At 47.6% G+C, this 143,543-nt stretch overlaps 5 protein-coding genes and 4 non-coding genes across 16 annotated transcripts; 2 read left to right on the forward strand and 7 right to left on the reverse strand.

The window, feature by feature from the left end:
• Nucleotides 1–11,550: 11,550 nt before the first annotated feature.
• On the reverse strand, nucleotides 11,551–19,892 carry SURF2 (surfeit 2). Its single transcript, XM_073558406.1, has 6 exons — nucleotides 19,673–19,892; nucleotides 19,435–19,589; nucleotides 19,266–19,369; nucleotides 16,117–16,290; nucleotides 14,340–14,458; nucleotides 11,551–12,371 (listed from the first exon to the last, which is right to left on the reverse strand). Exons 1-6 carry the CDS (start codon nucleotides 19,745–19,747, stop codon nucleotides 12,300–12,302), a joined length of 699 nt encoding a protein of 232 aa, XP_073414507.1. The 5' UTR covers nucleotides 19,748–19,892; the 3' UTR covers nucleotides 11,551–12,299.
• On the forward strand, nucleotides 19,850–38,201 carry SURF1 (SURF1 cytochrome c oxidase assembly factor). The gene is made up of 9 exons (XM_073558393.1): nucleotides 19,850–19,983; nucleotides 30,620–30,692; nucleotides 33,729–33,847; nucleotides 34,691–34,773; nucleotides 35,099–35,287; nucleotides 36,143–36,215; nucleotides 36,664–36,826; nucleotides 37,189–37,270; nucleotides 37,742–38,201. Exons 1-9 carry the CDS (start codon nucleotides 19,945–19,947, stop codon nucleotides 37,803–37,805), a joined length of 885 nt encoding a protein of 294 aa, XP_073414494.1. The 5' UTR covers nucleotides 19,850–19,944; the 3' UTR covers nucleotides 37,806–38,201.
• Nucleotides 38,202–51,649: 13,448 nt separating this feature from the next.
• RPL7A (ribosomal protein L7a) lies at nucleotides 51,650–60,623 on the reverse strand. 2 transcript variants are annotated; one of them, XM_073558422.1, is made up of 8 exons: nucleotides 60,476–60,623; nucleotides 58,945–59,071; nucleotides 58,719–58,868; nucleotides 58,129–58,269; nucleotides 57,879–57,958; nucleotides 57,387–57,517; nucleotides 57,167–57,236; nucleotides 51,650–51,811 (listed from the first exon to the last, which is right to left on the reverse strand). In XM_073558422.1, the coding sequence occupies exons 1-8, from the start codon at nucleotides 60,476–60,478 to the stop codon at nucleotides 51,707–51,709; spliced, it is 807 nt and encodes a 268-aa protein (XP_073414523.1). In that variant the 5' UTR covers nucleotides 60,479–60,623; the 3' UTR covers nucleotides 51,650–51,706. The 2 variants fall into 2 exon arrangements, with proteins under 2 accessions (XP_073414523.1, XP_073414517.1); XM_073558416.1 differs by lacking the exon at nucleotides 60,476–60,623 and adding an exon at nucleotides 60,215–60,250.
• Nucleotides 57,586–57,658, reverse strand: LOC141070231 (small nucleolar RNA SNORD36). Its single transcript, XR_012226647.1, has one exon. It is a non-coding gene; the product is annotated as a small nucleolar RNA SNORD36 (small nucleolar RNA).
• LOC141070341 (small nucleolar RNA SNORD36) lies at nucleotides 58,019–58,093 on the reverse strand. The gene has a single exon (XR_012226656.1). It is a non-coding gene; the product is annotated as a small nucleolar RNA SNORD36 (small nucleolar RNA).
• On the reverse strand, nucleotides 58,343–58,412 carry LOC141070253 (small nucleolar RNA SNORD24). Its single transcript, XR_012226649.1, has one exon. It is a non-coding gene; the product is annotated as a small nucleolar RNA SNORD24 (small nucleolar RNA).
• LOC141070242 (small nucleolar RNA SNORD24) lies at nucleotides 60,179–60,248 on the reverse strand. The gene has a single exon (XR_012226648.1). It is a non-coding gene; the product is annotated as a small nucleolar RNA SNORD24 (small nucleolar RNA).
• A 26-nt stretch (nucleotides 60,624–60,649) lies between the features above and the next one.
• Nucleotides 60,650–72,953, forward strand: MED22 (mediator complex subunit 22). Of its 4 annotated transcripts, none has more exons than XM_073558451.1 (4): nucleotides 60,650–60,918; nucleotides 61,621–61,701; nucleotides 63,673–63,881; nucleotides 72,336–72,953. In XM_073558451.1, exons 1-4 carry the CDS (start codon nucleotides 60,796–60,798, stop codon nucleotides 72,373–72,375), a joined length of 453 nt encoding a protein of 150 aa, XP_073414552.1. In that variant the 5' UTR covers nucleotides 60,650–60,795; the 3' UTR covers nucleotides 72,376–72,953. The 4 variants fall into 4 exon arrangements, with proteins under 4 accessions (XP_073414552.1, XP_073414543.1, XP_073414534.1 ...); XM_073558442.1 differs by lacking the exon at nucleotides 72,336–72,953 and adding an exon at nucleotides 64,547–65,093; XM_073558433.1 differs by lacking the exon at nucleotides 72,336–72,953 and adding an exon at nucleotides 64,541–65,093 and having other exon boundaries at nucleotides 60,651–60,918.
• Nucleotides 72,954–97,755: 24,802 nt separating this feature from the next.
• On the reverse strand, nucleotides 97,756–101,874 carry SURF6 (surfeit 6). 4 transcript variants are annotated; one of them, XM_073558471.1, is made up of 5 exons: nucleotides 101,722–101,874; nucleotides 100,512–100,608; nucleotides 99,889–99,996; nucleotides 99,598–99,677; nucleotides 97,756–98,560 (listed from the first exon to the last, which is right to left on the reverse strand). In XM_073558471.1, the coding sequence occupies exons 2-5, from the start codon at nucleotides 100,600–100,602 to the stop codon at nucleotides 97,880–97,882; spliced, it is 960 nt and encodes a 319-aa protein (XP_073414572.1). In that variant the 5' UTR covers nucleotides 100,603–100,608; nucleotides 101,722–101,874; the 3' UTR covers nucleotides 97,756–97,879. The 4 variants fall into 4 exon arrangements, with proteins under 4 accessions (XP_073414572.1, XP_073414589.1, XP_073414581.1 ...); XM_073558488.1 differs by having other exon boundaries at nucleotides 101,645–101,867; XM_073558480.1 differs by having other exon boundaries at nucleotides 101,703–101,866.
• Nucleotides 101,875–143,543: the final 41,669 nt, after the last annotated feature.

A 143,543-nucleotide genomic window follows, 5' to 3' on the forward strand; every position in this document is an offset into this window, starting at 1 on the left:
GCAGCTCCCAGCTTTTTAGGTCAGTCCAATGTGCCACAAACATTCAAACCCGAACCTCCTTCATGCTTCAATACAGAGCCAGATCCTATACCCCAGCAAAGCCATACAGCTCCAGTCACATCTATGGCAGAAGCTATTCTCAGTAAATCGGTTATTATACTAAATGCTTATGCCACACATACTATCCTACGTTTCTAAGTCAAGACGCTACAGACCATATGAACAGCGCTACTCAGCCAGCAATTGTCTTCCCAAAGTCAGAGAAAACTGAGATGTCTGACTTTGCAAGGTACATGGTTCGCCGTGAACTTACGAAGACTGGTCTCACAAGGTTCAATGATCAACCAGAGGACTAAAGAGGTTGGAAATGTGGCTTTTAAGCCGCGATTAGTGACCTTGGCATCACTGCTGCTGAAGAGCTGGATCTGCTAATCAGATGGCTCGGACCTCAATCCACAGAACGGGTCAAGAGGCTCAGATCTGTCCACATCAGTAATCCAGCAGCTGATCTCATAGCTGCATGGGAAAGACTAGAACATAGCTTTGGCAGTCCCGAAGCTATAGAGAATGCATTGTTCAAGCGACTACAGGATTTGCCCAAAATATCCGGCAAGGACAGTTCAAAATTCCTAGAGCTCAGCGACCTGCTCTTGGAGCTTCAGTTAGCCAAGGCAGACACGCACCTACCTGGCCTCAGCTACCTGGACACCGCTCGTCGGGTAAAACCCATAGTTGCCAAGTTACCCTACAACATACAAGAAAGGTAGACCATACGAGGGACAAACCACAAAAGACAATACCAAGTCTCTTTTCCTCCATTTTCCTATTTCTGTGACTTCATCAAGGAGATTGCGGAGTGTAAAACCGACCCCAGCTTCTGCTATGAAGAACCCAGCGGCTCTGCATCATCCCCTAAGTACGGGAGTTTGTGCTCTCACGACAGCAACCGCAGTGATCCGGTGTCTGCAAATAAGACACAAGTTCTGCCTACACCGACATCAGCGCCAGACAAAGGCAATGAAGGTGAGAAGGTGGAAAATCCAAACCACCAGTGTCCAATTTACAAACTGCCACATCCCCTGAAGAAGTGCATCGGCTTCAGGAAGAATCCCCTTCAAGAACGAAAAGAGCTCTTGAAGTTTGGAGTATGCTTCAGGTGATGTGCCTCTACCAAACATCTTGCGAAGGACTGTGTCATTGCCATCAAGTGTCTAGAGTGCGACAGCGAAGACCACGTACAAGCGCTCCATCCATCACAGCATGACTCTGCGTATACACCTTCTCCCACCACAAGCCATGGCGGGGAGTGTTCAGACCAAGCGACAAGCCATGTTGTGGTATCTTCCTCATGCACCGAAGTCTGCGGAGGTCTTCAAGACAAGTCCTGCGTGAAGATTTGCCTGGCAAGGGTGTATCCCAAGGGTCATCCAGAGAAGGCAGTCAAGGTGTACATTAGTCTGGATGACCAGAGCAACAAATAACTGGCCAGGTCAGAACTCTTAGACTTAAAAGGAACCGCCTATCCCTACACCTTGGGCACCTGCAGCGGCATTATAAAAATCTCTGGAAGAAGGGCCGGTGGCCTCATAACTTCTCTTGAGAAGGACGCCATGGAGATAACACTACCCACACTTGTTGAGTGTAATCAAATACACTCTTATTTACAGTCTTATTTAAAGACTCTATAGAAACAGGGTCTGTTCCTTTTGATTGGCGGCAAGCAAATGTGGCACCAGTATTCAAAAAGGGGTGTAAAAGTGAACCTGGAAACTATAGGCCGGTAAGCTTAACATCTGCTGTGGGTAAACATTTTTAAGGGTTTCTAAGGGATACCATTATGGAATATCTCAATGTTAATAAATGTTTAACTCCATATCAACATGGATTTATGAAGGATCGCTCCTGTCAAACTAACCTGATCAGCTTCTATGAGGATGTAAGCTCTCAAATGGACCAAGGAGAATCATTGGATGTCATTTATCTCGACTTCTCTAAAGCATTTGACACTGTCCCACATAAAAGATTGGTAAGATGAGAAAGCTCGGGCTAGGGGAAAATGTGTGTAGATGGGTAGGTAGCTGGCTTTGTGATAGAAAACAAAGAGTAGTTATTAATGGTGCATACTCAGATTGGGCCAGGGTTACTAGTGGGGTACCACAGGGTTCTGTATTGGGGCCCCTACTATTTAATATATTTATTAATGATCTAGTGGATGGCTTACACAGTAAAATATCAGTATTTGCAGATGATACAAAACTATGTAAGGTAGTTAACACAAAGGAGGACAGTTTGCAACTACAGACAGATTTGAGTAAACTGGAGAATTGGGCTGAAAAATGGCAAATGAGGTTTAACACAGATAAGTGTAAGGTTATGCACATGGGAAGGAGAAACCGATGCTATAACTACTTACTAAATGGGAAACTGCTGGGGAAATCAGACATGGAAAAAGACGTAGGCATCTAAGTCAATAAGAAGCTAAATTGGAGTGCCCAGTGTCAGGCAGCTGCCACCAAAGCACATAGGGTCATGGGATGCATTAGAAGAGGTCTGGGGACACGAGATGAAAACATAATTCTCCCTCTGTACAAATCACTCGTCAGACCACACTTGGAGTATTGTGTGCAATAGGGTGACCGCAAAAAATCGATGTCGGAATTTTGTCCGTCTGGACCCCACAAAACGATTCCCCTTTCCAGATATTGAGATAGCCAAAATTTGAGCTCGATCAAACGACGTTAACCCGTGCCGCTTGTCGCTCAAAGTTTGAAAAAATCCAAATTGAGGTATTTTAAGATTTAGGTATTTTGCATAGTCTGTTAGACTATAAAGAATGTGACAACAACATTGCAGAAATAGCCCTGACCAAATTTTCGAACCATTTGTGGTATTTGAATGAAGAGTTGGTGGGATTATCGTTTTTTGATCCCACCATTACAGACAATGAAAAGTTGTTAATGGCTAATAAATTGCTCAGTAGCACAGATGAACCATCAGAGCACGCTAGGGTTGTAAATCCAAAAGTTAGGAAAGAAAAATTAAGAGGTAGGAAGTAACCGACTTTAACGACCTTCTGACAAAAGATGAAGAACAAAAGCAATATGTCCTGCAAGTTGTAAGCAAATGCCGAGCATTATATTCTGACGTTTCAAAAACTACTTTAACAAAAGCTCTAGAATAGATTAGATAACTATGTAAAATTATCAACTCATGTAGGTTAGCGTGCTCTGATGGTTCATCTGTGCTACTGAGCAATTTATTAGCCATTAACAACTTTTCATTGTCTTGGATTTTTTCAAAATTTGAGCGACGAGCGGCACGGGTTAACGTCGTTTGATCGAGCTCAAATTTTGGCTCTCTCAATATCTGGAAAGGGGAATCGTTTCGTGGGGTCCAGACGAACAAGATTCTGACATTTTACCCCCCCCATATGCGATCCGGTCACCCTAGTGTGCAATTTTGGACGCCGATGCTCAAGAAAGACATTACTGAACTTGAAAGGGTTCAAAGGCGGGCTACTAAAATGATAAATGGAATTGGTTCACTACGATACCCAGAAAGGTTATCAAAATTAGGTCTATTTACTCTAGAAAAGAGAAGACTTAGGGGAGACTTAATATATATGTACAAGTATATCAGAGGGCAATACAGAGATCTCTCCAATGAACTGTTTGTACCAAGGACTGTGACAAAAACAAGGGGGCATTCTCTTCGTTTGGAGGAAAGACAATTTCTGCACCAGCATAGAAGAGGGTTCTTCACGGTAAGAGCAGTGAGGCTCTGGAATTCTCTTCCTGAGGAAGTGGTGATGGCCAACTCACTGAATGAATTTAAGAAAGGAATGGATGCTTTTCTTGTAACAGTATAGAAGGTTACGAATAACAGAATATTATAGGTAGATGGTTGACCCAGCTTAGGGGAAGGAATTTTTTTCCCTATGGAGAAAATTGGCTTCTACTCTGGGTTTTTTTGCCTTCCCCAGGATCAACAATGCAGAACAGCTGCACTAAAAATAGGCTGAACTAGATGGACATAAGGTCTTCCTTCAGCCTTCAAAACTATGTTACCATTCAACAGGGAAGAAATCCCAAAGCCAGAAGTCGCTCTTCAGCATCCTCATCTCAGAATGATAAACAAAGAGATGTCACCCCTAGACGACAAGGCAGACATCCTAATTCTCCTCGGCAGTCATTATACGACTGCACAAGATGCGTCAACAAATCCACTGACTACTCAATGAACCGCACGCCCAGAGCCTTGAGCTAGGCTGGGTTATCACTGGCAACGTCTGTAGCGACCAGACAAAGGATCCAAGCAACATCTCCTCTTACAAAACCATTGTCACGTCAGATGAACACGACTTGTCCCACCAGTCATACCCACGTCACTACTGGGTGAAAGAGAAGTCAAATGACACTAACTGGCAACATCAACCATCTGACAATTCAAGTTTGGTTTATCCTTAAGACTACAACCTCTAAACAACAGCACTCGATCCTTCAACCAAAGAGAACTCACCACCTACAGAGGAAGACAAGGTGATCATCAGGGTCACGAGCATTAAACCCACCAAAGACTTCTGTAACAACTGGGTAGCTCCTTCACCTTCTCTTCCAGCAAAGACTGAGTTGCCAAGGCATCCGCAGCAAGTAACTGCTAATTTCCCAACCTTTGATGCTTATCTCCATCACAAGCCTGGTCAAGCCGAAGCCATGCTTCAGTGCTAAGAGTGAGAGCCCCTTTCTCAACAGCCTACTCCTTACCGATGGTGCTTGCGTTCTCCCCACGCAATGCAGCCTCAGCACACTGCTGGATATCGAACAAAACACATTCACTTCCCAAGCATCACCCTGTGATGAACTTGCTATTGAACGAGGAGCCTCGCCTGTTAAAAACAGCATCCACGGTCCTCTGGGGTTAAAAACAACCGTCGCAGTTCAAGGCAGAGTACCACTGAGACAGCTTCCTACTCAGGGCATCAACAGGAACACTGTGTTACCATCTCAGAGACAACAAAGGTGGGAGATGGGGAAGGAGTCCCTAAAGGCCTTACAGCAACTCCAAGCCCTGCACCGTAGTTCTTCTTTAAAGACTGTTTCAACTGTTATCAAGAGACAAATCTATGTTCCTACAACGCATCTATGAAGACTACAGCTGCAGGAACCTCTCCGAGTACTTCAGGAGTCACATGAACTTAACTTTGTCGCTGGACTCTGCCACGGTGGGGAGCGTGCCTCCGCATGCTGCTACCGTGCTAGCACACAGGACTATTAGTGTCCAACTGAACTTTGAACTTCCCCTTGTGGATTACAACTTCTGCTGTTGGGTTGGTGGAATAGTTGCATGTTGCAGCTTCCCCAATCCGAAGATGGATTTTTCTATTGGACTTAATTTTTTATTTTTACTTTCAAGGTCTACATTTTATTGCAGGTATGGACTTGATTTCTGCATTATGTTGCATTGTTTTGTCTTCTCTCCTTTCCTTGCAGGTTTTATGACGTCGAGGGACAGAGTTGACTCCTTCGTCGCATGACGACTTATGAAATCTGATGATCAGAGGGGGAGTGTTGTGTCCCACGAATGGGAACAACCTGTAATGTATAATCCCTGTGTTGAGTTTTTTCCTCCAATCAGCAAAATTCCCTGTTGTTGCTAGGTAGAATTTGACTGTGTGAAGATTGTCCCTATGTCCCTCCCGTAGTTGGGCTCTGTATTAGGTTGCTCTTCCCTTCTTCAGTTCAGTCTACAGCAGCCATTACTCTAGACGCCTTTGTACTGCCCTTTTTACCTACTGTTCATTGTAACTAATGCAGGATTTTGGAAGAAAACAGCATTGTTTCTCCTGGTCTTTCTACAGTTGCATTGCCGGTGGAGTTAAACTATCTGCGGACGCCTGGTGGTGTGAGTACGAGTTATACAATTATCTAAGAAGCTGATGATTAGAACGCTTGGGATTTGCATCCATCAGGAAGAGGCAGAATACATCATGTGTATCCATGATCGTCCAGGAAGCCAAGAGAGTGCCAGTGCTACAGCCACTGGCTTTTTATATACAGTCAGGCGCGCTCCTGCGTGCACAGGCATCCCTGCTCGTTCTCAGCAGTAAGGTTCTTTGATATGCAGGACATTTGCAATGATATAATTCTTTCAGGGCAAATGTCCAGCAAGCAGCTTTTGTCCAATGAATCTCTCAGAACCCTTGTTTTGAGGAGATGCTACCTGCCTAATCTGGTATGGTTAATAAACATGTAAGATGCTATCAGATGGACAACTGTCCATCTTCTTTGATATATTCAGACTGGACATTTTGGTTCAGTGAACAATAGATATGAGCACCTTCATTTGTGTGGAGGGAAAAACATTCTGTAGGAGGGATATATATATATATATATTATATGTGTATGTAGGTATGTGTATATATCTCAAATATACAATAAATTAATTTACTGGGGCACTTCTATTTTACATTCCCCGTGTTGTTGAGAACTTGACAATGAAATTTGAGGGAAATGTTGTACTGGGATTTATTTGCCTACTCAACCCCATTTATAACTTGTCACAGTTCAGGATGGAATGAAGTATAATTCTGCACTTAGGTATTATTATTATTATTTATTGTTATAGCGCCATTTATTCCATGGCGCTTTACATGTAAGGAGGGGTATACATAATAAAAACAAGTACAATAATCTTAAACAATACAAGTTATAACTGGTACAGGAGGAGAGAGGACCCTGCCCGCGAGGGCTCACAATCTAGGTACCTAGACATCATCAACACGGCCATCAGCTCTTTCCTGCCGTTCACTGTAACCCAATGTTTCCATCCACAGAATACATTGTCTTCTTCTTTTTGGATCTTAAAGTCTTTTTATTATCAAAGTATTTTTGCTATGTCTTTTCTCTGTGGTCATGTCGTTGCCAATCTTCATTGCCTATCCCAATGTCATCTTACTGGTCAGACTCTGGAATGGCTTCACCCTTACAGTCCATAGGTCAGCCAGCGTCATGCTGTGCACACCCTTCACCCTGCTAGACTTCACATTACTCTATTTTGAGTATATCTGCCTTGATGAGACTGATGGGTGTCACAGTCTGTAGATTTAGGGTACGGATGGTTAGCACTTGACTCAAAGGGGTTGACTCACTGCAGGGACACGGATGTGTCCGCATCTTCCACTGCACCACCAATGACTTTTTTATTATGCTCTATGACATATTGCTTTGCAGTGACACCACTTATCCGGTATTCCATGATGCTTGATTAATAGGGCAACTATATGATAAAGGCCATCAATTGGCCAAAATGTCTCTAAATTGTCACTTCACCTACCAGCATCAATAAATATTCACCTGAAGCAATATTTTTCTATTGTACGTGTGCAGTGATTTTTTCTGAACTTGAACAGTCTGTAGATGGGCCTCATGGCATTTTTGTAGCGGAGGCACAACTTTCATCAGGCACAACTTTCATCAGACATGACGAACTGGCGGTATCCGGTGACGTAACTCAGCGCACTGCCGCCACGTGCGGCTTCTGAAGGGGTTTTGTGCGGACCTACACCAAGGCCGGGGTCACATGAGCGTAGAATCTCTTATGTCAGAGAATTGGATCCATTATGTTAGTGACACGCCGATCCAAGTTTGTGCCGAGTGTCCACTTAGTAGGCGATGGAGGACATACAGTATATGCACAGCTTAAAGCAATAGCGACACTAGCGGGTGAGTATCGAGCATAAGCCGGAAGAAAAAAAACAATACAGAAAAGGGGCACACCGAGGAATACAAAGACGATAGAATTTTACTGAAAAACAAGAACATCCCATAGACCTGTATAAATATGGTCATCACTGCGTTGGCGCTGCTTCACCTTTAGTCCAATCCTGCCTTGGTACTGCCTAAATAACTCCGCTCTCTTTCACCAGGTCTTCATAACGGAGTATCCTCTGCTTCTTGAAGTGGTTGTCCACTACTAGGCCAACTCCTTCTTGATCTAAAGGTTTGGCCCGATTAAAACAAATGACTATACTCACCTCCTGTCCCAGTGGTGTCAGCACTTGTGATCCCAGGGCCTCGCGGTGGTGTGACATGTGGTGCCTGGTGCCCAATCAGCGCTGGCGTCACCATCCCCACTCTTATGAATTGTACATTAAGAGGAAGTCCGGGCAGCCGCTGATCTGACTTCCGCTTTCTGCTCAATTTGACAGAAGGCGGAGACAGTGACATCTGCCCTGGGTCACACACACGCCACCCAGCTTTCCCGAGCACTTGATAGGTACTCTTCTTGCACTCTGACATACACAGGGTAATACAACCAAGCTATTCTCACTCCTTCAGGGTTTGCGGATACATTTATAGCAGCAAGGAACAAACATACGGTATGTTAGATTTAATCTACAAAAAGTACAGTGCATAAGGAAGTTTCAAGAAATAAAAAACACAAATAAAGGAAAAAACAGTACACAATAAACAGGATGAAATACACATAATTCTAACAAGTTGGATCCGTGAGCACTTCTAGCAAAGGAGAACCCTACAGGACAGATCTGCAATACTCGATGCTTCTCCTGGGGTCTGGCAATCATATTTCATAGATTGGATGTTATAGAGGGGTCTACTAGACCCCTCACTCCTCCCTTTGCTGAGGTACGTAGAGGACAGCTGATTGGGTGCGACTTTAGTGCTGATCGAGCACTGAAATGCTCAAGTACTCAGTACTCAAATCAAGGCCGTCACACTCTCACGTGCATGACTCAAGTAGCGAGCATAATTGAAGTGAATGGCAAACTCAAGAACTTTTCTGGAGTGCGCGTACTCTCTCTCATAATGCACTTACAGGGACTCGAGCAGTACGCGATACTCGGCACCCCAATGCTTCATCGAGTATAGATCACTAGATGCAATTAAAATTCAGTTCTGTTCCCAATTTTTACATTATTCCACAGGATCCTTTTAGAGAAGCAATAGGGTCACCTTACTTACTAAACATTCTTCCAGCTTTCTATACATACACACGAGGGGTGAACACTGTCAGTTTAGGGCCCCTGTACAAGAAATATTTGTTCCCCCTCCTTTTATCGCAACCAGTGCTGTGGAATCAGAGTCGGTATAAAACGGACTAACTCCTAAAATATGTAATAAATTGGGTACAGTAGTTTAGTGATGCTAATTCATCTGCAGTCATTTTATATCTAACAAGAGAGGACTCTTTCCAATAAAGAGGGCGATGTGACTAACATAAGTAACGAAAATTTGCTATATATGGGACGGTACTATACATACCAAAACCTAATGCAAAGTACGGTGATAATGGGACAGCGCTGTACATAAGGACACTTCATAATAATGGACCACCCATGCATAACTAGAGAGGATGGTACATAATGTCCTACACACAGGGACCATTCCTGGGATAAGTTCTCACCAACCTGTGCTTATTGGTATACTGTGCCTCATCCTTGTCCCCTTCCAGGTAAAATGTGCCTCATCCTGGTATAATGCTCCACATCTCAGACCCTTTCCTGGGATAATGTACCATTCTCTTCTAAAAATTAAAAAAAAAAAAAAAAAAAAAAAAATAGTACTCACCTTCCTCCACAGTCCCATGCCACACGATGCCCTCTTTTACTACAGCTGCTTGCCTCCAATTGGCCAGCTGCATGTGCTGCGTGTACTGTAGTGCAGGGAGCCAGCGGGTCTCTGCGCCACAATACATTTCAGCTGAATGCGCATTTTCAGACGTACATCCAGCTGAAATAGTCCTTGGTGAGGGCGCACCCCCCTCCACCTCTGGGCCTCAATGCAGCTGCACCCGTGAATATAATATATTCATAATTCAGAAAGATATTGCGTTCCTGTTTTCCAGCTACCAAAACTTTCCGGATGATAGATATATCAATAGATTGTGTCAAATTAGAATTATACAAAAAAAAAACAAGATAAAATATTGCTTCATCTTACAGACGAAATGGCTACACTAGATGAAAGAACTGATTTCCCTGCATTTAACATTTATGTGCCATTGGAGGCATACAGGACACCTGCTGGGACAAATGGTGATCCCACATTGATAGCTACATGTTAATTACTCAGTGTCCACACTCCATGTCTGCTCTCCATCAGATAACCTGCTTTACTTACCTGTTCACAATACATAAGGGTGAGTGCAGACAGTGATCCAATGCCATCAGCCTTTGGTCTGTCTAATTAGAACCCCCTTTACGACAAGGACAATAAGAAATACATGTGTGCAGGGTGGGCCCATATTAGAGAGAAATCTGACTTAAGGCCCTGTCACACACTGCGATCTCGCTAGTGAGATCGCTGATTTTGTGACACGCCAGCGAGATCACTGTGTGTGACGGGGATCAGCGACCGGCCCCCCTGCCGGTTATCGCTGATCATGCTCGATCGGCCTGGGCCATTTTTCCATCGCTGGTCTCCCACTGGCCAGCACGCATCGTTGCGTGTGGCAGTGAGAGACCAGCTATCAGCGACGCTGGTTTCCAAGGTAAACTTCGGGTATTCAGGAGTCGCGCAGCTCTTAGATACCCGATGTTTACATTAGAAACCAGCGTCGCTGGTCCTGATCGCTGGAGGGGCTGTCTTGTGACAGCTCACCAGCGATCAGCCTAACGATGTCCCAGCGATCCCATCATGTCAGATCGTTGGTGGGATCGCTGGGACATCGTTATGTGTAACGGGGCCGTTACTCCCAAAAGGTGCTTTTACCCAAAATCCAGCCTATAACCATGAGGCTTCTATGCACATGCAATCTTAAACATTTTGTGCAAAGACCATTTTAGGGTGGAGAAATCAACATACTGATCTCCTACTGATGGCAGTCAGCACGGTCTTGAGCTTTGTAGGCTTATAGGAAAAAGACTGAATGAGAAGGAGACAAAAATACAGCATCCTCAATCATCCTTACAAAAACATCTTTTCACATGTAAGACAGAAACGCACAATGTAGTATAGATATTCCAGGTCACTGGAAATCCACAAAAACTCCCAGTTTGTGTGAAAGAGGTTAACAATATTATGAAAATGGAAAACATGATTTCACATGATGACAATTGCCTCTAAGCTTTTCATCGCCAACGGACATGTTGGATATTATTCAGTGAGGGGAATGACCTGGCAATCTGGTTGTGAATTCTTTTTCACCAACGTTTGAGGCGCTGTCTTTTCTACTTTTTGGTATGGACTTTTTTTTCCAGGATGAACTCCCTGGATGTGACTTGTGTCTTACTTAGTGTCCTGTAGGACTCTGGCTATATGAGGTGCGGTTTAACTTATAATTTTTGATTGACTGGAAATCTGGTTGTCCGCAAATAATACTTAAAAGACAACATCGTGGTAGATGTGTTCTCTGAAGTGCTGATTTCAATAAGTAGTGTGTTGTTTTTTTTTTCCTTTTGTCCCCCCACCTCCTTTTTCTTCCCATCCTTTCTGCTTTACATGCCTCTAGCACCCACATCATTTGTTACATTGCAGAGCATATATTAATGCCTCATCAAGCTGGTTATACTTATATTCTAATGTTCAACAATAATATTAATATGTCAACTTTATTGTCATTATTGAACACAATTGGAATGTACCGTTTTCATATCAATGTTAACACAAAAAATATTTAATGTAAAAAATGCAGTACAGTGTGTCCATATTTATACCTTTCATGCTACTTTAGAACTTAATAGACCACAATGGATACAAGTATACAAAAAAAAACAAAAAAAAAAACCTTTAGTCTTCTATTTTCTTGTGTTACACTAAGGATTTTTCTGCCTCCTTGCACTGAATGTAATTCCTTGCTCGAGGTCTCTGGAACTCATGGCACAACAATATCCAGCAAATAGCATTTGTGAGCCATAAAATGAGCCATTCTGTCACTCATTAGTAGAGGTAGACGACATGGCATGTGGTCAGATTTTATACACTGGGGTTGGGGTATCGGATCCTATACAGTGAACCGGATGTTATCCGCATGTGGGGGGTGTCAGTATGGCCGGACCTTATGCACTGGACTGGTAACGTGGTTGGACATTATATACCGAGGGGAGAGCGGAGCAGTGGGACCCAACTTCATACGCCAGGGGGCAGAGAGGCTGGACGATAAAGCTGTATCTATAGTTGTACAGACTGCGGAGCCCTATGGAGCACAGTTTGTTTTGTTGTGGTCCCAGTGACACTGTGTGCAGATGAAGACACAATGAGTGGCTCTAAGAAGCTGCCATCAACAATCAAAACCTTTATTACACTATCTGACACACATTATAAGTAGCAAATTGACGGGGCCTAGAGCTTCCTACTCATCTTTGGTTTCTTGTGATGAGACTTGAATTTCTTCTGGGAAGATCCATTTTGTTTCTGCAAAGAGAGCATACAGTGAAAACAGGTACATGAAGACTATGAGTGAGGCCATCCTGGGAGCAGGGCACAGCTCTTACGGCGAGGACTACTCGTGGACTGAGGGGGCAGGGCACAGCGCTTACGGCGAGGACTACTCGTGGACTGAGGGGGCAGGGCACAGCGCTTACGGCGAGGACTACTCGTGGACTGAGGGGGCAGGGCACAGCGCTTACGGCGAGGACTACTCGTGGACTGAGGGGGCGGGGCACAGCGCTTACGGCGAGGACTACTCGTGGACTGAGGGGGCGGGGCACAGCGCTTACGGCGAGGACTACTCGTGGACTGAGGGGGCGGGGCACAGCGCTTACGGCGAGGACTACTCGTGGACTGAGGGGGCGGGGCACAGCGCTTACGGCGAGGACTACTCGTGGACTGAGGGGGCGGGGCACAGCGCTTACGGCGAGGACTACTCGTGGACTGAGGGGGCGGGGCACAGCGCTTACGGCGAGGACTACTCGTGGACTGAGGGGGCAGGGCACAGCGCTTACGGCGAGGACTACTCGTGGACTGAGGGGGCAGGGCACAGCGCTTACGGCGAGGACTACTCGTGGACTGAGGAGGCAGGGCACAGCTCCTACGGCGAGGACTACTCGTGGACTGAGGGGGCAGGGCACAGTGCTTACGGTGAGGACTACTCGTGGACCGAGGGGGCAGGGCACAGCGCTTACAGTGAGGGGCAGGTACGCAGACAATGGCTGACTCACTGTGGTAGAAACATCCGGTGCGTTTTATTCAGTGATCCATACCAGCAGGCTTACTAGTAATGCAATAGGAAAAACCAGCTCACCCTCTACCAGCTTCAGTAGATTTGAGAGTCCAACATCAGCGCTGCTGCAAGCGCTAAATACAATATGAAGGGAGAAATCATCCAGCTCCCGGCATATCACAGGTAAAACAGGATTCTTTACTCCATTTGGTTAAAAGCAGGTAAGTATCCAGATGGTATTAACATACAGTTCACGTTGGAAGACAAGGGGACATGGGGAGAAACGTATAATCACCAGACGCGATTCGAACAGAGCGTGTTCTTAATCCTGTTTTACCTGTGACATGCCGGGGAGCTGGATCATTTCTCCCTTCGTATTACTAGTAATGTACAATGCAGGAGCAGTGGGCACACCCTATGGAAGACCTGGGTTATACGGCTCATGTCCCTCGCCGGCTGTATAGCGCCACAATATGGCGGTACACAGGAATGAACTACGGCACAGGCGTGAAGATGTCAAAGTGTTTTTTCTGACACAATGGAAATTCTGTCATGTTCACTGCTTTTTCTGAGATCTCTGCTATCCGTCAATCAATGAACCTTTCGCTTTTTGCAAGTCCACAGGTTGTGAACCTGTAAATGACCTAAGTGCCGAATCGCCACCAGTGGCAGATTGTGTCCGATTCCACCCGATGAATTACAAGAAAGTCTGCCGCGATATTCCACAGAAATGCTAGGACCTCCTGCTGCACACGGTAACGTCGCCCCTCTGCAAGTCTCTAAGTCTAATGGGAATCTTGCAGAAAACGCAGGGGGTCACACCACGGGGAGGTCACTCATTGCACATGCTGCAAACAATCCTGTGACCCACACTGTCCATTCCTGGTCTCCTGCAATGACGAGGACCTGGTATATTGCAGCAAACCCTGCTAAGTCACTCTCCTCTGCTGATAAGCCACATGAACCTGATGATCATAATAAACAGGTCGAAATCTAGAAGTGGAGGCCCAATCACAACCTCAATCATGATTAAATCTTACACATACCTGCACCCTCTAGGTTGTGCGCAGTATTATAGGTGGACAGAGCTGCAATGCCACAACCAACCACAAGGAGCCAATCCTGAGATCAGCCGTGTCAGGTCCAGTATAATGCCTCCTCTAGAGGACAGTGCTGTACCCAGCAGAGCGCCCCCATCCAGTACTCATATATACACTCACCTGTGGCCTTTTCCTATTGTTGCTACACAAAGTTTTGTCTACATCCATCTCCTCATCACTGGCGGACTGCAACCTGCCGTTCTCCTCCTCCGCTGGGATTTTCTTTGAAAACATATGAGCTGTAGGGACCAAAAAGTGTCAGAGCTGCGGGGAAAGGAAAGGGAGGCCGTCCGGAGGAGGTCGGCAGAGCTGCGGGGAAAGGAAAGGGAGGCCGTCCGGAGGAGGTCGGCAGAGCTGCGGGGAAAGGAAAGGGAGGCCGTCCGGAGGAGGTCGGCAGAGCTGCGGGGAAAGGAAAGGGAGGCCGTCCGGAGGAGGTCGGCAGAGCTGCGGGGAAAGGAAAGGGAGGCCGTCCGGAGGAGGTCGGCAGAGCTGCGGGGAAAGGAAAGGGAGGCCGTCCGGAGGAGGTCGGCAGTGCTGCGGGGAAAGGAAAGGGAGGCCGTCCGGAGGAGGTCGGCAGAGCTGCGGGGAAAGGAAAGGGAGGCCGTCCGGAGGAGGTCGGCAGAGCTGCGGGGAAAGGAAAGGGAGGCCGTCCGGAGGAGGTCGGCAGAGCTGCGGGGAAAGGAAAGGGAGGCCGTCCGGAGGAGGTCGGCAGAGATGCGGGGAAAGGAAAGGGAGGCCGTCCGGAGGAGGTCGGCAGAGCTGCGGGGAAAGGAAAGGGAGGCCGTCCGGAGGAGGTCGGCAGAGCTGCGGGGAAAGGAAAGGGAGGCCGTCCGGAGGAGGTCGCAGAGCTGCGGGGAAAGGAAAGGGAGGCCGTCTGGAGGTCGGCAGAGCTGCATGGAAACCAAAAGGAGCCCTGAGGAGGTCGGCAGAGCATTGTGATTATGTGGTGCCACCTGCACTTTACTGAAGTCTCATTACTTGCAGGATGAGAGTCCTTCTTTCCCTACATTCATGTAATCTCTCACAGCAACAAAAGATAAAGATTTAAAAAAAAAAAAAAAAAAACCTGACCAGCACTTCCTAATAAAATACAGCAAGCGTGAATACAAGCTGCAGTGACTGCATAATATACAAACAGAAGAATGCAGCAGCCTCTGTGAGCCAAGATGAATGCAGACATTGGACATTTGAAATGTAAAACTGGATTTCTTCCACATAGAATATAACATCATTGTTTTTTAGGTTGAGGGTAGACATGTCCTTCAGGAGTCAATGACTTCACAGCTCAGCTCTTCACACTGCAGTGGTGACAGCAGGAATGCAGCGGTGAGAACACATCAGGAAGGCCAACACTGTACTACTAATGCCAGTCTAGCGCCCTGTTCTTACCGCTGGAAGCAGTTAGACTGCCGCCCTGCTGTCACCACCAATAGTGGGCGAGAAATAACTGACCAGCACCTCCGAACAGGATGAAGCAAGTAATAATATCAGGGTCCCATCACAGAGTGGTCGCCTTGTTGTGGCTGGTGGGCTCAGATGAACTGGAGAATTAATGTGCAAAGTAACTGCATTTACATGCTATATGGCAGAAATGGAGGACATATTCCAGATATTCGATGTTTGCTGACACCTTGGCGCACACAGAGGCTGTGGTGACTATAGTGCTGCCCCAGGGGTGGAAACTAGGAAGAACTGACATTGCTGACAGCGCCCGTGATATTGAAGCTTGTAGAGACATGGCAAACATAGCTATCAAGATAAAAGCAAACATGGCCACAGCCTGCATGTCCTAGTTTCTCCCCAGCGGCACCAGTCAGCGCTGTCATTGTGGGAGCCATCAGCTACAGTACACCCCCACCCCATAATGTCTGTGCCAGTGCTGCGGTCACTATCCTACCTGGGTACAGGTCACTCATACTGTCCCCGGAGTCGCTTTGTTCGGACTGGTCGTCTTTAGGGGCCCACACGTCACCTTCATCATGTGCTCGTTCATCCTCTAGGGGGCGCTGCTTCTTTTTTCTTTTTAAACAAGCAGGAACAAACTCCACCCCGCGTTTCTGACAATCCTCATCTGGTGGAGAAGAGAAGGGTCACACACTGCAACACAAACCAAAGTACGATACCGCCAACCCATGGTGCGCCCACATGGTGCTGCCAATCATTACTAACTCGTGTCTGTGTAACACCAAGCTTTCTCCACTAATGTCCCAATCCATCGAGGGAGCTCTAAATCACCCCTATAAACCTCTCACCCTGACCTGAGGGGGTAACCAGTGAGCAGCCTTGTCCGGGTGAGGGGGTGCAATTACACCTGTGCCGGGCCGGGTGAGGGGGTGCAGCTACTTACACCTGTGCAGGGCCCAGGGAGGGGGTGCAGCTACTTACACCTGTGCAGGGCCTGGATGAGGGGGTGCAGCTACTTACACCTGTGCAGGGCCTGGATGAGGGGGTGCAGCTACTTACACCTGTGCAGGGCCTGGATGAGGGGGTGCAGCTACTTACACCTGTGCAGGGCCTGGATGAGGGGGTGCAGCTACTTACACCTGTGCAGGGCCTGGATGAGGGGGTGCAGCTACTTACACCTGTGCAGGGCCTGGATGAGGGGGTGCAGCTACTTACACCTGTGCAGGGACGGGGGAGGGGGTGTAGCTACTTACATCTGTGCGGCTGGGTGACGGGGTGCAACTACATACACCTGTGCAGGGCCGGGGGAGGGGGCGCAGCTACTTACACCTGTACAGTGCCGGGTGAGGGGGTGCAGCTACTTACACCTGTACAGTGCCGGGTGAGGGGGTGCAGCTACTTACACCTGTACAGTGCCGGGTGAGGGGGTGCAGCTACTTACACCTGTACAGTGCCGGGTGAGGGGGTGCAGCTACTTACACCTGTACAGTGCCGGGTGAGGGGGTGCAGCTACTTACACCTGTACGGGGCCGGGTGAGGGGGTGCAGCTACTTATACCTGTGCCGGGCCGGGTGAGGGGGGGGGTGTGCAGATACTTACACCTGTGCAGGGCCCAGGGAGGGGGTGCAGCTACTTACACCTGTGCAGGGCCTGGATGAGGGGGTGCAGCTACTTACACCTGTGCAGGGGGGGTGCAGCTACTTACACCTGTGCAGGGCCTGGATGAGGGGGTGCAGCTACTTACACCTGTGCAGGGCCCGGGGAGGGGGTGCAGCTACTTACACCTGTGCAAGGCCCGGATGAGGGGGTGCAGCTACTTACACCTGTGCAGGGCCCGGATGAGGGGGTGCAGCTACTTACACCTGTGCAGGGCCCGGATGAGGGGGTGCAGCTACTTACACCTGTGCAGGGCCCGGATGAGGGGGTGCAGCTATTTACACCTGTGCAGGGCCCAGATGAGGGGGTGCAGCTACTTACACCTGTGCAGGGCCCAGATGAGGGGGTGCAGCTACTTACACCTGTGCAGGGCCCGGATGAGGGGGTGCAGCTACTTACACCTGTGCAGGGCCCGGATGAGGGGGTGCAGCTACTTACACCTGTGCAGGGCCCGGATGAGGGGGTGCAGCTACTTACACCTGTGCAGGGCCCGGATGAGGGGGTGCAGCTACTTACACCTGTGCAGGGCCCGGATGAGGGGGTGCAGCTACTTACACCTGTGCAGGGCCCGGATGAGGGGGTGCAGCTACTTACACCTGTGCAGGGCCCGGATGAGGGGGTGCAGCTACTTACACCTGTGCAGGGCCCGGATGAGGGGGTGCAGCTACTTACACCTGTGCAGGGCCCGGATGAGGGGGTGCAGCTACTTACACCTGTGCAGGGCCCGGATGAGGGGGTGCAGCTACTTACACCTGTGCAGGGCCCGGATGAGGGGGTGCAGCTACTTACACCTGTGCAGGGCCCGGATGAGGGGGTGCAGCTACTTACACCTGTGCAGGGCCCGGATGAGGGGGTGCAGCTACTTACACCTGTGCAGGGCCCGGATGAGGGGGTGCAGCTACTTACACCTGTGCAGGGCCCGGATGAGGGGGTGCAGCTACTTACACCTGTGCAGGGCCCGGATGAGGGGGTGCAGCTACTTACACCTGTGCAGGGCCCGGATGAGGGGGTGCAGCTACTTACACCTGTGCAGGGCCCGGATGAGGGGGTGCAGCTACTTACACCTGTGCAGGGCCCGGATGAGGGGGTGCAGCTACTTACACCTGTGCAGGGCCCGGATGAGGGGGTGCAGCTACTTACACCTGTGCAGGGCCCGGATGAGGGGGTGCAGCTACTTACACCTGTGCAGGGCCCGGATGAGGGGGTGCAGCTACTTACACCTGTGCAGGGCCCGGATGAGGGGGTGCAGCTACTTACACCTGTGCAGGGCCCGGATGAGGGGGTGCAGCTACTTACACCTGTGCAGGGCCCGGATGAGGGGGTGCAGCTACTTACACCTGTGCAGGGCCCGGATGAGGGGGTGCAGCTACTTACACCTGTGCAGGGCCCGGATGAGGGGGTGCAGCTACTTACACCTGTGCAGGGCCCGGATGAGGGGGTGCAGCTACTTACACCTGTGCAGGGCCCGGATGAGGGGGTGCAGCTACTTACACCTGTGCAGGGCCCGGATGAGGGGGTGCAGCTACTTACACCTGTGCAGGGCCGGGTGAGGGGGTGCAGATACTTACACCTGTGCAGGGCCTGGACGAGGGGGTGCAGATACTTACACCTGTGCAGGGCCCGGACGAGGGGGTGCAGCTACTTACACCTGTGCAGGGCCCGGACGAGGGGGTGCAGATACTTACACCTGTGCAGGGCCCGGACGAGGGGGTGCAGCTACTTACACCTGTGCGGCTGGGTGATGGGGTGCAGCTACTTACACCTGTGCGGCTGGGTGAGGGGGTGCAGCTACTTACACCTGTGCAGGGCCGGGTGAGGGGGTGCAGCTACTTACACCTGTGCAGGGCCGGGTGAGGGGGTGCAGCTACTTACACCTGTGCAGGGCCCGGATGAGGGGGTGCAGATACTTACACCTGTGCAGGGCCGGGTGAGGGGGTGCAGCTACTTACACCTGTGCGGCTGGGTGAGGGGGTGCAGAATACTTACACCTGTGCAGGGCCCGGACGAAGCGCTTCCCCTGTACATGTCGCTCTACGTGCTCCGGGACCTTGTTGATGTGACGAAGGGTTAATTTACAGAACAGCTGATGTCTGCGGGAAGAGGCACGGTTAGCAGGGAGTCACCGGAGCCGGCCGCCCCTCCGCCCGCTACTGACCCGTTCTTGGTGCTGGGCACAATATGAGGCTCAAAGCTGCTGTAGTCAAACATGCGGGGCCGGCTCAGCAGCCGCCGGTACTTCTTCCCCTCAGTAAAGCTCCGCAGCTCGGGGAGACGGCACGGCAGCTCGTGGCCCGTCACCGAGAACCGCACCTACAAGCGTGAGGGACAGGAGTCACAGCAAGGAACAGGGGGGAAATCGCCGGCCGCGGGGCCCTATGGGTGGGTACTGGCACCTTGTTCCCGGGGATGAGCTCCAGGGCCGGGTGTCTCTCTAGGAACTCCCGCACATCCTCCGGCAGATCCTCCATGCTGTCACCACGTGAAGCCTCTGCTTCCTGCAGCCAATCACAGAGCAGACCTCATGAGGCCGCCATTATTCCCTCCGCGCTCTGCAATATGACTCTCCGCGGCCTCCGTCCTCACGCTGACTGGTTTCTATGGTTTCCACAGCTCATTTGTCTCGGAAGTTCTGCAGCCTCACGTGATACAGGAAGCCGGAGCCGCCATGTCTGCAGTCCGGGTGTTATTGAGAACAAGACGGCAGGTGAGGACCGGGACACGTGACACTGGAGGGACCGGGCAGAGCTGCTCAGTTATGTGGAATGTCCCTCCCTCCGGCCTGTGTCCACCTTCTCTATCGCTGGTTTGTTCATTACCCACAATGCTCTTAGTTGTGAGCAGCCCCCAGACTCCTATGATTGCTGCTGTAGTGGCGGCCATTACTGCCTCCTGTCTGACTGCTCTAACTGGCAGGAACCCTTTCCTATTCTGCTGCCTGAACCTGTGAGTTACTGCTCTCAGCTCCCTCAGGATCTGTGGGTGAAAGCCGTCCGGCCTAAAGGCTTATCAGTATTTAAAGGAAATGTCGCCCCATTTTTCGCCTATCAGCTGCCGGCACCGCCATCAGGGGCTTATCTACAGCATTCTGTAATGCTGTAGATAAGCCCCCAATGTAACCTGAAAGATATGAAAAAGGAGTTATATTTTATTCACCCGGGGGTCCGGGTCCGGATTTGGTCCGATGGGTTTAGCAGTGGCTCATGGGTTAATAATGGGTTAATGTCACCTTGCTATTGAAAGGTGACATTAAGCTGGATTAATAATGAAGAGGTGTCAATAAGACACCTCTCCATTATTAATCCTATAGTTGTAAAGGGTTAAAATAATACACACAATAATTAAAAATTCTTTTAATGAAATAAATACACAAAGTTTTTGACCAAATTTATTATTCTGCTAATCCAACAAAAGCCCTTGTTCTGTCAAAATAATAAAATAAAAAACCAACAAGGGCTTTTGTTGGATTAGCAGAATAATAAATTAGGTCAAAAACTTTGTGTATTTATTTCATTAAAAGAATTTTTAATTAATGTGTGTGCGTATTATTTTAACCCTTTAGCAGATTTGGCTTTCAGTACCATCTTTATGCTGATGACACACAACTATACACATCATCCCCTGACCTTACCCCCACTATACTACAGAAAGCCAGTGACTGTCCGCAGTCTCCGACATCATGTCCGCCCTCTATCTGAAACTCAACCTCTCCAAAACTGATCTTCTGCTCCCGCTGTCTACTAACCTCCCTAAATCTGACATTTCCCTTTCCGTGGGTGGCACCATAATAACACCCCGGCAGCAGGCGTGCTGTCTGGGTGTTACATTTGACACCAATCTCTCCTTCACATCCCATATCCAATCTCTTGCCCGCTCCTGCCTCTTACACCTAAAGAACATCTCTAGAATCCGCCCTTTTCTCACCATGGAAACAACAAAAACTCTCACTGTAGCATTGATCCACTCCCGCCTGGATTACTGCAACGCTCTATTAATTGACCTCCCCGTTACTCGACTTTCCCCCCTCCAGTACATTCTTAATGCAGCAGCCAGGGTCATCTATCTGGCTAATTGGTACTCGGACGCGTCCGCTCTTCGCCAGTCCTTACATTGGCTGCCCATTCATTATAGGATCCAATTCAAAGTACTTGTTCTCACCCACAAAGCTCTTCACAGTGCAGCACCCCCTTACATCTCCTCCCTCATTTCTGTCTATCGGCCTAGCTGATTACTGCGCTCTGCAAACGACTTTCGACTAACCTCTGCACTAATCCGTACCTCCCACTCCCGACTCCAAGACTTCTCCCGCACTGTGCCAATCCTCTGGAATGCTCTACCCCAAGAAATTAGGACTATCCACAATGTGCAAAGTTTTAGGCGCTCCCTCAAAATACATTTGTTCAGAGCGGCCTATCACGTTCCCTAATCACAGTCATTCTTTGTGTAAGTGTGTGTGTGTGTGTGTAGCCCATTCACTATCTCCATCTATCCCTCACTCCCTCAAGATGGCTGGACCTTCATTGTAAATACATCACTGTAAATACAAACCTGTACCTTGTATCTCCCCCACCTCATTGTAGATTGTAAGCTCTCACGAGCAGGGTCGTCTTATTTCATCTTATTTTGCTTTAATTACTGTATTGATAACGTTGTTACTTATGACTTGTGTTTTGAAATTGTTAAACTGTAAAGCGCTGCGGAATATGTTGGCGCTATATAAATAAAGATTTATTATTATTAATATATATTTCTTTTGTGTTTTAACCTGTCAGGTGCATGCTCAGTTAAAAAAAAACGGATCTATCGCTGGATTCCGTCATTTGACGGATGACGATGGATCCTGCGCCCATAGGCTTTCATTCTAGCAAACGACGGACAGCAACGGATCCGTCACTGTCCGATTTTTCGACGAGCACAAAAAACGTTGCTTTATGCGTTGTGTCCGTCCGCCGGAAAATAATTTTTCGACGGATTCGGTGAACGACGGACGAAACATGAGACAATCCATCGCTAATAAGTCTATGAGGAAAAAAATGGATCCAGTGGCATCAGTCGCCGGACCCGTTTTTTTTTTTCAAAAAACGACTGATTGTGACTGATGGTAAAAAACTGATGTGTGAAAGTGGCCTAAGATGAGGGGTATCTGACAGCTGCCTTGACTAATCGCAGCATGTTGGCAAATTGGGATGATGGACTGTATACAGACTCTGGTGATAGGTGCCGCAGGCCTTATGGGGGCGCTCTGCTGTCCTCTGTACCACAGCTTGTACACAGCAGTGCCCGTCCCTACATGACGCAGAGATCACCCTGAAGACCGGCTCTTACACAGTGTACAATGTCATCGTCACTAGGTATATTAATGTTTTCATGTTTATATAGCGAGGTCTTAACATTACATTTACATACAGTTTCTATTAGAATTTACTAGAAGTATTTTTACCCTTCTGTAAAAAAAAAATATAGTGTGACCTCTGCACACTTGAAAACTGTCCTCCAAATACTAAAAATGCTGAAAGAAAGATGCCCATAGCCTGATACCCCCCACATAATCCCCAGTATATAGCCCGCCCCCTCCATACATCTCTGCCCATATCCTGATACCCCCCACATAATCCCCAGTATATAGCCCGCCCCCTCCATACATCTCTGCCCATAGCATGATACCCCCCACATAATCCCCAGTATATAGCCCGCCCCCTCCATACATCTTTGCCCATAGCATGATACCCCCCCACATAATCCCCAGTATATAGCCCGCCCCCTCCATACATCTCTGCCCATAGCATGATACCCCCCACATAATCCCCAGTATATAGCCCGCCCCCTCCATACATCTCTGCCCATAGCATGATACCCCCCACATAATCCCCAGTATATAGCCCGCCCCCTCCATACATCTCTCCCCATAGCATGATACCCCCCACATAATCCCCAGTATATAGCCCGCCCCCTCCATACATCTCTGCCCATAGCATGATACCCCCCCACATAATCCCCAGTATATAGCCCGCCCCCTCCATACATCTCTGCCCATAGCATGATACCCCCCACATAATCCCCAGTATATAGCCCGCCCCCTCCATACATCTCTGCCCATAGCATGATACCCCCCACATAATCCCCAGTATATAGCCCGCCCCCTCCATACATCTCTGCCCATAGCATGATACCCCCCCACATAATCCCCAGTATATAGCCCGCCCCCTCCATACATCTCTGCCCATAGCATGATACCCCCCCACATAATCCCCAGTATATAGCCCGCCCCCTCCATACATCTCTGCCCATAGCATGATACCCCCCACATAATCCCCAGTATATAGCCCGCCCCCTCCATACATCTCTGCCCATAGCATGATACCCCCCCACATAATCCCCAGTATATAGCCCGCCCCCTCCATACATCTCTGCCCATAGCATGATACCCCCCCACATAATCCCCAGTATATAGCCCGCCCCCTCCATACATCTCTGCCCATAGCATGATACCCCCCCACATAATCCCCAGTATATAGCCCGCCCCCTCCATACATCTCTGCCCATAGCATGATACCCCCCACATAATCCCCAGTATATAGCCCGCCCCCTCCATACATCTCTCCCCATAGCATGATACCCCCACATAATCCCCAGTATATAGCCCGCCCCCTCCATACATCTCTGCCCATAGCATGATACCCCCCCACATAATCCCTAGTATATAGCCCGCCCCCTCCATACATCTCTGCCCATAGCATGATACCCCCCCCACATAATCCCCAGTATATAGCCCGCCCCCTCCATACATCTCTGCCCATAGCATGATATCCCCCCACATAATCCCCAGTATATAGCCCGCCCCCTCCATACATCTCTGCCCATAGCATGATACCCCCCCACATAATCCCCAGTATATAGCCCCCCCTCCATACATCTCTGCCCATAGCATGATAACCCCCCCACATAATCCCCAGGATATAGCCCGCCCTCTCCATACATCTCTGCCCATAACTTGATACCCCCCACATAATCCCCAGTATATAGCCCGCCCCCTCCATACATCTCTGCCCATAGCATGATACCCCCCACATAATCCCCAGTATATAGCCCGCCCCCTCTATACATCTCTGCCCATAGCATGATACCCCCCACATAATCCCCAGTATATAGCCCGCCCCCTCCATACATCTCTGCCCATAGCATGATACCCCCCACATAATCCCCAGTATGTAGCCCGCCCCCTCCATACATCTCTGCCCATAGCATGATACCCCCCCACATAATCCCCAGTATATAGCCCGCCCCCTCCATACATCTCTGCCCATAGCATGATACCCCCCCACATAATCCCCAGTATATAGCCCGCCCCCTCCATACATCTCTGCCCATAGCATGATACCCCCCCACATAATCCCCAGTATATAGCCCCCCCTCCATACATCTCTGCCCATAGCATGATACCCCCCCCCCCACATAATCCCCAGGATATAGCCCGCCCTCTCCATACATCTCTGCCCATAACTTGATACCCCCCCACATAATCCCCAGTATATAGCCCGTCCTCTCCATACATCTCTGCCCATAGCCTGATACCCCCCACATAATCCCCAGTATATAGCCCGCCCTCTCCATACATCTCTGCCCATAGCATGATAATCCCCAGTATATAGCCGCCCTCTCCATACATCTCTGCCCATAGCATGATACCCCCCCACATAATCCCCAGTATATAGCCCGCCCCTCCATACATCTCTGCCCATAGCATGATACCCCCCACATAATCCCCAGTATATAGCCCGTCCTCTCCCTACATCTCTGCCCATAGCCTGATACCCCCCACATAATCCCCAGTATATAGCCCACCCCTCCATACATCTCTGCCCATAGCATGATACCCCCCCACATAATCCCCAGTATATAGCCCGCCCCCTCCATACATCTCTGCCCATAGCATGATACCCCCCCACATAATCCCTAGTATATAGCCCGCCCCCTCCATACATCTCTGCCCATAGCCTGATACCCCCCACATAATCCCCAGTATATAGCCCGCCCCCTCCATACATCTCTGCCCATAGCATGATACCCCCCCACATAATCCCTAGTATATAGCCCGCCCCCTCCATACATCTCTGCCCATAGCCTGATACCCCCCACATAATCCCCAGTATATAGCCCGCCCCCTCCATACATCTCTGCCCATAGCATGATACCCCCCACATAATCCACAGTATATAGCTCGTCCCTCCATGCATCTCTGCCCATAGCCTGATACCCCCCACATAATCCCCAGTTTATAGCCCGCCCCCTCCATACATCTCTGCCCATAGCATGATACCCCCCACATAATCCCCAGTATATAGCCCGCCCCCTCCATACATCTCTGCCCATAGCATGATACCCCCCACATAATCCACAGTATATAGCTCGTCCCTCCATGCATCTCTGCCCATAGCCTGATACCCCCCACATAATCCCCAGTATATAGCCCGCCCCCTCCATACATCTCTGCCCATAGCATGATACCCCCCACATAATCCCCAGTATATAGCCCGCCCCCTCCATACATCTCTGCCCATAGCATGATACCCCCCACATAATCCACAGTATATAGCTCGTCCCTCCATGCATCTCTGCCCATAGCCTGATACCCCCCACATAATCCCCAGTATATAGCCCGCCCCCTCCATACATCTCTGCCCATAGCCTGATACCCCCCACATAATCCCCAGTATATAGTTCGTCATCTCCATACATCTCTGCTCATAGCATGATACCCCCCCACATAATCCCCAGTATATAGCTCGTCCCTCCATGCATCTCTGCCCATAGCCTGATACCCCCCACATAATCCCCAGTATATAGCCCGCCCCCTCCATACATCTCTGCCCATAGCATGATACCCCCCACATAATCCACAGTATATAGCTCGTCCCTCCATGCATCTCTGCCCATAGCCTGATACCCCCCACATAATCCCCAGTATATAGCCCGCCCTCTCCATACATCTCTGCCCATAGCATGATACCCCCCCACATAATCCCCAGTATATAGCCCGCCCCCTCCATACATCTCTGCCCATAGCCTGATACCCCCCACATAATCCACAGTATATAGCTCGTCCCTCCATGCATCTCTGCCCATAGCCTGATACCCCCCACATAATCCCCAGTATATAGCCCGCCCCCTCCATACATCTCTGCCCATAGCATGATACCCCCCACATAATCCCCAGTATATAGCCCGCCCCCTCCATACATCTCTGCCCATAGCATGATACCCCCCACATAATCCACAGTATATAGCTCGTCCCTCCATGCATCTCTGCCCATAGCCTGATACCCCCCACATAATCCCCAGTATATAGCCCGCCCCCTCCATACATCTCTGCCCATAGCCTGATACCCCCCACATAATCCCCAGTATATAGCTCGTCGTCTCCATACATCTCTGCCCATAGCATGATACCCCCCACATATTCCCCAGTATATAGCCTGCCCCCTCCATACATCTCTGCCCCTACATGATACCCCCCACATATTCCCCAGTATATAGCCTGCCCCCTCCATACATCTCTGCCCATAGCCTGATACCCCCCACATAATCCCCAGTATATAGCCCGTCCTCTCAATATATCTCTGCCCATATCCTGATCTCTCCGCATAAATTGCCTAGAAGATAAGGCTGCCTCTGACTCCATTATACAAGTCTTCTCTCCAGTGTCCCTTTGATGCCATGTGCGCCGCTGTAAATCCCGCGCCTTTGCATTCTTCCTGCCGTCGCTCTTCTGCGCTGTGGGGAATTCACCTACACTGTGCGCTGGAAATCACAAGGAGTGGAAGTTAGGGCAGAGACACACTGCCGTATTTCTCGTCCGAGAATCACATTGTAAAACTCGCACTGGCTGTCGGCTCTCCTGACCTGAGCTTGAGAGCTGCATAGTAATCCATCACGCTGTCATGCTCAGGTCAGGAGAGGTGCCGGCCAGTCCATGCAGTGCGATGCGATTATCGCACGAAAAATACGTCAGTTTGACTCCAGCCTTAGGGCTCATACTCACTTGTGAGAGACTTGCACGATTCTCGTGTGAGACTCTCGCATGAAAACCCGGCACTGCCGCTGGCACTGAGACCGGAGCGTGCGGCTGCATAGAAATACATGTAGTCGCACGCTCTGGTCTGAGTGCCGGCGGCAGTGCTGGGTTTTCATGTGAGAGACTCACACGAGAATTGTGCGAGTCTCTCACAAGTGAGTATGAGCCCTAACAGTGACTCTCCGACAGCCGTGTACATCAAAATTGAAGACCGTGCTCACAAAAGGGCAGACCGGTGCAGAGGAGCAACGGCAGGCAGAATGCGCAGGCGCGAGATTTCCAGCCGCGCACATGGTGTCAAAGGGACAATGAAGAGAAAGAGAGGAGAAAACTTGTATAATGAAGACCATAAGCAGACTTATCTTCCAGTCAGCCTACGTCCCATAGCCTGGAAAATCAAAGGTATAAGGCTGGTTTCACATTAGCGTTTTTTTGCGCAGCGCATCGTGCGCGTCCATGCGTCATGCGTACCTATGTTTAACATGGCGTCCGCATGGGCTTGCGTTTGCACACGTTCGTATGCGTTTTTGTGCGCATGCGCTTTTTCAAGGTATGCGCGCCAGACCGCAACCTGTTGCATTTTTGGGTCAGCCGAAAGGCATCAAAAAAATCATGCGCACAATTGCGCACGGAATGCGACAAAATAACGCATTACAGTCTATGGGAACGCAGGCGTGCGCATGGACATGCGTTCGTCTGCGTTTTCGTGCTCATGCGTTTTTGGCATAAACGTGTGTAGAAACTGGTTTTAACCCCTAGAGAACGAATGCGCATAAACGCAAACGCATGCAAAAACGCATGATGCGTTTTTGCATGTGTTTCTACTTGTACATGATGCGCAACGCACAAAGACGCAAGTGTGAAACTAGCCTAAAAGATGATTTTTAATGAACATGACCACATGCAGTAGACATACAGGTATGACTAATGTCCACCGTGTACAACCTGTATGCCCATATTAATAACTCAAAAAAGGGACCGATTCCCTTTAGTATTCATGACTTAGCCCATGGCTAGGTCGCCAGTTTGAGATCTCTTGTGGTCTGACACCTGGCACCACCACCCATCATCTGTTCTCAGCAGAGGCCAGATGTTAGCAGTTGCTGAGCCATCATCCGTGCAGTGACGGCGGACTAGAGTACTGCGCATCTATTGGATCCATTTATACAGTTGTGGCCACAAGTATTGACAACTCTGCAATTCTGTCAGATAATACTCAGTTTCTTCCTGAAAATGATTGCAAACACAAATTCTTTGGTATTATTATCTTCATTTAATTTGTCTTAAATGAAAAAACACAAAAAGAATTGTCCTAAAGCCAAATTGGATATAATTCCACACCAAACATAAAAAAGAGGGTGGGCAAAAGTATTGGCACTGTTCGAAAAATCATGTGATGCTTCTCTAATTTGTGTAATTAACAGCAGCTGTAACTTACCTGTGGCACCTAACAGGTGTTGGCAATAACTAAATCACACTTGCAGCCAGTTGACATGGATTAAAGTTGACTCAACCTCTGTCCTGTGTCCTTGTGTGTACCACATTGAGCATGGAGAAAAGAAAGAAAACCAAAGAACTGTCTGAGGACTTGAGAAACTAAATTGTGAGGAAGCATGAGCAATCTCAAGGCTACAAGTCCATCTCCAAAGACCTGAATGTTCCTGTGTCTACCGTGCGCAGTGTCATCAAGAAGTTTAAAGCCCATGGCGCTGTGGCTAACCTCCCTAGATGTGGACGAAAAAGAAAAATTGACAAGAGATTTCAACGCCAGATTGTGCGGATGTTGGATAAAGAACCTTGACTAACATCCAAACAAGTTCAAGCTGCCCTGCAGTCCGGGGGTACAACAGTGTCAACATGTACTATCTGTCGGCGTCTGACTGAAAAGGGACTGTATGGTAGGAGACCCAGGAAGACCCCACTTCTTACCCCGAGACATAAAAAAGCCAGGCTGGAGTTTGCCAAAACTTACCTGAAAAAGTCTAAAACGTTTTGGAAGAATGTTCTCTGGTCAGATGAGACAAAAGTAGAGCTTTTTGGGCAAAGGCATCAACATAGAGTTTACAGGAGAAAAAAAGAGGCATTCAAAGAAAAGAACACGGTCCCTACAGTCAAACATGGCGGAGGTTCCCTGATGTTTTGGGGTTGCTTTTCTGCCTCTGGCACTGGACTGCTTGACTGTGTGCATGGCATTATGAAGTCTGAAGACTACCAACAAATTTTGCAGCATAATGTAGGGCCCAGTGTGAGAAAGCTGGGTCTCCCTCAGAGGTCATGGGTCTTCCAGCAGGACAATGACCCAAAACACACTTCAAAAAGCACTAGAAAATGGTTTGAGAGAAAGCACTGGAGACTTCTAAGGTGCCCAGCAATGAGTCCAGACCTGAATTCCGTAGAACACCTGTGGAGAGATCTAAAAATGGCAGTTTGGAGAAGGCACCCTTCAAATATCAGGGACCTGGAGCAGTTTGCCAAAGAAGAATGGTCTAAAATTCCAGCAGAGCATTGTAAGAAACTCATTGATGGTTACCGGAAGCGGTTGGTCGCAGTTATTTTGACTAAAGGTTGTGCAACCAAGTATTAGGCTGAGGGTGCCAATACTTTTGTCTGGCCCATTTTTGGAGTTTTGTGTGAAATGATCAATGTTTTGCTTTTTGCCTCATTCTCTTTTGTGTTTTTTCATTTAACACAAATTAAATGAAGATAATACCAAAGAATTTGTGTTTGCAATCATTTTCAGGAAGAAACTGAGTATTATCTGACAGAATTGCAGGGGTGTCAATACTTTTGGCCACAACTGTAGGTCATCAATAGGGATGAGCGAATAGCTCTGGGTAAGAGCTTATCCGAATAGCTATAGCGCTTCACAAATAGCTGTTGCGGGAACCTGGATACCTGGAGCGCTCCCAATGTTCAGCTGCATGTGTCGCGGCTGTGTGACAGTCACATCATGTGCATGGAGAGCCCAACAAAAAGGCTCTCCGTGCATGTATTGTGACTGTCACGCAGCTGCAGCGTCAAACAGCTGAACATTGGGAGCGCTCCAGGTATCCAGGTTCCCGCAACAGCTATTTGTGAAGCGCTATAGCTATTCGGATAAGCTCTTACCCAGAGCTATTCGCTCATCCCTAGTTGTCAGTATAAAATAGTGGAGCAACCCTTTAATTGTTCTGTGGTTTGGTGAGATGTTGGGGTGGATACTGCTAGGACCTCAGTGGTGATGGCTGTGGTGTGCGGCATGGAATGACTGTCTCTTCTGCTTTCTTTGCAGTATCCCTTCATCCAGTTTCGGTTGACACAGTCTTGTCTGTGGTCCAGATCGCAGCCATGGAGCCGTCAGATGTGTAAGGGTCACTGCCGTCTATGTGGGCTATATATGTAAATATAGACGCCTTAGGCTATGTGCGCAGGTTCAATATTTGCTTTCAGAGATTTCTGCAAGGTTTTTGCATCTCTTGGCAGCAAAAATGATGCGGAAAATTCTGCAACGTTTCTGCATGTCTTTATTTCCCCATGCATTCAATGGGTCACAAACACAGGCAAAAACGCACAAAGAATTGGCATGCTACGGACTTAAATGCACAGCAAATCCTGAAAGGAAAATTACTGATCATGTGCACAGCACTTCAGGATTCTCGACTCTGCTGGCATAAGGATTCTCTTGCGTTTTTGGGCCAATTCTGCAAGTAAAAAAATGCATAAAAAACGCACCGTGCGCACCCAGCCTTAGGGCTTGTTCACACATTGCGTTTTTGTCGCGAAAAAAGAGCAGCGTTCTACCGTCCCAAAATGTGAAATAAGATTTCTGACTTCTCGTGCACACGCTGCTTATTTTTTCCTTGCAGGTTTACAGCAGTTTGAAATTTCAGTGTTGTTGCAGTGTTTATCACCCATAGAAAGCAGTGGGAAAATGCAAAAAGCACAGCAAACAGGCTTTCCGTTGTTTTTGCATTTTTTTGCTACATTTTTAGTGACTAATTCTATTAAACATGTACTGTAGATAAATCACACGTGTAATCCATAACATAAAACGCAGGAAAACTTGCATTTTTACTGCCGAGAGAGAGGGCTTTGGGCTGCTGAAAAAAAAAAAAAAAAACGCTGCCCGTGAACAAAGCCTGTAGATGTTTTCAATAGACCAGACCCGTTTTTAGTCGTGTGACTTTTTGATCACTTTTAATTTGATACGTTTTAATTTTCTTTTGGTGTTCACTATGCTGGATAAATAAGGATACATGTTTGTAGTATAGGTCAATAAAATTGCAATGTTGCCCAATTTATACACTTATTTGTTTTTCATAAAGAAGTTGTTCCCTTTCAGAAAACTTTGGGCTATAAGCTGTAAAAGTCCAGGCTAAGTATTCCTCACTCTCCACAAGTCCAGCGCCAGCTCTCTGCCGCTGCCTTGGTCTCTATTGTTTGCAGCTCTGATGTCACATCGGCAGCGCTGCAGCCAATCCATGAGCTCAACGGCTCTTCATGAGTAGGGAGCACGAGCCGCTGTACTCGCTGATTGGCTGCAGCGCTGTCGACATGAAATAGAATTCAGCAATTTGCAATTGGAAAATAATTACATTTCTCTCCTTTTAATTATTTAAACAGAATGCCTAGCTGACACTTTCCTTCCAAGAATTTTGCAGGGGAATTTGTAAGGAAACCTCCTGTGTCCCCCCAGAGCTGTGCTGCCCTCCTGCTCACTGTGTGGCTGCTCTAGGAGCATGTTAGAGGGGATCTGTCCCCCAAACTGTTTATATGCACATGTAGCTCTTGCAAAGACAAGTGTACCAGTACCTTTAGCTAGCTAGTCTGTTCTTCCCTTACTGAGAATTAGCCCTTTGAATCAATGTGCAAGCAAGGCTGAAGTCCTTTCAGCACGTCCCAAGCATCTGCTCTCCCCGGCTATATTCCCATCCAGCGCCATCTTCTGCTGATTGACAGCTTGAAATCATGCAGTATAGAGGCTGCCAGTCAAGAAAAAGGCAGCGCTGGGCAGGGAATAGAGCTGGGGAGAGCAGAAGCTTGGGACCTGCCTCCACATGCTGACAGCACTTTACATTTGCACATACAATTTGGGAGGCAAAATGCTGCTGACAGATTCCCACTGAGACTATGATTATTAGTGGCTGCATTGGAGCGAATGTCTGAAGCCCCTGGGCCATTGACTGTAATGATGCCGTGAACGCCTATTTGAGGTGTGCACTAAGATGCAGTCGACAACATTTTGATTCCCTCAAATAAACATTTACTGCTGAAAATATTGTCCCGACAGATCCCTCTTCGAGTCCGTCTGCATCAGTACAGTCCTTGCCCCCGAATGGCTATATGAACATACAAAACCTAGCATAAGAACAAGGAGTAGATACCCTGCAGTACGTATAGAATGAAAGGGGTTATCCACTACTACGTAGGACAAAGCCTTCTTGATCTAAATGCTTGGCCCTGATAAAAATTAAAAAGCCTATACTCACCTCCTGTGCCATTCCAGTGGTGTCAGCACTCGCGGTCCCGGGGCTTTCATGCGGTTCTTGTGACATGTGACCCCAGCGCCCAATCAGTTCTGTCGTCACTGTTCACACCTTTGTATGAATTGAACATGAAAAAGCAGTCCGGGCTGCAGCTGATCATGGCTTCCTCTTCATGCTCAATTCGGCAGGAAGTGGAGACAGTGACACCAGCACTGATTGGGCGCCGAGCTCACGTGTCACAGCAACCACGCGAGTGCCAACACTGCTGGTACGGTGTCGACAGGGGAGGTCAGTATAAGCTTTGTTATTTTATTGGGCCAAGAGTGGGGTATGCAAAGGAGTTGTGCAAGTAGTGGTCAATGATATTGGGGACTTGGTCTACACAGATTTAATTAAAAAAAAAAAAAAAAAGTAAAGGCCATCACACCACAACTAGGTTACAATCAGGTTTGTTCCTATCTTATGTCGCCACACTATGTGCCAGCAGGCCTCAAATAGATGGCGCAGAGCAGGACCCAGACCTGACTGTTTTATACCTGCCCAGCTATGTAGACAAGATCCACCGCCCATAGGGCCACAATTGTACGAAGCACTAAAGTATAGCGTATTATTGGAATGTCATTTTTCAGGGCTATATGAACATAGCCTAACTACCCATGCGCTAATCCAGATCCTCAGTAATGGTTGTAAATTAATCCTGTGTTCTTTGCAGAGTTTGAGAGTTTTTCTCTTGTCGATATCACTTCTTGTGTACTTATCCTTTATTTCTAGACTTTTTTATCATTTCTGAACTTATAACTATTAGATATAGTGTGGCACAATCATTGACGTTGTCTCAATAGCTAACAATCTACCAGGCACTGGGAGGTGTGATCTACACCATGTTTGCACTAATATCCTATGTGTCTACAACAGGTCCCAGTGGTGGCTCACAGAGAACATTCTCGTCTTCCACGGAGTCTAGTAAAGATCCACTGGTGAAATGGATGCTCTTATTCATCCCTGTCGCCTCCTTTGGGCTTGGGACTTGGCAGGTAACACTATATATAAGGGGGAGAGAGTTCTTATAGACAGCAATCTTGTTATATCCGGTGGTGTGATGTAAACACTGTGCAGTGATCGTTCTAACAAGACCGTACCATTGCAGCGTAAGTGATGTATACACTGTTCAGTGATTGGTTTTATGAGGCTGTACCTGCTGCTGTTCAGATGATGTATACATTGTTGCGTTGATCAGTATTATAAGTCTGTACTTGCTGCCTCTCAGATGTCATATACACTGTGCAGTGATCAGTATAATGAGGCTATGCCTGCTGCCTCTTGGGTGTTGCATACACTGTGCAGTGGTCAGTAGTGGGAGGCTGTGCCTGCTGCCTCTTGGGTGTTGCATACACTGTGCAGTGGTCGGTAATGGGAGGATGTGCCTGCTGCCTCTCGGTGATGTTTACATTGTCTGGTGATCGGTATGATAAGGCTTTACCTTCTGACGCTATGATGTATGCACTTTGCTGTGATCAGTATTAGGAGGCTGTACCTGCTGTGTCCGTAGCGCACAGTCTTCAGCCGCTCTGCAGTTGTGGTCATCCTATTGTAGACCTGGCTCGCTTATATGTGCGTCCACCTCGGAGCCGGAAAGAGCTTGTGCATCCAGTAATTAACCCCTTAGTCACTTGGATCCTCATTTGCTGAGGACAGTGGGAAACTATTTTGGCTTCTACCTGGTGGATGTAGGAGCTGCGTGGTTGGCTTTTGATGACTCCATTGCTGGGCTGGTGGCTGTGACAGAGGAGCTGGTTCTCCATGTTGACTGTATCTCTCGCAGGGTTGGAGTAGACGTTCTCTGCGTCACTGCTGTTCTTTGTCTTTTTTTTTTATAGATCCAGCGACGGAGATGGAAACTAAACCTCATCCAGCAGCTGGAGGCACAGGTTACTTCCAGCCCCATATCGCTCCCCACAGAGTGAGTTTCCATTAGCAGCCACTTTGTAATGGGGAATCCATGGAGTTTACCAGATTTGGCGAGAAAGTGTAAGATTGTGGCACTTTTTGGTACAAGGTGCATTTAGATTTGGATCTCTTTATTGTGGATCGAAAGCGCTGCTTGCTCCTCACATAATGTGCGGGGTGTGGCGTAAAGTGTGTCCGTGGGTGTTATCATTTCGTCAGAAATTCTGGTTTGAAGGTAACCTAGATGCAATGTAAAGTTGGAGAGAGTTGTGGCCAATGTGGCATCTGTCCATAAACCTTACATGTTCATGCTCTACTCGATTCCCTGTTGTGTCCAGTCTCACAGAACTGCAGACATTGGAATTCCATCCCGTTAAGGTCACAGGCCATTTTGACCATTCAAAGGAGATTTACTTGAGACCCCGCACCCTGGTGAAGCCAAGTAAACAGTCTCAGGAGTCCAGTGGGATGGCACCTCCGGAGAACGGGGCTCACGTCATCACCCCATTCCTCTGTACAGACTCTGGGTATGTAATCTTACCATATGATCTATTCTTTACAGCAGGGTTCCCCAACTCCAGTCCTCAAGGCCCACCAACAGATCATATTTTCAGGATTTCCTTAGTATTGCTCAGGTGATAATTGCTTCACCTGTGCAATACAAAGGAAATCCTGAAAACATGACCTGTTGGTGGGCCTTGAGGACTGGAGTTGGGGAACCCTGCTTTACAGGGACGAAACCTGTGGGGTTCACTTATTTATCTTGCTGTTGGTGCATCTTTTCTGATGTTTGGCATGTCTAACCAGTAACCACTGGGAAAGTCTCCAATATCCAGTCACGTTCATAGAACAAAATGCACTAGGTGGTGTTGTGTCTTCATGGAGAGGGTGGCATCGCAGGTGGAGCTCCATCATTGTGAAAGTGATGGTGCCATATGTACAAAGAAGTTGTTGTGGAAGGGTTGGTTCAGTAGGTGCAGCATTGTTGTCATGTAAGGGGTGGTGCAGCATCGTAGTCATGTAAGGGGTGGTGCAGTAGGTGCAGCATCGTAGTCATGTAAGGGATGGTGCAGTAGGTACAGCGTTGCTATAGTGAAATAGGAGGCACCATAAGTACAATGGTATTGTGGAAGCGGTGGCACCATAAGAGCAGCGTTGTTATCATGGAAAAGGTGGTGCCATAGGTACAGTGACATCATCGTGGAAGTGGTGGTACTGTAGATGCAGCGTTGATATCATAGAAGTGGTGCCAAGGGTACAATGATGTCATCGTGGAATGGAATGGTATCATAATGGTGTATGGATCGAGTGGGCTGTTTTCTTGCTGATGCTTTTTATTTTTGCTTCTCCACCTCTAACATGCTGTAATAATTTCCCCACAGAATCACCATCTTGGTAAATAGGGGATTTGTACCTAACAAGAAGCTGAATCCACAGACGAGAATGGAGGGTCAGGTGAGCAGAGCACCAGATAGCTAGGCAGCACTACTGGGAAGGTCTGCTGTGTCTGTGTGAGTAATGAGATGGCGCGGTCACTGTGCCTAGTATGATATATTGTGTGCCGCATACAAGTATTGAACCACACAGTCACTCACAGTGTGCAGGAGACCATAGGGTCTGCCATCATATTGTATGTCTGTGATCTGTAAGTGCAGGGCTTCCCCTTCTGTCCCGGAGATGACGTTGCTCCTGCATCTCACTATAAGGGTCTACTCACACTAGGAAACCTCCTGATTTAGAGCCCAGGACCACCCTCCTGCAGCTAAACATCAGCATTGACTCCAGGACCTCTCATAGACTATGACCACTTACTGACAATCAGGAGGTGAATAGGCTTCTGGCTGCAATTGTTCCCCATCCTCCTGCAGATGTGTGAGGAGTTCATCAGCTTTTTTCTGTGTAGATTGATGGGCAGCAGGACCTGGTGGGGATTGTGAGACTCACAGAAACTCGACAACAGTTTGCTCCAGAAAATGATGTGCAGAACAACATGTGGTATTATCGGGACCTGGCAGCCATGGCAGAGCAGACCGGGGCACTGCCGATATACATCGAGGCTGATTGTGGTAAGACCTGAAGAGATGGGCAGTAACCTCAGTCTTTTACGCTGGCGTTTCCCCCCCCAAGGTTCTGCTGCTGTCGTAGGATTCAATGCCCTGTCATACTGCATCCGATGAGCAGCTTCTTTATAGAACGGAGACCGCGGTTCGGGCCACGCTCCTGAATCTTATTGTGAATGCATGCCATCCCTTTATAGTACAGAATGCAATAAATCAAGAGCACAGTACTCTGCTCTCAGCTTTCGGAAAAGGGCGAGTCTAGGAGCTGAGTTCGCTTGTCCCCATCTTTCTTTGCTTCATCTCCCAGTTGTGTGTAGTCTGGTGGATGTGCAAATGGATATTAATAGACCTTCTCTATTAAATCTCAGACAGCACTGTTCATGGAGGTCCTATCGGTGGACAGACCCGCCTGACACTAAGAAATGACCACCTGCAGTACAGTGTGACCTGGTAGGTGGATATCGTCACATTTTCCTATGCATGGGCTCCATATTTAACTTGTCGCCTTTGGACACTTGGTGGATGTGACTTTCATGGTGGGTGCCGTTTGTGTCTCCAGGCACGTCATTTTGCATTAGGTTTAACACCTGGGACCACTAGGAAAGTCTCCCAAGGTACGCGCTAAAAGAAACACCTAATAGTGTGGTGTATACCACCAAACTCAATTCTACAGAGGAAACCTATAGACGTGTGTATGAAGCCGTGGAGGTACACAACTACATGCCCCTGTGTGCTCACCCCGCACATACCAGGACGTAACCCACAATTCGCCTAATATTACCCTGTGCGTTATACCAGTGGCTGTACAGACCCACACCCTGCAGCCTCGCTGTATGATCACCGCATGCCATAATTCTTACTGATTGTTTCCACCCTCATCCTGCTACACTGAGGTCATATGTTGCTTTCTCTAATTTTCAGGTTTTCACTCTCTGCCTTCACCTCTCTTCTGTGGTTCCAAAAATTCATCCGGAAAGCTCATTAGTAATGTCCCTAGGGATCACAGTTGGTGGACAGATCTGCTGTAACGAGGTGGAGGGGGTGATATGACGACGTAACTCATGAACTGCTGTCTGAAAACCACTGAATGATGAGCCTTCAGGAGTACGATCTGGAGCCCCGTAAGGACGGAGAGACAGCAGTGCCCGTGCGTGTGATGGCGGAGTCAGGACAGACACACTGATCTGGGCATGTTAGTCATTTTCGGCCCACCGCCATCAAATCCAAGCTGCATGTTTAACCCCACCAGCCCAGTGAATAATCAGACACTCGGTTATTCTATTTTTAATCTGACATTTATTTCAATTGTCTCTTTTTTTTGTTTATGGGGTCGGTGCAGGAAGCCTCCAGTTAATAAATGTTTTTTCTGGTTGCAGTGAGAGCTGGGGTGTTGTGTGTGTGTGACTGGAGCTGAGCATTACGCTGCTAATCTCGGAATTAAAAAGTGCAGGCCGGCTCTATGATGTCCCCCTCGCAGGATGGGGGGTATTGCTGCTCCTTCTCTAGCACACAGACAGGGGCTGCTGTATAAAGGACAGTATGCAGCAAACCTGGGCTGCACCCGTGACCTGGGTCTCGCACTGCAGAGTGCTAGTTTCCACAGATTTAATAGATGTAACCTGACACTGCAGTTTTTTACAGTTTTCTCGCAGTCTGGTGGGATTTCAGCTGATTTTCCAAGTGGCTAGTGAATTTAAGAGGTGGGGGTGGGAAGAAGTGGCTCATAAGTGGAGGAAGAGAAAGATTTTTCTGATAAAGTTACAAAGATATTTCTGTTCTCCTGTAATATTGATTTATGCAAAGTTTGTTGAAATTAGAATGACCATTCATCCCACAACCCTGTGTCTAAAGGGATCCTGTCTTGTTGAACATGGTGTCTGACCTGCAGGGAGGATGTTACCGGGCAGGAGGAGATGATCAGATCAATAGATATGTGGGAAAAGGTTCATTAAAAGTTGTAGGTTATTAATTTAAATCCCAAGTATATGTATGCAGGAGTCCAGGGGCAGCTCTACTCGGTGAATGACAGTCTTCCCTGTATGTCTATGCATGCAGTGATAGTAATCAATGACTAGCAGGACCGCCCACTGGACTCACCCATGTACCTGGGATCTCAATTAATAAACTGCAAGTTTTCCTGAATCATCTTTTCCCAGAAGCCTCTCCATCATTCTGCTCAATTTCTCCTATCTCCGCGCTCCACAGTTCGGGCTGCATGTACAACGTGATCGCTTCCCTTTTAGTAAAGGTATTGCACCACATGCACACCATACTCTCGAGTATTTTGGTTTAGTAAATCTGCCCCTTTGCGTCAGATAGGTCCCTCTCAGCCACAGCCTGATATCTGCAGACGGTGGGAAAAGTATGCATTTCTAAGGCTAGGTTCACCCATGTTTACGCATGACGTAAAAAAAGCTGCGTTTGTATGCGTTTTTGCATGCATTTGCGTTGTTTATGCTCATGCGTTTGATATGACATCAGACAAAAATTGGCGTGTCTCATGGGATTTCTATATGTATTTTGAATAACGCATGCGTATTTAACGTATGCATGTCCTTGCGTACACATGCGTTCCCATTGACAGTTATGCTTTTTTTACGCACTCATGCGCATGCCTGCGCATATTTGACGGCTTTTTGACTCCTCAAAAAATGCAACATGTTGCGTTTGCCGGACACCGCCTGTTTTGCCAAGTCAAAGTGACAGGGCGGGTACGCCTTTACTTACAGAACGCTCACTAATATACGAATTAGGCTCACTGAATACAGTTTTATGGCAAAACAATAATGTAACAATTTATTAAGATTACATCAGGATAATGCTAAATTATGGAATGGCAAATATAATAGTACCCTGTTTTGTTTACATAGAGAAATAAGCATCAATACATTACCAAGTAGTATTGCAACATCACTTCTCCTCTGGAGGGACCACAGTGTCAAATGAGAAGGAAATACTCTGGTCTTGTCATCACAGAAACCGTGCACCCACGATAGCTTCTGGAAATGTCCCTCCCTCACTGAACTGGGTCCACCTTTTTATACACAACACCCCCACATTACATTTGTGCAGTATGTTTACGCTGAATCATCAGTCTTGAAATTGCACAAGACCTCAAGGTCTGTTTGTTATACAGTAGAGTACTATAATCTTAGTTTGTTTGAGATTCGTTTGTCATTAGCATGTCTCTTAACAATAGCACAATGTTTTGCTACTGATTATAACCCAGGCTCTGTTTGCCTCTGGTCAACTTGTCAAAGTTGTCTATCATTGTTCAAAGTTCAACATATGTTGCTTGTTACAAAGATAACTATTCATGCTCATAGCATAATGCTCTAAGATGGGCAGCATGACTTCCATAATCACCTATTCTGAAAACTGGATACCTATCGTAACTCAAACACACACTCATACATGTCAAGATGTGTAACACAATCGGTCCTCGATTATTGATGTCATGCATGGCCCAATATTGCTACATGAGACCATAACATTTTGGTCTCTCTTGTCAATCGAGAATCATACTATTATTGAGCACAAGACTTCCTTGTTCAAGCAGCATAAATATTCATTATCTATACAGTTGTTATTCCTATTGTCCTAGCTTATATGTAAGAATATACCACACAACTCTTATATTAGAATACCACACAGAATTAGTTGGAAAGCTACTTTCCAATCAACCACCCCCAAGTGAAGGTATTCAGTATCTATCACTGTTTGTCAACAGGGGTCACTTGCCTGCAAATCAGGATAATGCTTTATCAATATACCCACACCATTCACTACTCTTAAAATTCAAGTAAGTCAACAGCGTACACAAAGGTTAATCTTTTCCAGTAATCCAGATTAAACATACTGTTTCAACAAGCATTGTTTTTTTGTTTTTTTTAGTATACTAACACACAGGCTGCATTTCAATAGCCATTGCAGGTCTGACCCCATGAACTCTGGTACTGGATATGAGGCCTTCTAATGCTGACATTACAGGTTAATTTCAATATGGACTAATCAATATATTACAATATGTAGGCTATAAGATATCCATATTTTTATTAGCACCACACCGCCGCAGACTGCAAAACGACGCATGCGTACACATCTGCAAGCAAACGCATGTCCCTGCGTACACCATGTTAAAGATGACACATGCGGATCAAACGCTGCGCGCACAGACACAAATGTGAAACCAGCCTAAGACTGTCACAATGTGGCCCTCAGTCCAGCCTCACCTGGGCTCTTCTGTGAGGGTAGGCGTTTGTGACTGTACACAGTATCGGGCAGAGTACGATCAAAAAAGGCAGTACGGGGAAACCGAGAACCAACTATCAGTCTCCTGCAGCATCTCTCATGTGACACATCTTACATAGTAACATAGTAAGGCCGAAAAGACATTTGCCCATCCAGTTCAGCCTATATTCCGTCAGAATAAATCCCCAGATCTACGTTCTTCTAAGGAACCTAATAACTGTAAGATACAACATTGTTACGCTCCAGGAAGACATCCAGGCCTCTCTTGAACCCCTCGACTGAGTTCGCCATCACCACCTCCTCAGGCAAGGAATTCCAGATTCTCACGGCCCTAACAGTAAAGAATCCTCTTCTATGTTGGTGGAAAACCTCTCCTCCAGACACAGAGAATGCCCCTTTGTAATCGTCACATTCCTTGGTATATACAGATCCTCGGAGAGATATATGTATTGTCCCCTTATATACTTATACATGGTTATTAGATCGCCCCTCGGTCATCTTTTTTCTAGACTAAATAATCTTAATTTTGCTAATTTCTCTGGGTATTGTAGTTCCCCCATCTCCTTTAATAATTTTGTTGCCCTCCTTTGTCCTCGCTCTAGCTCCATTATATCCTTCCTGAGCAGCGGTGCCCAAAACTGTACACAGTACTCCATGTGCAGTCTAACCAGAGATTTGTACAGAGGCAGTATAATGCTCTCATCATGTGTATCCAGACCTCTTTTAATGCACCCCATGATCCTGTTTGCTTGGCAGTCGCTGCCTGGCACTGGCTGCTCCAGGTAAGTTTATCATTAACTAGGATCCCCAGGTCCTTCTCAATGTCAGATTTACCCAGCGGTTTCCTGTTCAGTGAGTAATGGTGATATTGATTCCTTCTTCCCATGTGTATAACCTAACATTTATCAATGTTTTACCACATCTGCCACCTTTCGGCCCAAGTTCCCAACTTATCCAGATCCATCTGTAGCAGAATACTATCTTCTCTTGTATTGACTGCTTTACATAGTTTTGTATCATCTGCAAATATCGATATTTTACTGTGCAAACCTTCTACCAGCTCGTTAATAAATATTTTGAAGAGAATAGGTCCCAACGCCGACCCCTGCGGTACCCCACTGGTCACTGCCACCCAGTTAGAGAATATACCATTTATAACCACCCTCTGCTTTCTATCACTAAGTCAGTTACTTACCCATTTACACACATTTTCCCCCAGACCCAGCATTCTCATTTTGTGTACCAACCTCTTGTGTGGCACGGTATCAAACGCTTTGGAAAAATCTAGATATACCACATCCAATGACTCACCTTGGTCCAGTCTATAGCTTACCTCTTCATAAAAAATGATTAGATTGGTTTGACAGGAGCGATTCCTCATAATCCCATGCTGATATGGCGTAACACAGTTATTCTCATTGAGATAATCCAGAATAACATCCCTCAGAAACCCTTCAAATATTTTACCAACAATAGAGATTAGACTTGCTGGCCTATAATTTCCAAGTTCACTTTTAGAGCCCTTTTTGAATATTGGTACCACATTTGCTATGCGCCAGTCCTGTGGAACAGACCCCGTCGCTATAGAGTCCCTAAATGTAAGAAATAATGGTTTGTCTATTACATTACTTAGTACTCGTGGGTGTATGCCATCCGGACCCGGAGATTTATCTATTTTAATCTTATTTAGCTGGTTTTGCACCTCTTCTTGGGTTAGATTGGTGACCCTTAATATAGGGTTTTCTTTGTGTCTCGGCATTTCACCTAGCATTTCATTTTCCCCTGTGAATACCGTGGAGAAGAAGGTGTTTAATATATTAGCTTTTTCCTCTCCATTCTTTCCTCACAATTTTTTAAGAGGTCTACACTTTCACTTTTGATTGTTTTACTATTGATATAGTTGAAGAACAGCTTGGGATTAGTTTTACTCACCTTAGCAATGTGCTTCTCTGTTTCCTTTTTGGCAGCTTTAATTAGTTTTTTAGATAAAGTATTTTTCTCCCTGTAGTTTTTTAGAGCTTCAATGGTACCATCCTGCTTTAGTAGTTTAAATGTTTTTTTTTTACTGTTAATTGCCCCTCTTATTACTTAGTTTAGCCACATTGGGTTTTTCCTATTTCTTGTCCTTGTATTACCACAAGGTATAAACCGCTTACAGTGCCTATTATGGGACAGTAATCCCATGAAAGACCTGGGGGCCACATTGTTCTATGGTCCCAGCAGGTTCACCGGCTGCTATGAGCCTATCCTTAGAAGTGCACCTGACCCCAGAGTCTCCTAGTGCCAAGGTCATGATTGTGGCTTGTCAGTGAATCGCTGGCTCTACTTCATTGTCGTTGGTGAAAGGTTCTGTTCACACATTGCAAAAATATTACCATACAACCAGCTTTGTAATCCAGGCGCAAATCTTAGCTCAAAGTTGTAACTTGTTGGTTAGCTGTGGACTTCACTATTACACTGCGTGCAATCCACCAAGAAAACCTGCAATTCTGAAGCCGAAATGTCCTGTCCAGCCAGCCTACATGACCAGTAACCCTCACTGTGAACGTTGCCTCGTCTCTTAGAAGGCTGGCATAGACCATACTTAATTTGGTCTTTCCCCACTGCCTTTCATTTTTTGGTCTGGAGCCTGTGACATAAGGTTCTTGGTGTAACAAGGTTACAACCGGACACAGGATTGTGAGGAGGAGATGGAGCCAGATTCATCGTGGCTGGCTTTTGTATGCCAGTCTTGATGAACAGAGCACTGAAGTAAGCGCACCTCTCACCTAGTGTGTGATTCACTGACCGCCGCCATCTTTGTACAGAACATGAGGGAAGAAGACGGCACAGTGGTGGAGAGAGAGAGCAGACAAGGGGGAGAGCACATGGGGTACACAGGTCCAAGAAGAGATGACATGAGAAGACAGCAGATGGGGAAAGACAAAACGCACAGGGGTGAGAGAGACAGAGCACAGGTGGGGGAGACAGCTCAAACAGGACAGTACATGAGGGGAGAACACAGGAAGGAGAGACAGCAAACAAGGGGGATAGCACATGAGGTAGACAGGTCAAACAAGAGAACACAGACAGGAGAAGTCTTTTGTGGGCTATTTAAACCTCTTACATTTAAGGAGAGAAACTTGGTCTCCATCTTATTAATTACCTCTCAAGCAGTCAGTATTAAGCACTCAATCTGTAGAACAGAATACACTGAGTTAGGTGGGTGAAACTACAGGCAGTAAAAGGAGTTTAAACAGCTAATACTATCAAACAATAAAGAATAAGGTAAAGTACACTATTACACGTACACAATTAAAAGTACAATTGTAAAGTTGACAAAAGAACTCCAGGTGATGCCAAGTTGGCAAGTGGCACTCACCACTTAGGAAAGTTCTGGCCCAAGGTCCTACAAGAGAATGCTGATGACAATAAAAAGGAACTGAATAGAGCAAATATCAGCTTTCATGGACCATCAAAATTGAGCAGGCCACTACATAACCAATTTTGTAGGACTGGAGCAAAGATTTTGCTCATTTGCTGGCGTGTTTAGGTTCGCTGTTTTGTTGAAACACCCATTTCAAGGACACATCCTCTTCAGCGTCAGGCAATATGATACACAAACTTGTCCATTATCCCTGCTATGCGGTAAATAGGTCCGACACCATAGTAAGAGAAACCTGTCTATATCATGATGCTTGCACCACCATGTGTCACTGTCTTCAGAGTGTACTGTGGCTTGAATGCAGAGTTTGGGGGTCGTCTGATGAACTGTCTGCGGCCCTTGGACCCAAAAACAACAATTTTACTTTCATCAGTCCACAAAATGTTTCTCCATTTCTCTTTAGGCCAGTTTGGCAAATTGTATCCGCTTCAGTACATGTCTTTTTAACAGTGGGACTTTGCGGGGACTTCTTGCTAAGAGATTAGCGTCACACAGGCGTCTTCTGTCACAGTACTCACAGGTAACTTGAGGCTGTCTGTGATCATCCTGGAGCTGATCACTGGCTGAGCCTTTGCCATTCTGGCTATTCTTCCATCCCTTTGAATGGTAGTCTTCTGTTTTCTTCCACCTCTCTCTGGTTTGGCTTTCCATTTTAAAGCACTGGAGATCATTGTAGCTGAACAGCCGATCATTGTCTGCACTTCTTTATAAGTTTTACCTTCTCCAATCAACTTTTTATTTAGAAGAACAGCGTACTGTGATTAATGTCTTGAACGACCCATATTTCTCTGGCTTTCAAGGAGAAATGCATGTACAACATGTCCTGGCTTCACCCTTACATAAGGGCACCTGACTCACACCTGTTTCTTCACAGAATGACTGACCTCACTGATTGATCTCCACACTGCTATTATTGTGAACACTACCCCCTCTAATACACAGACTCCAAAACCTGCAGATCATGAATGTGGAGTCCGTTGGTTTTCTTAGAATCTACTGCACCAACCGGTAATATAATGTATACCAAAAATAGTGATTAATCTGGTTAGTCATATTGGACTGCTATTATTTTGAACACTACTGTACATGAGTATAGCAGGGAAGGGATTGTGGTATTAACTATTGTACAGTATATGTAAGAACACAACAAAAATCTCTATATATAAAACTGTGTGTGTATCACCAACCAATCACGAAGCATCTTTCATTTCACCCCAGAGCTGTTCAAAAGAAGCTGAGCTGTGATTGGTTGCTATGAGCAACAGTTTTCCTTGCAACCAATCACTAAGCATCTCTCATTTTACCAGAGCTGGTTAAAAGAAGCTGAGCTGTCATTGGTTGCTATGAGCATGTTTTCCCACTTGACAACACATCAGCAGACACTGACATGGTGGGAGAAATCTAGTATCCCTGGGACCATAAGCTCCCAGCCATTGTCTGCCCCCCAGAAAGGAGCAGAGAAGAGAACACATGACAGAAATGAATCCCCCCCCCTCCCGTGCCCATATCCCCATCACACATCCTCTATCCTATAAGCACATCTTCCCTCTTAAAGGGATCATTGGTATGGAAGTCAGAGCAAATCCATCCAGCGCATTGGTTTTGAACCCATGCCTCTCTTAAAGGGATCATCGGTATGGAAGTTAGGATCATTCCACTCAGCTCTGTGGTTCTGACCCCAGGGTCTCTTAAAGGGATCATTGGTATGGAAGTGAAGGCAAATCCACTTTGCGCTTTGTTACTGACCCCAGGCCTTTCTTAAAGGGATCTCTGATATGGAAGTCAGGGCAAATCCATCCAGCGCTTTGGTTCTGATCCCAGGCCTCTCTTAAAGAGTATAGAAGTCAGGGCAATTGCCTTCAAATGCTCTGGTACTGACCCCAAGCTCACTTAAAGGGATCTCCTGTATGGAAGTTAGAGTAAATCCCTCAGCACTCTGATTCTGACCCCAGGGTTCTATTAAAGGGATCATTGGTATGCAAGTCAGGGCAAATCCACTCAGCGCTCTGGTTCTGACCCCAAGCCCCTCTTAAAGGGATCCCTGGTATGGAAGTGAGGGCAAGTCCACTCTCCGCTTTGGTACTGACTCCAGGCCTCTCAACCCCTTCACGACCAAAGACGCCACTTAGGCATCATGAAAACCTGTGCCATTATGACCAGTGACGCTTATGTGGCGTCATGACTTTAAAGCCCCCCCTGCGGGTCGGGTTACCGGGGTCACAGAAAGGTCACCCGACCCGCAGATACAGGGGGCTTTGTACTTCACCACAGGGGGCGTGGCTTCGCCCCCACGTGGCTACGATCGCTCTGATTGGCTGTTAAAAGTGAAACAGCCAATCAGAGCGATAGTAATATTTCATCAATGAAAATTGATGAAATATTTCAATCCAGCCATGGCTGATGCTGCAGTAGCATCGGACATGGCTGGTGACACCGATCCGACCCCCCCCACCGGTTAATGGGAGCGATCTGCCCCCAGCCACTGAATGACAGCAGCGATGTGCCGCCGCTGTTATCATCTGCTCCCCCGCCTTCCCTCCGCTCCGCTCCCCCCGCCTTCTGATTACCTCCCCTCCCACTCTCCGATACCTAGAAGGAAAGGAAATAAACCCCCCTTTATCACCCCCACAGGCAGGAACAAATAATAAAATAAAGAAATTATTTTTATTTTTCCATTAGGGTTAGGATTGGAAATATGGTTGGGGTTGGAATTAGGGTTAGCGTGGAATTAGGATTAGGGTTGGAATTAGGGTTAGGGATGTGTTGGGGTTAGGGTTGGGATTAAGGTTAGGCTTGTGGTTAGGGTTATGGTTAGGATTAGGGGTGGGTTAGGGGTGGGATTAGGGTTAGGGATGTGTTGGGGTTAGGGCTGTGGTTATTGGTGTGTTGGGGTTAGAATTGAGGGGTTTCCACTGTTTAGGCACATCAGGGGGTCTCCAAACGCGACATGGTGCAACCATTGATTCCAGCCAATTTTGCGTTCAAAATGTCAAACGGTGCTCCCTCCCTTCCAAGCCCCGACGTGTGCCCAGTGGTTTACCCCAACATATGGGGTATCAGCGCACTCAGGAAAAATTGCACAACAACTTTGGGGCTCTAATGTCTCCTGTTACCCTTGGTAAAATAAAAAATTGGGGGCTAAAAAATTATTTTTGTGGAAAAAATTTTTTTTTAATTTTCATGTCTCTGCGTTATAAACTTCTGTGAAGCACTTGGGGGTTCAAAGTGCTCACCAGACATCTAGATAAGTTCCTTGGAAGGTCTAGTTTCCAAAATGGGGTCACTTGTGGGGGGTTTCTACTGTTTAGGCACATCAGGGGCTCTGCAAACGTAACGACAACCGCAGACCATTCCATTAAAGTCTGCATTTCAAAACGTCACTACTTCCATTCTGAGCCCTTACGTGTGCCCAAACAATGGTTTCCCCCCATATATGGGGTACCAGCGTACTCAGGACAAACTGGACAACTTTTGGGGTCCAATTTCTCTTGTTACCCTTGTGAAAATAAAAATTTGTGAGCTAAAAAATCATTTTTTGAGGAAAAAAATGATTTTTTATTTTCACAGCTTTGCGTTATAAACTTCTGTGAAGCCCTTGGTGGTTCAAAGTGCTCACCATACATCTAGATAAGTTCCTTGGGGGGTCTAGTTTCCAAACTGGGTTCACTTGTGGGGGGTTTCTACTGTTTAGGCACATCAGGGGCTCTGCAAATGTAACATGACGCCCGCAGACCATTCAATCAAAGTCAGCATTTCATAATGTCACTCCTTCCCTTCCGAGCCCCGACGTGTGCCCAAACAGTGGTCCCCCCCACATATGGGGTACTTGCGTACTCAGGACAAACTGGACAACAACTTTTTGTGTCCAATTTCTCCTAGTACCCTTGTGAAATTAAAAAATTGCGCACTAAAAAATTATTTTGAGGGAAAAAAATATTTTTTATTTTCATGGCTCTGCGTTATAAACTTTTGTGAAGCACTTGGGGGTTCAAAGTGCTCACTATGCAACTAGATAAGTTCCTTAGGGGGTCTAGTTTCCAAAATGGGGTCATTTGTGGAGGGGCTCCAATGTTTAGACACACAGGGGCTCTCCAAACACAACATGGTGTCCACTAATGATTAGAGGTAATTTTCATTTCAAAAAGTCAAATGGTGCTCCTTCCCTTCTGAGCCCTGCCGTGCGCCCAAACAGTGGCACCCCCTCACATATTGGGTACCAGCGTACTCAGGACAAACTGGACAACAACTTTTGTGGTCCAATTTCTCCTGTTAGCCATGTGAAAATAAAAAATAGCGTGCTAAAAAACATTTTTGAGGAAAAAAAATTATTTTTTATTTTCATTGCTCTGTGTTATAAACTTTTGTGAAGCACTTGAGGGGTTCAAAGTGCTCACTACACATCTAGATAAGTTCCATAAGGGGTCTAGTTTCCAAAATGGTGTCACTTGTGGGGGAGCTCCAATGTTTAGGTACACAGAGGCTCTCCAAACGCGACATGGTGTCCGATAATGATTGGAGCTAATTTTCCATTCAAAAAGATAAATGGCGCTCCTTCCCTTCCGTGCGCCCAAACAGTGGTTTATGAGCACATATAAGGTATCGGTGTACTCAGGAGAAATTTCCCAACAAATTTTAGGATCCATTTTACCCTGTTGCCCATGTGAAAATGAAAAAACTGAGGCTAAAAGAAAATTTTTGTGAAAAAAAAAAAAAAGTACTTCTTTTTACGGATCAATCTGTGAAGCACTTGGGGGTTCAAAGTGATCATTATGCATCTAGATAAGTTCCTTGGGGGGTCTAGTTTACAAAATGTGGTCACTTGTTTAGGCACACAGGGGCTCTCCAAACGTGACATGGCAACCGCTAAATATTCCAGCATATTTTCCATTCAAAAAGTCAAATGTCGCTCCTTCCCTTCTGAGCCCTGCCGTGCGCCCAAACAGTGGTTTATGACCACATATGAGGTATCGGTGTACTCAGGAGAAATTGCCCAACAAATTTTAGGATCCATTTTATCGTCTTGCCCATGTGAAAATGAAAAAAATTAATGCTAAAATTTTTGTTGTAGCTTGAGGGGTGCAGTTTTTAGAATGGTGTCACTTTTGGGTATGTTCTTCCATATAGACCCCTCAAAGTGACTTCAAATGTGAGGTGGTCCCTAAAAAAAAAAAATGGTTTTGTAAATTTTGTTGTAAAAATGAGAAATCGCTGGTCAACTTTTAACCCTTATAACTTCCTACAAAAAAAAAAATGTTGTTTCCAAAATTGTGATGTAAAGTAGACATGTGGGAAATGTTATTTAGTAACTATTTTGTGTCACATAACTCTCTGGTTTAACAGAGTAAAAACTCCAAAATTTGAAAATTGCGAACTTTTCTAAATTTTCGCCAAATTTCATGATTTTTTCACAAATAAAACCAAAAATTATCATCGACTAACATGAAGCCCAATATGTCACGAAAAAAACAGTCTCAGAATCGCTAGGATCCGTTGAATCGTTCCTGTGTTATTACCTCATAAAGGGACACTAGTCAGAATTGGAAAAAATGGCCTGCTCATTAAGGTCAAAATAGGCTTGGTCATGAAGGGGTTAAAGGGATCTCAGGTATGGAAGTTAGGGTAAATCCCTCAGCGCTCCGATTCTCACACCAGCCTTCTATTAAAGGGATCATTGGTATGGAAGTCAGGGCAAATCCCTCAGCGCTATGGTTCTGACGCCAGGCCTCTCTTAAAGGGATCCCCGGTATGGAAGTTACGACCGTTCCACTCAGCGTTCCGGTTCTGACTCCAGGCTGATGGGACGATGTGGGATATTAGGGGTAGTAGTCCGGTGGCTCTGGCTGACAGGATATTAGGGGTAGTAGTCCGGTGTCTCTGGCTGACGGGATGATGTGGGATATTATAGTGAATGGGGCTATGCGGAGTGGGCGGGGCTATGCACTCAGTAGATTCAAGATTCAAAGAAGCTTTATTAGCAGGACTAAATACACAGTTTTGCTAAAGGAATAGGGACTGTAGGGATGTTGGGTAATGGCTGTAGGAAAGGTGGATGGGGCAGATCCAGGATGGGGGCTATAGAAGTCCATGGCATAGGGAGGGGGGATGGGGGCAGATCCAGGGTGGGGGCTATAGAAGTCCATGGCATAGGGAGGGGGGATGGGGCAGATCCAGGGTGGGGCCATAGAAGTCCATGGCATATCATAGTTCTCTTTTCTCACAGTCTATGACATTCGCTCACATACCGAGCTGCTATCTCCACTGCTCTCTCTTCTTCCCCCAGCAGGATATACGTTTTCTCTTCCTCCTTCATGGTGATGAAATCCAGGAAGAGATGTGAGAGTCTCCTTAAGTGAGTGTCCCTCACTGCTGAGTATTTGGAGCAGTGTAGCAAGAAGTGGGTCTCATCCTCCAGGTCACAGTATATATAAAATCATAATTTGTTATAACTAACCGTAGTTCGTTACTATGCCGGGCAGCGACAGGCTCTTCAGCTAGTTGAAAATAAAGATGCCTTTGACCGGCAGTAACCTTGATGTCACCACTGGTCACTTATTCTCCCAGTGGTTCGTAGTCTGGATTGTCACCTCTTGGCACCGTCCAGCTTGAAAACAGTTCATCCCCAGACATTGATTATGGCATGGGCCAGAATGTCGAACAGATAAGGGATATTTTTTTTTTTTTTTTTTTTTATTTATTTATTTATTTAGAGCACAGGCTCATGAATACTTCCATATGCTTTCACTTATCACCATATCTGATAGACCAGTGTGCAGCCTCAGATTGGTGAATTTATATTTTTAGTTATTAACAAGACAGCTCAAGTAAAAAAAAAAAAAAGTCCAATTGGACTAGAAAGTTACACTCTTTAGGCTATTTTGGGGTTGCATATTTTAAATAGTAAAGATACAAACCCTGAGAGCACAATCACCAATTTGTAGGAGTCTCCTCCCAGATGCCAAAGACATACTGTTAGGGAATTTAGAATGCGAGCCCCAATGGGGACAGTGATGTCTAAAGCTGGGGAATCAATGGAAAAATTAGACAAAATGTAAGTATAACGTGTGCCCAGGGTGACAATACCCTACAATCACAAAGCCCCCAACTAGCTATGCCCCCTATCACACAAACTCCCTGGTAAAATGTACACTTTGGGGTAGATTTTCTTTAAATTCTTTATTATGTACAGGACATATGGTAAGCGGTCGGTACATTTAACCAAGTTTTGTTGCCAGTTCCTTGGCTTTTGCTTTTTCCAGCTTGGCAATTCTGGCCACAGACTTCGGGCCCAAGATGCCTCCTCCCCAGTGACGACGGATCTATAAGAGAAGATAGTTGTGTTACTATAGCATTCAGGACACTTGATCTGAGAACGGCAGCATAGAGGGCAAACATTCTGGCTGATGTGGTACCTTTATGTGAATGATGACAGCCGCCCCAGTGATAGCCACTTGCGGTCTCTGAAAGGCTCTCACTGGGGGTATTACTGGGTGTCACTGCAGTTTGGGTTGCAGCAATTTTACGCCAGTGTTTTAGGGCAAATATAAATTTAATATGAGATCCAAGAGGCAGCTCTGTGAGAAAAGCAAAAGGGTAAGTGCACACATAGTTTTTAGGTTGTGCGGATTTTGTTGGAAAATCCGCAAGTAAATCCACAGGACAAAGTCCTGCGGTTTCACACCTCATTTCATAATAAGGTGTGAAACCGCACAAAGAATTGACATGCTGCGGATAGTAACCCACAGCAAAACCGCAGCATGTGCACAGCAGTTTTTTTTCCATAGGAAATAAAAGGTACTGTACAACGCAGCAGAATCTACTGCAGACCAGCAGAGCCAAAACCCCTGCGGATCTGCAGCGTGTGCACATACCCAAATGGTTCCAATCACCACACAAAGCCAGACAACTATAGGTTGTTTTTTTGCATGGTTGTGGAGAGCCGATGTCAATTTTGGTGGAGTTGGTATAAAATGGACAGAGTCCTAAAATATATAGTACTTTGGGTCCAGTAGTTCAGTGCAGGATGTGCTGGAAAGGTTTTCAGAAGAATTTGGGATAGTTAATAAATGTCAGTTCCTGATCTACAGATCTGGGCTTTTAGATGAGATGAATCTGTGCTGCCCTTTATGTACATGCTCAGTAGTGACCAGTGCTGTGGGGTCGTAGATGAGATGAATCTGTGCTGCCCTTTATGTACATGCTCAGTAGTGACCAGTGCTGTGGGGTCGTAGATGAGATGAATATGTGTTGCCCTTTATGTACATGCTCAGTAGTGACCAGTGCTGTGGAGTCGTAGATGAGATGAATCTGTGTTGCCCTTTATGTACATGTCAGTAGTGACCAGTGCTGAGGGGTCGTAGATGAGATGAATCTGTGCTGCCCGTTATGTACATGCTCAGTAGTGACCAGTGCTGTGGAGATGTAGATGAGATGAATCTGTGCTGCCCTTTATGTACATGTCAGTAGTGACCAGTGCTGAGGGGTCGTAGATGAGATGAATCTGTGCTGCCCGTTATGTACATGCTCAGTAGTGACCAGTGCTGTGGAGATGTAGATGAGATGAATCTGTGCTGCCCTTTATGTACATGTCAGTAGTGACCAGTGCTGTGGGGTCGTAGATGAGATGAATCTGTGCTGCCCTTTATGTACATGTCAGTAGTGACCAGTGCTGTGGAGTTGTAGATGAGATGAGTCTGCGCTGCCCTTTATGTACATGCTCAGTAGTGACCAGTGCTGTGGAGATGTAGATGAGATAAATCTGTGCTGCTCTTTATGTACATGCTCAGTAGTGACCAGTGCTGAGGAGTCAGGAGATTTGGCTTACAGATGCCACAGCCCTGTTTTTTGGGCCACGTTCGAGAACTGTCCAGGTCAGAGTGCAGTGATGGCGCAGGCTGTAGAGTCCACACCACGCCACTGTGTACTTTACAGCCAACACCTCATGTAACCACCAAGGTCAGAGATTTCTCAATTTGTTTAACACCTCGGAGAGTGACCAGACGATTTAACATGAAATTTGGCCACAACCAATCTCTTAGACGTATGACTTATGATCTGGAAGTGCAGTCATCTACCTGCTAAAATGGAAGTAATAAGCAGGCAGCCAGTATTTGGGTCATCCCTTTTATAAAACCTGGCCATTACAGAGGACAGAACTCCACTATGTAACACCACTCAGGACACTATGGCACTTATTAGTTGCAGCACACGTGGACAAAAAAGCTCAGTGTTTAAAGGGAGTCTTCAGTAGACCTGCTCCAAACCACCCTTTGCTTTAACGATCGCACTGGAAGCCATAGAAATAAATACTAGTCCTGTAGCACCTTGGCGATCTTTCCCTGCACCACTATAGGTGGTTGCCATGTATACATACCTATCAAGCAAAGCTAAAAATCCCTGCTTTCTCTGCAGCAGATTCATCAATTCTGAATACTGAGCCCTGTATAACTCTGCCCACATCGACACAAAAATGCATAATGCTTAAATGGAATGTTACAAAATCGGAGTACTGAGACACAACCATTCTAAAGTTCTCTCCTGGTGATGACTTATACAATTACTGACTGATCAGATCCAGATGTAATTATGTAAAATCTGTTACTTAATGCAGGGATGGCAAGACTTACCATAACTACCAATTGGATTCTCTGAAAGCCTCAGCACAGACATTTGCCAGAAATGCATTGAACTTGTACCCAGTGTGATTGATGAAAACTCCAGTTCAAAACCCTAACCATGGCATACAAAGCCATACACAACCTGTGTCCTTGTCTCCTGGAACTTACCTGCACACAACCACCAATCCTCACGTCTCCTTCTCTACTTCCCACAATCGCATACAAGATTTCTCCCGTGCATCACCCCTACTCTGGAACTCTCTACCACAACATATCAGACTCTCGCCTACCATGGAAACCTTCAAAAAGATCCTGAAAACCTACCTCTACAAGCCTACAACCTGCAGGAACCACCGATCCATCAAACCGCTGCTTGACCAGCTCTGCCCTCGCCTACAGTATTCTCACCCATCCCTTGTAGATTGTGAACCCTCACGGGCAGGGTCCTCTCTCCTGTACCAGTGACTTGTATTGTTTACTAATGTCATTTTTTTTTTTTTTTTTTTTTATTATGTATATCGCTCCTCACATGTAAAGCACCATGGAATAAGTGGCGCTATAATAAATGTGCAACCACCAAATCCTACCTGGCACATAATGGACGTGTCCATGGATCGTGTGCTATAGCTGAGGTCAGGTTCACCGACTACACAACTCAGAAGCTGGAGCATTAAGGCTGTGTGCACACATTGAATTTATGAGTTTCCGCCGCAGCGCAAACGCTTATAAAACGCATCCCCATGCTGCAGATTTTACCGCTGTGCAATCGCATAGCGGTAAAATCCTCAGCACGTTCATTATGTCTGCGGAATCGCAGCAATTCCTCAGTCATCGGTTTGCATTGAAATGCTTATTTTACGCATGCGGCTATGCCCACCATGCGTAAAGTGACCGTTTCATGTGTGGATGGTACCCAGGGTGTAAAAAAAAAAAAAAAAAAAAAAAATAGAAATCGGAATATACTCACCTTCTGTCGGCCCCCCAGAGTCTTCAGCGGTGCCCACGGCGCTGCCAGCATCCTCCGTTCCCTGGGATGCATTGTGAATCACCTCAGATGACATCATGGTCGCATGACTGCTACGTCATCCGAGGTGATGCTCGCAATGCATCTCTGGGAAAGGAGCTTGCCGGCATAGTCGCGTGCACCGCTGACGACTCCGGGGGCTGACAGAAGTGAGTATATCACTTTTTTTTTTTTTTTTTTAAATATTTTTAACATTTTATCTTTTACTCTTGATGCTGCATAGGCAGCATTAATAGTACAAAGTTGGTCATACTTGTCAAGCGCTATGCTTGACAAGTGTGACCAACCTGTCAGTCACTTTTCCAAGCGATGCTTCAAATCGCTTGGAAAAGCGCTAGCGTTCTGCAAGCTAAAAACGCTTGCAAGACGCATGCGAATTCCACATGCGTTTTACCCGCGGCGGGGAGTTGCGTAAATGCTGCAGAAAGGTACTGTGCTGTATTTCTGGGGGAGCTGTGCATATGCTAGGAAAGACAATTGTAGGCTGGTGACCAGTTATTTTTGTTTGTTTTCTGATCCAGGAGACATTTCCTCTGAGTGGAAACGTCAGGTTACATGGCCTTAGGCTAATTTCACACTTGCTTTTTTTGCAGCGCGTTTTTCCCGCAAAAAAACACATACAAATACTGCGTTTTTTTCAAGCATTTTTAGGAGCATGCATGAAAAAAACGCAGCGTTTATGCGTTTTTAGTGCGTTTTTACCAACATTAGGTGGCCCCTCACACTAACCCAAACCATGACTTTACTAACCCTGACCCTTAACCAAACCATACTAACCCTAACCCTGACCCTAACCCTTAACCAAACCATACTAACCCTAACCCCTAGCTAACCCTAACCCTAAACCCAAAGCCCTAAATTCCATTGTCCAACTAATGGTAAAAAAAAAAAAACCGCATGCGCAAAAAAACGCATACATAAGCATGCCAATGCGCACATATGCGCACCCATAGACTTACAATGGGTGTCTTGCTGTAAAAAAACGCATTGCGTGCGCATGCGGTTTTTTGAGGCAAGTCGGACGCCCAAAAAATGCAACAGGATGCATTTTGTGCGCCTGAGCGCATACCGCAAAAAAACGCATGCGCGGAAAAACGCATACAAACGCATTTGTATGCGCACATAAGCGCTTCCTATGCAAAGTATAGGAAAAAAAAAAACGCATGCGTTTTTAGCGCTAAAATACCGCGAAAAAAAACGCAAGTGTGAAACCAGCCTTACGTGCATGAGTCGGGTCATCCACTATCTATGAGGCAGGTCGTTCCTGTCAGTTGAGTCTTTGAGCCAAACTACTGTTCATTTTAAGAGTCTGAATGTCGCCAGCTCATACAGCATCCATGGATGCCGTGCAGAGCTGGGAAAATCACTGCTCATCTCCAGTCATATGTATAGATGAAACATACAACAGTAAGAGCCTTCTGATCACAGATTAGCTTTTCCCCCCCATACTGTGGTGCTGTCTGTACAGACTAGAGCCTGGGGTTACGTAGCACCCAACGCTCCTAATGTTGGATGCATTTGTTGCATACTTGCCATACCCCGAATCAAGTGAACTGATCGGCCATAACTACATCGCAGGGCGCAATAACTGATATGGGAAACTTAACCAGTTTGTGTCCTCGATTCATATTCTTTTCTCACATTTCCATTTTACTTAGAGAATCCATATTTGTTCAGGAATAACACTACAGTAGCCTTGTTGGTTAAGTCACTTACACATTAGTCTTTTCTGTGCACCAGTGCCATGACTAGGGGTGATAGTGGCTAGCTCTTATAGAAGATGAAACATGATGACCACATACAGGCTGCCGTGCAATCCTCACCACACAGGGCAAGCCGACAATATGACAAACATTTTACTAATATTGTGCAAAGTGAAAAAACTAAACCATAATCTGGTATCTCTCAGCAATTGTGGTAGGTTTATCCTGGGTTCTGCACACTGCAAACACTGAAAAATTGTACATACACCCTAGAACTCTCACCACTAAAAACAAACCTCCATCTCCCCCCAGCAGCTGTCACTATCTTACCTCGTCATGTCGTTCATTGTAGTTTGTTTTCACGGCTTCCACCAGTTTGGAGAGGGCTCCTTTATCCTCCCTGTAGAAGACAGACAAGGATGAGTTCTCAGTCCAGACTTGATAGCTCAAAATTAATGCACATCCACGCGGCAGAGTTCAGGTGAAGGAATTCTGGGAAATAATTCCTGAGATGTCACAAGGTTAGAGCAGGACAATAGTCATGACTTACGGGTTCACGTGTGTGAAGGCAATACTGGTGCATGTCTTCCTATGGACGAGGCGGCCCAGTCTGGCCTTGCCCTTCACGATGCAGTAGGGGACTCCCATCTTCCGGCACAGGGCAGGCAGGAAAACAACCAGCTGGAAGGTAAGCACAGCATGAGCCAGCGCCAACAGCAGCCACCTGTGCCTGCAGCACTTACAGGCAGATCGCTCAGGGTTAAAAAGCTCGAATTGAATCTTCATATTCAGTCAGGTGAAGAAATTCATACATCATTGCAGATCTGCCCTGCACGACTGGAAGACCCCCACACATCCAGACTCAGTCCCACCCACCATACATACTAACCCTAGTCCTGTGTCGATAACCCATTTCTCAAAACCGACCCTACTCAGAATTAACAGGCCCCCAAACTCCACCATCCCAATGCTTGTAATACATCCCACCAGCTAGATTGACAGATCAGTGCACCAGTAGGGACTTGGCGTATCACCATCGCACCTCAATGGGATCCACATCATGGGAGATAACGACCAGCTGGGCTTTCTTGTTCTCCACCAAGGTGGTCACTGTGTTAACACCTGAAAGAGAAAGTCATCAGCTGTGCTCATCTCACCTGAGACCCCAAACAGGACACGGTCATTGCTCAGGGTTAAAAAGCTCGTGTTTATTCCACACAATCTGTTTCAGGTGAAGAAATTCTGACATCATCGCAATCTGCCACCAAAGCCCCAACCTGTCCCCCACATACCTGCTCTGATCACAGGTGGTCTCTTTGTTGGGACGTCTCCTTTGCCGGCTGCCTTCTGCTCAGCACGGGCCAGCAGCCGTTTCTTTTTCTCCAGCTTGGTCTCAGGCCGGTATTTGTGCGCCAGTTTGAAGAGCTGAGTGGCTGATAAGAGAATGTGCAGTCAACGGGGGCAGGGAGAGCAACAGAAAAGAAAAAAAAAGGAACGCAGACACCGTGCATCAGAGATCTTGGTGGAAAAGTGTAATCACAACTTCTCAGATAGCAAATATCAGACATCATGTGCACGTAAGCCCAGGCGCATCACAGATCACCCGCCCCCCGGAACACAGTGACACCAATCCCCACAACAGGGATCAGTATATCAGCCCCAAAAGAAGGAACCCTGGGAAGGGGGAACAGTCTCCAAGAGATCATTCGGCCCTGCCCTCTCCTGCACAGTGGATGTTAGTCATCCTCCCATTCGTCAATTCACTAGGATGACCTATAAGTGGGGGGCAGCTGATATGGCCACAGCTGCAGGATAATGGATGCCATGGACTGAACTGTGGGGACACTACACCTCCAGGCACATCAGGACCACCAACACTAACCTGTCTGCCGGTCCAGGGCCTGGGTGAACTGGTTGATTGCAGGGGGCACCTTCAGACGCTTGTACAAGATGGACCTCTGGCGCTGGAGCCGGATGTAGCGTGGCCATTTCACAAAGCGAGTAAGGTCCCTCTTGGGTTGGATATCCTGGCCTGAAGGCAGAAAAGGAGTTAAAGGCGTCTACAGCTCAGACATCAGTCTGAGGCAGAGACGGGCAGCACCACTCACCAATGCCAAAGTTCTTGGGCCGCTTCTCAAACAGTGGGTTCACCACCTTCTTCACCTCTACCTTCTTCACCACGGAAGGGGCTGGAGCCACCTTCTTGCCCTTCCCCTTCACTTTCTTTCCTTTCGGCTGCAGAGACAGACATAACTGAGCAATGGGGAGACCCCAACCTACACTCCAAGATCCGACCCCTATGATGACACCGACATCTGCCCCAGCCCACAGTAGTGCACCCCACCGTCCACAATACTGACAACCCCCACCCCCGGCGAGACCACCACTACACAGCGACGGCCACCCCCGGCGAGACCACCACTACACAGCGACGGCCACCCCCGGCGAGACCACCACTACACAGCGACGGCCACCCCCGGCGAGACCACCACTACACAGCGACGGCCACCCCCGGCGAGACCACCACTACACAGCGACGGCCACCCCCGGCGAGACCACCACTACACAGAGACGGCCACCCCCGGCGAGACCACCACTACACAGAGACGGCCACCCCCGGGGAGACCACCACTACACAGAGACGGCCACCCCCGGGGAGACCACCACTACACAGAGACGGCCACCCCCGGGGAGACCACCACTACACAGAGACGGCCACCCCCGGGGAGACCACCACTACACAGAGACGGCCACCCCCGGGGAGACCACCACTACACAGAGACGGCCACCCCCGGGGAGACCACCACTACACAGAGACGGCCACCCCCGGGGAGACCACCACTACACAGAGACGGCCACCCCCGGGGAGACCACCACTACACAGAGACGGCCACCCCCGGGGAGACCACCACTACACAGAGACGGCCACCCCCGGGGAGACCACCACTACACAGAGACGGCCACCCCCGGGGAAACCACCACTACACAGAGACGGCCACCCCCGGGGAGACCACCACTACACAGCGACGGCCACCCCCGGGGAGACCACCACTACACAGAGACGGCCACCCCCGGGGAGACCACCACTACACAGAGACGGCCACCCCCGGGGAGACCACCACTACACAGAGACGGCCACCCCCGGGGAGACCACCACTACACAGAGACGGCCACCCCCGGGGAGACCACCACTACACAGAGACGGCCACCCCCGGGGAGACCACCACTACACAGCGACGGCCACCCCCGGGGAGACCACCACTACACAGAGACGGCCACCCCCGGGGAGACCACCACTACACAGCGACGGCCACCCCCGGGGAGACCACCACACACCGGACGAGCATCAGCGATCTTGGTGGTAATTGGCATCAGCACCTCAGATAGCAAATATTCCATCACATCATCTGCTCGTCACAGAACCGCCCCGGTAGCGTCTCCCGCCCCGAGCAGCGAACACCCCGGAGCCGTCAGCGCCGCTCAGAGAAACGCCACCAGTGTCCCGGAGAATGAAAATTCCACCCGGGAGAGATGTGCGGGCCTCCACCGACAGCAGCCCGTGGTCAGCAGAGCACATGAGAGGCGGCGGCCGGAGGATGGCAGCGGATAGGGAAAGCGGAGCAACACAAGAGCACTCACCATGGCGGACGGGGCAGGAAAAGGAAGATTAACGCATTGTGGGTAATTTTGTATAGCCTCAGAGATATCGCGACACCTGAAGGAGGAGCGAGATTTGATGCAGATGTGAGCGGCGTGTGAGGAGCGCCCTCTGAAGGCTCCGAGTGGTGCTACTACAACTGGTCACGTGACGGATCACACCGTCACGCCAATGCGCGACGATGTGGTAGCCACTAGCCAATCACAGTGCAGCGGTGCGGAGAGATGGCGGATGGTGACGGTGCGGGGGAATAGTAGTGCTGCCGGTATAAAGAATACGGCTCCTCTTTCCTTCCAGTGTCATGGCGCAGCTGCGAGTGCTCCCCCAGAGCAAGGAGACGTTACTGCAGTCCTACAACAAGAGGCTGAAGGACGACATCAAATCTATCATGGACAACTTCAGTGAGATCATCAAGACTGCCAGGGTGAGAAAGATGGGGGTTCCCTGAAACCTGTCCTGTTCTTGGGATTGTGTAATAATGAGTGCTGTCTGCCAGCTCCCCGTATGTCCACTAGCTCGCCCGCAAGCTCCCCGTATGTCTGCCAGCTCCCGGCTGTCCACTAACCCGCCCGCGAGCTCTCCTGCTGTCCGCCAGCTCCCGGCTGTCCACTAACCCGCCCGCGAGCTCTCCTGCTGTCCGCCAGCTCCCGGCTGTCCACTAGCTCGCCTACAACGTCCTCTGCTGTCCGCCAGCTCCCGGCTGTCCACTAACCCACCCGCGAGCTCTCCTGCTGTCCGCCAGCTCCCGGCTGTCCACTAGCTCGCCCACAAGGTCCCCTGCTGTCCGCCAGCTCCCGGCTGTCCACTAGCTCGCCCACAAGGTCCCCTGCTGTCCGCCAGCTCCCGGCTGTCCACTAACTCGCCCACGAGGTCCTCTGCTGTCCGCCAGCTCCCGGCTGTCCACTAACTCGCCCACGAGGTCCCCTGCTGTCCGCCAGCTCCCGGCTGTCCACTAACTCGCCCACGAGGTCCTCTGCTGTCCGCCAGCTCCCGGCTGTCCACTAGCTCGCCCACGAGGTCACCTGCTGTCCGCCAGCTCCCAGCTGTCCACTAGCTCGCCCGCAAGCTCCTCTGCTGTCCGCTAGTTGATTGACTGCTCACCTTTATTTCATTTTGCTTTGGTCAGATTGAAGAAGAACATCAGGTCAGCCGCTCGACCCAAGGAGAGCAGGACAACTATGAGATGCACGTCCGCTCAGCTAACATAGTGAGTACGGGGTGGTCACTATCTTCTCCACTACATGTATCGTAGCTTGGCGGTTTAGCTCCTACAGACTTTTGGTGAAGGTTTCTCTTCAGTATAATACATGGTGATATCACACCAGGGAAGGTATATAGTGTACACTGTGTAGTGGAGATTTCATGCTGAGCTGTAAATGCACCTAGAATGAGCTCTAGAGGGACCCAGCTGGTGGACATTATGCCACCCACCCACCACAATTCCGGGAATAGGACCAGTGTGACGTTTCCAGTTCACATGAAGGCCTCTTCATGACCTCACACCACCACTGTCAAACTCCATCATGGTGCAAAGCAATGTAGGCCTGTCCTCTCCAGTAATGAGTCCTGACTTTTGTCTTGGACTAAATGACTGCAGGAGATTGGTCTGGAGACCACATGAACAATGTCATGAAAAAGCCTTCACAAGGGAACATCACACCAGTTGTTAGGGTGCCCGAGGGTGAACCCACTGGACCACGGCAACGAACCTCCCCTGGGCGAGTGGACCAGGTGGACCACCCCCTATACAGGGAGTGTTAGGGACAGGCCCAGGGAAGACTATTACCGCGGCAGCTGGTACCCAGACAGCCGAAGACACAGGGTAGAACGGCCAGGTGACCGGATACTGGACCGGGGTAGCACGGCAGGAACACAGGAGACTGGACCAGGGTGGGACGGTAGGAACACAGGAGACTGGACCAGGTTGGGACGGTAGGAACACAGGAGACTGGACCAAGGTAGGACGGCAGGAACACAAGAGACTGGACCAGGGTAGGACGGCAGGAACACAGGAGACTGGACCAGGGTAGGACGGCAGGAACACAGGAGACTGGACCAGGGTAGGACGGCAGGAACACAGGAGACTGGACCAAGGTAGGACGGCAGGAACACAGGAGACTGGACCAAGGTAGGACGGCAGGAACACAGGAGACTGGACCAAGGTAGGACGGCAGGAACACAGGAGACTGGACCAAGGTAGGACGGCAGGAACACAGGAGACTGGACCAAGGTAGGACGGCAGGAACACAGCAGACTGGACCAGGGTAGGACGGTACACTGCAAACACAGGAGATAGAAGGTAACAGCGCTGGAAGAAGGTAGGCAGGCGCCACACAGAGGAATCAGAAGAGGATGCCAGCAAGCGTGGGGCCAGAGTCACGGGGAGTAGTACCAATGACGATCAGGCAACGTCACCAGGGAGCGACGGCCTGATGTAGGAGAGTGGGGAGGGCTTCCGGGTCAGGGACCTCCTACCAGCAAGAGAGGCGACGGTTCAGAGAGGCAGTGCGCGCGCCCGTCGGGACCCACGGGGAGCGCGCGCCCGGGAGGCCGCAAGCGGCGCCAGAGGAGCAGAGGCACCGACGGGAACGCGGCGGGGAGCGGTGGCCCGGTGAGACGGATGGGACGCGGGCGGCGGTGAGGTGACACCAGTGCGGGGGGGGGGCATAATGTGCTGTAGTCGTACCCTTCCAGTCTTCATTCCAGGTGCACTAACATCTCGGCTTTACATTGATTTGTCGTGTAACCAGTGGTGTGGCCAATTCTGCAAAGTGTCCCAGGAGCTGTTTTTCCACATGACAAGGCCACCTGTTCTTCAAACTTCTGTGAGCAGGCAGCCTGCATGGCCTAAACCAGCTCCCGTGGCTTCCGCATTTCCAGACTTGTCTCCATCGGACATATTGGGGACGTCATTGGTCGGTGATTACACAGGAGGCAGCCAGCAGCGGATCCTGATGACTTGCCTGTGCACTCAGTGGTAGAACCTTCCACAGAAGACCATTAATAACCTCAATTATAGCAGCCGAGGCTGAGAGTGCCGGGATTTCTGCACGGGGCTCAGACTGGATACAGCCTGAGATTGTTATAATGTTGTCTCTATTCTTCCATCATTTGCAGCTGACTTGGAGCTATCTCACTGGTGGTGGTTTGTAACGTATACTCCTGGTCTGTGCTCCAGGTCCGTGCTGGGGAGTCTCTGATGCGGCTGGTGTCTGATCTGAAGCAGTATCTGATCCTAAACGACTTTCCCTCTGTGAACGAGGCCATTAATCAGCGCAGTCAGCAGCTCCGCGGTCTGCAGGACGAGTGTGACCGGAAGCTGATCTCGCTGCGGGATGAGATTGCCATCGACCTGTATGAACTTGAAGAGGAATATTACTCCTCCAGGTATAAATAGGTTCCAGACGGATGGCGTGCCCGAGTCTGGGAGCGGGATTGTACCCAGGTCCTGGCAGTTAGGGGGTTAATACCTGTGCCGTGGTGGGCTGGTGGCAGTGGTGTATCATGGGCTGTGTTGCTCATCTGTCTTTAGTATCCTGTGCTCTGATTTTTCAATTTTGTCAAGAGTGGAATCCTGCAGCGTGGTGGTGTGTAGTCTAGTGTTCTCTGTTATTAGGAGACATCACACACCATCTGGCGGTGGAATTGGTGTCCTATGAGGGTAATAACCTGTCAGAACAATAAAGTGACTTGTGCATCAACCCTTCACATTTGTGCCATGGCTGAGTGTTGTGGGGTCCTGCTGGTAACTGATACGAATGAGTAGTTCATGTGGTGGAGGGTGCAGACCCACTGTGTGCCACCGTCTTTCCTCGAGGTCGCTGATATGATGGACCGTCCTGCTCACTGTTGTCTTCTGTCACTTCTGCTCTGATGCCTTGGGTAGATTTGGGGGTGGTGGCCTGGTGTGGGGTCTTTAGGGCTATACTTGTAGTCTGTACCTAAGTTGCGGTGATTAGCTGCTTTCCAGTTCTTAACGCTTTGCTTCTGTCTTGCTTTTCTCTCTTGCTCTCTGGACTCTGCTGCTTTACCTGTTGTGTTGTAAGCTACAGTGTGTGTGAGCCGAGCGGTCTGCCGCTGTGTGAAGCGTACTGGCTCACAGACTCCTCGCCTCAGGACCCGTGCACCCCGGTGATGTCCGAGAACAGCGCACTCCCCAGTCAGATTCATGCATCTCCACATGTGAACGGACACGGAGTGAGCATATCCGATCACAGCTGAGTGGGTGAAGTGCAGATTATTCCTGGTCTTCTCATCCTGGAGAACTCTGTGGGGGTGAGCTCTCTGCTCGTCCACGTCTTCCATCACCCTGATCGTATCCGCTTCTGTATAGGAATAGTCAGAGTCTAGTGCCCGAATTCTGTCAGTGGCCCATCACATGGAGTGTGCAGATGTGTACCACACAGGCGTCTTTATCCAGGCCTATCGCCATCCCCGGAGCGCTCTGTCACCTTGCCGTTTGGGGTGTGCTTGTAGTCGTGTTTCCTCAACTGGTTGTTTCATTTGTTCCTTTGAAACTGAAATAAAAGTGCTTTTTTGTTAACTTCTGTTTCCAATCTAAGAAATAAAGTTTACCATTGTTGCATCTGTTGAACAGTCCAGGTAGCAGATGGATTCATTACTGTCTGCTATACAGGCTGTATCTGTATAGCAGGAGCCACGGGCTGCAGAGATTTGGCTAGTGGTCCAGCCTTCTGCCAACCACATGCTTCACAGCTGGAATCAATGCTCCCTCTGCAGATGATTGTGTGCGTGTGGTATTGGGAGCAGCAACACACAGGAGTGATCCTTATTACTGAGGAGACAGATCTCATTAGCTCTGTGATGTTAGGGGTGGGCCATGCATAACTGGGTTCTTTCATCCCTTAGCTGCCCGCAGACCAGGTCTGTTAGCAATGGTGTATAGACTAGGGAAGGTGGCAGTAAACTTCTTCCCGGTCTGTGTCCACTTCTGCAGAACAGGGAGAATGTGATGTGGGGTCTGCATGTGCTCAGCTGCTACTTCGTGCCTAAAACAAAGTGAACACAGCTGGGAGAGGGGGTACTTCACCACCGCCGACTTTAGTCTGTGCATGTGCCGATGATCCTGGGGTTAGATACATGTGCAATACATTGTATAAGGTGATATGTATATACACACTGGCAGTACACTATATACGGTTATATGTGTTGACTATATACTGGTAATATAAATACACGATACAACTTCACGGTAGAACAAAAAAAAAAACAGTTTTTCTCTTCGTTTAAGGGCTTGATCACACTGGTGTATATTTGATAAGTGCAAAGCGACAAAACAATGTTAGTAAATGAGTCATTGTTCATCTGCAAGTTTGTTCTCAGCTGGAATTGGACGAAGGAAAATATTGCAGCATGCTGCAATTGGTTGTGAGAATCGTTTGCACTTGCCAATGCAAGTCAATGGGTGCGAGAAAAAAAATGCACAGCACACCAGCTAAGGGAAAACAAACAGCTGAGAGCTTATATTATCAGGTAGGGAAGGCCCAGACAACCATGGACCTTCCTAGCCATGTTAACGTCAACTCACAGCTGTCTGCTTTGCCTTTGCAGGTTACAAAAATAAAAAAGCAATGGAGGCAAGGGACCCTAAAAAAAAGTCCCCTCCGTTTTTGATAACCAGCAAAGTGTCATGAAGTGACTGGCCTTGTGTGACACGACCCAGCAATCGGTCGGTCACCAAACAGCAAACAAACAAGGGAACACCGGGGACACAATTACAATGGTGGGCCCTGCAATAGGGAACGGGGAAATGCACTCTCCTGAGGCTGTGCCCTGTTCTATCCTGACTTCACTATATGGCTTCTTTCAAACCGTCGCCAAGCAGGATACCTTAGCCCTCACTTGCCCTGCACCTATCCCTCAGTAGGGAATTGGCAAGTGCAGACACTGGTACCAGCGCTGTACTAATGCAAGACCAAGGGAAGAAATAACAAACGAGGTAAGGCATACACTTCGCTTTCTCTGCTGCAAGGCACCCGATCACAGCATTCAGCTGAAGCACCACTGCACCAGAAAGCTCCTATTTTCAGTACGGTTGGTTTCCGAAAAGACCTGTATAACCAATAGTCAGCTTATACACTAGGTGACCTTTTAAAGAAAGGTGGGAGTGGTCACCACCTGCATCAGCAAACTCACCTAGCAATGCAATTACACCAGCGGCCAACAGGGGGAAAAACTGATGTTAACCCCCAATGGCCTGAAAGGAAAAATTTTATATATGAGAACCCAGATCTGACACAGATCCAAAAATGGATCGTGACAGTACCCCTCCCTCAATGAGGGGCCTCTGCACCCTCAACACCGTACCTCGCCAGAAAACAACCTACAATGAGGACACCTCGATCCACCAGAGTTCACCTTGGCAGTCACCTGACTCAGGTTTATGGCAAACGTGGACCGATGGAGGTGACAACGTATGCTCCAGAGGCGCCACAAATCTCTAGAGCACCGACCTGGGGATGATTTGTGTACGGGCATTACTGGGGGTAACTCCAGCTGGTAAGTCCCCGGGCCGAGAATGGCCGACACCCGATCACCCAAGAACTCCAGACCCCGGCAGCACACTTCCACCGTATAATTTTGGTGGACAACCATACGTACTCGTTCACACACAGGTCCGGACCTGAACGTTTATTGCCACGCACACATTTGCTACATGATGGTGAACTCTTCACAGAACTGATAACAGAGGTGTCCCCCCTGTGTCATCACACTCCCACAATGCTCAGAAGGAACCACCACTGTCCTCTGACCCCTCCTCCTAAGAGGACTCCGACATTCAGGGATAGCTTGTGGGGAGGGTTGAGACTTGCCTCTACTCCCTGGCAGCATCTCTGCTGCCCCCACTGGAGAAGAAGGGGACAGTTTTAGAATGACGACAGAGACATCCCCTGGGCAGCAGCCCTCACATGACTGATCCCAGCTGACTACTTCCCTTGACCTCCAATCTATGACCGGGTTGTGTCTTTTCAACCAAGGGAGGCTTAAAACGATGGGTGTTGGATTTCCCCCACAAGATGTAGCATGACAGGGACTATTCATGATGAGTCCCTATACGCAGATGTATATCATCCACGACTTGGGTCAACCTCCCCTGGCTAAGTGGGACAGAGTCAATAGCCTGGAAACTTAGGGGTTTTGCTAGCGTCCTATACCTCGGGCCACGGTTCTGGACAAAGTGAGCATCCACAAAATTGACGCCTGCTCCACTGTCCACAAGCACCGGTATACCCTCAGTTACCCCACCAACCACCACTTCTGCTGACAAGGTACACTGAGGGGAAAAAAAATGGAAATATACACTCCCCGGTCGCCTCCCTCCACACGACCAGGGGGACGCGACTTCTTAGGTGGTACAGATGTTTTGGTGCGAGCTGGGCAGACCCCGATAAAATGACCAGTCTGCCCACAGTAAAAACATGCCCCCGCACCATGATGAACCGCAGGAGACACCGTTTGGGAACTAACTCCTCCCACCTGCATGGGTTCGTCCGACAGCACTGGTGTGTCCTTCCTAGCAAGGACTATAGGGGGTATATTCGCCAAAGCCGCAAAAAACTCGTCCACTGACCATAGAGATGGTGAATCGGCCGGCAGGGAGAAGGCCCAGGATTGGGGATCACCCTTAAGAAGGTATATGATGAATCCCACCCGTTGTTCCTCACTCCCTGATAAACGAGGATGGAGCCTGAAGTATAACTTAGGCCGGGGTCACACTGGCGAGGAATACGGACGAGTGAGAGGCGTTAAAAGCACGCATTAGACACGGACAAATTATTCTCCATGGGTTTGCTCCCAACAGCCGTATATTTCTCGGGCGTATTCTACGGTCCGTGCCAATCGCAGCATGCTGCGATTGTCAGCGTACTACGCCCGTAGTACGCCAATGAAAGTCTATGGGTGTGCTAAAAATACGCATTACACACGGACCACACATGTGACTTGTGAGAAATACGCATCCGGTGTCTTAGAAAAGCCGGCAATTCAGTGCGCTATACAGTAAACTCACACTGACAGGTTTAATAAAGAAACGAAAGAATAGATATATACACATAGAATATATATATATATACATACATGTCATAGTGACAAACATATATATATATTTATATTTCACAGAGTTCTTCATAGCAGAATAGCCGCTAATTAAATTGCCGGCTTCTATCAAATCATTCCCCAACCCGACATGAAATGACACATGGTTTACATTCAGTAAAGCATTTCATTTCATGTTTTTTAATATGTCCCTGACTAATAATTAGATGAGGGTTTGTGTGCAAAATTTGGGAGTTGTAGTTGTTATTTTAAGGGGTTAATTCGTTGTTAAAAAATGCGTGGGCTTCCCATTGCCCTATAGTGGTGGCGAGTGGGTTAATCTAACAAAGGGTTAATGTCACCATTCGATTGTAAGGTGACATTAACCCTTTGTTAGATTAACCCATTCGCCACCGCTACAGGGCAATGGGAAGCCCACACATTTTTTAATAACGAATTAACCCCTTAAAATAACAACTACAACTCCTAAATTTTGCACACAAACCCTCATCTAATTATTAGTCAGGGACATATTAAAAAACATGAAATGAAATGCTTTACTGAATGTAAACCATGTGTCATTTCATGTCAGGTTGGGTAATGATTTGATAGGATACGGCAATTTAATTAGCGGCTATTCTGCTATGAAGAACTCTGTGAAATATATATATATACAGTCATATGTAAAAGTTTGGGCACCCCTATTAATGTTAACCTTTTTTCTTTATAACAATTTTGGTTTTTGCAACAGCTATTTCAGTTTCATATATCTAATAACTGATGGAGTCAGTTATATTTCTGGATTCAAATGAGGTTTATTGTACTAACAGAAAATGTGCAATCTGCATTTAAACAAAATTTGACCGGTGCAAAAGTATGGGCACCCTTATCATTTTCTTGATTTGAACACTCCTAACTACTTTTTACTGACTTCCTGAATCACTAAATTGGTTTTGTAACCTCATTGAGCTTTGAACTTCATAGCCAGGTGTATCAAATCATGAGAAAAGGTATTTAAAGTGGCCACTTGCAAGTAGTTCTCCTATTTGATTCTCCTATGAAGAGTGGCATCATGGGCTCCTCAAAACAACTCTCAAATGATCTGAAAACAAAAATTATTCAACATAGCTTTTCAGGGGAAGGATACAAAAAGTTGTCTCAGAGATTTAACCTGTCAGTTTCCACTGTGAGGAACATAGTAAGGAAATGGAAGAACACAGGTACAGTTCTTGTTAAGCCCAGAAGTGGCAGGCCAAGAAAAATATCCGAAAGGCAGAGAAGAAGAATGGTGAGAACAGTCAAGGACAATCCACAGACCACCTCCAAAGACCTGCAGCATCATCTTGCTGCAGATGGTGTCACTGTGCATCGGTCAACAATACAGCGCATGCATAACGCCTTTTTGTATGACCAAACAACTCAATCTTTGTTTCATCAGTCCACAGGACCTTCTTCCAAAATGTAACTGGCTTGTTCTAATGTGCTTTTGCATACCTCAGGCGACTCTGTTTGTGGCGTGCTTGCAGAAACGGCTTCTTTCGCATCACTCTCCCATAAAGCTTCTCCTTGTGCAAAGTGCGCTGTATTGTTGACCGATGCACAGTGACACCATCTGCAGCAAGATGAGGCTGCAGGTCTTTGGAGGTGGTCTGTGGATTGTCCTTGACTGTTCTCACCATTCTTCTTCTCTGCCTTTCTGATATTTTTCTTGGCCTGCCACTTCTGGGCTTAACAAGAACTGTACCTGTGTTCTTCCATTTCCTTATTATGTTCCTCACAGTGGAAACTGACAGGTTAAATCTCTGAGACAACTTTTTGTATCCTTCCCCTGAAAAGCTATGTTGAATAATCTTTGTTTTCAGATCATTTGAGAGTTGTTTTGAGGAGCCCATGATGCCACTCTTCATAGAAGAATCAAATAGGAGAACTACTTGCAAGTGGCCACCTTAAATACCTTTTCTCATGATTTGATACACCTGGCTATGAAGTTCAAAGCTCAATGAGGTTACAAAACCAATTTAGTGCTTCAGGAAGTCAGTAAAAAGTAGTTAGGAGTGTTCAAATCAAGAAAATGATAAGGGTGCCCATACTTTTGCACCGGTCAAATTTTGTTTAAATGCAGATTGCACATTTTGTGTTAGTACAATAAACCTCATTTGAATCCAGAAATATAACTGAGTCCATCAGTTATTAGATATATGAAACTGAAATAGCTGTTGCAAAAACCAAAATTGTTATAAAGAAAAAAGGTTAACATTAATAGGGGTGCCCAAACTTTTACATATGACTGTATATATGTTTGTCTCAATGACTTGTGTGTGTATATGTATATATATATATATATATATATATATATATATATATATATATGCATTCTATGTGTCTATATTATTTCGTTTCTGTTAGAAACCCTGTCATAGGGCTCCATTATATGTCCATTTTGCAAGGCGGCGAGAAAATCTCAGCATACGGATGCAGACATGCGCAAAATACGCAACCACACCTTGATTACGGATGACATACGGAGCACTATTTAGGGGTCATTCATCCGTATTACGCATGTAAACTACGGACCGTATTTTGCGTCGGTTAGTGTGACCCCGGCCTTACAGGCCTCCTGGGAAACAAAAAAATTATCTCTGCCACCAGAAAACCTGTCTGGGAGAGATATCTTGGGTTCTAGTTGAGCCTGCAACTGAGCCGAGGCCCCAAACCCCACCAACTGCTGCAGCTGCTGCACCACCTCGCCACGCATCACCCTACGCTCCTCAGTGAGGGTCTGAAGCAGTTGGACAAAGGCCTGCATTTTGGCCATGGCTCACCAGAAAAAATGGGGTGGTTGTTTATAATGTCACGAAGGGACTGGCTATGTGTGACATGACCCAGCAATCGGTCGGTCACCAAACAGCAAACAAGGGAACATGGGATACAATTACGGTGGGCCTGCGATAGGGAACAGGGAAATAGACACCTCCTGCACTCCTGAGGCTGTGCCCTGGTCTATCCTGACGTCCCTATACGGTTTCTTTCCAACCGTCGCCAAGCAGGATACCTTAGCCCTCACTTGCCCTGCACCTATCCCTCAGTAGGGAATTGGGAAGTGCGGACACTGGTCTGACCGCTGTACTAATACAACACCAAGGGAAGAAATAACAAACGAGGTAAGACAAACAACGCTTAGCTTTCTCTGCTGCAATGCACAGCACCTTTTAAAGGAAGGTGGGAGTGGTCACCACCTGCATCAGCAAACTCACCTAGCAATGCAATTACACCAGCGGCCAACGGGGGGAAAAACTGATGTTAACCCCCGAAGGCCTGAAAGGAAAACAGTTTATATATGAGAATCCAGATCTGACACAAATCCAAAAATGGATCGTGACACAAAGGCAAAGCAGACAACAGTGAGCTGGTATTAATAGAATAAAAATGTCAATGGTTATCTGTTTCTTCCCAGCCTAATAAGACCAGCCCGTAGCCGCCCCAGAACTAGTGCATCCAGTAGATGTACTAATTCTGGCACTTAGCCTCTTCTCTTCCCGATTGCCTTGGTTCAGTGGCAAGTGGAGTAATGGTGTATGGGATTGATGTCAGCTTTGTAATGTCAGCTGGCATCAAGCCCACGGCTTAGTAACAGAGAGGTGAGAACAACGTTCCATAGTTTGCGGTACTGAATTGCTGGATGATGTGGAAATGCCATGGAAAACGATGGAGCTTTTTTTTAATAAATTGGTGAATGAGGGAGTGTTTTATTGTTTTTATTTTTTTTTGCCTCTCTTTGTCTTTCAGGTTTCCATTTATGGATTACTTCAGATTCAGTGGACTATGACGGAATCCCTGGACTGGATGAGTTGTTTTTTTTTTTGTGGTTTTTTTTTACAAATTGGTGAAAGAGAGCTAGAGTCGGGGGTGTTTTTTCCAAATAAAATTTGCGCGTTTTAATTCCTTTTAAATTACTGGGGTAGTAATATGGGTGTTTGATAGACTCCTCTTCATTAGTAACCCATGGGCTTGATGCCAGCGGCCATTACAAAGCTAACATCAACCCAATAAACCATTATCCCGATTGTCACCACACCAGGGTAATAGGGAGGAGCCGACGCCAAGCACCAGAATTGACGCATCTCGTGTGATTCGCTTATTCTGGGGCAGCTGTGGGCTTGTATTTTTAGGCTGGGAAGGTCCTAACAACAACCAGGGACCTACCCAGCCTGATAATATAAGCCCGCAGCTGTCTGATTACCTTGACTGGTTATGAAAAATAAGAAGGACCTCACGTCATTTTTTTAAGTTACTTATTTAATAGGTTTAATAAGGCTAAGCATCCTTCAGTGCCACTAGAAAGGCACTAAACAGTGCTAGTTTATTATATGTGGGGGGCTTGGAATATTAAATATGTACAGAATATCTTTCTATTCTATATATGTATTCTATATATCTATTCTATTCATATCTGTATATAAGATTGCTTTATTAGTTCAAAAACTAGCTTTAAATTACAGTCAGTGGCGTATCCAGGGGGGCAGCCGGGGCAGTTGCCCCGGGCGCAGCCAGCAGGGGGGGCGCAGTCGGGCCGCCTAATGCAGCGGTCCGCAGTGTCTCCCCCCCCGGCGGGGGGGGGTTAATGAGTGAAGATGGGGGTTAATGAGTGGGGGGGGTTAATGAGTGGAGATGGGGGTTAATGTAGAGATGGGGGTTAATGTAGAGATGGGGGTTAATGTGGGGATGGGGTTAATGAGTGGGGGGGTTAATGTGTAGGGGTTAAAGTATGGGGGTTAATGAGTGGGGCGTTAATGAGTGTGGGGGTTAATGAGTGGCTATGGGGGTTAATGTGGGGATGGGAGTTAATAAGTGGGGGGGTTAATGTGTAGGGGGGTTAATGTATGGGTTTTAATTAGTGGAGATGGAGTTAATTAGTGGGGGTGGGGGTACATAATGTGTGGGGGGATTTGGGAGTGGGGATGGGGGATACTTAATGTGTGGGGGGATTTGGGAGTAGGGACAAGGGATTATTGAGTGGGGATGGGGGATACTTAATGTGTGTGGTGGATTTGGAGTGGGGATGGTATTTAATGTATGTGGGGAGATTTGAGGACACAAAATGAAGAGTATGTATGAGGGCATATATGAGGAAGCAGTATGGGGGATGGGTGCAGACAGTAAGGGGTGCGAACGGATGAATTTATGTGGGCACAGTATGGGGAGTGAGGGTGATGGGATGTGTGCAGACACAATATGGGGAGTCAGGGATATGTGTGAGCAGACAGTATAGAGAGTGAGGGGGTAAATATATGAGGAGACAGTATGGTGAACAGGAGGATGATAGAGGAGACAGTATGAGGAGGGAGGGGAATAGTGTGAGGGGACAGTATATTGCAGACATTTTTATTTAGGAGCATTATAATGACACTTCTATCTTTAAGGGCGTCGTGTGAAGATTTGCTGCAGAAGACCGGAGAAGATGGAAGTCTGCAGAGACGGCTGTGGATGAGAAAACTCATCATGGGGTCTAGACAAGAAGAAGAAAAGGAGAACGACTGCAGAGACGACGTCATCTATAAGGTACCTGGATGTAAATATTATTAGTGCTACTGACTAATTCTCATGTTTTTATTTGTTAGGAACATTAAAGGGGATGTCCAGGTTTGTGCTGAGTCTACAGTCATTCTATGTGACTGCAGACTTCTGAATTCTCACAGTGCTCACTGAACGCTGTCAGGATTCTCTCGTGCCGGTAATTTACATACATGCGGTCACATGCTGACTAGACATGTGTGGCCTCACTCAATGAAAATGAACAGAGCGAGGCCGGGCACGTCTAGTCGGAATGTGGCCAGAAGTATACAAATCACATACTTGTGCTGACATGACTGTACATCGGCAAGGGAGAATCCTAAAAGTGTGCAGTGCATTCATTGTGAGAATTCAGAAGCTCCAATGTCAGGACTCAGCTCTGCAGGTTCCAGTGTCATCACATGGACACTTCACTCATATGCGATTTTCATAGATGTGGTCTTGTGACAACGAGCTTCTCTTCCTGCTTTCAGTTTTTTACTGAACATTGAGAGCATTAGGGAGAGCAGCTCGTGGGTACATGGCTAAGTGTGTAAGTCACATATGTACTTTTTTTTTTGGGGGGGGGGGGGGGGGGCGCCGAACCAAATTCTTGCCCCGGGTGCCAGAAAGCCTAGATACGCCTCTGATTACAGTACATAGAGCATTACAATATGTAAAAGATGTTAAAACCACATAGCATACAGATAGCATTCGCATGTCATACGGATGCTAGATGAGGAAAACAAAAATCGCACAATTACATGACGAAAGTTGAAGGAATTCCACTCATCCAACTTTTCAGGCACTACACTGGAGCTATTTTTTTATGCTGATGTGAGCGAGCCCTAAGAGAGTGATCAATCTGCACGGTGTATGTGTGTATAAATACAGTGGCATTTAAAAAGCTTGGACGGGGCGCATGCGCGGGGCTCAATGTCGACGGTCATGCGACACAGCTCCGCTCCCGACAGAGCTAAAAATAGCCCCTTACCGTGCACCGGAGCTGCCGCCCGCCTGCCTCTTATCCGCCCGGGGACCCGGCGATCCACAATGCCTAAGAGAGGAGGCTCTGCTCAGCCAGCAAGCCGCTCAATTGCAGAGCTCCTCACAGACAGCAACAATTCTAAGATGACCGCCTCCACAGTCCTGTCTTCTGCAGCGCCGACAGAGCTAAAAATAGCCCCTTACCGTGCACCGGAGCTGCCGCCCGCCTGCCTCTTATCCGCCCGGGGACCCGGCGATCCACAATGCCTAAGAGAGGAGGCTCTGCTCAGCCAGCAAGCCGCTCAATTGCAGAGCTCCTCACAGACAGCAACAATTCTAAGATGACCGCCTCCACAGTCCTGTCTTCTGCAGCGCCAATGGACACTGCTGCTGGGGGAGATGCTCACTCCTTGCAGGGGGATGCCATTGTGCCTACAGCAATGCTGATAAAGACTCTCCAAGAAACTTTCAGGTCAGAACTCTCTAGCGCTATGCAAAATGTTACTTCACAATTGCAGTATATTATGCAGTGAACATACTCACTGGAGGAAAAGATGGATGCGCTAGGAGATGATCAGGAGATGATAAAGCAGCACACAGACCGCATTAACGATCTGCAGCTGAAGTGTGAGGACTATGAAAATAGGTCGCGTAGGGGCAATTTACGCATACGTGGCCTCCCTGAAAACATTCTTGCCGTTAAGGATACAGCAACCGCTCTTTTTAAAGCACTGCTCCCTCAGACAGACCCGGCTCTGCTACATATAACCAGAATCTATAGAGCTCTGGGAAAGCCGAGATCTGATGATTCCCCCTAGGGAAGTGGTGCTTAAGCTGCACTACGAAGAAACCAGAGATTTAATTCTGACTGCTCCCCGAACCTCTTCAACCTTGCCTGGATTGCCAGAGTCAGTCCACCTTTTTGCGGACATAGCTTCAGCCACTCTTGCTAGAAGGAGAACCCTTCCACCTATCACCATGGCCCTACAAGCAGCACAAATAAAATATCGCTGGGGATTTCCCTTCGCCCTCTCCTTTTCATATAATAATACAAATTTTGTGTGACACTCACTGGATAAAGGCAAACACATTCTAGACCAGGCTGGCATTTCCGTCCCGGATTCCACCCTCCCTCTACCACAGCGAAAACCGAGACCAACCAGGGAATGGAAGGAGGTCCCCAGAATAACAAGAAGCCAGCATGCGAATGTTACCTGAACAGATCTTAACTCGACATACATCATCTCAAATTTCAAACCAGAACTCAGTCGGTTACATTGAGATTTTTAGGTTTGAGGCTGTTACTGCGGCGCTTCGATCCCTGTATGGCGGTCTGCAGAGGGACACTGTTTATTATGCCACCTAGTTTGGGTGGGATTAACGGGGTGGGAACTACTAAGCTCTGTAATTTTCTAGATGATTATATCGTTATACCAATGGTGCGGTTTGTGCACTTTCATCACCTAGACAAAGAGGGAAGATTCATTGTCCTACAAGGTTCTCTTCAAGGCCAAAATGTCTGTATAGTAAATAGTTACTTCCAGGCTTCCTCACAACTCTCAGTTCTTAAATAAATATTGTCAGAACTAGATAAGTTGTCCTTCCATCATTTAATTTGGTGCGGAGACTTTAATTTTACCATAAATCCCACTTTAGATAGTAGTGCTTTGACACGCTTTGACATCTCCAAAACAGAACGGAAAAAGATTCTCCACCTTATGAGGGAACACCAGTTGGTGGACATGTGGAGGAAATTACATGGGAACTCAAGAGGATACACATACTTCTCCCCTGCACACAAGACATACTCCAGGATTGATCTCCAGATGACAAAAGGTAGTTCACTGCCAACAGTTTTATATACACGACACGTGCACTCAGCCTGGTCAGATCATGACGCTACATCTCAGTTTTTAAATTTGACTTTATTACCTCTGGGTTGTATAGATGGAGATTAAATGAATCCCTATTAGCAGACCCCACAGCCATCAATACAATCGGAGAGGATATTGTTAAATACTTTGAAATCAATAATACAAAAGACTCCTCTCCTGGAATGATCTGGCTAGCACATAAAAAATACGTCGCTGGCTCCCTGATCAAACTGGCAGCTAAGAAAAAAAAAGCTAGAACAGAACTCCAAACCAACTTGGAAAATAGACTTGCAAAACTAGAACTAGTGAATCAAATGTCTACGTCTCTCTACCTCACCAAACAAATTCAGGAAACTAAGCTACAGCTGGACGCTGTTCTTACCACTAGGACAGAAAGAGCCCTAACTTGGACTAAAGCTACCTTTTACAAACACGCTAACAAACCAAGTAAAATGCTAGATCGAAAATTGCGAATGAGAGAATCATTTAACAATATCTCCTCCATAAAAGACCCTACAGGGCGGGTGTCTGCCCACCCAGACACCATATATAACATATTCCATGATTACTACCAGAATCTCTATTCTACACCACAACCACCCCCCTCACAACTTATGAATGACTTTCTACAAGACCTTCGCCTACCCAAAATCCTCGAATCTTCGACTTCACAACTTTTTTCAGATATCTCTGAAGAAGAGATAGCCCTAGCCATTAAAAATTTAAAAAAAGGAAAAGTCCCTGGCCCTGATGGCCTCACAGCAATCTATTATAAAAAATTTAATGACACTCCCCACATAAAAGGTTTTTGCAACTCCCTTTTAAATGGTTCCCAGATGCCCCCGGAATTTTATGTGGCACACATCACTGTGATACCAAAGCTGAAGAGAGACCACTTGCTGACAAAAATTTTTTAGGCCTATCTCCTTACTGAACAAAGACCTAAAAATTTTTACATCTATAATCACCAACAGATTAAATAACCTATTACCCTCTCTTATCCACCCTGATCAGGAAGGCTTTATACCTACGAGGCAAGCACCAGACAATATTAGACGAAATCTTAACATTATACACTCAGCAAATTTACAACGAAAAAAACTATTAGTATTGGCTTTAGACATTGAAAAGGCCTTTGACTCCTTATCATGGCCTTATTTGTGTTTTGTTCTCTCTTGATTCGGTTTCCCCCCCAATTCATATCGTGTCTTGGATTGCTATACAATTGCCCAACAGCATATGTAAAACTCCCGACAACGCGACCAACCACGGTCAAAGTACAACAAGGCACTAGGCAGGGTTGTCCACTATACTCAGCCCTCTTTGCACTAGCTATGGAACCCCTAGCAGAAGCGATCAGGACAAACCCACACATAACAGGCCCCACAGACCTGAGAGACCAATACAAGGTCAGTCTCTTTGCAGACGACCTCCTTCTAACTATAACTAACCCCCATACCTCCCTCCCTAATCTATTTACTTTGCTCTATGATTTTGAAACTATCTCAGGATTGAAGATAAACGTAGACAAATCTGAAGCATTATTCGTAAACACTCCTAAAGATACACAGGACAAAATCATCTCTCACGTCACGTTTGTGAGGAGAGAGAATTACCTGACATACTTGGGTATTAATTTAACACCAAATAGGTCGACCCTTTTCAGGTGGAATTATACTCCTCTTATCCAGAACCTCCAGGCAGACCTTACTACATGGTCATCATCAAATCTATCATGGCTAGGCAGACTACATTCAATAAAAATGATGTCACTTCCCCAATTCCTATACCTCTTTCGGTCCCTACCAATACCAACTAGAACTTTCTCTAGGATACATAATGAAATATCTAGATTTATTTGGCAAGGGAAAAAACCTAGAATTGCACGAAAAGTTATGTCTCTTCACAGAAGACTAGGGGGCATTTCGTTACCTAATTTTGCACTGTACTTTATGTCAGCACAAATAGCCCAATTAACAAATATATGCTCGCACTGCAATAAACCCAGATGGGTACAATTAGAATCCTTTCTCCTTAAGCCAATTTCGTTTCCTGGCCTGCTGTGGACCATGGAGCGACTCCCAAAAGTTTTAAATATTACAGCGCCATTTACGGCTCATTCTTTAACCCTTTGGAGGAAGGCCAGATTTAAATTTAAGCTGCAGTTCCATCTCCGCTGACCTCCCTTCTTTGTAACCCGATGTTTACTCCTGGTCTAGACCCACATCACTTTTCATTGTGGATAGTAAAAGGAATTTCTACACTAAAACACCTATGCTCGCCGTTCAATATATTATTAGATAGACAAGAGTTTATTCGAAAATATGACCCTCCAATTAGAGAACTTATGCGTATGAACCAGGTGTTTCATTTCACTTATGCCAAATAAAAATCCTCTTGGTATTTCAAGTTTTGAACAGAAATGTATAAACGACCCAATGGGAAGAGGCACGTTATCTTTAATATATTCAATTATTAACTCCCCCCAAGATGAGACAAAACTAAAGTATATGTTACATTGGGAGGAGGATATGGGCTTCAACTTACCTCTTGAGGATTGGAGATTTTGCTGTGATACATTATCCAAGGGCAGCCATCAATCCTCGTTAGTAGAAACCTCACTGAGGGTTCTTCACAGAACCTACCTGGTTCCGTCCAAATTACACAGCATATATCCCAGTGAGTCTGCTCTATGTTTTCGTGGATGCGGTTCACATGGGGATATGATGGACCTGCCCAGTGGTTGTGGATCTATGGCAAAAGGTGAAGCTCCTTGTGGAACAAATGTTGGGCCAGAAAATTAGTTTAGACCCCAATGTCTTCCTACTGGGAGCAAGACATCCATCACTTTCTAAGGGCCCACATAAATTGGCAAATTTTCTATTTATGGCCACTAAAATCCATATAGCCGCAAAATGGAAATCCCCCTCGCTCTCAATATCATTGGTTAAAGAAACAATGAATAATGTCATGCTATTTGAGAGGATCGAGGCTACTAGAAATGATATGTGGGAACAGTTTTTCAAACTCTGGAACCCCTGGATGGAGTTGGAGTCGAGTCTGCAATTAGACCAGGTGATGCGTCTCTCCCCTTGATTCGGTGGAGATAAAGGGACGAGAGGAGAGATGTGATGAACATATATTATCCCTCCGATATACAACACCAGTTTGGATATTAACGGGGTGGGGTCTGAGACTGTGCTAATGAATACATACAACTATTGTAAAAACGCATACTGTGGATTTAATTTTTCGTTCCTATTGTGTCTCCCTTTCACTGTCATTGTCTTATTTTCCCCCATGTCAGAGTTTATATTATGTTAAAAGTTGAATTTCCCCTGCGAGGGAAAATTTTTCTCATGTAAAATTATGTGCAATAGAAACCTTATTGAATCTAAAAAGTTTGAGACCCCTGGTCAAAATTACTGTTATTGTGAACAGTTAAGCAAGTTGAAGAAAAAATGATCTCTAAAAGTCCTAAAATTTAAAATAGAAGGAAAAACACCGTGAGCACAACTTAAGTAATGGTGCTAAAGGTTAGGTTCCCAAACCAAGTAGTTATAAGTTATAAACCTAGCACTCAACTTTAGGATATTCAGAAGAATATTTATTGTAGTACGTAAAAAAACATTTTGGTCAAATTTTGACCTTCAGTTACGTACTGTACCAAATACGTGGTAATAGGTAATAAACCTATTGTGAAGATTCATGTGCTCTTAATTGGGGTGGTCCATCCCACTGCCTGTGTAGTATGCTTATAGAAGCCAGTAGATGGGGCAACATATGCACGTATGCTGTTCACTGGGGAGATCCGTCCCACAGCCTTGTGTTAGCCAGTAGATGGGGCAGGACATTCCTCCAGACACAGTATCCACTGCATGTCTCAGACATGCAGTGGATTGTTATGAGCTCATTTTCTGCTCCACCAGCTGGGAGTTCTTCCGTTCTCCCTCTGGTAGTGACAGGAGGTAGTGAGGTTAGTTTAATTGGTAATGGTCTGCCACCTGACGAGGAGGATAGTGATTGGATCTCTGGAGTATCAGACTGGATATAAGACAGCCAATGCCCTATCCTGTTGCTGGTGATTCAGTCTGTTTCTCAGGTCTTGGACTTCAGCTCTGCTCCAGTCTTCTCAAGTTAAGTTTGTTTTTTGCTAATGTTCACACTTGCTCTTGTTGATCAACTCAGTTTTTGTGTGGTCAGCCAGCCCGGCTGGGCTGTGCTGAATTTCCACTCTTATTTATCTGTATTTGCCAATTTGCCTTTTTGTCCTTTATTAGATTGGAATATTCTGAGAAAGAGCAAAAAGAGGCCAGAGTGCTGATATAGTGGGAGAAGTCTAGTGACATCAGGGTTAATTTTGTTATCAGAAGCGTTGGACATTATTTTGGTAGGGTTTTTTGGCAGATTGCAGACAGTATCTTTCCTTTCCTGTCCTTTCAAGTTAGTTTTGCCCCATCGTTTGCTCAGCCTATTTTTCTGCCTTTGTTTGTGTTTTCATCTTGCTTCACCGTCAATACATGTGGGGGGCTGTCTTTCCTTTGGGGTCTGCTCTGGGGAGTTAGTTTTCCTCTTTTCTTACTTTAGGCTTATTTAGCTCTCCGGTTGTGACGAGACGTCCAGGACCACCATAGGCACGCTCCATGACTGCTTCTAGTTGTGTGTTAAGATCAGGGCTCTGCAGTCTGCATAGTTACCAACCTCTCTGGTTTTCTGAGACTTAGCGTGTGTTGCTTTTTTCCTCCTCGGTGACCTATTCATAACAGAGCCATACCGCAGATTCTAGGGTACTCAAAAGCAGGAAGGAATTGTTTAAGAAGAAAAGGGAAAGAAAAAAAAGTGTCAGAATTTTTTTTTTTTTTTTCCTCTTTTTCTCTGGGGCCATAGGATTTTTTTTTCTCTCCTAATGGAGATTAAGCAACTGTCTGATCGTGTGGAGCAACTTGCTGCTGAAGTGCAGGGAATTTCTACCTACCTCATTCAGTCACATGTTGCTGAACCCAAGATCCCTACTCCTGATGTGTTTTCTGGGGATCGGTCTAAATTTCTGAATTTTAAGAATAATTGTAAATTATTTCTTGCCTTGAAGCCTAACTCATCGGGGAGCTCTGTGCAGCAGGTTAAAATTGTCATCTCCTTGCTGCGCGGCAATCCCCAGGATTGGGCGTTTTCTCTGACACCTGAAAATCCTATTCTGACTAATGTGGATGCATTTTTTCAGGCTTTGAGGTTGTTGTATGAACCTAATGCCGTTGATCAAGCTGAGAGAACCCTGTTGGCATTAAGCCAGGGTCAGGATCCTGCAGAGTTACACTGTCAAAGATTCCGAAAGTGGGCGGTCCTTACTATATGGAATGATAGTGCACTGGCAGCTCTCTTTCGGAAAGGTTTATCAGAGACCGTAAAAGATGTTATCGTGGGATTTCCTGTTCCCTCTGGTCTGGATGGCTCTATGTCATTAGCCATTCAAGTTGATCGGCGTTTACGTGAACGTAAGACTACACGGGAGGCGCTGCCACTTTCTGAACAAATGTCTGAACCTATGCAATGTGATGGGGTGTTGTCTAGGGCGCAACGTCAGGAGTTTAGAAGGCGTAATAAGCTGTGTTTTATCTGTGGAGACGCCTCTCATACTATTTCTGTCTGCCCTAAACGAGAGAAACGTTTTGCACACACATTTGCTGTGGGCAGTGTACAACCTAAGTTCCTTTTGGCAATTACTTTGATCTGCTCCTTGTCCACATTTTCCACAAAGGCTTTTGTGGATTCAGGAGCAGCTCTGATTCTGATGGATTTGGACTTTGCTAAACGTTGTGGCTTGTCCATGACGCCTCTGCAGACGCCTATTCCTTTGAGGGGTATTGATGCCACTCCTTCGGCAGAGAATAAACCTCAGTTTTGGACCCAGGTGATAATGCAAGTTGCCCCAGACCACCAAGAAAATTGTAAATTTTTGGTTCTGCATAATTTACATGATACTATTGTTCTGGGTTTCCCCTGGTTGCAAACTCATAACCCAGTTTTGGATTGGAAATCTGTGTCTATGGTGAGTTGGGGTTGTCAGTGTGTTCTTAGGGACGCTCTCCACCTCTCCTCAGTCTCATGATATTCCTGATTATCTGGCTGATTTCTCTGATGTATTTAGTGAGAGTAAGTCTGCATCTTTGCCTCCTCATAGAAGTTATGACTGTGCAATTGAGTTGATGCCTGGGTGTAAATTTCCCAAGGGTCGGCTTTTCAACTTATCTGTACCCGAACATGATGCTATGCGATCCTATATTAAGGAGTCGTTGGAGAAGGGTCATATTAGACCATCCTCGTCACCTTTAGGCGCTGTTTTTTTTTTGTGGCCAAGAAAGATGGTTCATTAAGACCGTGTATTGATTATAGTTCCCTTAACAAGATGACGGTTAAATATCAGTACCCGTTACCTCTGATGTCTGATTTATTGTCCAGAGTTAAGAGTGCCTGCTGGTTTTCTAAGCTTGACCTCAGGGGGGCGTATAATCTTATTCGCATCAAGCACGAGGATGAATGGAAGACGGCGTTTAATACTCCAGAGGGACATTTTGAGTACCTGGGGATGCCTTTTGGGCTCTCCAATGCCCCTTCTGTCTTCCAGTCCTTTATGAATTATATTTTTCGAGACTTTGTAGATAAGTTTTTGATCATCTATCTGGATGATATTTTGATCTTTTCTAGTGATTGGGATTCCCATGTGGAACATGTCCGGTCTGTGTTCCGGATTTTGAGGGACAATTCCCTGTTTGTTAAGGGATCGAAATGCCTCTTTGGTGTACAGAGGATTTCATTTTTGGGATTTATCTTGTCTCCATCGACTATTGAAATGGATCCGGCCAAGGTACAGGCCATTTATGATTGGGTTCAGCCAACTTCTTTGAAGGTTCTCCAGAAGTTTTTGGGTTTTGCTAATTTCTATCGTAAATTTATAGGTAATTTTTCTAGTATTGTCAAACCACTGACTGATCTGACCAAGAAGGGAGCGGATGTGCTGAATTGGTCTCCTGAGGCTGTCTCAGCATTTCAGGAGCTTAAGCGGAGATTTACTTCAACTCCAGTTCTACGGCAACCTGATATCTCACTTCCATTTCAAGTGGAGGTAGACGCTTCTGAGATTGGTGCAGGAGCTAGTTTGTCCCAAAAAGATCCTGTGACTTCTAAGATGAATCCCTGTGCCTTCTTTTCACGAAAGTTCTCCCCATCTGAACGCAACTATGACGTGGGGAATCGGGAATTGTTGGCCATGAAATGGGCATTTGAGGAGTGGAGACATTGGTTGGAGGGAGCTAGACATCAATTTGTGGTCCTCACCGATCACAAGAATCTGATTTATCTGGAGTTCTTCTAAACGCTTGAATCCTAGATAGGCTAGATGGGCCTTGTTTTTCACGCGTTTCAATTTTGTGGTCTCTTTTCTTCCGGGCACTAAGAATGTTAAGGCAGACGCCCTTTCTAGGAGTTTCTTTGCTGATTCTCTTAATGTGACTGAGCCTACTACTATCCTAGGTAAGGGGGTAGTTCTTTCTGCCATTTCACCGAGTTGAGACGCGCCCTGGAGGAATTTCAGGAGGATAAACCTGAGCGTTGCCCTATGGGAAGATTGTATGTTCCTGACCAGTTGAGAAAGAGAGTGATGTCTGAAGTCCATTGCTCCGCATTGGCTGGTCATCCAGGTATTTTTGGTACCAGAGATTTGGTGAGTCGGTCGTTTTGGTGGCCTGCCTTGTCTCGTGATGTCAGGAATTTTGTACAGTCCTGTGGGACTTGTTCTCGGTCTAAACCCGGTTCTCGTTCTAGTGGATTGCTGATGCCCCTCCCGGTGCCCAGGAGGCCATGGACCCATATCTCAATGGATTTTATTTCTGATATTCCTGTCTCTCAGAGAATAGCTTATCTGGGTGATTTGTGATAGATTTTGTTCCAATCTGGGAATTCAGTTATCCTTCTCCTCCGCGTTTCATCCCCAGACCAATGGGCAGACTGAGAGAACAAACCAGACCTCGGAGTCTTATTTAAGATGTTTTATATCTGCTGATCAAGATGATTGGGTCTCCTTTTTGCTCTTGGCCGAATTTGCTCTGAAAAATAGAGCTAGTTCTGCCACTTTGATGTCACCCTTTTTCTGTAATTTTGGGTTTCATCCTCGATTCTCTTCAGGACAAGTGGAATCTTCGTCCTGCCTAGGTGTGGACACTGTGGTTGTGAGAATGCAGCAGATATGGGACCAAGTGGTGGATAAGTTGTCACTTTCTCAGGAAAAGGCCCAGCATTTTTCCAACCGGCATAGGACCATTGGTCCCCGGTTTAAAGTGGGTCATATGGTTTGGTTGTCGTCTAAGAATATTCCTATTAAAGTTGCATCTCCAAAATTTAAGCCAAGATTTATTGGACCTTATAAGATTTTGGAGATTCTTAATCCTGTTTCTTTTCGGTTGGCTCTTCCAGTTACGTTCAAAATCCATAACGTATTTCACAAATCACTGTTGAAGAGGTTTGTTGAGCCAGTAGTTCCTGTGGCGGCTCCTCCTGACCCTGTTTTGGTTAAAGGCAATGTGGAATATGAGGTAGAGAAAATATTGGATTCTCGCTTGGTCAGACAGGGACTCCAGTATTTGGTCAAATGGAAGGGTTATGGCCAGGAGGATAATTCTTGGGTCTCTGCCTCGGATATTCATGCCGATAGATTGGTTCGTGCTTTTCACCGGGCCCATCCTGATCGGCCTGGTGGCGTGGATGAGGGTTCAGTGACCCCTCCTCATGGGGTGGAGTACTGTTATGAGCTCATTTTCTGCTCCACCAGCTGGGAGTTCTCCTTCCGTTCTCTCTCTGGTAGTGACAGGAGGTAGTGAGGTTAGTTTAATTGGTAATGGTCTGCCACCTGACGAGGAGGATAGTGATTGGATCTCTGGAGTACCAGACTGGATATAAGACAGCCAACGCCCTATCCTGTTGCTGGTGATTCAGTCTGTTTCTCAGGTCTTGGACTTCAGCTCTGCTCCAGTCTTCTCAAGTTAAGTTTGTTTTTTTGCTAATGTTCACACTTGCTCTTGTTGATCAACTCAGTTTTTGTGTGGTCAGCCAGCCCGGCTGGGCTGTGCTGAATTTCCACTCTTATTTATCTGTATTTGCCAATTTGCCTTTTTGTCCTTTATTAGATTGGCCTCTTTTTGCTCTGTCTCAGAATATTCCAGAGTGCTGATATAGTGGGAGAAGTCTAGTGACTTCAGGGTTAATTTTGTTATCAGAAGCGTTGGACATTATTTTTGGTAGGGTTTTTTGGCAGATTGCAGACAGTATCTTTCCTTTCCTGTCCTTTCAAGTTAGTTTTGCCCCATCGTTTGCTCAGCCTATTTTTCTGCCTTTGTTTGTGTTTTCATCTTGCTTCACCGTCAATACATGTGGGGGGCTGTCTTTCCTTTGGGGTCTGCTCTGGGTAGTTTTCCGCTTTTCTTACTTTAGGCTTATTTAGCTCTCCGGTTGTGACGAGGCGTGCAGGACCACCGTAGGCACGCTGCACGACTGCTTCTAGGTGTGTGTTAAGATCAGGGCTCTGCAGTCTGCATAGTTACCAACCTCTCTGGTTTTCTGAGACTTAACGTGTTGCTTTTTTCCTCCTCGGTGACCCATTCATAACAGTGGATACTGTGTCTGTCGGCACGTCCCACAGCCTTGTGTCAGCCAGTAGATGGGGCAGGACGTGCCTCCAGACACAGTATCCACTGTGCCCATGTTGCAGAAATGCTGCGGAATTGTCTGCAGCATTTCCGCAACTCCCCGCCGCGGGTAAAACACATGCAGAATTTGCATGCGTTTTCCTGCAATACACAAGCATTTTTAAGCTTGCAGAATGCTAGCGCTTTCCAAGAGACTTGAAGCATCGCTTGAAAAAGTGATTGACAGGTTGGTCACACTTGTCAAGCATAGTGCTTGACAAGTGTGACCAACTTTTTACTATTCATGCTGCCTATGCAGCATCAACCATTTTGCCGCCTCACCACCGCCTGAGCTGCCGCCTCATCACCACCAGAGCTGCTGCACCCCCGACCTTCTGTCTTTTCCCCGCTATCCCTTAGAATGTAAGTCCACAAGGACAGGGTCCTCTCCCCTCTGTACCAGTCTGTCATTGTAAATTTGTTGTGGAAACTTGTTTACTGTTAACGATATTTATAACTTTCTATGTAACCCCCTTTCTCATGTACAGCACCATGGAATTAATGGCGCTATATAAATAAATAATAATAATAGTAAAAGATAGAATGTTAAAAATAATAATAAAAAAAATCGGGCTATACTTACCCTCCGTCGGCCCCCGGAGTCTTCATTGGCGCTGGCGGCAACTTCTGTTCCCAGGGATGCATTGCGCGAATGACCTCTGATGATGTAGCGGTCTCGCAAGACTGCTACGTCATCAGAGGTCATTCGCGCAATGCATCCCTGGGAACGGAAGTTGCCGCCAGCGCCCATGAGGACTCCGGGGGCCGACAGAGGGTAAGTATATCCCGAATTTCTATTTTAATTCTATTTTTTACAGGAATATGGTACCCAGGGCATGGAAGAGTCTTCTCTCCTCCAGACCCTGGGTACATCCGCTCATGAAGCGCTCACTTTACACATGGTCGGCATAGCCACATGCGTAAAGTGAGCGCTTCAATGCAATCCTATGGCAGCAGAATCGCCGCAATTCCGCAGAATTAATGGACATGCTGCGGACATTACCGCAATGCGATTCCACAGTGGTAAAATCCACAGCATGGACACAGAAATTGCGGAATCCCATAGGATTGCATTTTTTAAGCGTTTCCGTTGCAGCAAAAACGCGGCGGAACGCTTAAAAAAACGCAACGTGGGCACACAGCCTCAGCCCGCCAAACATCACGTCCTGTCTGGACTGATTTTTGGACCTCCTCTATCTGCATCGTGTTCTTGACCGCATGAACTAGGTCATCCGCATCTTCAGATGAGAAGAGATATCTTCTGCCTCGCTCCTGTTCGTCTGAGCACACCTCGCCCTCTTCCTAATCAGACTCCCGGGAATAGGAATCCTCATCTGAACTTAGCTCCATCTCCCACCTGGCCTGCTTAGCACTGGGACCTGGGCTGGGGGGCTGCGGAAGGGAAAAGGTGGCCATAGAAGCTTGGACTTCTTCCCGAATCATAGACCTCATTTAAGATAGGAGGGACGGCTGCTCCTCCTTCATGATTCTGCCTGTACATGTGTCGCAAAGCATCTTTTTATGTCTGTCAGGGAGCTTCGAAGTGCATACAGGACACCTTTTTGACTTTGCCGAGGCTTTCCCAGTCTGGTCATGGGTAGGGATGTCGCTTGGGGTCCCTTTTCCTGCATAGCGCAAGAGAGGGACAGTCAGGGCTCCGGTCCGGGACAGTCAGGGCTTCGGGCAGTCGGTTGCGCACAGCGCACTTACCCCGTGCGGTTTGACTCTGCCTGGGTCCTCCATGGCTTGTCGAGCTGCTGTGAGCCCGTGCAAAATCAGAAAGCTGGCTGCTGCCTGTATTGCTGTTACCACGCTCCTTCCCGGGAGCGCACGCCGGCCTCCTACTTCCGATGCTCTGACGTCACCAGAAGTCTGCTGCGACTCCTCTTCACGTGACTTCCGGTTTTTGCGTCTGCATGCGGCCGGCGTCAGACCCGAAAGCCTACATTGCGGAAGGAAGCGGCTCTACCCAGGGGCCTCGTTCCACCCCTGGTCTTTGCGGCTGAGGGACCCCCACCCAGGAGAGTTTCAGCGCCGGGGCTACTTGACAGGGGGAAGGTTTGGACGAGCCGCCCCTCCGGTAACGACTCCTCTTGTGCAGCCCTCCATGCATGGACAGGAAAAACACTGAGGGAATGAGGGTGGGGAGGGCCTTTTAACCTCTTGTGTGCTCTTCCTGTCCCTGCAAGGAAGTGGAGGACGTCCTCCCTGGTGCTGTCAGGACGGACGTCCTGGAAATAATAAATTACTGATAGGTGTTTGTTAGAAGTCTCCAAAAATAATGGAAGCAACAGCGAATATCCTCGTAAAGCAATTAGATGAAGCGGCGACTCAAGGAGAAGTCATTATTATGGGGGACTTTAACTACACTGAAATACACTGGGGAACAGAAACCTGCAGTTCCAGCAAAGGTAATAGGTTCTTGACAACAATGAGACAAATAACTTTCACAACTGGTTCAGGACCCAACAAGAAGGGGGGCACTGCTAGACCTAATATTAACCAACAGGCCAGACCGCATATCAAATATAAGGGTTGGGGATCACTTCAGTAATATGATCACAAAATAAGTTTTCATCTGTCCTTTAGTAAGATGTGTATAGTAGAGGGGTTACAAGCACACTAAACTTCAGGAAGGCAAAATTTCCAACTAATGAGAGATGATCTTGGTGCAATTAACTGGGACGATATCCTGAGACATAAAAATACACAAAGAAAATTGGAGACGTTTATTAGCATCCTGAATAGGACCTGTGCACAATATATACAGTATGGGAATAAACATGCTAGAAATAGGAGGAAACCACTATGGCTAAATAGAGCTGTAAAGGGTGCCACAAGTAACAAAAGAAAAGCATTTAGAGAGTTAAAGCAAGTAGGTAGTGATGAGGCTTTAAATAAATACAGAAAATTAAATAAATTCTGTAAAAAGCAAATCAAGACAGCAAAGATTGAGACAGACTCATTGCCAGAGAAAGTAAAAATAATCCCAAAATATTCTTTAACTACATAAATAGTAAGGAACTAAAAAATGATAGTGTTGGTCCCCTTAAAAATAGTCTGGGTGAAATGGTGGATGAGGAAAAAGCCAGTATGCTAAATGACTTTTTTTCTAAAGTATTTACACAAGAAAATCCCATGGCAGACAATCTGATGAGTGATAAAAAAAAAAATTCTCCATTAAATGTCATCTGCTTAAACCTGCAGGAAGTATGGCGGCGTCTAAAAAAATAAAATTGACAAATTCCCAGGCCCGCATGGGATACACCCCCGAGTACTGCAGGAATTAAGTACAGTCATAGATAGACCATTATTTTTAATCTTTAAAGATTCCATAATAACAGGGTCTGTACCACAGGACTGGCATATGGCAAATGTGGTGCCAATATTCAAAAAGGGGACAAAAACTGAACTTGGAAATTATAGGCCAGTAAGTTTAACCTCAACTGTGAGTAAAATCCTGGAGGGTTTTCTAAGAGATACTATACTGGAGTATCTGAAGAATAACCTCATGACCCAATATCAACATTACCTCTATGAAGAGGTAAGTTCCAGTCTGGACTAAGGGAATTCAGTGTACTGTTGTGAATTCTCTTACTTCTGAGTCAGGGATCCCTCTGGTGGTTACTGTGGGTAGTGGAGCTGGCCAGATTGACAGAGGTCTGCCACCTGATGATGATGATTGGAGATCTGGGGTTACTGATTGGGATTGTCCCTCATCTGGTCTCACCAACAATATACGTTTGGGGGCTATTTCTTTGGGATTCTACTCCGGGGCAGTTTAATTTCACCTTTCTTGCTTTAGGAATAGTTAGTTCTCCGGCTGTGTCGAGGCATCTAGGGCATCGTAGGTACGCTCCACGGCTACTGTTAGTTGTTGTTAGGATTAGGGGTCTGCAATCCGCTAAGTTACCAATCTTTCTGGTTTCCTGGTGGCCTAGCCTATTCCTGCCGTCCTCTTCGGTGACCTTTTCATAACAGAATCACTCTAGGGTACTCTAAGGCAGGGTTCCCCAACTCCAGTCCTCAAGGCCCACCAACAGATCATGTTTTCAGGATTTCCTTTGTATTGCTCAGGTGATAATTGCTTCACCTGAGCAATACAAAGGAAATCCTGAAAGCATGATCTGTTGGTGGGCCTTGAGGACTGGAGTTGGGGAACCCTGCTCTATTCAGTCTGTGCAATATTAGCAGACTGAAGAGACTGATGGCGAAAATACAAGTCATAGATTAGCATTTTTGACACCACATAGCTCCATTACTGACACGTTTCTTGTGTCAGTCTTGGAGATATGTGTAGTCAAAAACACAAATGTATGACTTGTATTTTCACCACCATTCTCTTCAGTCTGCTACTATCGCACAGACTGAATAAAGCAGGGTTCCCCAACTCCAGTCCTCAAGGCCCATCAACAGATCATGTTTTCAGAATTTCCTTTGTATTGCTCAGGTGATAATTGCTTAACCTGTGCAATACAAAGGAAATCCTGAAAACATGATCTGTTGGTGGGCCTTAAGGACTGGAGATGGGGAACCCTGGGCTAGACGGAGACTCCAGTACTTGGTCAAGTGGAAAGGTTATGGCCAGGAGGATAATTCTTGGGTCTCTGCTTCTGACATTCATGCCGAGAGATTGGTTTGTGCTTTTCACCGGGCCCATCCTGATCGGCCTGGTGGCGTGGATGAGGGTTCGGTGACCCCTCCTCAAGGGGGGGGGGGTACTGTTGTGAATCTTACTTCTGAGTCGGGGTTCCCTCTGGTGGTTACTGTGGGAAGTGGAACTGGCCGGATTGACAGAGGTCTGCCACCTGATGATGATGATTGGAGATCTGGGGTTACTGATTGGGAGTATTTAAGTGAGCAGGCTTCCCTCAATTGTTGCTGGTGATTAGTTCTTCCTGTGCAACTTGAGGTCTGCTGTCTCCTGCCTGATCCTGCATTTTTAGCTAAGTTGTTCATTTGCTAATCCTTTGCTTCTGATTTGGTTTTGCCTCTTTCTGCTTTGCGGGTTCAGCGTGCTCCCTGCTGGGGATTTGCTGGACCCTGCTCCATGTTTGTTCAGGCCCCTGTTAGTCTCTTTTGCTTTGCAGCCAGTTTACACCAGAATGCTGATATAGTGGGGGAGAGGTTGTGAGACTTCAGTGTTTTTTGTACATCAGACATGTTGGATTTTTTAGAGTTTTTGCGTGATTGCAGACAGTGTCTTTCCTATCCTATCTAGACAGTTTGGGCTCCATCATTTGCTCAGTCTATTTTCTGCCTGTTTGTCCCTCATGTGGTCTCGCCGACAAAATACATTTGGGGGCTATTTCGGGTCAGTTTAGATTTCACCTTTCTTGCTTTAGGCCTAGTTAGTTCTCCGGCTGTGTCGAGGCGTCTAGGGCATTGTAGGTACGCTCCACAGCTACTGTTAGTTGTGTTGTTAGGATTAGGGGTCTGCAATCTGCTAAGTTACCAACCTTTCTGGTTTCCTGGTGGCCTAGCCTATTCCTGCCATCCTCCTCGGTGACCTGTTCATAACAGTGTACGTAGTGTATATGGACTTTTCAAAATCTTTTGATACGGTGGCACACAAAAGTTTGATACTTAAAATGAAAACAATTGGGATTGGGGAAATTATGTGTAAGTGGGTTAAGAGCTGGCTCAGGGATAGGAAACAAAGTGTGTTTATTAATGGAACTAAATCTCCAAGCACTCCCAAATACTCGGGTATCACCCGAGCATGCTCGGGGAAAACTCGAGTAACGAGCACACTTGCTCATCACTAGCGGTACATAAGCGCATGGCAAAGCAGATGAACTAAGTGCTAGAAGCAGGTGACCACCCAGCTTGGCTAACACAAGGAAGAACAGTGCTGATCATGAAAGATCCTCACAAAGGAACAGTTCCATCCAACTATGGCCCAATAACCTGCCTTACAACATGGAAACTCCTGTCATGCCACCAAGCTGCAGAACCATATGAACCAGTACATGAATCCAGCTCAGAAAGCCATTGGGACCAACACTAGAGGCTCTAAGCACCAGCTCCTAGTAGATAGAGCAGTCGCTCATGACTCAAGATCCACACAGACCAATCTCAGCACAGCCTGGATTGACTACAGGAAAGCCTATGACTCATTGACTCATACATGGTTCTGTGAATGTTATAATTCCAGTGCCCCGGGCAGAAATAGACTCGGGTCACTATTCATCCCTATTTTCCATCACAAAACCGTCAGGAGAATCCCGCACGATTATAAATTGAAAACCCTTAGGCCAGGTTCACATAGCTTTAACAGCAGTCCGTTCAACGCATAGCGCTGACGGACTGCGTTAAGGCTATGGCATAATACGAACGCTTTATGTCCTCCCGCTAGCGCAGATGCTTCATCTGCGCTAGCAGTGACGGACCCTCAGACGCTGCAGCCCACGTCTGAGGGTCCATCACAGAATGATGGCACATCGCTAACACATGCCAATGAGCTTGTCTATAGCTGTGTATGGATGCGTTAACGCATCCGTTACATAGCGTTAATGCCGCTATGTAACGGATGCGTTAAACGCAGCCCATTAACGCTATGTGAACCCAGCCATAAACACCTGGGTCACTTACAAAAAATTCCGGATGCAGCAAATCAGATCCACAGTCCATCTGGTAGACAAAGATGCTCTGATGTGCACTCTGGACCTGAAGAGTGCATACTATCAGGTTCCGGTCCACCCAACATCACAGAAATACCTGATATTTGCGGTAGAACTTTAGGATCGGGCCTGCCACTTTCAGTTCCAGTGTCATTTGGTTGGCCTGGCTTCGGCGCCTCAAGTCTTTACCAAATTGATTTCAGAAGTGGTAGCCTTCCTAAGAAATCAAGGAATAATCATCATCCCGTATCTGGACGATTTTCTCCTGGTGGCAAAATCAAGAGAGGGGATGCAGCGGCACAAAGAGAAGTCGATAGCTGTTTTAGAATCCCTCAGCTGGATCACAAATGAGAAAAAAAAAAAAAAAAATAATCAGATCTGGTGCCAGAAAGAAGGAAAGTCTTTCTGGGCGTACTGCTGGATTCCAACGGCAGAACATCCATCTTACCTCTGGAAAAACAGAGAGCTCCAAAAAGGCCGCGTTTCCATCAGATCGGCAATGCGACTACTGGGGTTTATGACATCCTGCATCCCCTTGTGTCCGTTGGGTTCACTTCCACTCAAGAACCTTGCAGAAGGAAGTCCTAGCTGTCTGGGATTGTCGCCAGTCCTCCCTCGACAATAAAATATCCTTGTTCCCAGCAGGCAAAAGGTCTCTTGTATGGTGGTTGTAGCTGGAAAACCTAAGGAAGGGCGTCCCCTGGATCACCTCCCCATGTGTCATAATTACCACAGATGCCAGCAAGTGAGGTGGGGGGGGGCACATCTGGAAGGAAGAATTCTTCAGGGAGAATGGCCGGCAGACATGCTGTCCAGCTCCTCCAATTACAAAGAGCTCTACGCCACGTGGGAAGCACTAACGCAGAATTGGGCCCGACTGAAAGACCAGCATGTCAAGATTTCGTCGAACAACGTGACGGTGGTATCCTTTCTGCGTCATCAGGGGGGACCAGACATCAAAGACTTCAGGAGCTATTGAGGAAGATTTTTTCCTGGGCAGAAAGAACAGACTTATCGATAACAGCTGTCCATCTCAAAGGGTCCCAGAACACTGTGGCAGACTAAGCAGGCGGAAGATCTGGCCAATGAGTGGGAGTTTAGCTCAGAAATATTCCAGAGCCTATGCCATTCGCTGGGGCAGACCTCAGATAGATCTATTCGCGACCAGAAAGAATGCAAAGACGAACAGATTTTACTCTCTAAATCCATTGAACAACCCAGAAGATATGGATGCTCTAAGCCAGAAGTGGGGGCGATCTCTCTCCTACGCATTTCTGCTGATAGCTCTCATCCCAGCCATCCTCAGGAAAATACAGGAGGACCAGGCAAGAGTACTACTGATTGCACCTTATTGGCCAAAAAAAAGTTGGTTTCCACTTCTGGGAATCATGGCGGTAGAACAACCGATGCTGCTCCCACAGAGGGAAGATCTCATTCACCAGGGTCCAGTCTACCATCAGGATCTGGGAAGGCTTTACCTGTCAGCTTGGATCCTGAACGGGACATACTGAGGGTTCGGGGTCTGTCGGACCAGGTCATATCCACAATTCAGGCCAGCAGAAAGCCAGTCACTTCTGCGATATATCATAAGATTTGGAAAAGGTTCTGTCTAGAGGGTGGCAGGTCCGACCTAACAGAAGGAGAACCAAGCATCCTTGAAAATCTTAGATTTCCTTCAAGCAGGCTTTAATAAGGGGCTTAGGCCCAGCACTCTAAAAGTCCAGATCTCAGCTTTAAGCACCTTCCTCGACTACCCCCTGGCTTCTCACCCATGGGTAATAAGGTTCGTTAGGGCAACTCAGCGCCTACATCCCACAATCAGGAGGTCAGTTCCCCCATGGGACCTTAACTTGGTCCTTCGATCCCTTTGCTCAGACCCCTTGATTCAGAGACAACAGATGTCCATCTCACATCGAACCATGAAGGTAGCATTCCTAGTAGCCATCACCACAACGAAATGTATAAGCGAAATACAGGCCTTATCCATTCGAGACCCATATCTTCGAATTTGGGAGGACCGTATAGTCATGAAACTAGACCCCACTTTTTTGCCTAAGATTGCTTCAGTAAAGATCCTAAACCAAGAGATTGTGCTGCCCTCGTTTTGTGAAAACCCCTCAAATGATAAGGAACGGACCCTGCACGCGCCAGACATTCGGCAGGCCGTCATTGACTACATCAAGGCCACACACAGTTGGAGGCAGGACCATAACCTATTTATCTTATTTGGGGGGAAAATAGAGGGAAGAAAGCCTCTAAATCCTCCATCGCAAGGTGGATTACATCACTAATCTAGCATACCACTCTCAGGGCATCAGCCCCCCAGAGGGCTTATACGCTCACTCAACTCGAGCATTATCAACCTCCTGGGCAGAGAGGGCGGGGGTATCAGTAAGCCAGATTTGTAGGGCCGCAACCTGGTCCAGGCTGGACACATTCTGTAAGCACTCCAAACTAGATGTATTGTCTAGCCAACAGACTGCTTTTGGAAGAATGGTTCTCCAGTCGGCCATCCCACCCTAAGGAGGTACTTTGGTATTCTCCCTGGTGCTGTCAGGAGGGACATCCTGGAAAGTGGGTATTAGACCTGCTGGTAATTATGTTTCCAGGAGTCTATCCCTCCCTAATTATGTTATGTCATATGTCGTAATATGATGTTGTAAATAAATGTGTTAAGTTGCATCATCCACGGTGTGGTACTTGGTACCACCCCTCCTTCCTACATTAATTCTTGAGCCACTTATTAACCTCCCAGTATTTCAGAAAATACCACCTTGGAGGTCCTTGCTTTAAGCTTGCAGCCTAATTCCCTGAAATCATCTTTAAGGACCTTCCACCTACCTCTAACTTTGTCATTTGTGCCAATGTGCACCATGACCGCTAAATCCCCAACAGCCCCTCCCCTCCCAATAATCTGTCAACCCGATCATCGATGTGTCGGACTCGAGCGCCAGGTAGGCAGCACACTGTTCGACAATCCCTGTCTTTGTGACAGATTGCCCTATCTGTTCCCCTAAAAATTGAGTCCCCCACTACCAGCACCTGTCTGGCTTTCAGGGGACATGCCTTGCTGAAGCAGTGCTGCCGCTGTACTGACACCCCCCTCATCTGCCAACTTAGCAAACTTATTGGGGTGTGCCAGATCAGGACTAGCCTCCCTGGCACTCTTCCCTCTACTCCGCCTTCTGTCACCCAGCTAGCTGCTTCACTGTCCTGCAGCTCCATCCTAGCATCCCCCCCTCATCTATCCCAATGAGCGTCTGCTCAGTGAGCAGCAGACTCCTTTCCATATTGTCTATGGATCTCAGTGTTGCCAGCTGCACATTTAGATCCAGCATCTCGCACAGCAGTATGCACCCTCGACCGGCTGTTCAAGGATTGCATGCATGTGGCAAGATGTACACTGGATGGCACTGGCAATAGTGGAGCACATTCCTAATGGGGATTGCACAAGAAAGAAAAGATAAGTAAAAATAAATAAAAAGTATTAATAAAATATACCAGCAATTCAGTAATTCCTCCCTTGGAAACTCCCTGAATCCAAAGTCACTGAATCACAAGTCACACACTTACCACTGTTGGCACTTACGCTCCGGTCACACTCAGCTCACTAACACTCGCTCAGGCAGATTTAAAGAGATTTTTTTTCCCCCACAGCAGCAAACCACCCTGCAGCTCAATGCACTTCCTAAAAATATATTTACATAATTTATACAATGTGATTTTCTGGATTTTATTTTTGAAATTTGATCTCTCAATGTTAAAATTAACCTACCCTTAAAATTATAGACTGTGCATGTCTTTGTCAGTGGGCAAACTTACAAAATCAGCAAGGGATCAAATAATTATTTCATTCACTATATGCACATACCCTCAGTAAATCAGTGGATTTTCCCAAACCCATTAAGATGTTCATTTGCATCCTATGGGCAGTGGCTTGGACACAATTATCTCTATAAATCTGTACTGCTGAATGATCATATTTTGTTAGCACAGATCGGCTGCAATCATCCGCTGCCATGTACAGGGGGAAAATAACCTCTAGAGTCCTTAATATGCCAATAACCCTTCAAGTCAACACTATCACTGACACCAAGTCACATCTGTTTTATGTGCCCTCTGCTTTCCCCCATCTTGTACAGCAATGTGGCGGCAACAATTCACAGCGTGCTCCAGCAAGACAGCAAAATATGTGAACACAAAGGAGTCAGACACTTTGTGATGCGAGAAGGATCAACTTAACCCACTGTGCTGCCTCTGTAGCCCCAAATTGTGGCGCCTTTGCTGGACACCTCCATATCTTGCAGAATCTCCTCAACTGAATGCAGAGGGAGGCGTACTGGTTGAAGCCATACAACCTAAAACAGGTGGACAAGTATTAGACACTTTCAGCTAGCTGAGGTCAGCAGTGTCAGCCGAGGGACTCAAGAGTCCATGACACTATTCAGGCCTTTATTAAATATAAAAAAAATGCCCAAAACTGACCACATCCCAACAGGTACTCTGTATCCTAAAAACGGAAACTGACCGCTCCAGTGCAGTGACTAGTCCCTGTGCACGCATCATTTTACACTGGCCTTGGCCAAGTCCTCCGGCATGATTCGTCCCCGCTTGCGAGCCCGATTCTTCTTCTTCTCAACCTTGGCCATCTTTTTCTTCTTGATATTGCGATTTCTCTTGTCCTGTCTCTGCTGCATCTTGTCAGCTGTGTTCTGAATGCGCTTGTCCCAGTGTTTTTTCCTCTGTTCCTTCCGCTTCTCTTTCCTTTTCAAAGCAGTCTTCAGCATCCCCTCATCATCTCTGATCTTCAAGCCTTCCGCTTTGTACAGCACATTAGTCCACTTTATCTTGTTCTCGAAGTCCTTGGCTTTGTCCTGATCTTTAGCTCTTAGCTCCTCCAGTTTGCTCTTTCGGGCCTCCAAGCGGCTCAGCAGCTGCTGGTAGTTCTTGCCCGTCATGGGCGTAATGTTGCCCTTCACACTCCGTTTCTTCTCCTTCTTCTTCATAACCTTATTGAGAGGCTCATCTTGGGCCACCACCTTATTGAATACAAGTGGGGTCTGGACCATGTCCTTAGTTAGATGATTGGAGGTATTCTCTTCAGAGGTGGTTTCCTGCTTAGGGTTGTCTTCTGTGGCCTTCATCTTCAGCTCCTTTCTCTTCCTCTTCTTTCGCTCTCGCTCTTGCTTCCTCTTTTGTCGCCTTTTCTCGATTTCTTCAGCTGAAAGGGTTTTGTTGGAAACCTAAGAACAGAGAGAGAAACTTTCACTGATTATGTAGATGTTCTGGGGCCCACAGGGTTAGGAAAAAAAGGCAGCAATGTATTTACCTGCCTAGGCCTCCAGCCAAATGCACTTCAGGGTGCAGCAGGCCCATGTGGTTAAGATGGCAGTAACACAGGTGCAAAAATACTGATGAGACAGCCACTCACTACCTACCAATCCATGGAGGGGGTGGCTGCTTAGAATATGATTGCACAATGAGGACTTGTATGTAGCACTGTTCACACAGTGGAGATGCACAGCATCCAGCATACTAGCCTATTAGTGACGCCCTTTTAATAGATCAGGCGGGCTGCCCAGCGCTATCAAGATGCATCCCATGTGAACAGGCACCACAGTTTCCAAGACAATGGGCCTAGCTGCACCCTGATATTAAAGTGCAAAAAAAAACACAAAATATGTGAGGTATTAGTTGATATTTTGGCCAAAGTATACAAGCTCGCAATCCAACGTCATGGATCCCAACACTTGCGAGTCCCTAACACTAATCCATATCAATAGACAACAACTAAAAGAGGACTCAAATCCTCCAAAAATACAAAAAACAGCAGAAAAAACGGCAGCAATGTATTTACCTGCCTAGGCCTCCAGCCAAATGCATTTCAGGGTGCAGCAGGCCCATGTGGTTAAGATGGCAGTAACACAGGTGCAAAAATACTGATGAGACATCCACTCACTACCTACCAATCCATGGAGGGGGTGGCTGCTTAGTATATGATTGCACAATGAGGACTTGTATGTAGCACTGTTCACACAGTGGAGATGCACAGCATCCAGGTTACCAGCCTATTAGTGATGCCCTTCTATTAGATCAGGCGAGCTGCCCAGCGCTATCAAGATGCATCCCATGTGACCAGGCACCACAGTTTACAAGACAATGGGCCTTTTTTCTGCTGTTTATTGTATTTTTGGAGGATTTGAGTCCTCTTTCAGTTGCTGTCTATTGCCCACAGGGTGAGGACCATGACTGTGCCCCTCCACAGCAGACTCATTCTCACCTGACACCGAGACTCCTCAATCTTGTCATGGAGGCGTTTTCTTAGTAAGTCCACTGTGGAGAAGGAGCTCAGAGCTGGGTCTATAGGAAACAAGCAAGGGCGAGATAGAGAAACCCCTCAAAAATAATGGCACTCACCTCATCCCTACATATTTACACCAGCAATCACCAGCTCCCCATATGTCACTAGAATGCAGGAGACCCCCATATACCATAGGTACACCAGCACTGCCCACCACCCCACGCTTGCCCATATAAACAGCATCTCCTACCACCCCTCCTCTGCAGTCACCTGTTCTCTGTGTTGCAGGAGACGTCACCAAAGGTTTCTGGTCTTTTCTCGGCGGCTGCTTCTTCTTTTTTTTCTTCTTGGCGTCGCTAGACTGTGATTCTTTAAAGTCTGGAAATTAAAGGGAGACATCGGCATGTAGTGTGCAGATCAGTGTTCATTTATATGAGTATTATCTGTTTGTGTGCGTGACAAACCGCTCATGAATCCATTATTGCAAGTGTACGTGGCCTATTTTCAACAGAGATCAATTGTAAGCAAATAAATAAATATGTAGCAAGCAATAAGCCACATCTGGCCATGCAAACGAGCACACGGGGAGAACAAGTCACGCACACAATTTAGAGACTTGATTGGCCAGAAGTTTACTATGGCCGTCTGAGCTCAATTTAAAAGGGAAACAACAAAAATAAAAATGGAGAGAAAGACATTCGGTACAGCCATCCGGTAACATAAAAATGTATTCAAAATCCATAAAAACCAAGTGGATCCATAGAAAAAGGTTTAAAAAACTGATGGGTTTTTAGATAAACAAACGCCCTTAATGATTATATAAAGAAAAGGGTGATGGGAGATAATGAACAAGCATTCTCCATAATGGATGAGGAGGCAGCGGTCATCCTTACCTGCTTTATGCTTTGATTCTTTGCTTGGCTGTGCACAAACCTTTCTGCCCAGACTCTGAAAATATGAGTCCTTCCTCACCAGAGATGCCATAGTCACCTGGAAACAGAGAAAACAGGTATAAATTATGGTATATGGGAGGGAAAGCGTTAGGAAAAAGAGAAAAGCAGGTAAAACAGAGTGGTCTGGCGGACGGAGAGGAGAAAAAACCTGGGGGGGCACAGAGGGCCGGAGGGAGGGACACACACAGTAGGTCGGGGGGAGATGACACACAGTGGAGTGAGGGCCCGTGGGGGGAGGCACATAAAGGAGAGGGGGCCAGGGGAGGACGTAGTGGAGAGAGGGCTGGAGAAGGGGGGGGGGTTGGGGGGGACACAGAGGAGAGAGGGTCAGTGGGGGGCACACAAAGGAGAGGGCCAGGGAAGACGCAGAGGTAAGAGAGCGGGGGGAGGGAGAGAGAGGGCCGGGGGAAGGGAGACACAGAGGAGGGAGAGTCACGAGGAGGGGTGAATACAGGAGAGAGGGTTGGGGGCGACACACAAAGGAGAGAAGGCCGGGAGGGGGGATTGGCACAGAGGAGAGAGGACTGGGAAGACACACAGTGGAGAGAAGGCCGGGAGGGGGGATTGGCACAGAGGAGAGAGGACTGGGAAGACACACAGTGGAGAGAAGGGCTGTGGAGTCGGAGACCATTTTGGTGGAGTCAGCGTCAGAGTCGGTGTCATGGAAATTGAGTAGTCGGAGATTTGGCTTTACCAACTCCACAGCTCTGGTATGAGGGAGTCGGAGTCATGAAAATTGAGGAGTTGGAGGTTTGGCTTACCGACTCTACAGCCCTGCTGGAGAGAAGGTCAGGGAGCAGTGGACACACACAGAGGATAGAGGGCCAGGGGAGGACGCAGGACCGGGGAGGGGTAGGCAGAGGAGAGAGGGCTGGGGAAGGTGGGGACACAGAGAGAGGGTCGTGGGGGGGGTCGCAGAGGAGAGAGGGTCGTGGGGGGGGGACGCAGAGGAGAGAGGGTCGGGGGGGACGCAGAGGGGAGAGGGTCGGGGGGGGCACAGAGGAGAGGGTCGGGGGGACACACAGGGGAGAGAGAGCGGGGGGGGCTTGGGATACAGAAGAAAAAAGGCGCACATAGAAGATAGGTGAGGGTGGGGGGAGCGGACTGCTATGGGTCGGTGCAGGTCAGTACTTTCAGTACGTTCGGTTATCCTCGTGGAGCACACGCGTAGAGTCTAGGACTGAACTATCCGAGTACAGAGAGAACGATTTCCTGCAACCACAATACAAAGTACGATCTTATCGGTATTCTATTTTAAATGTCTGAGAATAGCAGAGAGGGGAATGCTGGGAAATATGACATAGGTATTACGTAAGCGACGTCAGAACGGCAGTGGATCATGTGACAGTGTGGAGTCACGTGATTTAGCTGCACGCAGGCACTGTTGAATGCGTCTAAGGTTGAAGCTGTTTCTGTGTGACCGGACGAGACAGCATGAGATTTCAGGAGCTGCTCATAGACCTACAGGGAGGGCGGGAAGTGTCTGTAGGGAGGACTCTGCCCAATTCAGGGTCATATATACCTAGGATTACACTGCAGAGTGATCAGGCGTCTGTGATGTCACTGGTGAATATATATATGTGCAGATTGATCAAGCGTCTGTGATGTCACTGGTGAATATATATATATATACATACACTGAGCAGACTGATCAGGTGTCTGTGTCTGATGTCACTGTTGAATATATATACTGTGCAGATTGATCAGGCGTCTGTGTCTGATGTCACTGAAATAAAGGGAACACTAAGATACCACATAGTAGATATCACTGAATGAAATCGCAGCTGCAAATCTTTATTCATTACATAGTGGCATGCGTTGAGAACAAGAAAACATAAAAATGATCTATGTAAATCAAAAGTAATATCCCATGGAGGTCTGGATTTGGAAGGATACTCAAAATCAAACTGGAAAATCAAATTACAGGCTGATCCAACTTCAGTGGAAATGCCTCAAGACAAGGAAATGATGCTCAGTAGCATGTGTGGCCTCCACGTGCCTGTTTGACCTCCCTACGACACCTGGGCATGCTCCTGATGAGTCGGCGAATGTTGTCATGAGGGATCTCCACCCAGATCTGGACTAAAGCACCCGCCAACTCCTGGACAGTCTGTTGCAACGTGACGTTGGTGGATGGAGTGAGATATGATGTCCCAGATGTGTTCAATCGGATTCATGTCTGGGGAACAGGTGGACCAGTACATAGCTTCAATGCCTTCATCTTGCAGGAACTGCTGACACACTCCGGCCACATGAGGTCTGGCACTGTCCTGCATTAGGAGGAACTCAGGGCCAACCGCACCAGCATATGGTCTCAAAAGGGGTCTGAAGATCTCATCTCGGTACCTAATGGCAGTCAGGCTACCTCTGGCGAGCACATGGAGGGCTGTGCGGCCCTCCAAAGAAATGCCACCCCACACCATTACTGACCCACTGCCAAACCGGTCATGCTGAAGGATGTTGTAGGCAGCAGATCTCTCTCCACTGCATCTCCAGACTCAGTCACGTCTGTCACCTGTGCTCAGTGTGAACCTGCTTTCAGCTGTGAAGAGCACAGGGCGCCAGTGGCGAATCTGCCAATCCTGGTGTTCTGTGGCAAATGCCTAGGGTCCTGCATGGTGTTGGGCTGTGAGCACATCTGTGGACATCGGGCACTCAGACCATCATGGAGTCGGTTTCTAACAGTTTGTGCAGACACATGCACATTTGTGGCCTGCTGGAGGTCATTTTGCAGGGCTCTGGCTGTTACGGACTGGCGGAAGGCACCAAATAATAAAGATGGAGTAATATATGAGGTGTGTTCGCAGCCCGGGGCCCACTGTGCAGAGATGACCAACTGCAGCTGAACAATGAGAAGTCGTGTAGGGAAAGCCGGGCACCAGTGGGTAACCCCTAACCCGGTGCTAGCAGGAATGAACTCCGTTACTTCACGTAGTTCGCGCCAGCCAGTGAACAACGGCAACTTGTTAATGACACAGGTCACGGTAATGTGAACCACCGCTTGGAGCGGGTGCAATGTCTGCCCTGACAGACGCCACTAACCAGCCTGCTGGAAAGTGCACAAACAGTGCATGGCGCTGCTCTGGCGGACGCTGCGGTAGCAGTAGTCCAGAGGCCTGTACTGGCCGACGCCCAGGGCGCTAGTGGATGATGAGACACACTGTGGCGCTAAGCGGTGTCAGCTACGGTTCTGACTCTGATTCCTATCCATAACTCATACGTAATATCCAAGGAGGGGGGAATTATAATGCGTCAGTCACCAGGCTCATTCATCCATCATCACACATGCACTATAGCCTCAGAGTCTATCACAGCGCATGGCGGGGCGGCCATGTGAACCTTTTATAGCCATGTCCTTCCGGGACCTTCCTGATACCCCTGTTGGTCCAATCAGAACTGGAGAAGGACCTGAGCATGTGACTCCTGATCCCCAATGGGAGATCGTCCCATGAGCATGCTCAGGGGAGCGACGGAAGGACTTAGACTCTAGAGTCTTTTGTTGCTGACCTGGCTGCATTGTCATAACTGGACCAGAGGTGGCAGCAACCGAGCCCACACTGCTGGTGTGAGCAGAAAGCTGGGATCGAGGAGTCTGCTGAGCAGGCTCCACTGCGGTCGAAGAAAAATGGGAGACCGTCGATGGCAAGGCTTGAGATTCCCGCTGTGCAGCGCCTGGAACCCGACGCCTAACATTACCCCCCTCCCCTTTGAGCCTTGTTGTGCTCAAATGCCACAATAAGGAGCGGGGCGTGGATATTCTCCACTGGCTCCCAGGTCTGAGCCTCTGGGCCATGACCCTTCCAGTCCACCAAATAAAACTTTTTGCCACACACTACCCTGCATCCCACGATGGCGTTGACCTCGAACTCGTCCGAAGACAGGTCGGATGTCCCGGCAGATGACTCGGAAAACCGGGACAAGTGAGCAGGCTTAAGGAGGGACACGTGAAAGGTGTCAGAAATGGCCAAGTGGGGGGGAAGGGCCAGGCGACAGACCACAGGATTGACCTGCTCAAGGACCTTGAAGGGACCAATGTAGCACGGCGCAAACTTGGTGGACTTGACCCGCAGCCTGATATTACGGGTAGAGAGCCAAACCAAGTCGCCAGGAGCCAAAATCGGTGCGTGTCAGCGGACGCCCTCATTCTCTCCTTAGAGGCCTGGTGTGATGGTTACGTGTGACTGGACACACCGCCTCCAGAAGGGCGAATTACTCTGACACATGTGACCCTGGATACACCGCCTCCAGTAGGGCGAATTTAAAAAATATAACGTGCAGCCAGATACACCGCATCCAGCAGGCGAATTTCAGAATTACACGTGTATCTGGATACACCGCCTCCAGCTGGGCAAATTTAAATAATAAAGGGACACACCAGGGAAACCGATACAATGGAGGGCCCTGCGATAGGTAACGGGGACGTGGAGACCTTCTGCACTCCCCTGAGTCAGTGTTTCTACACTCCTGACAGTCCCTATGCAGGTTCCGCACCTGGTGCTGAGCAGGATACCTAAAAACCCTAGCTCGCCCTGCACCTAGCCCTTTCTAGTGAAATGGACGGTGCAGAAACTAATCCCAACACTGCACTGAAACACACAAAAGGAAAGGTACAAACAGGGATAACACCACTTAGCTTTGCTCTGTCACTCTTGCTCCCAGCAACAGAGTCCAGCACCAGAATGCAGCTTTCCTCCTAAAAAGCTGCTGCTTCACCAAGCTTTGTCAGAGCTGCAAGGAACTCCTCTCTGTGACTCCTTCCACACCAGGACTCTGACTGAGCTGCAAGGAACTCTCTCTAGCGCCTTCCTCCACCAAGGATGGTTGAAATGACCAATATCACCAACAGTGAGTGAGAGAACAAGACACTCCTATATAGTTAAGCCAGAGCAATCACACCTGTTAGTGATTCCCGTGTAATAGCGCTAACCACCAGCGGGGGCAAACTAGAACAAAAGACATCACTGTGTAATGACCCTAATGGCCACCGGGGGCAAAACTAACTTTAAGCAACCAGCTTAAAGAAAAAAAAGGTTACAAGTGCTTTTATCTGTCACAATCCAGCATGGATTATGACACCCGGATGGCATCCTGAGTGCGGTCCCAAATGTCGTGAGCCTCCACTGCCCAGTCTGCCACCCTGGAATCAGTGGAAGACACTGGCATCAGGACAAGGACGCGCGGATGCTGGCCGTAATTAAGGAGGAACGGAGTCTGGCTGGTGGAATCGGCTACTGCGTTTTTCAAGGCAAATTCTGCCCACGGAAGTAAGGATGCCCAGTCATCCTGCCTGGCCGAGACAGACTTTGGTTAGCTCTCTCAACCAACCCGTTCGTCTCAGGGTGATAGGTGGAAGACAAATTTAGCTCAATGCTGAGCAGACTGCAGAGCTCCCTCCAAAACCGAGACACAAACTGAGGACCCCAACCACTAACAATCTTGTCCGGCATACCGTGCAAACGAAATACATGCTTAATGAACAGCGCAGCTAGACCTCGAGCAGAAGGCAGCCACACAAGTGGCACCAGATGCAACATTTTAGAAAAATAATCGGTGACCACCCAGATGACCGTGCTGCCACTGGTTTTGGGCAGGCCGACCACAAAATCCATGCTGACCATCTCCCAGGGTCTGTCTGCCACCGGCAAGGGGTAAAGTAACCCAGTCGGTCTCTGCCTAGAGGACCTGTTCTGAGCACAGGAGACGCATGCCTAAATGTATTCTCATGTCCTGAGCCATATGTGACCACCAATAAGTCCTTGCCAGGAGTTCCTTGGTCCACCTTGTTCCAAAGTGACCTTCCACCCTAGACGCGTGAGCCCACGAGAGAACCTCTGGCTGCAGGCGGGGGGGAACAAAGGTCTTGCCCGGCGGTGCTGACTCAAGAGCAACCGGGGCCACGTTCCTCAGACTCTCGGAGGGGAGGATTAGCCTAGGCTCCGCCTCCACTGGTGCCACCGAGCGAGAGAGGGCATCAGCCCGGACATTCTCTTCACCGGACAGATGGTGCAGGGTGAAGCGGAAACGGGAGAAGAAAAGCGACCACCTGGCTTGGCGAGAGTTCAAGCGCTGGGCTGTTTGCAAGTACACAGGTTTTTATGGTCGGTGTACATCTGAAAGGGAAACCGAGCTCCCTCCAGGAGATGTCTCCACTCGGAGAAGGCCAACTTCATTGCCAGCAGCTCCCTGTCCCCGTTGGAGTAGTTTCTCTCTGCCGGTGAAAAGGTCTTTGAGAAAAACAAGCAGGGATGCTTCCGACCTTGAGCATCCTTCTGGAAAAGGACTACTCCAGCACCGACGGACGAGGCATCTACCTCTAGGATAAAGGGTTTATCCACATCGGGACGATGAAGGATAGGAGCGCCAGCAAAATGGGTCTTAAGGGCAGAGAATAGGCCACAGAGACCTGTTCCGACCAAACCTTGGGATTGGTTCCCTTCTTGGTGAGGGCGACCGAAGGAGCCACCAGGGTAGAGAAATGGGGGATGAACTGGCGGTAGTAATTTCCAACCCCAAAAAATGCTGCACCGCTTTAAGAGAGTGGGGCTCCTGCCAGTCCATTACCGCCTGCAATTTGGCAGGATCCATAGCCAACCCCTGGGCTGAGATGATATAGCCCAGGAACGGCAAAGATTCCTGCTCAAACTGACACTTCTCCAACTTGGCGAAGAGAGAATTTGCCCGCAAGCAGTTGAAGACCTTGCAGACGTCTCTCCAGTGAGAGGCCAAATCTGGAGAAAAGATGAGAATGTCATCCAGATAGACCACCACCGAGGTGGAGAACATATCACGAAAGACATCATTCACAAAGTCCTGGAAGATGGCTGGTGCATTACAGAGGCTGAAGGGCATGACCAGATACTCATAGTGGCCATCCCTGGTATTAAAGGCTGTCTTCCACTCGCCCCCCTCACAAATGCGTATCAGGTTGTAAGCCCCCCGTAGATCTAGCTTAGTGAAGATCCGGGCCCCACGCAACCTGTCGAACAAACAGCTCAGATATCAAGGGGAGAGGGTACTTGTTTTTGACGGTTATAGTGTTAAGACCCCTGTAATCAATGCAAGGGCGCAGCTCTCCACTCTTCCGTATGAAGAAGAACCCCACCCCCGCTGGTGACACTGACTTTCTAAGAAATCCCCTTGCCAGGTTCTCCCAGATGTATTGTGACATGGCCTCCGTCTCCGGGAGAGACAGGGGATATACGCGACTTCGAGGAGGCTCCGCGCCTGGCAAAAGGTCTATAGGACAGTAATTGGGACGATGGGGCGGAAGAGAATCAGCAGATTTTTTGTAGAACACGTCCGCGTACTGCTGGTAGTGCCTTGGGAGTGCGGAGAGATCCGCGGGAACCTCGGTGGAGGCTAACTGAACGCAGTCCCTCATGCACCTACCCTTACAGGACTTGCTCCAACCCAGTATTCTCCTCGAGGACCACTCTATATGGGGAGAATGACAACGCAGCCAGGGAACTCCTAGGAGGATCTGGTCAATGCCCTCGGGCATAATGAGAAGAGATAAAGTCTCGTGGTGGGACGGCGAGAGCGAGAGCCCAAGGGAAGCTGTCTGGTGTGTGATTTGGGATGGTAAGGTCGAACCGTTCACCACCCTAATGGTCACGGGGTGAGGAAGTGGCACCAAGGGAACTGCGTGCCATTGGGCAAATGCCGAGTACATAAAGTTTCCCTCCGCCCCGGAGTCCACGCAGACCTCTACCTCCCAGGTGGAATTACTGCTCTCTAACGTCCCTCTGAAGGACAGTTTGGAGGAGAAAGTTCCAGCGTCTAGTAGGACTCATCCGACTACCACTAGACGCGGCCGTTTCCCGACCGCCGAGGGCACCTCCTGGCCAGGTGACCAGGCTGTCGACACTGAAAACAGCGTATGGAGGTTCGCAACGGGCGAGACTTGGAACCGGTGCGAGACATATCCATGGCCTCCGGAGGCAAGACTCCCAGATCAGGTGGGTCCAGAGGTCTAGAGAAGGCGGGAGCCAACCTAACCCGCCAACCTAACCCTCGGTCTGGACTGAGAACGCTCCAACCCGCGCTCTGTAAAACAGAGATCTATGCGGGTGGAGACGGTAATCAGCTCCTCCAGACTAACGGGAACCTCCCTGGTTGCTAGAGCATCCTTAACATGCTCCGCCAAACCTCTCCAGAACACAGGGATGAGTACCTTATCAGGCCATTCCAGCTCGGAAGCCAGTGTCCGGAAGCGGATGGTAAATTATGGCTAACCGAGAGGGGACCCTGTGTTAAGGCCAATAACTGAAGAGAGGTGTCATGTGTGACCCGTGGCCCCAAGAAGACCTGTTTTAGGGATGTCAGGAACTGGGCAGCACTCCAAACCACGGGGTCACCACGCTCCCACAGTGGGGTGTGAGCAGAACGCTGGGATCGAGGAGTCTGCTGAGCAGGCTCCACTGCAGCCGAAGAAGAATGGGAGACCTTCGACGGCAAGGCTCGAGATTCCCGCTGTGCAGCGCCCGGAACCCGACGTTTAACACTGGCAGTGCTCCTCCTGCTCCTCCTTGCCAAAGGCTGAGGTAGCGGTCCTGCTGCTGGGTTGTTGCCCTCCTATGGCCCCCTCCATGTCCCCTGGTGTACTGGCCTGTCTCCTGGTAGCGCCTCCAGCCTCTGGACACTACGCTGACAGACACAACAAACCTTCTTGCCACAGCTCGCATTGAGGTGCCATCCTGGATGAGCTGCACTACCTGAGCCACTTGTGTGGGTTGTAGAGTCCGTCTCATGCTACCACGTGTGTGAAAGCAGAACCAACATTCAAAAGTGACCAAAACATCAGCCAGAAAGCATTGGCACTGAGATGTGGTCTGTGGTCCCCACCTGCAGAACCACTCCTTTATTGAGGGTGTCTTGATAATTGCCAATAATTTCCATCTCTTGTCTATTCCATTTGCACAACAGCATGTGAAATTGATTGTCAAACAGTGTTGCTTCCTAAGCGGACAGTTTGATTTCACAGAAGGTTGATTTACTTGGAGTTATATTCTGTTGTTTAAGTGTTGCCTTTATTTTTTTGAGCAGTGTATATATAAAGTATATCTAATATATAAAGCTCAAGTGTGTGTATGTATGTATGTGTGTATGTCCGGGATTTGCATCCGCACCGTCGCAGCTATAGCCACAAAATTTGGCACAGTCACACGTCTGGACCCTGAGAGCGTCCTAGGCGATGTTGTGAGGTGAAATTTTAACCCCGCGCGTTCCAGTTCACCAAACAATTTTGCCCTATCTACATAATGGGGAAAAAGTGTGTGTGTATCAAGCCCTGCCCCTCATTATGATGTCATAATGGTTGCCATGGCGATGCTGATGTCATGATAGGTTGCAAGCCCCGCCGCTCATTATGATGTCATAATGGTTGACTATGGGATGGAGGATGTGTGATGGGTATATGGGCACTGGACTATGGGATGGAGGATATGTATGACGGCGGGTATATGGGCATGGGACTATGGGATGGAGGATGGGTATATGGGCACTGGACTATGGGATGGAGGATATGTATGACGGGTATATGGGCATGGGACTATGGGATGGAGGATGTGTGATGGGTATATGGGCACTCGACTATGGGATGGAGGATATGTATGATGGGTATATGGGCACGGGCCTATGGGATCGTGGATATCTATGATGGGTATATGAGGGGCGGGACTTGACACACACACACTTTTTCCCCATTATGTAGATAGGGGCAAAATTGTTTGGTGAATTGGAACGCGCGGGGTTAAAATTTTGCCTCACAACATAGCTTAGGACGCTCTCGGGGTCCAGACGTGTGACTGTGCCAAATTTAGTGGCTGTAGCTGCGACGGTGCGGATGCCTATCCCGGACATACACACACACACACATACATACATACATACATACATACATACACACTTTGAGCTTTATATATTATATATACTGTGCAGAGTGATGAGGCGTTTTTCTGGACAGAGACCTCAGATGTTGTTCCTGGGATCTGTTGTAGCCATTCTTCCAACTTCTCCAAGTGCTCCTATCACCACTGGAATCACTGTTGCCTTCACCTTCCACATCTTCTCCATTTCTCCTTTGAGGCCCTGGTATTTCTCCAGCTTCTCCTATTCCTTCTTTCTGATGTTGCTGTCACTTGGCACTGCCACATCTTATCATTGCTGTCTTCTGATCCTTGTCTGCTATCACAGTGTCTGGTTGGTTAGCCAACACCTTATCTGTCTGGATCTTGAAGTCCCACAGGATTTTAGCCCTTTCATTCTCCACCACTTTCTCTGGGGTCTCCCACCTCGACTTAGGGGGGCTTAGCCCATATGCTGCACAGATGTTCCTGTATACAATTCTCACTACTTTGTTCAGTATACGCTGTTCCTGCTTGCATTTTGCCTCCTGCCACTATGTGTTGGACTGTTTCTGTGGTTTCTTTGCATAGTCTGCATCTTGGGTCTTGTCTTGTGTGGTAGATTCCTGCTTCTATGGATCTTGTACTTAGTGTATATATGCTCGCTTTCTCAAACTGACCATGGACAAAACAGAATTCATCTTTCCCCCATCTCACTTTACCCCTCCACCAGACCTATCCATCAATGTCAATGGCTGCTCGCTTTCACCAGTCCCGCATGCTCGGTGCCTTGGGGTGATCCTCGACTCTGCCCTCTCTTTCAAACCACATATCCAAGCCCTTGCCTCCTCCTGCCGCCTCAAACTCAAAAATATTTCCCGGATCAGCGCATTCCTCAACCATGAAACCACAAAAACGCTAGTGCACGCACTTATCTCCCGCCTCGACTACTGCAACCTCCTACTCTCTGGCCTCCCCTCCAGCACTCTGGCACCACTCCAGTCCATCCTACACTCTGCTGCCTGACTAATACACCTGTATCCTCGCTATTCCCCAGCCTCACCCTTATGCCAGGCCCTTCACTGGCTTCCCATTGCCCAGAGGCCCCAGTTCAAAACCCTGACCATGACATACAAAACCATCCACAACCTGTCTCTTCCATACATCTGTGACATGGTCTTCCGGTACCTACCCGCACACAACCTTCGATTCTCTCAAGATCTCCTTCTCTACTCCCCCCCTCATCTCTTCTTCCCACAACCGCATATAAGACTTCTCCCGTGCTTCCCCCATACTCTGGAACTGTCTGCCGCAACACATCAGACTCTCACCAACAACGGAAACCTTCAAGAAGAACCTGAAGAGCCACATGTTCCGACAAGCCTACAGCCTACAATGATCCTCGGTCTACTGAACCACCGCACAACCAGCTCTACCCTCTCCTAGTGTATCCTCACCCATCCCTGTAGACTGTGAGCCCTCACGGGCAGGGTCCCCTCTCCTTATGTACTTGTGTGTCCCTTGTCTTGCACATGTTTATTGTACTTGTCTTTATTTCCCTTTTTCACATGTAAAGCGCCATGGAATTAATGGTGCTATATAAATGCACAATAATAATAGTAATAGTAATACATTAGTGCTTGCTCTTGTGCCGCTATGATTAGTATATATACTTTGCAGAGTGATCAGACTTCTGATGTCACTGGTGAATATATATATATATATATATATATATATATATATATATATATATATATATATACATATACAGTGCATAGTGATCAGGCATCTGTGTCTGATGTCACTGCTGTATATATATACTAGCTATTGAACCCATTCTACGCCCGGGTGGCGAACATTTATTTTGGTATATGGTCTCCATCCTGGTATGTGCTGCTTCCATCCTGCACCCTAATCTTGTCATGTGCTGCTACCATCTTGCGTCCCCATCCTGTTTTGTGCGCCTCCATCTTGTCATGTGCTACTCTCTTCCTGTGCCCTCATCTTGTCATGTGCTCCTAGCCTGTGCCCCAATCCTGTCATGTGCTCCCATCCTGCACCCCCATCCTGTCATGTGCTGCTCCCATCCTGCGCCCCCATTCTAGTTGGCTTGCTCCGCTGACGTATCTATAAAAATGGCGCTGGAAAGCGCGACCTGCGCAGGTGCCGATTCTGGTACCACAACCCGCCCTCTCCTGACATCACTGTCTTATTTCAATAATTTCCGCCCACCAACAAAATGGAAGTGCACTATACGCATGTGCCATTTCCGATAGAGGATTCATGTACCGGCCTCCGGCCCGAAGAGACCCCGCGGCAATACCGGATAGGTAAGTTTTTGTGCCGGAGATCGCGGTATGCGTTCAGTGCTTACGCATACCTCATCCCCTGATGCGTAACTCTGTGGGGTCCAGACTGTGCAGGCACGTCGCGCTTGTACAGTTTTTAAAGGCTTCAGACAGAGTGATGCTCCTAGCATTATATAATAGATACTGTGCATAGTGATCAGGCGTCTGTGTCTGATGTCACTGGTGAATATATATGTATACTGTGCAGAGTGATCAGGCGTCTGTGTCTGATGTCACCAGTGTATATATATATATATATATATATATATATATATATATATATATATATAAAACTGAATGTGTGTGGGTGTATCACCAACCAATCACGAAGCATCTTTCATTTCAACAGAGCTGTTCAAAAGAAGCTAAGCTATGATTAGTTGCTATGAGCAACAGTTTTCCTTGCAACCAATCACTAAGCATCTCTCATTTCACCAGAGATGGTTAAAACAAGCTGAGCTGTGATTGGTTGCTATGAGCAAGTTTTCCCACTTGACAACACCTCAGCAGACACTGACATGGTGGGAGAAATCTAGCATCCCCAGGAACATAAGCTCCCAGCCACTGTCTGCCCCCCAGAAAGGAGCACAGAGCACATGACAGAAATGAATCCCCCCCCTCCCGTGCCCATATACACATCACACATCCTCCATCCCATAGGCACATCTTCCCTATTAAAGGGATCATTGATATGGAAGTCAGAGGAAATCCATCCAGCGCTTTGGTTTTGACCCCAGGCCTCTTTTAAAGGGATCTCCGGTATGGAAGTTAGGACCGTTCCACTCAGCTCTGTGGTTCTGACCCCAATTTCTCTTAAAGGGATCATTGGTATGGAATTTAGAGCAAATCCACTCTGCGCTTTGGTACTGACCCCAGGCCTTTCTTAAAGGGATCTCCAGTATGGAAGTCAGGGCAATTTCCTTCAAATGCTCTGGTACTGACCCCAGTCTCTCTTAAAAGGATCTCCTGTATGGAAGTTAGATCAAATCCACTCAACGCTCTGGTTCTGACCCAAGGCCCCTCTTAAATGGATCCCCGGCTTGGAAATGAGGACAAATCCACTCTGCGCTTTGGTACTGACCCCAGGCCTCTCTTAAAGGGATCTCCGGTATGGAAGTTATGGTAAACCCCTCAGCGCTCTGATTCTCACCCCAGTCTTCTATTAAAGGGATCATTGGTATGAAAGTCAGGGCAAATCCACTCAGTGCTCTGGTTCTGATGCCAAGCCTCTCTTAAAGGGATCCCCGGTATGGAAGTTAGGACTGTTCCACTTAGAGCTCTGGTTCTGACCCCAGGATAACGGGATGATTGTGTTCAACTTCACAATTGTGTCCCACTTGTTGTTGATTCTTCACCAAAATTTACATTTGGTATCTTTATGTTTGAAGCATGATATGTGGGAAAACTTTGAAAAGTTCCAGGGGGCCGAATACTTTTGCAAGGCACTGTATATTCACCAGTGACATCAGACGTTGTAGCTGCAGGTACCTAAACAGACTCTGTGCTTAGTTTGTTAGAATAGCCATTGAATAAATACCAAGAAAAGGAACCTGCACTTACAACTGTGCTGAGTCTCAAAAACATTAATTCAGTCCAAAAATAGCAGTGCTGTCAAAGTTAAAACAATAACACAAAGTAGTAGAACCCTAAAAAGTACTTGTCCTTACTGCTCCGTGCACTGACAGAATAAGGGCAACTGTAAATGACACATTAGGTAACAGTCTTAATAAGGAGTTGTTGCTTATCTATTTATAGATATAGGTAGATTACTGTGGTGTCAGAAGAAGATGGAGCTTGATAGTGTCAGGCTGCACTAGATGATACAGATAAACCCCGGGAGGCAGGGGCAGGAGCGAGCTTGTGGTTAGGGACCTGCACTCACAGCTGTGCTGAGTCTCAAAGCATTAATTCAGTCCATAAATAGCAGTGCTGTCAAAGTTACAATAACACAACATGGTAAGACCCTAAAAAATATATTCGTCCTTGATGCTCCGTGCGCTGACAGTATACAAAAACCGTAAGTGTCACATGAGGTAATAGTCTTTCTAGCAGTTGTCGCTTAGGCTACTTTCACACATCAGGTTTTCGGCGTCAGGCGCGATCCGGCGTCGTGCCGGAACGCCGGATCCGGCAAATGTTTCGTAAAACCGGATGTGACGGATCCGGTTTTCTGCCGGATCCGTCTTTTTCTTGACAGACAAAACCGGATCCGTCTCATCCGGTTCATCCGTTTTTCTATCCGTTTTTCGACGGATTACGCCGGATCCGGTTTTTAAAATTGACCCTTGCGGCCTTCCGAACGGGATTGGCTACTGGAAAACTATATATAGCATGTTCCTACAGCCCTTCTTTGACAGGTTGTAGAGGAGAAAGTGCAGGTTGGAGAGAAGAGCAAGTTACTGGCGAAGATGGATGTTGTCATTGGAAATATTTTGAAGAATTTGGCGGATTTTACAGCGGAGGCGAATCGTTTGAGGGTGATTGTTCTGGAGAAGGAGAGAGCGAGACAGCAGCGCATCAGGCATCGTAGACGACGTTTGTGGATCCACCCCATCACAGCCAAGAGAATGACGCGTGGGGTCTATTCTACACTCTGCATGGACCTTCGACGAAACCCGGATAAATTTTTTGGATATGTTAGGATGAAAATGGAGAATTTTGATTACTTGGTGGAGCGCATTGCATACCTCATAAGAAAAGCGGACACCTATTGCCGCTTCTCTGTTTCACCCGCAGAGCGTCTGATGGTGACTTTAAGGTAAGCCACATTTATTGGATATGCTCGCATCAGAGCACACTTTCACTGCAATCTTGTTGGTGGTAGTTTGTATCTCCAAGTGTTATAGGTCAGTTTTGGTATGTAATGCTGTGATTTAAAACTAATTTATTGTTTTTTAATTCCCCACAGATTTCTTGCAACTGGAGAATCCCTTTCGTCACTGCATTTCCAGTACAGACTCGGGATTTCCACCATATCTGGAATAGTGAAGTACACATGCCGTGCACTGTGGGACTCCTTAGCTGAAGAGTTTTTACCAGAGCCCACAACAGAGAGGTGGATTGAAATTGCTGACAAGTTTCAACAGATATGTCAGTTTCCAAACTGCTTGGGCGCTGTGGACGGGAAACATATCCGCATTGTAAAGCCAGCTGGATTGGGATCGGAATATTTCAATTACAAGAAATATTTTTCAATTGTCCTCATGGCCATCGCTGACGCGGAATACAAATTTATTGCGGTTGATATTGGGGCCTATGGCCGCTCCAATGACTCTCAAGTTTTCAAACTGTCTGCCATGGGGCGTAAACTGTATGGAAACACCTTCCAATTCCCACCACCTAGACCGCTGCCGCAAACATCTGGTCCACCTATGCCATTTGTCTGTGTAGGGGATGAAGCCTTCCAGCTGTCAGAACACCTTTTGAAACCGTACTCTAGCAGAGGATTGACAAGACCAAAACGCATTTTTAATTACCGCCTCACAAGAGCAAGAAGAATGGTTGAATGTACCTTTGGTATTCTGACAGCCAAATGGCGGGTCCTATTGACTGCGATCAACCTCAAGACAGAAACTGTGGACGAGGTGATCAAAGCGTGCGTGGTACTCCACAATTTTGTTATCTGCAAGGAACCCATTTCCATTGAGGACACCTCTGAAGAAACCACCTTGCAAGATTACCAGGACATTACCACTAGAAGTTCTGTGACGGTTTCAGTAATGAGGGACAATTTTGCAATATACTTTATGTCACCTCAAGGCAGAGTACACTGGCAGGATGACAGAGTGTGAAAGATTTGTGCCCTAACCAAACTTGTGTACCTTCTGGACCAACAGTATATACCTTTGCCAACCAAAGTTGGCTATCTTGTCATGGTCTTACTATTTTTAGCTTTAGGCCACAGGTGTGTACCTGGTTGTGTTTTATGCAAAGTATTTCACCTTTTAACAAAAGTTGTGTACATTGTTAGGAAATCACCAACAATAAACACAACTTTTTAGGTGAAATACTTTGCTTCAAACACAACCAGGAACACAACTGTGGCAAAAAGCTAAAATTTACCCACAGTTATATACCTAGTTTTGAATACCATTTCACCTTTTAAATACCCTGTATTTAACCTTTTTCGCAGCAGAAAGAAATGACAGACAACCAGTGTAAAATAATTTAACTTTTATTGAAAAATGTTTTTTTTAGTAAACTTTTTAAAATTTTAATAAACTTGTTTAATAAAGCTTTGAAACCATAAAACTGGTCATTTTTATTTAAATACACACATTATAAATCTGTGTAGTGTGTGGTGGAAATACTGCTGGAGGGGCTGCGGGACACTTCGACACTGGGAGTGTGGAGAGAGGACTGGGATCGTGGTGGGGAAGGAACAGTTAGAGGTGAAGGTGTGGAAAAAACTACAGAATGGGTGGACATGTGGGAAGCAGAAGAGGTGGTGGGTGGTGGAGTGGAGGGTTGGGCAGGGACTGTAGGAGCAGATGATGTTGATGGCAAGTTGTATGGGGAAGGAGTTTGGTACGGGGCAGGTTGCTGGAAGTGGGGAGATGTCTGGTACGGGGCAGGTTGCTGGAAGTGGGGAGATGTCTGGTACGGGGCAGGTTGCTGGAAGTGGGGAGATGTCTGGTACGGGGCAGGTTGCTGGAAGTGGGGAGATGTCTGGTACTGGGGAGGTTGCTGGTACTGGGGAGTTTGCAGGTACTGGGGAGGTTGCTGGTACTGGGGAGGTTGCTGGTACTGGGGAGGTTGCTGGTACTGGGGAGGTTGCTGGTGCTGGGGAGGTTGCTGGTGCTGGGGAGGTTGCTGGTGCTGGGGAGGTGGATGGTGCTGGGGAGGTGGATGGTGCTGGGGAGGTGGATGGTATGTAATAGGAGGGGGAGGATGGAAAGTGGCTGGAGGGGGTGTAGATGTAATAGGAGGGGGAGGATGGAAAGTGCCTGGAGGGGGTGTAGATGTAATAGGAGGGGGAGGATGGAAAGTGGCTGGAGGGGGTGCAGGTGGAGGAACTACTGTGGTGGGAGGAGGAGGTTGGGAGGTAACTTGCTGGAGAGCAGCGTGGCATGAATGCATTACATGCATCTGCTGGGCAGGAGAGAGCGTTTCCATGCGCTCCACAACAGACCTGAAAAAGGTGTGGTTTGGCGAAGATCTTGCTTCTGAATGCATGGTTTGCAGAAGTGTCTTCACCTCCAGAATGCTGGAGTTGATCTGCTGATAGCCTGCGGAGATTTGCTCTGACAAGACTTTTAGACAGTTCTGGAAAGATGCATTCAGATGCAAGAACTCTGGCGCATAAGTCTTTTCCTGACCCCTCTGCCGCTGCCGCCCAGTACCCGCAGGTGTACTAGAGGTGGCAGGGGCAGAAGGGTGGGGTAAAGGGAAAGCGATCTCCTCACCAGCAGCTTCATGTAATGTAGGCGGCCACGATGCTCCTGTGCTGGTGGATGGGACAGATGGGTCGAATGTGTGGGAAGGCTGGGAAGGTGCAGATGTACCGGGGCGGTCGAAGTGTCCCTCGGTGCCGGTCTCCTCAGGGATCGCCTCAGAAGGGTCCAATCGTGCAGGCTCCCGAGTGCTGCTCACCGTGCTGTGGAATAAAGAGAAAAAAAAACAATTAAAATACTGACATGGTATGGCCCTGGCTGAAAAAAAAAATTTACATCTAACATTTTTTTTCACATGTGGTGTGTAATATTTACCTTCTAGTGACCATTGTTTCCCGGAGGAACGACAGGGCTTCTGCGTACTTGTACTTGCTCCTGCGTCCTCCAGATCCACTCGGGGCCCGCATCTCTTTATTGAACTCCTTCTTGAAACGATCCCTCACAGACCGCCACCGATTCACAATTCTGTTCCCTGAAATGAGAAAGGACAAAGTGGTTAGTATACAACATCAGTGTTTCCCAAACTCCAGTCCTCATGGTCCCCAGGGGTCATGTTTTCAGGATTTCCATAGTAAATAGAAATCCTGAACACATGATCCGTGGGGACCACGAGGACTGGAGTTCGGGAAACACTGGTTTACATCAAGCAACCGGTACTGTATATACTTACGCTCTTTAATCTGGGCCCGAACATCGAGGTCCTCCCAGCGGCCCACAAGGAGCGAACAGATTTCCTCCCAGAGTCGTCGGGTAACGATAAGGTCAGCGTGGCGGCGGTCAGCCATATTCCAGAGTGGCTCCCTTTCTCTGACGAGATCGATGAGGTGGTCCACATCGAGTCCTCCATCCTCACCGTCAGAGTCGGGAGCACGCTGTGAAGGCTGTTAAAGAAAAAGACAAAAATAACATAATTAGCCTCCACAAAAGAAATGAAATAAAAAGTGCAAAAAAACAAAGCAAAAATATTTATACTTACACGCTGGTGACCGCCGCATTGCTGTCGCCGACGACCCTGGGAGGCACTGCGAGGACCTCTTGGCCGAGCACCAGATTGGGAAGACTAGAGAAGAAAACAAAAAATGTTATGTCTTTGGATGTAGGCATTTGTTTGCTGTGTGTGGTCTGCAGAACATTGTTTTCTATGTGTTGTGTGTAGTGTGATGTTGTGTTTCTGCGTTTGATGCAAAAAACTTACCAATTGTGAGCCCACTCCAAGTGTCTGTCCACCCCTTCCTTCTTCTTCTGGGAGCTCCTCTTCATCTTGTGAATCCTGTTTTGAAATAAAAGGCAATGAATAGACATATATTACAGAGATGATGGATTTTGGAAATAAAAACTTACCGTCAAACGCTGACGATGCGAGGGAGGGCTCCCAGAAGATGATGTGCTGTCTTCCTGGTGGCCACACTCCATGCCTGTGGGTGGTGTTCCAGCTGCTGCCATTGCTGCTGCTGCTGCTGCTGCTGCTGCATCTATTGGGCGGCTGTTGAATAAAGAGAAACAAAGGGCCAATGAATATCTTGATATTCAATAGCCCTAGTTTGGAGGAATGGGGGATTTGATAATTACCGTCTCTCATCTGCTGCTGGCCTCCCCTCCTCAGCATGTTCCATTTGCTGCTCCATTTGGGGTGGTGGTGGTGCTGATGGTGCTGCAGTGGTCTCCTGCCTTCTCCTGCTGCGCTTGGTTGCTTTCTTGGGTGGCATGTTGGGTGTGGCTGTGGGTCCCACTGTCTTGCTTTTATATATGTCTTGTGGGCAGAGCTACTGAGCATGCTCAGACCAAAAAAAACGGATCCGGCCACCGGATCCGGCTTTCGCCGGATCAGGCGCATTGCGGCGCTCATAGGCTTTCATTGTGTGAAAAAGCCGGACGTGCCGGATCCGGCGTGTCCGGCTTTTTCGCCGGAGACAAAAAACGTTACAGTAGCCGTTTTTTCCAGACGCCGGATCGCGACACATTGCCGGATCCGGCGAAAACCGGATGAAACGCATGGCCATCCGGCGCGATCCGGCGCAAATGCAAGTCAATGGGGGGGAAACCGGATCCGGCATTGCATTTCGCCGGATCCGGTTTCTGTCAAAAGCGCCGGATCGCGCCTGACGGCGAAAACCTGATGTGTGAAAGAGGCCTTACCTATTTGTAGATATAGGTTGATTACTGCGATGTCAGGAGAGACTGGAGCTTGATAGTGTCAGGCCACGCTAGATAATATAGATAGATAAACCACGGGAGGTGAGGGGCAGGAGCGGGCGTGTGCCTAGGCAGAGCCAGGGGAGCTCCAGCCGGTAGCGTCCCGGGTTACCAAAAGGGAAAATAGGAGGAAAGCAGACAAGAATATATACACGTATATTAAATTAATGTTTTGAGACAGCATAGCTGTAAGCGGAGGTTCCTTTTCTTGGTATTTGTGTATTTGTGTGGTGCCCCCAGGGGTATGGTCGCCACAGTGGCTTTGCCTTCGTCCAGGGGAGGGTAATGCCAGGCTTGGAGGCAATGATGGATCTCTCTCGTAGTCAGTCTATGCATGCAACACAGTTCCACTCCAGGCCAGCAGGGGGAACTCTGAACCGGGATTAAGGGGAGGAGTGATCTCTGAGGGCCACGAGGAAGGGGTGGTTAGTTAGTTAGTGAAGGGTGCAGATGTGTGGAAGGAGCGCTGAGATAGAGCGGAGAGGACAAACTCATCTCTGGAGGGAGCGCATGAACTGGAGCCTGGTCTCAATGGTTGTACGGATACTAACGGTCCAGCAACAGACACCAGAGGAGTAGGAGGCTGTAAATGCCCTACTCCCATCTAAGACTTGAGGGCACAACAGCAGCTTGGATAGTGAGCCAGCTACAGCTGTCTGCCGTGAAAGTGAGGTTCTTGAGAACATCTGTCCGGAAGAACTTCAGTGTAACTCGGCACTGGAGATCCTGCAAATAAGCGCTAGTAAGGAGACTGCACAACCCATCTGCTGAGAGAGAATCCCTGAATTGCTTCCAGGCTAGCCTGCTCCAATACCATCTGTAATCAGGACCCTGGACTGCAGTTATCAAGTAAAGGTACAGAAATTGCACCCCGCTGTGTCTTGTCTGCTTCCTACCTTTCCGGCACCGCTACATCCCCGTGCCAACCACATCTACACTGCCCTGGGACTATAGCTTCACCTGTAGGGAGCTTTTACATCTTTGTTGCCCCATACCATCAGTCCCAGTGGATCCGCATGCAGCGTCGGCTTAAGACCTCCCTTGCTGAGCACCACAGGTGGCGTCACGAACTATTCCATTAACTACATTTCACCATTCACATCTTCCTATTACTTGGGCGCCCAGGGCCACGGTCCGGGTCACCGCTGCTGTGACACGACCAGCTGACACCGGCCCGGTACCGAGTACCCCACGGCCCTGGGAGGGCGACCCAACTTGGCGTCACGAACAGGATTATGGAGCCCGGTATCCCCGGGTCCTGTGTGCCATAGACTGTGTTTGTGTAAAAGACTGTGTGTGAAATTGGCGCCAATTGCCGCCATTGCCGCGCTGCTTGGCGCACTCGGGAAGAAAAAGGGGCAGGCCTTCGTGGGCGGAGCCTGCCACAGAGCACGAAGAAGTGAAGTGCCGTGCGGGAAGAGAGGACAGCGCACGAGAAGAGGAGGAGCTGAGTCCTACAGCCCGGAGCCTCGGGTCTGCGAAGCGGTCGCCGGTGAGCTCACACAACACCCCCTGGCCCTGGCTAATGTTAACTAGGGGGGAGGAAGAGAATGTCTGCGCCACACAGCAATGCAGCGGCGGACTCCGTTGCCAACCCCGCAGCGCCGTAAGGAGGAGCGCCCGCCGCAGCGGTCTCCATAATGCCGCTGTCTATGCCCTACATACCAGGAGCGGCCTGGCTACCGCAGTACTCACTTGGGTGAGTCACATACCCTGAGTGAATTTAAAGAGAGACTGTGCAGTTTGTTTAAAGTCTACCCTCTGTCTGAGAGCCAGAAAGTGAATATCCTGATTGGAAAGCTAACGGGTGCAGCACAGAGAGAAGTGAAAGCCTGGCAGGACACTGACAAAGAGACTGTTGCAAAGATCCTGGCCAAGCTGAGAAGCACCTTTGACACCCGCACTGCAGCTGAAATCAAGATGAGGTTCTTTGGCTGTAAACAGAAGGCGCAGGACAGTATAAGGGACTATGCTCTCAACCTGCAGGAGGTGCTGCGAGCAGTTAAGCAAGTTGATCCTGACAGTGTGAAGGAGTAAAATAAACTGTTAAAGGAGCAGTTCATTGAAGGACTTCTATCCAGTACGCACAAAGGACAGTTGCGCATCATAACCCTGCAAAACCCTGCTCTGGACTTTGCTGATTTTAAGGACAGGGCTATACGGGTACTGCAGGAACCCACTGACAGCCGTCCAGCGGCCCCTAGGCGCCCAGCGATCATTTACCACCAGGAAGCAACATCTTTTTCTTCCACCCCTGTGGAGGCTGATGCACAGACTTTGGATAAAGATCCAACTGAGGAGCTGCGCCTTCAGGTCCAGGAGTTGACCAAAGGGATGGCTGCACTTACCAAAACTGTGCAGTCCCTGCAGGTGTCGTCCAAGGAAAAGATCCAGCTTGCTTCCAGTCCAGAGGATGTCCCATGGCTCCGGAGGAGGAGAGTCCCGCCACTTCGAGGGAGGAACAACGATCGCTATGACCAGGACGGACGTCCCATCTGTCGTCGCTGCTACAAGGCCGGTCATCTTGCAAGACTTTGTCCTTTAAACGAGCAACCCCTGGGGCAGAGGGCCAACCCCCAGGAGTAGGACCACAAGGCCCAAGGAATTGGCGAGCCAAGTATGTGGGAGGGAGACCGATCCATCCTGTGGTGATTGACGGCATCCCATGAACGCTTTGCTGGACACTGGCTCCCAGGTGACCACTATGCCGTACATTCTTTACAAGAGGTATTGGGCTGATTCAGAACTTACCCGTGGCCCAACTGATGAACTGACAGTAGTTGCCAGTAATGGTCAGTCTTTGCCGCAGATAGGATGCAAAGAAATTACTGTTAAAGTGGGTCGGGTAGAGCTAGAGTCTCAAGGTCTGATAGTTGTTGATATTGATCGACGTGAATGTAATCCCATGATGACTCTTGGTACAAATGTAATTGAAAACTGTCTGTCCGAGGTTATTGTCTTGTTGCAACAGGTGGCTGAGACTGCTGGTTCCAGTGAACAAAGAGTCCTGCAGAAGGAGATCAGAGCCCTGATGCAAAGACAACAGGTAGAACTCTCTGGCGGAGAAATTGGCAGTGTCAGAGTGAGTGATCCCTTCCCCATTGCAATACCCCCCAGATGTGAAATGTTGGTTTGGTGTCCGGCAGCTATAGGTCTTAGAGGGAGAGATTACCAGGCATTGGTAGAACCAGTATACTCCGATAGCAGGCCCACTGTCCTGATAGCCAGAGGGGTGGTTGATGTACGAAAGGGGAGAGTACCTGTACGCCTTTTGAATTGTGGGGAGGAGGACGCCACAATACTTCGGTATGCCACAGTTGCTAAGCTGCTCACTGTCAATAACAATTCTTTGCAGGCAGCAGAGCCCTTGGTCTCATCCGATCAGGTGGAGGACAATGGCTCTGTGAAGCAGATGGAGGAGTGGTGCCAGCAACTGCAGGTGGGAACTGACTCTATGCCCTCCTACCTGAAAAATGGGGTTTACAGAGTGACACAAGAGTATGAGCGGGTATTCAGCAAACACCCACTAGATTTTGGGCAGGCAAAAGGGGTTCAACATCATATCCCCACTGGAGACCATCTACCCATAAAGGAGAGGTACCGACCTATACCCAGAGGCGTATCCGGGGGGGGGGGCAGCCGGGACAGTTGCCCCGGGCGCAGGCAGCAGGGGGGCGCAGTCGGGCCGCCAGGCCGCCTAATGCAGCGGTCCACAGTGTCTCCCCCCCGGCGGGTGCGTTCTGCCGCTATCAGTCCTGGGAGTCGGCGGTTCTCTGTGTCGGCTGTCAAGCTGACAGCCGACGCAGAGAAGGAGGCCGCGCCGTCTCCCAGGCAGCAATTGTACAGACGCCAGTACAATTGAAGCTCTGGCCGCCGGGTCAGCGCGACGTCAGCAGCGTGATCAGGTCATGTGATCACGCTGCTGACGTCACTCCCGGTGCCCAGAGCGAACGCTGGTGGTAAGTGTGCTCCACTATGGAGCTGAAGAACCACCGAAGATGGGAGATGGCGGGGTGTTCATGAGTGGAGATGGGGGTTAATGTGGGGATGGGGGTTAATGAGTGGAGATGGGGGTTAATGAGTGGAGATGGGGGTTAATGAGTGGAGATGGGGGTTAATGTATGGGGATGGGGGTTAATGTATGGGATGGGGGTTAATGTATGGGGATGGGGGTTAATGTGGGGATGGGGGTTAATGTGTGGGGGTTAATGAGTGGAGATGGGGGTTAATGAGTGGAGATGGGGGTCAATGTATGGGGATGGGGGTTAATGTGTGGGGGTTAATGTGTGGGGATGGTGGATAATGAGTGGGGGGTTAATGTGTGGGGGTTAATGTGTGGGGGTTAATGAGTGGAGATGGGGGTTAATGAGTGGAGATGGGATTAATGTGGGGATGGGGGTTAATGAGTGGAGGGTTAATGAGTGGAGATGGGGGTTACTGTGTGGGGGTTAATGTGGGGATTGGGGTTAATGAGTGTGGGGGTTAATGAGTGGAGATGGGGGTTAATGAGTGGAGATGGGGGATTAATGAGTGGAGATGGGGTTAATGAGTGGAAATGGGGGTTAATGTGTGGAGGGGTTAATGAGTGGGGATGGGGGTTAATGAGTGGGGATGGGGGTTAATGTGTGGGGGGATTTGGAGTGGGGGTACATAATGTGTGGGGAGATTTGGAGTGGGGGTACATAATGTGTGGGGGGATTTGGGACGAGGGGTTATTGAGTGGGGATGGGGGGTACTTAATGTGTGTGGGGGATTGGGGATGGGGGGTTTGGAGTGGGGGTACATAATGTGGGGGGGGGATTTGGAGTGGGGGTACATAATGTGTGGGGGGATTTGGGACTAGGGACGAGGGGGTATTGAGTGGGGATGGGGGGTACTTAATGTGTGTGGGGGATTGGGGATGGGGGGATTTGGAGTGGGGATGGTATTTAATGTGTGTGGGGAGATTTGAGGACACAAAATGAAGAGTATGTATGAGGAAACAGTATGGGGGATGGGTGCAGACAGTAAGGGGTGCGAACGGGTGAATGTATTTGGACACAGTATGGGGAGTCGGGGATATGTGTGAGCAGACAGTATAGTGAGGGGGTAAATATATGAGGAGACAGTATGAGGAGGGAGGGGAATAGTGTGAGGCGACAGTATATTGCAGATATTTTTATTTGGGAGCATTATAATGACACTTCTATCTTTAAGGGCATCGTGTGGGGATTTGCTGCAGAAGACCGGAGAAGATGGAAATCTGCAGAGACGGCTGTGGATGAGAAAACTCATCATGGGGTCTGGACAAGAAGAAGAAAAGGAGAACGACTCCAGAGACGACGTCATCTGTAAGGTACTTGGATGTAAATATTATCTGTGATACTGACTAATTCTCATGTTTTTATTTGTTAGGAGCATTAAAGGGGTTGTCCAGGTTTGTGCTGAGTCTGCAGACATTCTATGTGACTGCAAACTTCTGAATTCTCACAGTGCTCACTGAACGCTGTCAGGATTCTCTCGTGCCGGTAATTTACATACATACGGTCACATGCTGACTAGACATGTGTGGCCTCACTCAATGAAAATGAACGGAGCGAGGCCGGGCACGTCTAGTCGGAATGTGGCCAGAAGTATACAAATCACATACTTGTGCTGACATGACTTTATATCGGCAAGGGAGAATCCTAAAAGTGTGCAGTGCATTCGTTGTGAGAATTCAGAAGCTGCAATGTCAGGATTCAGCTCTGCAGGCTCCAGTAGTCATCACACGAACACTTCACTCATATGCGATTTTCACAGTTATGGTCTTGTGACAACGAGCTTCTCTTCCTGCTTTCAGTTTTTTACTGAACATTGAGAGCATTAGGGAGAGCACCTCGTCGGTACATGACTAACTGTGCAAGTCGCATATGTACTTGGGGGGGGGGCGCCGAACCAAATTCTTGCCCCGGGTGCCAGAAAGCCTAGATACGCCTCTGCCTATACCCCCAACACAATACCAATATCCTAGGAGTATGTTGAGGGAGATGAAGGAAGCAGGCGCTATCAGAGACAGTTGTAGCCCATGGGCAGCTCCCATAGTTTTTGTAAAGAAAAAGGATGGTACCATGAGAATGTGTGTTGATTACAGGAAAATTAACAGCATTACACATAAAGACGCCTACCCACTACCTAGAATTGAGGAATCATTAGCTGCACTTAAAACTGCTAACTACTTTTCCACCTTAGATCTCACTAGTGGGTATTGGCAGGTTCCTGTGGCAGAGGCAGACAAGGAGAAAACAGCATTTACCACTCCAGTGGATCTCTGTGAGTTCAATTATATGCCATTCGGGCTCTGCACAGCCCCAGGAACATTTCAACGGCTGATGGAATGCTGCCTGGGACACATGAACTTTGAGACGGTCCTGTTGTACCTGGATGATGTCATTGTTTTCTCCAAAACCTATGAAGATCATCTGGAACACCTGGCTGAAGTGTTTGAAGCTTTGTCCAATTTCGACCTGAAGGTGAAGCCCTCCAAGTGCCACCTCCTGAAGCCCAAGGTGCAGGACCTCGGTCATGTGGTCAGTGCAGAAGGTGTGGCACCAGATCCTGATAAGGTCACAGTCATCCGGGACTGGCTGAAGCCCAGCAACCTTCATGAAGTACGACAATTCCTTGGACTGGTCGGTTACTACCGAAGATTCATCAAAGGCTTTACTGAAATAGCCACCCCTATGCAAATCTTCTGGTGGGGCAGTCCAAGAAGACCAAACAGAAAAATTCCACCTTTGAATGGACTGAAGAGTTGGAAAGGTCCTTCACCAGATTGAAGATGGCTCTCACAGGAGATGAAGTTCTGGCCTACCCAGATTATGACAAACCCTTTGTGCTGTACACTGATGCCAGCAAAATGGGACTAGGAGCAGTACTGTCTAGAATTGAGCGACTTTTGGTTTTTTAGGGTCGAGTTTCGTTTCGTGAAACCCGACTTTTCCAAAAGTCGGGTCGAGCAAGATCGGCCGATTATAGGGAAAAGTCGGGGTCGTCCCGAAACACGAAACCCAATGTAAGTCAATGGGGAATAAAAGTCAGCAGTGAGAGGAGGACAGGAAACACACCTACAGTGCCCATTTGAATGCCAAAAGCATCAATTCTTCTTACTTAAGCTTGTCAACCTTAAATAACTTCATAATACAAGTTACGCACTGAAAAATGGGGGTTATTTGGCTAAAGTTGTGGGGGGGTAGGGCTGGCTCCAGGTTTTCATGTGCCCTGGGCGAAAGAGCGCCCCTTTAACACATACCACAACTCATCATGCTCCGATACGGCAGAGAAATAGCGGTATAGTACAATGAAAAATACTTCACTTTTTACATCTCATGACGAGGCCCATCTATTTCTCCATACAGAATCATTGGTCCCATATAATGTTTGAAACAGTATATGATGAGCTCCACATAATGCTACAGTATATGTTGGTCCCCATGGATGAAGCTCCACTGTCTTATGGGCCCAAATAATGCTCCAAACATAATGGGCCCCATTTCTAATGCTCTAGTGTATAATGGGCCCTGTAAATGCTGCTCCAGTGTCTGATGTCCACCTTTGGAATGTTCCAGTGTATGGTGGGCCCCATCTATCATTCTCCAGAGTATAGTGCTCCCCAAAAATTGCTGTCCCAACATTGAAAACAATCAAATAAGTCTCCTCGCTAGGGAATCCCTGTACTAGTCTGGACTCCTTGTCGTCCCCATCTTCCATCTCACTGCACAGTATTTCAGCCTTGCAAGTGCTGTGATCCTGAGCAAGCAGGGGAGGCCCACTCATTGGCGACGGCACTGGCACAGGGCCCCTGATAGTACGGTGGTGTGTCTGATGACGGGTGGGCCGAACCTGCACTTTCATCTGCAGCTTCCTCTTTGTCACCGTGTAAGATGGAACTGTATATGGGAAGGGTAACCTGAGTTTCATCAGGGTCAGACTCAGGCCGTGTAGCGTGCGAGGGGAATGTAGTGGTCTGGGTCAATGTACCAGCAGATTCATCGAGCAGTGGCTGGGCATCAGTGCACTTGTGTCGCCCCCAGGAGTACGGTCGCCACAGTGGCATTACCTTCCTGCTAGGGAGTGTGATGTCATGCTTGGGAGCAACGAAGGATCTCTCTAGCAGGTTAACTGATTGGGCGGCGTTATTCCCACGAGTCATGACCCTCCAAACAGCGTTCATGAAGGCAAAGTGTTTGTACGTGGGCAGTATGGTTGCAAAGCTGAACCTTAAAGGAATGTCCAGAAGGGCACCACCAGGAGTGGAGCCTACGGTTAAATTCGACTCCACCTGGGAAACCTCAACCATGCCAGCTACAGAAAAGATGCACACATTGCAAGCTTAATTCCGTTAACGAACGAGACTCCGTCATGCCCCGCGGTCCGAGTCCGGCTTACTAGAGGGACACGTGAGGCTCTGGCACATGAGATTGGCCAATAACTGGTGTGTCATGCCCTTACATGTCCGTGGCTGCATGTGCGCTACACTGAAAAGGCCAGCGTTTGTCGCTTACAGGTGCAGATAACCCGCTGAACAACGTTAGTTGATGGGGATCACTGATTACAATTATTACCCGCGAACGATGATTTCCCAGTAAGTGCAGGTCAACCGCAGTTCCTGAATAAGGCCTAACCGTCATTCCTGAAAAAATGAAAAACTTACGTGTGCAAACCACAGGTGCTGTAGCTTGCTTAACAGCTCGCCAGCCGTTCTCACGCCCAGTATGGATTACACGTGATTGCACAAAGGTGAGAAAGGGTACAGTATCCCCGGATAACATGTATGGATAGCGTACACATTCAAAATATATGTCTATACATCAGGAGGCAGGCTCAGACGGTGTTAGGCCCAGTATGGCTTGCACGTGATTGCACAAAGGTGAGAAAGGGTACCGTATCCCCGGATAACATGTATGGATAGTGTACACATTCAAAATATATGTCTATACATCAGGAGGCAGGCTCAGACGGTGTTAGGCCCAGTATGGCTTGCACGTGATTACACAAAGGTGAGAAAGGGTACCGTATCCCCGGATAACATGTATGGATAGCGTACACATTCAAAATATATGTCTATACATCAGGAGGCAGGCTCAGACGGTGTTAGGCCCAGTATGGCTTGCACGTGATTGCACAAAGGTGAGAAAGGGTACCGTATCCCCGGATAACATGTATGGATAGCGTACACATTCAAAATATATGTCTATACATCAGGAGGCAGGCTCAGACGGTGTTAGGCCCAGTATGGCTTGCACGTGATTACACAAAGGTGAGAAAGGGTACCGTATCCCCGGATAACATGTATGGATAGCGTACACATTCAAAATATATGTCTATACATCAGGAGGCAGGCTCAGATGGTGTTAGGCCCAGTATGGCTTGCACGTGATTGCACAAAGGTGAGAAAGGGTACCGTATCCCCGGATAACATGTATGGATAGCATACACATTCAAAATATATGTCTATACATCAGGAGGCAGGTTCAGACGGTGTTAGGCCCAGTATGGCTTGCACGTGATTGCACAAAGGTGAGAAAGGGTACCGTATCCCCGGATAACATGTATGGATAGCGTACACATTCAAAATATATGTCTATACATCAGAAGGCAGGCTCAGACGGTGTTAGGCCCAGTATGGCTTGCACGTGATTGCACAAAGGTGAGAAAGGGTACCGTATCCCCGGATAACATGTATGGATAGCGTACACATTCAAAATATATGTCTATACATCAGGAGGCAGGCTCAGACGGTGTCAGGCACAGTATGGATTTGACGGCCCAGACTACACAGCGGAGGAGCAGGGAGAGGTAAAGATTGCAAATGCTGGGGCCCTGCCCAAGCAAGGGGGGCCCACTCGTGGGCGTCGGTACTGGCACTGGGCCCCTCATAGTACGGCGGTGTGTCTGACGGCGGGTGTGCACCACCACCGTCAGAGACACTTGATTGCACTACGAGGGACCCTGTGCCAGTGCCCGCGCCCAAGAGTCGGCCTACCCACCTGTCCAGGGCAATGGCACTCGCACGGTGTCGTGCGCTAGGTGGTGACCCCGGCCATGGGGGGGGGGCAGCACAGTTAGGGAGTTTTAGAAAGTGGCATATGTTGATGTTGGACATTCAGCTGATGCAAAAGGCGAAATAGGTCAAGTCCCAGGAAGAGGTGGACCAAAGCAAGCCATTATTCTGTCACCCTATGTGTCATCAGGGGAAGGTGGGACAAAATCCTTGGAAACCCATGCATGGTTAATTTTAATGAAGGTTAGATCATCCACATTTTGGGTTGACAGACGGGTCCTTTTTTCTGTCAGGATTGATCCAGCTGCACTGAAGACTTTCCGATAGCACACTTGCAGCTGGGCAAGCGAGCTCCTGTAAGGCATATTGTGCCAATTCAGGCCAGGTGTCCAGTTTAGCGGCCCAATAGTCAAAGGGGAATGACCTGTGTGGGAGAACATCGATATGGGAGGAAAAGTAGTTTGTAACCATAGTTGACAACTGCTGTCTCCTGTCACTTTCCATCGATGCAGTATTACCAGTTGTGTGAGCGGTACTTGAAAAATCAGTCCACAACATTGTCATGAAACCCCTGTCTCCAACCCCACTTCTGCTGTGTGCACCATGAACACCTCTGCCAAGCTGCCCCCGGCCCGTACGGCTCGTGTGAGAACCATCACCGCTGCTGTGTGCTGGGAATGTCTCAAGCAACCGATTTACCAGAGTTGCTTGTTTATTAGCCAATATTAGGTCAAGGTTCTCCTGTGGCATGATGTTTTGTAATTTGCCTTTATAGCGTGGATCCAGGATGCTGGCCAACCAGTAGTCGTCATCGTTCATCATTTTGGCAATGCGGGGGTCCCTTTTTAGGATCTGCGAGGCATAATCTGACATGTGGGCCAATGTTCCCGGTGTCAATGATGCACTGCGAGTGCTGGTTGGAGGAGCACTTTCTGGCAAATCCACATACCTCCAGTCACGCACAAACCCTGTACCAGACCTTGCCACGCCAACATTTTCACTTGCCCCACGAGATGCATCCTCCTCCCCTAAGTAATCATCCCCATCATCATCCTCCTCCTCCTCTTCTTCCTCCACCTCGTCCAGGAGAGGTCCCTGAGCAGACAATGGCCGAATGTCATCAAGGATTCCCTCCTCCTCTTCCTCCTCATCAACATTGGCTGCAGATGCCTGCTCCTTAAGGTGCGTCAAAGTTTGCATGAGCAGACGCATAAGTGGGATGCTCATGCTTAGGATGGCGTCGTCTGCGCTTACCAGCCGTGTGCATTCCTCAAAACACTGAAGGACTTTACAGAGGTCTTTCAGCTTCGACCACTGCACACCTGTCAACTCCATGTCTGCTCTCAAAGTGCCTGGCCGTGTATCCTCCCACAAATGCATTATGGCCTGCCTCTGCTCGCACAGCCGCCCCACCATGTGCAGGGTGGAGTTCCACCTTGTTGCAATGTCGATAATGAGGCGGTGGTTGGGAAGGTGGAGCAATCGCTGCAGCTTCTGCATACGAACGGAGTGTACAGGCGACCGGCGGTTGTGCGCGCACAGTCTTCGCACCTTCTGGAGCAGGGCTGTTAACTCCGGATAATTTTTGAGGAAGCACTGCACCACCAGGTTCAAGGTGTGAGCCAAGCAAGGTATGTGGCTGAGTTTTGAAAGGGCTATGGCTGCCACAAAATTACGGCCGTTATCACTAACTACCTTGCCTGCCTCAAGATGTACACTGCCCAGCCATGACTCAGTTTGTCGCTTCAAGTACTCGGCCAGCACCTCGGCGGTGTGTCTGTCGCCCAAACACATCATCTGCAACACAGCCTGCTGACACTTTCCACTAGCTGCTCGATAGGGGGACACCTCGTGTGCAACAGTGGCAGCTGCAGATGGAGTGCTCGTACGACTGCGCTCTGTGGACGAGCTTTCGCTTCTGGAGGAGGAGGAGGAGGGTCGAACGCCTACAGCCAACTGTTTCCTATACCGTGGGCTAGGCAGCACTGTCCCACCACCGCTGTCCCCTGTGGACCCTGCATCCACCACATTAACCCAGTGCGCAGTGATGGACACGTAACGGCCCTGGCCATGCCGACTGGACCATGCATCAGTTGTGAGGTGCACCTTTCCACTCACTGACTGCTTGAGTGCATGGACAGTGCGGTCTTTTACATGATGGTGGAGGGCTGGGATGGCTTTGCGAGAGAAGAAGTGGCGACTGGGTAGGTCATAGCGTGGTACTGCATAGGCCATGAGTTCGCGGAAAGCTGCTCTTTCCACCAACCGATAGGGCATCATCTCAAACGAGATTAGTTTGGCAATGTGGGCGTTCAAACCCAGTGTACGCGGATGAGAGACTGAGTACTTTCTTGACCTACTCATAGTGTCTGGGAGGGTGAGCTGGACTTGAGAGCTGCATATGGTGGAAGTAGCGGTGGACAGGGCGGACTGAGAGAGGGTTGATGATGGTGATGGAGTTGGTGTTCTTTCTGATGGCCTAGATTCAGTATTTCGTTGATATAACAGTGGGATTCCCTGACTGCTGTGGCCTTGCAACGACACCTCAACATTTGCTGCTGTGCTAACCGGTGGGCTTACAGTGGGGGAAACAATGTAGCGTTGCTGACTACCTTCTTTGTGATCAGTTGCACATGTGGCACTTGAGGTTTGGTGTTGTGTCCACGCTTGCAAGTGCATGCTGGTTAAATGTCTAAGCATGTAACTGGTATTCAAATTTTTCAGATTTTTCCCTCGGCTAAAGGTCTTTGCGCACTTCTTACAGATAACCTTGGCCTGATCATGAGGATTTTGTTCAAAAAAGTGCCACACTGCACTCTTCCTATTTTGGCAGACATTTTGTGGCCTAGCACGCTGTGATCTTTTGACCCTCTGGACAAGCTGTCCAGCAACTCTTTTGATTTTTGGAACCTGTCTTTGGAGTGCTCCGGGCCTGCCAGATAGCAGCTGTTGCGATGTCGATGTCTGCTGTGGATGCTCCTCATCTGAGCTATTGGAAGCAGCACCCTCTTCCCCCCATGGATGCCAATCTGGGTCAACAACTGGGTCATCCATCACCTCCTCTTCAATGTCATGTGCACCTTCCTCTGTGTCACCGTGTATGGTGGTATAGTGTGCAGGAAGGGGCACCTGAGTCTCATCAGGGTCAGAATCTGGCTCTGTACACTGCGAGGACAATGTAGTGCTCTGAGTGAATGTACCAGCAGAATCTATCAGCGGCTGTGCATCAGTGCACTCCATGTCAGATTCATCTTGGCCTGGGTAATTCACCATTTCACTTGATTAATCCAGGCATGGTATGTGAAAACAGCTCCATGGAGTAATCAGTAGTATGGCCTGCGTCATCCTTCAATCTTGGTTGGGGTGAAGGACACAAGGAAAGGTGTGGTTCATGAACATGAGCCTCCAATGACGACTCAGTGCTTTTATTTTTTACAACTTCAGAAGAGGAGGCGATAGAGCTGGAGGCTGAGTCAGCAATGTAAGACAAAACTTTTTCCTGAAGCTCTGGCTTTAAAAGCGGTTTGCCAACTCCTAGAAAACTAAGCCTTCGAGGCCTTGTGGAGCCAGACGATGACGCAGGCTCAACACCTCCTGCATTCGGTCCTATTTTGCTTTTGCCACTACCATCAGATCCACCACCAACACCATCATTACCAACTGCCAACCCCCGCCCAATTCCACGGCCTCTTCCACCAGCCTTCCTCATTTTTGGTAGAAATGTAGACAAAAGCCAACAAACTATATAGTAATGTAAAACAAGGTACAAGGTGTCTATAGGACAGGGGAGATTTTGAATTTCTGCAGACACTAGTGGACACTGGACACTTTTGGATTGTGTGAGGCCCACTGAATATCAGAGCGCTATGTCACAGGCTCGATGGCACAGGTGTAAATAAAGTGACTAGAGGATAAGGGAGATTTTGAATTTCTGCAGACACTAGTGGACACTGGACACTTTTGGATTGTGTGAGGCCCACTGAATATCAGAGCGCTATGTCACAGGCTCGATGGCACAGGTGTGAAAAAAGTGACTACAGGATAAGGGAGATTTTGAATTTCTGCAGACACTAGTGGACACTGGACACTTTTGGATTGTGTGAGGCCCACTGAATATCAGAGCGCTATGTCACAGGCTCGATGGCACAGGTGTGAAAAAAGTGACTACAGGATAAGGGAGATTTTGAATTTCTGCAGACACTAGTGGACACTGGACACTTTTGGATTGTGTGAGGCCCACTGAATATCAGAGCACTATGTCACAGGCTCGATGGCACAGGTGTGAAAAAAGTGACTACAGGTTAAGGGAGATTTTGAATTTCTGCAGACACTAGTAGACACTGGACACTTTTGGATTGTGTGAGGCCCACTGAATATCAGAGCGCTATGTCACAGGCTCGATGGCACAGGTGTGAAAAAAGTGACTACAGGATAAGGGAGATTTTGAATTTCTGCAGACACTAGTGGACACTGGACACTTTTGGATTGTGTGAGGCCCACTGAATATCAGAGCGCTGTGTCACAGGCTCGATGGCACAGGTGTGAAAAAAGTGACTACAGGATAAGGGAGATTTTGAATTTCTGCAGACACTAGTGGACACTGGACACTTTTGGATTGTGTGAGGCCCACTGAATATCAGAGCGCTATGTCACAGGCTCGATGGCACAGGTGTGAAAAAAGTGACTACAGGATAAGGGAGATTTTGAATTTCTGCACACACTAGTGGACACTGGACACTTTTGGATTGTGTGAGGCCCACTGACGCTGTATGGTGTGAAAAAATGCACGCTCAGTACCTCAGCAGGACAAAAAAAAAAATTGGGATTGCTTTTAAAAAAGCAGTTTGCAGAGCAGTGGGTAAACAGCAATGCAGCTGTCAGGAAGCCTTAGAAGGCAGCCTAACAACCAACACCGCTGATCCACCACAATATAGCCTCCCCTTGCACTGCACACACAGTGACTGGTGTGTTGTACAGGCAAAATCGCTAGCAGCAGAAGCAGTTTTTTTTTCTTCTTCCCTGCCTAACGCTTTCCCTACAGAATCAGCAACCTCTCCCTATGCTAAGATCGGCAGAAGTAAGATGGCGGTCGGCGTGCACGCCCTTTTAAAACCCCTGTGACGCCCACCAAAGCAAGCCAATCACTTGCATGCCCTTCTGAAAGATGGTGGTGACCCCTGCCTATGTCATCACGTTGTCCACAGTGTCCGTGGATCCTGATTGGCTGAAAAAGAGCGCAAAACAAACTTTTGAAACGCGACTTTGGCGCGTAAGTCGCCGACCTCGTGGCCGACCTCATCCTAGGGTCGGGTTTCGTTTCATGAAACCCGACTTTGCCAAAAGTCGGCGACTTTTGAAATTTTTCGACCCGTTTCGCTCAACTCTAGTACTGTCGCAGGTACAGAATGGGAAAGAAAGAGTGATCTCCTACGCCAGCAGGAAGCTGCGCCCCACTGAAAGGAACCCTGACAACTACTACAGTTCTTTCAAGCTGGAGTTCCTTGCCATAGTCTGGGCTGTCACCGAAAGGTTCAAACATTACCTAGCCTCCGCAAAGTTCACTATCTTCACGTTGACGCACTTGGACACTGCAAAACTAGGTGCACTGGAACAGCGATGGATGGCTCGGCTATCTAACTACGAGTTTACCATCAAGTACCGGGCAGGGCACAAGAATGCCAATGCTGATGCGCTGTCCAGAATGCCTAACCTACCAGATGCAGGAGAAGACCCTGGGGCTCTTGAAGAAATAGAGTTACCTCCCTTCCACCGGCCACTTGCGGCCCAGCATGCTCAAGGATTGAGAAACAGACGGTCTGGCTTGAAGGAGGTCACCCTGAATCCATTGCCCCATCATGACTGGGCAGAAACGCAAGATAGTGACCTTGCAGTTCGCCTGGTGAAGGAGCTACTGTCACAAACTGACTCACGGCCAGAGTCGGATGCTCCTAAAGAAACCCAGCAGTTGTGGAAGGAGAGAGGCCGGCTGTTCATCTATGAAGGAAAACTGTGACGGAGGAGTATCAATGCCCGTACTCATGAGCTGGTCTGGCAGGTGGTAGTCCCAAAGAGAGAGGCATCAATGGTCCTAGAGGCATACCAGAATGGAGCTGGACACTTTGGATGGAAGAAGTTGGAAGCATTGCTCTGGGAGAGGTTCTACTGGGCTGGTATGAGGAAAGCCATTGAGAGGTGGTGCCGAGAGTGTGGACAATGTAACCTGCGCAGAAAGGATCGAAACAGCCAGAGAGCTCCTCTACAGCCAATCATCACCAAACAGCCCCTTGAGTTGGTAGCCCTGGACCATGTGAAGCTGGTTCCAAGCTGGTCAGGCTACAGCTATGCTCTTACCATTGTGGACCACTACTCAAGATTCCTAGTAGTTGTGCCTGTCAAAGATCAGACAGCCAGGACAGCAGCCAGAGCATTCCAACAGCACTTCTGTAGACCACATGGATATCCTGAAAGAGTGCTTACAGATCAAGGTCCAGCTTTCGAGGCAGAAGTGTTCCAGGAATTCTGTACCTTGTATGGTTGTAAGAAGATCCGGACAACACTGTACCACCCACAGACCAATGGCATGTGTGAGAAGATGAACCAGGTAGTGATTGACCTACTGAAGACTTTGCCCTTGGAGGAGAGGAATCTGTGGCCAGAGAAGTTGCCAGATCTGGTGGACCTCTACAACCATATTCCAGTGAACTCCACCAACTGTACCCCAGCCTACTTAATGAGAGCAAGACCTGGTAAACTGCCTATTGATTTGGACATGGGAGTCCTTACGCCCGAAGTGACGTCACCAGATGCTGACTGGGATACAGAAAGACAACAACAGTACAGAAGAGTTCAAGAATGCGTGGAAAAGAGTCTAGCCCAGGCAAGACAAAAGCAGGAAAAGCTTTACAATCAAAATGCACCTGCCGTTCCTTTGTCGCCGGGAGAACAGGTCTTAAAAAGGAAGAGAAGATTGCACAAATTGGATGATCAATGGGAAGCTGAACCTTATACTATTCTGCCTTCAAACTTCGATAATACCAAGGTATGCCTTATTAGCAAAGATGGAGGAGAAACCTCAGCAGCAATGTCAAGAGATCACCTCAAACTATGTCCTGACCTGCTGAAGGAAAGAGTGGAAGAACCGGATAACATCCAACCCATAGAGGAAGAAGAGAAGGTCAGCACAATACTTGGGGAATTCCCTGCGAATTGGACTAAAGTAAATGATGCTATAGTGGTGCCGGTGTTGACATTTCCCCAATTGGTAGCACAGGAAAATGTGACTCTAGCAAATCCTGAGGATCAGGAAAATCAGGCAGCAGATGCCACACCAGCAGTGGAGCCAGAGAACCCTCGCCCTGCCAATGGTGAACTTGTTATGCCCCTGGTGAGTCTAAAAGTTTGCAGACAATCTAGGATCCCTGTGCCATGCAGAACCCCCAGTACACAAGTATTACGCAGGTCTACCCACATTACACAAGGGATACCACCCATCAGATATCGTATATAGATAAATGTAAATGTTAGAATCATAGAATCGTAGAGTTGGAAGGGACCTACTGGGCCATCTGGTCCAACCCCCTGCTCAAAGCAGGATTCGCTAAATCATCCCAGTCAGATGTCTGTCCAGCCTCTGTTTGAAGACTTCCATTGAAGGAGAACTCACCACTTCTCGTGGCAGCATGTTCCACTCATTGATCACTCTAACTGTCAAAAAGTTTTTTCTAATATCTAATCTGTGTCTCCTCCCATTCAGTTTCATCCCATTGCTTCTAGTCTTTCCTTGTGCAAATGAGAATAAAGTTGATCCTTCTACAATGTGACAGCCCTTTAGATATTTGTAGACAGCTATTAAGTCTCCTCTCAGTCTTCTCTTTTGAAAACTAAACAATCCCAAATCCTGCAACCTTTCCTCATAAGACAGGGTTTGCAGTCCGGTCACCATTCTGGTTGCTCTTTTCTGAACTTGCTCCAGTTTGTTGATGTCTTTTTTAAAATGTGGTGCCCAAAACTGGACACAATATTCCAGATGAGGTCAGACCAAAGAGGAGTAGAGGGAAATAATGACTTCACGTGATCTAGACTGTATGCTTCTGTTAATACATCCTAGAATTGCATTTGCCTTTTTTGCTGCTGCATCACACTGTTGACTCATATTCAGTCTGTGATCTATTAGTATACCCAAGTCTTTTTCACATGTGCTGTTGCTTAGGCCTATGCCTCCCATTCTGTATATACTTTTGTCATTTTTATTGCCCAGATGTAGTACTTTGCATTTTTCCCTGTTAAAAACCATTCTGTTAGTTGCTGCCCACTTCTCCAGTTTATTTAAATCTTTTTGAATCCTCTCTCTCTTCTCTAGTATTAGCTATCCCTCCTAGCTTTGTGTCATCAGCAAATTTAATCAGTTTACCCTCAATTCCTTCATCTAAATCGTTGATAAAGATGTTGAACAATACAGAGCCCTGTGGTACCCCACTTGAGACATTCTTCCAACTGGATGTGCAGCCATTTACGACCACTCTTTGGGTCCGATCACTAAGCCAGTTATGAATCCACCTAACAGTTGCCTTGTCCATTCCATACTTAGTCATTTTTTCAGTAAGGATTGTATGAGATACTTTGTCAAATGCTTTGCTGAAGTCAAGATATACTATATCTACAGCATTTCCTTGATCCACCCAATCACTGATTCCGTCATAGAAGGAAATTAAGTTAGTCTGACATGACTTATTAGTTACAAACCCATGCTGACTCTGTTTAATCACTTCATTCTTATCCAGGTACTGACATAAATGTTGTTTAATAATTTGTTCAAAGATCTTTCCTGGTATAGAAGTCAGACTCACCGGCCTATAGTTGCCCGGGTCCACCTTCTTCCCCTTTTTGAAGATAGGAACAACATTTGCTCTTCTCCAGTCTTCTGGGACTTCTCCTGTTCTCCAAGAATTTTCAAAGATTATGGAGAGGGGTTCAAAAATTTCTTCTGCTATCTCCTTCAGTACTCTGGGGTGTAATTCATCTGGACCTGGAGACTTGAATTCATTTAGGTTAGCTAAGTGTTTCCTTACTATCTTTAGATTAGATTAGATTAGATTAGATTAGATAAACTTTATTGATCCCGGAGGAAATTACAGTATTACAGCAGCAGAACAAAGATCAAGAACATTACAAGAACAATACACACTTTACAAAATAAGTCTATATGGACAGCAGATGCGGATAGACTGGTACTTGTAACTCACCAATTCCCCCCCATACACTTTGAACTTCATTTAGTCTTGGGATGCTTTACACTTATACATTTGTTAAACATCCCCACAGCTGTCGGAACAAACGATTTTCTATATCTTTCCTTTTTACACATTAGTTGGAGTAGACGCTTGCTGAATGTGCTCTTTTGCTTCGCAAACAGTTCATAGAGCGGGTGTGTATTGTTGCTCATTATAGCCTTGCATTTCTTAGTAATTCTATCCTCTAATACCTCCTCGAAAGTCCTGAGTTGTAGACCCACCGCCGCACTAGCCTTCTTGATAAGTTTATTCAGCTTATTCGCGTCAGCTGTGCGCACACTACTACCCCAGCATATAATTGCATCAAAGATTGCACTCGCCACAATGGATTGGTAGAACATTTCAAGCATTTTGCTACACACATTAAACGACCTTAACTTCCTTAGGAAGTAAAGTCTACTCATCCCTTTCTTGCAAACCTTCTCCATATGGCACCTCCAATCAAGCTTGCTGTCCAGGTGAACCCCCAAATATTTGAAATTCTCCACCATCTCCACATCCTGACCATCAATAGTGATAGGTAAGCAATCCTTCATGCACCTTCCATAACTCAACACCAGCTCCCTGGTTTTCTTTACGTTGAGTTCTAAATGGTTAGCCTGGCACCAGTCAACAAAGTCCAAAACCACCCTTCTGTATTCCTCCTCCCCCCGGTCTCTCTCAATACCTCCGACTATCACTGAGTCATCAGAGTACTTCTGAAGGTGACAAAGGTCTGATTTATACTGAAAATCAGCTGTGTATAACGTAAAAAGGAATGGCGACAGCACCGTTCCCTGAGGGGCTCCAACACTACTCCGCACACTATCCGATAAACTTTCTGTTTATAGATATCCTGGATTCTTCTATTTCCTTAATAGGACAGTGAAGAACAGTTGATGTTACATTTCCTTTCTGAGAGAAAACAGATGCAAATTGTATGTGTATGTTGAAATTGTATGTGTATATATGTAACTGTTTTTCAAGTTTTGTGCCTACAGGTAACCTGTAAGAGTTTCCTTTAGATTTGCCAGTTTTGTTTTATGGACATTGTACCACAGGACTTGTGTGGTCAAAAACTTTCCTGTATTTAGTTCACCATTTGCCCAGGAATGGACCATGGACATTGATGCTTGGACTTATCATCATAGGACCATTTTTGAAGCTCTTGGTTTTGTAACTTTTTCATTTTTAACTCTTGTACAATTATTATTGTGTAACTGTTTATATGTTTCATGTTTTTGTTCAGCCCAGGAGTGCTGACTTGCACTAGGGGGAAGTGTGGCGCCCCCAGGGGTATGGTCGCCACAGTGGCTTTGCCTTCCTCCAGGGGAGGGTAATGCCAGGCTGGGAGGCAATGATGGGTCTCTCTCGCAGTCAGTCTATGCATGCAACACAGTTCCACTCCAGGCCAGCAGGGGGAACTCTGAACCGGGATTAAGGGGAGGAGTGCTCTCTGAGGGCCACGAGGAAGGGGTGGTTAGTTAGTTAGTCTGCGGAGGGTGAAGTGTGCAGACGTGTGGAAGGAGCGCTGAGATAGAGCGGAGAGGATGAGCTCATCTCTGGAGAGAGCGCCTGAACTGGAGCCTGGTCTCCATGGTTGTACAGATACTAACGGTCCTGCAACAGACACCAGAGGAGTAGGAGGCTGTAAATGCCCTACTCCCATCTAAGACTTGAGGGCACAACATCAGCTTGGATAGTGAGCCGGGACTCAGGAGAGAGGAGTCCCCGAGATAGGCTACAGCTGTCTGCCGTGCAAGTGAGGTTCTTGAGAACATCTGTCCGGAGGAACTTCAGTGTAACTCGGTACTGGAGATCCCGCAAATAAGCGCTAGTAAGGAGACTGCACAACCCATCTGCTGAGAGAGAATCACTGAATTGCTTCCAGGCTAGCTTGCTCCAATACCATCTGTAATCAGGACCCTGGACTGCAGTTATCAAGTAAAGGTACAGAAATTGCACCCCGCTGTGTCTTGTCTGCTTCCTACCTTTCTGGCACCGCTACATCCCCGTGCCAACCACATCTACACTGCCCTGGGACTTTAGCTTCACCTGTGGGGAGCTTTTACATCTTTGCTGCACCATACCATCAGTCCCAGCGGATCTGCATGCAGCGTCGGCTTAACACCTCCCTTGCCGAGCACCATAGGTGGCATCACGAACTATTCCATTAACTACATTTCACCATTCACATCTTCCTATTACTTGGGCGCCCAGGGCCACGGTCCGGGTCACCGCTGTTGTGACACGTCCAGCTGACTCCGGCCTGGTACCAACTACCCCACGGCCCTGGGAGGGCGACCCATTTATATATATACTAACTGAAGAGCCCGGCGTTGCCCGGGCATAGTAACTAACTATGGTTAGTTATAACAAATTATAAGGATTATATCTATACAGTGTGTATATATATATATGTATATGTATAAAGCTGAGTGTAGAGCCCCGCCCACTCCACATACCCACATTCACTATAATATTCCGCCACATTCACTATAATATCCCACATCATCCCGTCAGCCAGAGCTACCAGACTACTACCCCTAATATCCCACATCGTCCCGTCAGCCAGAGCCACCAGACTGCCACCCTTAATATCCCACATCGTCCCGTCAGCCAGAGTTACCGGACTACTACACTTAATATCCCACATGATCCCGTCACAGCCGCTGGACTACTACCCCTAATATCCCACATCATCCTGACAGCCAGAGCCACCTGACAACTACCACTAATATCCCACATCGTCCCATCATCCAAAGCCACCGGACTATTACTCCTAATATATAGTGAATTTTGTTCAGGTGGCGCAACAAAGTATTAAGTTAAAGGGGCCGAATAATATTGCACGCCCCACTTTTCAGTTTTTGAATTTCCACAAAAATTTAAAATAACCAATAAATTTCGCTCAACTTCACAATTGTGTCCCACTTGATGTTGATTCTTCACCAAAAATTTACATTTGGTATCTTTATGTTTGAAGCATGATATGTGGGAAAACTTTGAAAAGTCCCAGGGGCTGAATACTTTTGCAAGGCACTGTATATATGGTGCAGAGTGAACAGGTGTCTGATATCACTGGTGAATATATATATAATATATATATATATATATACTGTGCACACTGCACAGTGATCAAGCGTCTGTGTCTGATGTCACTGTGTGTATATATACAGTTCTGGTAAAAATTAAGAGATCACTGCACAGTTTTATAAAAATCAGCTTCTCTACATGTCTGACAGCCATTCCATTCCAGTATCAGTTGAATTCCAACCAGAGTACACCTCATTCTACTTAATGTGCTTCTGATTAGGTGATCACCTGAACCAAATCTTATTTAACGAAGGAAAGTATAAAAAGAAACCTGCTGTGGTGTTCACAATCCTCTTGTAATAGGACAAGCTGGATGGCAAAACAAGTGCTAGTAACATCCCAAAAGTAATAGGAATGAAAAAATAACTTTCACCATACCAAAGTAGTTGAAAAGAAAAGTCTTGAGTGAGGAAAAGAAGGGCTCAATTCTGGCTTTACTAGCAGAGGGATAGAGAAAGGTCAAGCAGCAGACATTGGGGCCAACAAAGCTACAGACCGGCAGAGAGCGAAAACAACTCTCTACTGACCGAGATGACCGTCATATTATTTGAATGTCACTCAGCAACCACAGGATGACATCAAGTGACGTACAAAAGGAATGGCAAATGGCAGCTGGGGTGAAGTGCATGGAAGAACAGTTTATAACAGGCTCCTAGAGGTAGGGCTCAAGTCATGTAAAGCTAGAAAAAAAACTTTCATCAATGAGAATCAAAGGAGAGCCAGGCTGAAGTTTGCCAAAGACCATAAGGACTGAACCATAGAGGACTGGAGTAAGGTAATCTTCTCTGATGAGTCTAATTTTCGGCT

The sequence above is a fragment of the Dendrobates tinctorius genome, unplaced genomic scaffold, assembly GCF_039654945.1.
Source record: "Dendrobates tinctorius isolate UK_male_01 unplaced genomic scaffold, ASM3965494v1 ptg000013l, whole genome shotgun sequence".
Taxonomy (NCBI): Eukaryota; Metazoa; Chordata; class Amphibia; order Anura; family Dendrobatidae; genus Dendrobates; species Dendrobates tinctorius.

Excerpts from the sequence above, each read along its gene's own strand:
- SURF6 (XM_073558471.1), bottom strand. The coding sequence starts at position 100,602 with ATGGCATCTCTGGTGAGGAAGGACTCATATTTTCAGAGTCTGGGCAGA. Across the intron at positions 99,997-100,511 it reads AGAATCAAAGCATAAAGCAG|ACTTTAAAGAATCACAGTCT; the intron begins GTAAGGATGACC and ends TTTAATTTCCAG. Across the intron at positions 98,561-99,597 it reads TTGAGGAGTCTCGGTGTCAG|GTTTCCAACAAAACCCTTTC; the intron begins GTGAGAATGAGT and ends CTCTGTTCTTAG.
- MED22 (XM_073558433.1), top strand. The coding sequence starts at position 60,796 with ATGGCGCAGCTGCGAGTGCTCCCCCAGAGCAAGGAGACGTTACTGCAG. Across the intron at positions 60,919-61,620 it reads AGATCATCAAGACTGCCAGG|ATTGAAGAAGAACATCAGGT; the intron begins GTGAGAAAGATG and ends TGCTTTGGTCAG. Across the intron at positions 61,702-63,672 it reads ACGTCCGCTCAGCTAACATA|GTCCGTGCTGGGGAGTCTCT; the intron begins GTGAGTACGGGG and ends TCTGTGCTCCAG.
- RPL7A (XM_073558416.1), bottom strand. The coding sequence starts at position 60,235 with ATGGAATATTTGCTATCTGAG. Across the intron at positions 59,072-60,214 it reads TGGAATATTTGCTATCTGAG|CCGAAAGGAAAGAAAGTGAA; the intron begins GTGCTGATGCCA and ends CTGTCTCTGCAG. Across the intron at positions 57,518-57,878 it reads ATGATGTGGATCCCATTGAG|CTGGTTGTTTTCCTGCCTGC; the intron begins GTGCGATGGTGA and ends CTTACCTTCCAG.
- SURF2 (XM_073558406.1), bottom strand. The coding sequence starts at position 19,747 with ATGGAGGATCTGCCGGAGGATGTGCGGGAGTTCCTAGAGAGACACCCG. Across the intron at positions 16,291-19,265 it reads CGTCCGGGCCCTGCACAGGT|ATGAGGATTGTCAGAAACGC; the intron begins GTAAGTATTCTG and ends CTTCTCCACCAG. Across the intron at positions 14,459-16,116 it reads TATGAGTGACCTGTACCCAG|CTCATATGTTTTCAAAGAAA; the intron begins GTAGGATAGTGA and ends TGGTCCCTACAG.
- SURF1 (XM_073558393.1), top strand. The coding sequence starts at position 19,945 with ATGTCTGCAGTCCGGGTGTTATTGAGAACAAGACGGCAG. Across the intron at positions 19,984-30,619 it reads TATTGAGAACAAGACGGCAG|TATCCCTTCATCCAGTTTCG; the intron begins GTGAGGACCGGG and ends CTTTCTTTGCAG. Across the intron at positions 36,827-37,188 it reads ATACATCGAGGCTGATTGTG|ACAGCACTGTTCATGGAGGT; the intron begins GTAAGACCTGAA and ends ATTAAATCTCAG.